This window comes from Schistocerca cancellata, chromosome 2, assembly GCF_023864275.1.
Source record: "Schistocerca cancellata isolate TAMUIC-IGC-003103 chromosome 2, iqSchCanc2.1, whole genome shotgun sequence".
In the NCBI taxonomy this organism is placed as follows: Eukaryota; Metazoa; Arthropoda; class Insecta; order Orthoptera; family Acrididae; genus Schistocerca; species Schistocerca cancellata.
The window spans coordinates 550,589,623-550,697,503 of NC_064627.1; the positions used below are offsets into that span (position 1 = coordinate 550,589,623).

Consider the following 107,881-nt stretch of genomic DNA (forward strand, 5'->3'; position numbering starts at 1 on the left):
CAGATGAAGAGTAGGACAGGGACAAATGGGGTATCAAATTGACCAATGTGAAATATGGTTTTGCGAAAAAGGATTTAATTGATTTAAAGAGATCAGGCTAATTAAGAAAATGCTATTCACTGATTTGAAGGAACATTAAAATACTTCGTTTATGTAAAAGAGATCTCAAAGCGCTCATGTCTTCGAGGCCTAGCCATTTTCCTTATAAAGAGTTGCCTCGGAGTGATATTTAGCTATCAAAGATGTTTACTTCCAATCAGGTCATAAATCTACACCTCCGTAGGCGGCTACTGTTTTCGCCTACAGCTACTGGCGCATCGCAGCTGAAAGCTGGCAACATCGTTGCTATTTTCCTACGCCTTCTCAACCACATACTAACATAACAGTCGCGACACTTCGCCTCAATTTTGTTGCCTACCGCGCCAGCAGCGCCCCAAGCGGCTAGGAACTTAAACTGTGAGTTCGGCGCGATCGTGAAAGCGAATATTCCGAATAGTGGTTGTTTATTTTGATTTCTACAATGGTTTTTACGAGCGGGAGCGTTTGTAGCGCAATAAATTGCAGCCACAACAGGAAGAAGACACCACAGCTGACTTTTTTTAGGTTTTCTAAGGATCCTGAGAGGTATATACTATCATGTTACTAAACTGTATCGTCAGGATTCACTTGCAAACTGCAGATGTATTAATGATTAATGTTTCATATTAGGGGCAGAAAATGACTACTTAATAGCAGACGAGAAGACCTTGTGAAAATAGACCCAATTTATCTGTATAATAATATTACGTTTTGTTCGCTACATTTCGAACAAAACCAGTTCATGAACGCAGACAACAATAAACTCGTGTGGAATGCAGTACCCACGCCGTTTGACATCCCAAATAAGTCACCTTCGCTGACGATGAAGAGGAAACTGTCAGAAAGATTCGACATTCCATCTAAAGCTGTAAGTAAAACAGTCCAATGATACAGAAGCAGCCAGTTCAACTCTCCATGTATCAGTGCCAGATTCGTGTGAATCGTCAACACAGACCTGCTTTGACAATGAATTGGTCAGATTAAGTACAGTTATTCTTGTCTTCCAAATGCGTAATGTTTGGTATATATTTCATTCACTTCTGTTGTTAGTTATTTAGTTGTCCTTGCTTCCTTCGTGTGATGACATTATTTTGTTAGCACCTTGTTCACTGCCAGATTGAAAATCATTCAAATATTTGGTTTTGCGTGAAATGTCATATAATCAGCTCATCATAATGTTTTCAACATATTTATCCCACTATTTGACAGATGAAGGTCGTACTTGAGGCAACAGGCGACAATGGCAAACACAGTAGGCCTACAGAACGATAAATGAGCTGTCGATCGCTTTTGCATGTAGAGGTACATGTCTGCGCTTCTTATGTGTGAATCTGTGTGTTTATATTCTTTTGATATCAACGTGGAAGGCTGCAATTCTAACCAATGTCACAAGTGTTTCTCTACGAATGTGTTGTACCTTGCCACTCGATTCATGGTTTTTGTCCATACTTGTGTTTATTTTACAATAATTTTTAGAAACATATATGCCTTTTTATTCTACACAAACCCTTGGAGGCAAGAAAATAACTAAAATATTTCGTAAATTACGTAGGAAATGGATGCAAAACAAACATTATGCTTACGACACGTCTGACGTTCACCCTACTTGCCGCTTGGAGCGTTAGTGTCGCTCCATCTGTCAAACGGTAACAACTTTTGCAGCAGTGAGTGTCGCGACTGTTACGTTAGACTGTGGTCTCAACTACAGCAACACCTGAGGTGTGCAAGCCTGGTCGACCACCAAAGACGCCTCCTTATCGTGGAGGTCTTGCAGCAACAGTAAAGGCAGAGAAGTGCGCGGTAAGAACCGAGAACGGAAAAGAGAAATGTGGAGTTAACTGAAAGGGTAGTGATAAAATCTTCGGGACTGCTACAGTCGCAGGTTCGAATCCTGCCTCGGGCATGGGTGTGTGTGATGTCCTTAGGTTAGTTAGGTTTAAGTAGTTCTAAGTTCTAGGGGCCTTATGACCTAAGATGTTGAGTCCCATAGTGCTCAGAGCCATTTGAACCATTTTTTGATAAAATCTTTACCAGCATTTACACTTTTTTCACTTGGTCTTGCTGCGTTTGTGATCGCTAATTGTTTCCACATATTTTCATATGATGTGCAGGTAACAAAAGAATCCGCAACCTGCTGGTAGAAAATGTCTGTCGATGATGGAAAATTATGTGCAAGGTGCTATGAATCATCACAGCTTAAACTAAAACTTCTCCACTTTTTCTTGATCTACACTCCTGGAAATGGAAAAAAGAACACATTGACACCGGTGTGTCAGACCCACCATACTTGCTCCGGACACTGCGAGAGGGCTGTACAAGCAATGATCACACGCACGGCACAGTGGACACACCAGGAACCGCGGTGTTGGCCGTCGAATGGCGCTAGCTGCGCAGCATTTGTGCACCGCCGCCGTCAGTGTCAGCCAGTTTGCCGTGGCATACGGAGCTCCATCGCAGTCTTTAACACTGGTAGCATGCCGCGACAGCGTGGACGTGAACCGTATGTGCAGTTGACGGACTTTGAGCGAGGGCGTATAGTGGGCATGCGGGAGGCCGGGTGGACGTACCGCCGAATTGCTCAACACGTGGGACGTGAGGTCTCCACAGTACATCGATGTTGTCACCAGTGGTCGGCGGAAGGTGCACGTGCGCGTCGACCTGGGACCGGACCACAGCGACGCACGGATGCACGCCAAGACCGTAGGATCCTACGCAGTGCCATAGGGGACCGCACCGCCACTTCCCAGCAAATTAGGGACACTGTTGCTCCTGGGGTGAGCGCCACAATCAGGACTGCATACGACCGAGGCACACAGCGCCAACACCCGGCATCATGGTGTGGGGAGCGATCTCCTACACTGGCCGTACACCACTGGTGATCGTCGAGGGGACACTGAATAGTGCACGGTACATCCAAACCGTCATCGAACCCATCGTTCTACCATTCCTAGACCGGCGAGGGAACTTGCTGTTCCGACAGGACAATGCACGTCCGCATGTATCCCGTGCCACCCAACGTGCTCTAGAAGGTGTAAGTCAACTACCCTGGCCAGCAAGATCTCCGGATCTGTCCCCCATTGAGCATGTTTGGGACTGGATGAAGCGTCGTCTCACGCGGTCTGCACGTCCAGCACGAACGCTGGTCCAACTGAGGCGCCAGGTGGAAATGGCATGGCAAGCCGTTCCACAGGACTACATCCAGCATCTCTACGATCGTCTCCATGGGAGAATAGCAGCCTGCATTGCTGCGAAAGGTGGATATACACTGTACTAGTGCCGACATTGTGCATGCTCTGTTGCCTGTGTCTATGTGCCTGTGGTTCTGTCAGTGTGATCATGTGATGTATCTGACCCCAGGAATGTGTCAATAAAGTTTCCCCTTCCTGGGACAATGAATTCACGGTGTTCTTATTTCAATTTCCAGGAGTGTACATACTCTTAATAACGATAGGATACCGAACGCTACTTAAATACATTTCATGCTTTCTGAACAAAATTTGAAAATAAAAATAAATTTGAAAACGTCAAATGTTTCGTAAAATAATTTGTGTAGCAACAAATAAAATAGACTAAAGAACCATTTGACACACATTTTGACATAAGACTTTTTTTACGCAAGTACAGATAATGAGGTGCCAATTGAGAATTTAACATTCAATGTTTAACTCCTAAGATTTGCGAAGAATCCTGCAGGAAATCAATCTCATGGATTATGTAGGCCGTGCAGTCCGCTTTTAAGTGGTCTTGACGAATTCCATCATGACCGAGGGGATAAGAAGGCTCCAACAATTTGTCAGTCTCAAAACTGTTTCAATAGAGAATGCTTCAAATAACCAGAAAGAGAATGTGTGTGCCGCAAGAAGTAATGTCTCCTTCACAAGTGCTTCCACCATAATTATTCTTGCTCACTCAGTTTTCCCGACAGATGAAGTACATGATTTCAAGCATCATTCAAAGGCGCGACAAATGTATGTTTGATGTATTTTATTTCTTACTTTATTACTATGATTTCACAAAACATTTGAGCATTTTTTCAACAAGTTTTTTTTACAAGAAAATCGATAATCGCTAGAAATTCGGCATCTTGGACTTGAACACTCGTTGCTTGTATGTAATCGTTGGTCTGCTTAGGAATTCCAGTAATGTAGGACTCAAACCGACTGTCGATCTTAGTACGGTAGTACTCTAAGCCTCTCTCTGTTTTGGAGAACAAGAATGAGCAGCATCTCATGTGAAACTATTTACGATTGATGGAACCATAACAGCGTCTCTTCATAAAGCAGACAAATATGCCATTGTACCCACCATATGTTTACAAGTCTACAATATTTTCCTTTTGTGCATGAGAGCATTTCGATAATATCTACTGCGCTGAGTTCTCTGAAGATAGGATATAAAAACGGTTCATATAAATACATTACTTATTGAATGTTGTGGTTGAGAGAGAGGGAGAGAGAGTGAGTGAGTGGTGTGTGTGTGTGTGTGAGTGTGTGTGTGTCGCGTGTCTGTATATCTGTATGAGAGACAGGGAGAGAGAGTGTTTGAGAGAGAGACAGAGAGATATCGTGCCACAAGGACGTCTTAGAACACGTTTAACCTGTTATCAGAACCTGCTAGGCTATGTCAAACAGTGATAAAGTGACACGTCGCTCCGCGCTTTTCTGTTAAAATACGCAGTGCAGAGGCACAGACACACTACGGCAATAGCACCACTCATTGCAGACTTTCTCTTCCAGTGGTACCGAAAACATGGATTTTCTTTGATAGTTTCGTACCTCTGTTCTACATCCACATTTAGAGGAGTACTAAGGAAGCTCCTGTAAAGCGAAGAACAGATCGTTGATTCTGTTTGTCATCAAACGTGAGTGTCTGATTTAACTCATAGAAATATGTACTACTGTATTCTATTTGTATTAATTTTTTTAAAACTTTTGTTGCTTAAGTACTACAGGAATTTAGAATTGCTGTTCTACCCATTATAACAATCAAATTTTGTGCCATGAAATTCCATCGAGAGAAACGTAATTTATACACTTTAGGCGGCTGAAGGCGATCGTTACAACGCTATTTTTCTTGAGTTCACGTTACGAATTTTCGATTCTGCTTCCATATATGACCACTAGAGAACTAAAATTAGGTCAGTTGATGCAATTTAGTTTACGGAAGATATTTTACTTGTTATACTCTAAACTGGTTTGATGGGTCTTTCGTCTTCTCTTCCTGTGTTGTGCTAACTTTTTAATTTAAAGTTAACTGTTACACGCAACATTATCATTACGTTTTACTTATTTTAGTCTTTATGGTCCATACAATTTTCCCCTTTAAAGCCCATTCCAGCACCTTTTACGTATCAGCTATTTTTCGCAGACTTCTTTGCTCTCCTGTTATCTCTAGGGCCTCTTAAATTAACATTTATCGACACACAAAATTTTTTAACAGTGTCCTACATTTCCACATTCAAAGTATTCTCTTCTCCATATTTCCAATGGTCGACACTTAATTTCCATACAATACTGTGTTACGGAAGTACATACCAAGAAACTTAAAATCAGTGCCGACATTTATCGAATGAGTTTTCTTGACCTATACTAAGTCAATTCCTAATTCTCTTACCTTCAGTAGCCTAGCTTCCCAAATAGGGGAAATCATTCACTTCTACTTGTTTTCACTGGTTACGAAATTATGTAAGTATCCTATCAGTAAAAAGCATTATTGATATCTTACGTTTATTTATCCTTAATCCATATATTCTCCTAAATCTACAGTTAATTCCACTCTACGAAATTCGATTACCGCGTCGTTGGGCACAAGGGACGTGTCGACCGACAGCTTTACCGCTGATATCTGTTCCGCTAGAGCTTCCTGCACTCCTTAAGTTTTATTTCATTTTTTTTAAATAACGTGACTTCTATTTTCTCTTTCACGTGGATTTTATGGATTATCATTTTCCCTATTTACTTTCCGTCTATTTTTCTTATGATTTGGAGCGTCTTTCTTCAACTTGCGTTATTGGAGGCTTTCTATAGGTACATAAATTCTCTGAGTGTCATGGTTATTTACTTTCCCTTTCTTTGCTAAGTTCAGACCCTGAATTACGTCTTTTGTACATGCTACTCCAAAAGTATTTGTCGTAGTACGCTTATTGAAAAACGTTGCTACTGCACAATGACTGCAGTTGTTAATTACGTTAATTGTTGTAAGTGTACCAATTTAAAAGTATTAGCACTGGAAATTCATTCTTGTTCTTAGTAAAAACTGTACCTCCCTGCTTCGAATATGACGTAATAATACGGTGATATAATTCATGCAAAATTGTTGTGCACCAGTTTAGTCTTATTGTATAACTTATAAGGAAAAGCAAATTACAAACACATGTTAAAAGCGCTACGATAAAACTGCACGTTCAGACTTTCTTTGAGGTTTACACATGATTTTATAGTTCCCAGGATCTCCCTGACTTGTTTCTCCTATAGCCTTCGGAAGAAGTCCGAAGTCTCGTCTCAATAAATATATGAACAGAGGGCGTATGCCTTTTGCGTGCGTTGTTATGTAACCTACGGTGTCTGCTTAGTGTGATATGAAATGTGAACCATAATTTTTATTTATTTATTTATTTAATATGTTTTTGAGTCATGTCTTTCGATCGTCTGATGCAGCCCGCCACGGACTTTTCTCCTCTGCCAACCTTTTCATCTCAGAGTAGTACTTGCAACCTGAGTCCTCAATTAACTGCTGGACGAATTCCACTCTCTGTCTTCCTCTACAGTTTTTACCCTATACAGCTCACTCTACTAGCTAGCACGGAAGTTATCCCTTAATGTCATAACAGATGTCCTAAATCCTGTCCCTTCTTGTTGTCAGTGTTTTCCATACAATCCTTTCCTCGCCGATTCTAGGAGAATCTCCTCATTCCTTACATTATCAGTCCACCTAATTTTCAACATTCTTCTGTAACACCACATCTCAAATGCTTTGATCCTCTTTTGTTCTTGTTTTCTCACAGTTCATTTTTCACTACCATGCAATGCTGAGCTCTAACGTCCATTCTCAGACGTTTCTCCTCAGATTATGGCCTATGTTTGATATAGTTGATTTCTGTTGGTGGAGAATGCCGTTTTTGCCTGTGCTAGCCTGCTTTTCATGTCCACGTTGCTCAATCCGTTATTGGTCATTTTACTACCTAGGTAAATGAATCCCTTAACTTTATCTACTTTGTTATCCCCAGTTTCTCGCTGTTCTTGTTTCTGCTGCTTATCATCACTTTCCTCTTTCTTCCATTTACTCTTAACCCATATTCTGTACTCCTATTCTTCCCTCTTAATTCTTGTACTGTACATATTTTACATTGCCAGTCTTTCCCTATTTATTCCCATTGTTCTCAGAATTTCCAAGAACTTGCACCATTTTACAATTTGATCTTAAGTCGTTCGAAGTACTTTTAAATTCTCGTTTTAATACTTGATTCCACATCTCTTCCCTATCGACTGCAATATTTTCTTCTATATGGCGTGAGCAAGTCCCCCCCCCCCCCCCCCCATAGTGATATTTTGTGTACTCATTCTACTTATCCTCTCTCTCCTCTGTATTGAACAGTGGAATTTTCATTGCATTCTTAATGTTACTGCCTTACTTCTAATTTCACGTTGTTTTGACTTTTCTGTATGTCGAATCAGTACTTCCAACAATCACTTCTTTCTCCGCACTTATCTTCCTGGTACCTACCATTCTTCTGTCCCAGTTCTGTGATTGACCTGCTTCGAGATGTTCATTCTCATCAACATTACTGCCTACTGAGCTATTCCTTATTGCTGTATCTATAGCCTTTGAGAACTTCAAGCGTATCTCGTGATTCCTTAGTTTTTCCGTATCCCATGTCTTTGCGTCTTGATTCTTCCTGACTATTCTCTTAAACTTCAGCCTACTCTTCTTCACTACTATATTGCGATCTGAGTCTATGTCTGCTCCTGGGTTCGCCTTACAATCCAGTATCTGATTTTGGAATCTCTGTCTGACCATGATGTAATCTAACTGAAATCTTCCAGTATCACCCGGCCTTTTCCAAGTATACCTCCTCCTCTTTTGATTCTTGGAAAGGGTACTCGCTAATACTAGCTGAAACTTGTTAGAGAATTCAATTAGTCCTTCACCTCTCTCATTCCTAGTAGCAAGCTCGTATTCTCCTGTAACCCTTTCTTCTACTCTCTCCCCTACAACGGCATTCCAGTCCCCCAGCACTATTATATTTTCATCTTCCTTTACGTACAGAATCAGCCGTATAGTTTCCTCATATTCTTTATCTTCATCTTTTGATTCCCATGTCGGCACGTTTCTTTGAACTATTGTTGTTGGTGAAGGTGTTCTGATGAGAACAACTCTACCATTGGACTGTTCGTAGCAACTCACTCTCTGCCCTACCCTCCTATTCATACCATTTTCTGCTGATGTTGATTTTACACTAAACTCGTCTGACCAGAATTCCTTGCATTGTTTGCAATTCCCTTCACTGACCCCGCTACACCTAGATCGAGCCTTAGCATTTCTCTTTTGAGATTTTCAAGCTTCCCTATGATATTCAACCTTCATACATTCCACTCCGTGGCCCATAGAGCGTTACCGTTTCGTTGGTTGTTCACTCTTTTTTCTCATGGTCACCACCCCCATGGCAGCTCTCTCCCGGAGATTCGAATGGGTGGTTAGTCAGGAATCTTTTTTTGAATGGAGATATCATCATGATACTTTTTCAGTTACAGGCTACATGTCCTGTAGACACAAATTATGCAGTGGTTTCTATTGCCTTCTGCATCCTCATGTCGTTGGTCACTGCTGATTCATGCGTTATTAGGAGCAGTTTCCCTCCCCAAGGCCAACAGAGTGCCCTGAACCTCTGTCCGCTTTTCTGCCATCTTTGACAAGGTCACTGGTAGAACGAGTGCGACTTCTTTTGCTGAAAGTCTTAGAGTGACGTTGCTGATTTTATTCAAAATTTCAACAATGGTGAGATTCTAACCTGGGATTCAGGACGTTTAGACTATCAGTCATCACTTATATGGTCCACGTGTGGCAGGTAAATTAGTGCATGAGATTGGGCTCGACCCTTCTGGGTAACTGTGCATCTTAACGCCCATCTGGGATGGCGAGGGATGCTGGCCCCATATCGAATCTGACTGGCGAATTAACCTTAGCAGTACCATCGCGTTTCCCATAACATGTACTACCATGGATGGGATACGTTATGACCACCACAAAACAGATTAAAAAATATAAATTTCATTAACTGCCGCTGACTTGTACATCTACATCTACATCTACATCTACATCCATACTCCGCAAGACACCTGACGGTGTGTGGCGGAGGGTACCTCGAGTACCTCTATCGGTTCTCCATTCTATTCCAGTCTCGTATTGTTCGTGGAAAGAAGGATTGTAGGTATGCCTCTGTGTGGGCTCTAATCTCTCTGATTTTATCCTCATGGTCTCTTCGCGAGATATACGTAGGAGGGAGCAATATACTGCTTGACTTTTCGGTGAAGGTATGTTCTCGAAACTTTGACAAAAGCCCGTACCGAGCTACTGAGCGTCTCTCCTGCAGAGTCTTCCACTGGAGTTTATCTATCATCTCCGTAACGCTTTCGCGATTACTAAATGATCCTGTAACGAAGCGCGCTGCTCTCCGTTGGATCTTCTCTATATCTTCTATCAACCCTATCTGGTACGGATCCCACACTGCTGAGCAGTATTCAAGCAGTGGGCGAACAAGCGTACTGTAACCTACTTCCTTTGTTTTCGGATTGCATTTCCTTAGGATTCTTCCAATGAATCTCAGTCTGGCATCTGCTTTACCGACGATCAACATTATATGATCATTCCATTTTAAATCACTCCTAATGCGTACTCCCAGATAATTTATGGTATTAACTGCTTCCAGTTGCTGACCTGCTATTTTGTAGCTAAATGATAAAGGATCTATCTTTCTGTGTATTCGCAGCACATTACACTTGTCTACATTGAGATTCAATTGCCATTCCCTGCACCATGCGTCAATTCACTGCAGATCCTCCTGCATTTCAGTACAATTTTCCATTGTTACAACCTCTCGATACACCACAGCATCATCTGCAAAAAGCCTCAGTGAACTTCCGATGTCATCCACTAGGTCATTTATGTATATTGTGAATAGCAACGGTCCTATGACACTCCCCTGCGGCACACCTGAAATCACTCTTACTTCGGAAGACTTCTCTCCATTGAGAATGACATGCTGCGTCCTGTTATCTAGGAACTCCTCAATCCAATCACACAATTGGTCTGATAGTCCATATGCTCTTACTTTGTTCATTAAACGACTGTGGGGAACTGCATCGAACGCCTTGCGGAAGTCAAGAAACACGGCATCTATCTGTGAACCCGTGTCTATGGCCCTCCGAGTCTCGTGGACGAATAGCGCGAGCTGGGTTTCACATGACCGTCTTTTTCGAAACCCATGCTGATTCCTACAGAGTAGATTTCTAGTCTCCAGAAAAGTCATTATACTCGAACACAATACGTGTTCCAAAATTCTACAACTGATCGACGTTAGAGATACAGGTCTATAGTTCTGCACATGTGTTCGACGTCCCTTCTTGAAAACGGGGATGACCTGTGCCCTTTTCCAACCCTTTGGAACGCTACGCTCTTCTAGAGACCTACGGTACACCGCTGCAAGAAGGGGGGCAAGTTCCATCGCGTACTCTGTGTAAAATTGAACTGGTATCCCATCAGGTCCAGAAGCCTTTCCTCTTTTGAGCGATTTTAATTGTTTCTCTATCCCTCTGTCGTCTATTTCGATATCTACCATTTTGTCATCTGTGCGACAATCTAGAGAAGGAACTACAGTGCAGTCTTCCTCTGTGAAACAACTTTGGAAAAAGACATTTAGTATTTCGGCCTTTAGTCTGTCATCCTCTGTTTCAGTACCATTTTGGTCACAGAGTGTCTGGACATTTTGTTTTGAGCCACCTACCGCTTTGACATAAGACCAAAATTTCTTAGGATTTTCTGCCAAGTCAGTACATAGAACTTTACTTTCGAATTCATTGAAGCCTCTCGCATAGCCCTCCTCACACTACATTTCGCTTCGCGTAATTTTTGTTTGTCTGCAAGGCTTTGGCTATGTTTATGCTTGCTGTGAAGTTCCCTTTGCTTCCGCAGCAGTTTTCTAACTCGGTTGTTGTACCACGGTGGCTCTTTTCCATCTCTTACGATCTTGCTTGGCACATACTCATCTAACGCATTATGTACGACGGTTTTGAACTTTGTCCACTGATTCTCAACACTATCTGTACTTGAGACAAAACTTTTGTGTTGAGCCAACAGGTACTCTGAAATCTGCTTTTTGTCACATTTTCTAAACAGAAAAATCTTCCTACCCTTTTTAATATTCCTATTTACGGCGGAAATCATCGATGCCGTAACCGCTTTATGATCGCTGATTCCCTGTTCTGCGTTAACTTTTTCAAATAGTTCGGGTCTGTTTGTCACCAGAAGGTCTAATACTCTAATATGTTATCGCCACGAGTCGGTTCTCTGTTTAACTGCTCAAGGTAGTTTTCAGATAAAGCACTTAAAAAAATTTCACTGGATTCTTTGTCCCTGCCACCCATTATGAACGTCTGAGTCTCCCAGTCTATATCCGGCAAATTAAAATCTCCACCCAGAACTATAACATGGTGGGGAAATCTACTCGAAATATTTTCCAAATTATCCTTCAGGTGCTCAGCCACAACAGCTGCTGAGCCAGGGGGCCTATAGAGACATCCAATTACCATGTCTGAGCCTGCTTTAACCGTGACCTTCACCCAAATCATTTCAAATTTCGGATCTCCGTCAATTTCCTTCGATACTATTGCACTTCTTATCGCTATAAACACGCCTCCCCCTTCACTGTCCAGCCTGTCTCTGCGGTATACATTCCAATCTGAGTTTAGGATTTCATTACTGTTTACGTCTGGTTTCAGCCAACTTTCTGTCCCTAGTACTATATGGGCGTTGTGACCGTTTATTAATGAGAGCAGTTCTGGGACCTTTCTGTAGACGCTCCTGCAGTTTACTATTAGCACATTAATATTGTTATTCCCTGTTGCATTTTGCCTACTCCTACCTTGCCGCGTCTAAGGAGGCGTCTTGTCGGGCCTAGGGAGGGGATTCTCTAACCTAAAAAATCCCCATGTGCACTCCACACGTACTCCGCTACCCTTGTAGCCGCTTCCGGCGTGTAGTGCACGCCTGACCTATTCAGGGGGACCCTACATTTCTCCACCCGAGAGCGGAGGTCGAGAAATTTGCACCCCAGATCTCCGCAGAATCGTCTGAGCCTCTGGTTTAAGCCTTCCACTCGGCTCCAAACCAGAGGACCGCGATCGGTTCTGGGAACGATACTACAAATAGTTAGCTCTGATTTCACCCCGCGAGCGAGGCTTTCCGCCTTCACCAATTCCGCCAACCGCCTGTACGAACTGAGGATGACCTCTGAACCCAGACGGCAGGAGTCATTGGTGCCGACATGAGCAACAATTTGCAGTCGGGTGCACCCAGTGCTCTCTTTCGCCGCCGGTAGGGCCTCCTCCACATCTCGGATGAGACCCCCCGGCAAGCAGAGTGAACACTGGCCTTCTTCCCCGACCTTCCCGCTATTTCCCTAGGGGGCTCCATCACCCACCTAACGTTGGAGCTCCCAATAACTAATAAACCCCTCCCCCGTGTGCCTGCTCGGACCTTGCTGAAGGAGCAGCCACATGTCCACTCACAGGCAGAGCGGGCGATGCCACACGGCCAGCCTCCACATTGACCCTCCGGCTCGTGCGCCGCGAACGCCGCTGAACCCGCCACTCCCCTTGGGGAGAGGGTGGCCCAACCGCGCCCAGTACCCGCGAAGATGTCTCGACAGCAGTGACAGTGGGTGAAGCATGTAACACCTGGGGTGTACCTTGCGACGCACCAGACTCCCCACTGCCGCTACACTCCGAGGCAGCAGCCTGAAGACGGCTGACCGCGGCCATCAACACGGTCAGCTGTTCGCGAACAGTGGCCAGCTCCTCCTGCGTCCGTACACAGCAGTCACACATCCTATCCATCCTAAGGAATCAATTTACTGAAGAGAGTTAATCAACCTTTAACTAGACTGCTAATTCACTAAAGGCGGCTGTTTATTCACTAAACTGTGGTTGCTAGCCACTTCTTGTAGAAAACAATGAAAATAGCACTACCTGTCTCTGGACTGTATTGAAAACAAACACTAACACTACTGGCACTATGGTTGACTAAAGGGACTCTCTCTGACTGTATTCAAAACAAACACGAAATCTATGGAACACTATTAATAGCATGTGAGAATTAAAGCTTCCTAAAAGCAAATACACACGGAAGAAGAAGTGACAAGTAAGAAAATACAGTTAATACTTAAATTAAGGTAGCTCGCTGCACGGCAGACGTGAAGCAGACGGCAGTTACGACGACACTGACTCTACTGGCACTATGGCTGACTAAAGGGACTCTCTCTGACTGTATTCAAAACAAACACGAAATATATGGAACACTATTAATAGCACCCGACAATTAAAGCTTCCTAAAAGCAAATACACACGGAAGAAGAAGTGACAAGTAAGAAAAATACAGTTAATACTTAAATTAAGGTAGCTCGCTGCACAGCAGACGTGAAGCAGACGGCAGTTACGACGATACTGACTCTACCGGCACTGTACTCACAACACTGTTTTAAAGATATACCTGTATTGATGTGATATGGCAGAAAGGCCGTGGCCGACAATTCTATGTTGAGATGTGTCACTTTTGGTGGTAATTTACAAGTTTGTGCAGGAATCGGTCCACGCTGTGGTCTAGGTTCACACCATCCCTCGTAAGCAGCATTCTTGGGAAGGATATTTATTGATCTTTTTATACCTCCATAGTAAAAGTAATGTTCGAATGGAGTGCGTTGAGATGTAGGAGCTCATCGAGCTGTTCCTCGTCATGGTTCCATAAGAGGAAGGTGGCGTTGACGTACCTGTACCAGACCTTATGGTTACTAGAAACCATATGGAACAACTGTCTGCGAATGATCCATGAAGAAACTGGTAGCCACCAAACTAAGTGGATTCCCCATGGCGACCCTTCCAGCTGGTCGAAGAAATCGCTGTTGTACATAAAGTAGATCTGGGTCAAGCATCCATGAAACAGCTTGGTGAAACCATGCAGGAAAAGGGAGCCGATATGCACCCCAGAGTCACTGAGTGGCACTTCGGTAAACAAAGAAATATCATTAAAGCTGATGTCGACTGGTCCAAATATTAGTTTCTTCAAGTTCTGTTCTAAATGTAGAATTAATTTATTTTAAACAATATTTGATTGAAAAAACTAATCTCCTCACACTATCTCATGTCTTGTTATTGTTTCTCTTGCTTGACCTTAGTTACGAATATACAGTACTACGCGGTTTGGAAGCAATGCAGGAAACGGAAATAAAATATGAGAGTTTCTCTGACTGATGAGAGTGAGGTAGGCTGTCGGAGAGCTTTGCTGTTTTTAGCCAAGCATCCCAGCGAGCATAAGGAGAGTGTGGAGTAGATGGGCTCCAAATTTTGAACGGATTTCCAGTTCTGGCATTAGCTTGATAACGAAGGGAAACCTCCAGATCTCCACAAAACCTAGGTCGGAACTGGGAATACGAGCTATATTTTTATTTCTGGATCTTGACCATTGTCCCAGACAAAAACCAGAAGATTCACTGTGTGTGTGTGTGTGTGTGTGATTATTTCAGTCAGATCACCACTAAATGCTGCTTCAGTCGTTGTGTTTGCTTGACGAGTACCAGATGCCCCTTACCTGGTCGACTTGATGTGTCATCGATTGTCATTTAATTCCGCTCACGCTTTTTATAGCATCGTTCTCTCTTGGCGGTTTTAGGTGAAACAATACAAAACCAAAATCGTACTGCACAACTACATTACAAAGCATTTGCATAATTACTGAGCAGAAGAGATAAGTGTTGAAGACCAACCTCGTTCAGTACGCCATGCAAATCGCGAAACGAGGAAAACATTGAAAACAAAAAGCCGCCAAAAATCAGCGGGAATCGTAGTTTCACGTTCGATCAAATTGAAACAGACAGGCGTGAGGTGGAGCTTGTGAAAGCGGATTTTGTGTGAGGGTCTGCGTATGACACGTGTTGCCGCTAAATTTGTTCCACAAAATTCTCACACAAGAGCAAAAAAACCATGCACATAAATGTTTGTCAGTACGTGAAAACGGAGACTGAAAGTGATCCAAACTTTCTGAACATAATCGTTACAAGTTATGAGAGTTGGTGTTATGGGTGTGACCCAGAAACCGAGCAAGCGTCAAGCTAATGGAGGACTCCCAAGTCCCAGGAAAAAAGCAAGGCACTTAAGGCCTAATGGGAAGATTATGGTCATTGTCTATTTTGATACTCGTGGAACTGTGCATCGGGAATTTGTAACCCTGGACAGGCTTTTACCCGGAAGTTATCAGACGTCTGCGAGAGGATGTGCGGTGGAAAAATTTGGAGCTTTGGCGATCAGATGATTGGTGAGCCTCTATTTGCCATCTTAGGGATGGTCTGTCGTTCAGCATCCTCCGTATTCGCCAGATCTGGCCCCATGCGACTTTTACCTACTCCTACAGATGAAAAAAAAATAAACACCAAAGTGGAAGCGTTAAGATGATGTGGAGACGGTAGAAACAGCACTGCAATGGGTACCGGACGATATGAAAGTTGAAGAGTTCCAGACAAGATTCAAACAATGAAAAAAAAAAAAAGACTTGACAAGTGCATCAGATCTAATGGCGAGAACTTTGAAGCTGGCTGAAGGAATATTATATTTATTCAAAGATTTATAACAAAAATCCGCTTTTGGGGTTCCCCCCTCGTACATTATCAGATTATAGGTCAATACATTAGTGCGAAGCTAAACATTTCCAAAATCGTCTACTTTATTCTTATCTTCATGTAAGTATAATATATGACCCCAACGTAAACAAACTGGTCACATAGCTGGGGCCGCTATGTGAACAAAATGACTACCAGGTATGTAAGCGTATCCTATACAGACGATGGAAGTAGCTGTGCTTTAGTACGTAATCAAAAGGTCCCCAGTTCCGGGTTGAAACCCTCTCCCTGTTCACAATTTGAATTAAAATTATTGGCAATGGTGGCAGAAGATTTCCAGCATAAGAAGTCACCATAGTTTTACCAATAGCCTTGTCAAAGAGTGCATAGGAGCAGACAGAGATTCTCTTCCTCTTAAGGGTGGGAAATTGCTCCTAAAAGGCGGAAGAATCAGCAATGATAACGACATGAGGATACAGAAGGCAACAGAAACCACTGCATTAATGACACGTACTCTGCACCTGAAAAAGTGTCACGATGATTCCTCCAGTGGAAAAAGAATCCGGATTAGTGCCCCGTTCAGATCTCCAGGAGGGAACTGCCAGCAGGCAGGTAACCATGGGAAAAAAGGTTCAATAACCAAAGAAAGAATAAAGTTCTATTAGTCAGGGACAGAAGCTTGTCCGAAGGAATGTGAGATGCTTGAAAGTGGCAGCGAAGCTAGAAAATCTGGAACGGGAACAGCAGAGGCTCACTCTAGATATAGTGGGGGTCAGTGAAGTGAAATGGAAAGATCTGTAGGGCAACATAGAGAGCAGCACAGAATTGTATAATGGGAATAGGATTCGTTATGACTAAGGGGATAGGACAGAGAGTGAGATGCTACCAACAGTCCAGGGATAGGTTTGTTTTCACCGGATTCGACAGAAAACCAACACCAACAACAATAGTTCATATAGACATGCCGATGTCGCAAGCAGTAGATGAAGAGACAGAGAAAGTATGTGAGGATACTGAATGGGTAATTCAGCTCGTAAAGGGAGATGAAAATCTAATAGTCATGGAGGATTGGAATGCGGTTGTGCGGTAAGGACTAGAAGAAAGGGTTACAGGAGAATATGGGCTTGATTCTAGGAATGAGAGTAGAAAGACTAATTGAGTTCATCAGTAAATATCGGTTAGTAATAGCGAATACTCCGCGCAGAGATCGCAAGAGGAGGTGGTTACTTGGCAAAGGCCGGGAGATAAGGGAAGATTCTAGTTAGGTTTCATCATGGCCAGGCAGAGATCCCCAAATCAGATATTGGATTGTAAGGCATACCCAGGAGCAATTATAGGCTCAGATCATAATTTAACGATGATGAAGAGTAGAGTGATGTTTAAGAGACTACTTAGAAAGACTCAATGTACAGAAAAGTGGGGTACGGAAATACGAAGGAATGAAGCGATACGCTTGAAGTTTTCTGAGGCTATAGATACTGCTGAAATGATCAGCTTGGGAACCAGTTCAGGTGAAGAGCAATGGACATCTCTAAAAAGTGGTGTGACAGAAACTTATTGATGAAAACGTATTCAAAGCTTATTCATGAAGTGCAAAAGCTCGAATCTGCTTCCACCTTAGCGATGTGCAATCTAAATTCTGCTTGCACTCTCTGATCAGAAGTATCTGGTCACATTCTGGCGGACACTAATATGTAATGTCTCTATAGGTCGAATCACAGGCGTTGGGTATGAGAAATGCAAACTGGATCTTAAGCGTTCCACTTTGGGGCATTGTAGTGTAATACTCTCGGTGATTCTTTCGGAACCAGACCACGATGTAACACTACCATTCCATTCTGACATTGCTTAATACGTTCCATGTACGTTCCATGTTTCCATGTTCTAAGCCGGCCGTAGTGGCCGAGTGGTTCTAGGCGCTACAGTCTGGAACCACGCGATCGCTGCGGTCACAGGTTCGAATCCTGCCTCGGGCATGGCTGTGTGTGATGTCCTTAGGTTAGTTAGGTTTAAGTAGTTCTACGTTCTAGGGGACTGATGACCACAGCAGTTAAGTCCCATAGTGCTCAGAGCCATTTGAACCATTTGAACCATGTTCTAAACAACATCTCTACGAAGAGAGAAATGGAGTGAAATACTGTAAATGCTTGGGAGAGTGCAGGGGATACGATGCAGACTTGAGGTCACAATTTTTTACCATATAGGACTGCACGCCTTTCAGCAGCCAATTTGCTTGATAGCACTGGTTCTTTTTAGTGAACAAAAATGTATGCATTTTAAATGTCTTATAATACTCTCGGCAGCTAATGTGTACTAAAAGGAGATGATCTACACTATGCCTGTCAGTCCTCTTTCAGAGTTGTACTGTATGGTACTGCCTTTCGCTATATTTTTACCATTAACATATATTCAATTAAAACTGAAATCTTTTTGATATAAGCGGTACGCAATTTTCGAATTCATGATTTTGAAATTCAGTTTATTTATAGTTGTCAGCATTTCTTTTTCTGTAATTGCTACATCACAATTTGGCTAGCGTCCAACAACATACTAATGCATCAATGTTTTTATATAGTGATGAACCCCTTCCACACAACGAAATTGTTGGGTTCCTATGACTTCTGCATTACAGTTAAGAACCAATGTATATTAGAAATGTTCATTTGTACTTGACAGTAGCTCTCATACAACCACCAAGGTCAGGGACCTATGATAGGATGACAGGCTGTTCCGAAATGGTAGTTTACGAGGGCATACTGAAAAGTAAAGGCTCCGAATTTTTTATGTAAAAACACTTAGAGATTTTTAAATAAGACGAACTCTATTAACATTCTACATCTTTATTCTTCATATCTACGTATTGGTTTCTGAACAGATTCACCATTGCAACGAACATATTTCACCAAACAAGAGTCTAGTTTGCTGATACCGTCATTGTAGAATGTTTAACTTTGTTAATGAAGAAGCAACCTCACCTCTGCTTGCGCTGCTTCACCACTATCAAAGTGATGGCCTCGAAAGTGTTCTTTAAGTTCTGGAAAAGATGAAAACTGGATGAGGAAAAGTTGGGACTGTATGGAGCATGATCGATGACAGTGAATCCAAGGTGTCAGATTGTTGCAGATGATGCAGTACTCGTATGTGGTCTGGTATTGTCATGCTGTATGAGAGAGAAACTCGATCACAGCACACAGTGATATAGTTTTGTTACACACTGCCTTGTTACACCTACATTTTGGAGCTCTCTAGCGACAAAGGGTTGCAGCTTGTATCAGCAAAGTGGGAAAGTCGACTGAGTAATATGTATGACATGCAATACCTCAAACGATATTGAGAATGATACTGAGAACAGAGTTATTACTTTTCAGCATGCCCTTCTATAATAACAGGCAACCTAGATATATTTTTCAGGAACTTCTGTGAAATTCCATGGAAGAAGGATAACAACTTTCTGAAACGATTCTAGTGCCTATATCGAAAATCAAGTATGCAACACCTGCGTACCACTTTATGGAAAAAAAACCAAGAATAGAATATAAAAATATAAAAAAGACCAACCTGTTTCCGGCCGGTGTGGCCGAGCAGTTCTAGGCACTTCAGTCTGGAACCGCGCAACTGCTATGGTTCCAGTTCGAATCCTGCTTCAGGCATGGATGTGTGTGATGTCCTTAGGTTAGTAGTTTAAGTAGTTCTAAGTTCTAGGGGACTGATGACATCAGATGTTAAGTCCCATAGTGCTCAGAGCCAGTTGAACCAACCCGTTATTGATGCAGTCAAAAAGTTAAAGAAGGAATTGAAGAATTTGGCAATAATATGCTGAATGCTATTGAAGAAAACAGAGACAAAAAACAAATTGTTCCTCACACTCATCACCATCAGGAATAATTTGGAGGCATATCACAAATTGAACAGTGTGCTAAGCGAATCAGAATAACAACGTTTATTGACAAAATGTGAATAAAAGGTTAAAGACAGATAAAAGACAGCTCAAGCTCAGGACGCTGTTAAAAAAATAAAGGAGGGTGATGTTAGCAAAATAAATACCTAAGCCAAAGAATGCTAGAATATATCAGCAATAGTGAAGATAGACCAGGTGCTAGATTAAAATTCATTGGTAAATTAACAGTAAAATTTGATAGAGGTAAATTAACAGTTGGTGACAGGACATATGAAGGTACAGATGGACTAATGAATCTCTTAAATAAAAAACAGATTACTATGGATGACATGAATACAAGATTTACTGGTTCTGATTTATCACATTATGCAGATATATTGTACCATTCTGGGGCATTGGGTTCCGATAATAATCCAAAGAAAATAAAATCAAGAATTGTAATAAATAAAAAGTTTGATAAAATAAAACGGTGATGATTATTTTCCTGCATTGAAGCAAAGAAATCTAGATGATTCACTGCAAAGTGAAGATCAGAAACTAGGTGAAGGCTTAATAACAAAAATTATGGAAAAACCCACTGAGTGTGTTTGGATAAATGATGGTAGAGATGTAATCGATGTAATAGCATTTATTCATGGAGAAGAAATAGCCAGAAATAAAACTTACCATAATGAAAAAGTGGGACTAAGACACATGTTAGCAAATATATTTAGTGTTTTACTGTCAACAATCCAAAAGGAATTCCATATTTGATTAGATTTTTGAATAAGTTGCCATACATATTTTGGGAAACTGAAAAATATGGAGAAGGATTAGTTAATAGTTTAATTAATATATTACCTTTCGAAATATATCTCCCTGATTATAATTATTATGGTCCAAGAACAACATTAGAAAAAAGATTACCGAGAGGCAATCAATGAATACATTCACTAGATGAAACTTGCAGAAAACATGATGTTGCATATATAGATAATACAGGTGTAAAACAGACATGAGACAGATAAAGAACTTCAAAAGAAAATTGCTTCTGATGCTTCAATTGGAGAAACATTAGCAATAACTGCAGTTAGGCGAATAAGGTATGGAAAGAGAAAAATTGGTATGTGTTTAGATGATAACGATAATGGCTGGGGACCTACGAACTTTTTTATGTATATAAACGAATAGCTTCAGCATTGATTATACTCTACTACTTAGTGAGAAAATTAAACAAAAATCAATTAAATGAAACTCAATAATAATAAATTCTTAGCTGATGCATAAAGATGAAAGACTGGCAAAAACTGATAGTGATTTACTCATAACATTAGATATATATTTTGTGAAAAAATTATGGAATACCTAACAAAAAAGAAAGAAGGTTCAGCTCTAACAAAACATGAAGGAGTGTTTTCTTCCTTTATTATTCGTAGCATTACCATATCTAACTACTATGGGATCACTAGCTGTTGGAGCAACTGGTATTGCAAAAGCAATAGTGAACAAGAATAAAGATGATACAGAATTGGAAGAACAAAAAAGGCATAATTTAGCAATGGAGAAGAAAGCTTGCTCTGGAATAAAAGAAACTGCAGAAAATAACTCATATATATCCAGACACATTACATAATTTTGATATACAAAAACTTGCTAAAAAATTTAAAATCAAACACATCCATGGGGTTTCTATGATTGATGTATTATTCATCACAGAAAAAATGGATCTGGGCTAGTTAATTTAGATACATCTGATAATGTTGGCTCACACTGGAGCTCTTATTATACATGTGTGGGAATAAAATGACTAGTAGTTAGAAAACAGATATGTGTAATTAATTTATTTCAAAATTAATTAAGTTGCATTTTTAAAGCAACTAAAGGTTATATTGATTTTAATGGTAAGTGAGTGGTAGATTCTGTAAATGGCTGTGATGCAGTTCCCAAACAATGTTTAGTAAATGGCTTAGCTAATCTTGTTACATAACCTGAATACATCAAGATTCTCAGGGATTTTAAGGAAAGAAATGGGATTTCTGATGGCATTTGGAATATCATAATAAAGAAATAAATAACATGAAGACAAACCACCATCATGCTTAGATAAGACAGAAGTACTAGAAAATTACTTAAGTCATTAGATTTATTAGTAAATAAGAATTTAAACATCAGAGTTAGTAAAGTTCTGGAAATGTTGAATTTTTAAGAATCAAATAATTGAAATTCAAAATTTAATAAATTGAATCTTATATAAATGAACAATCTTTCAGGCAACCATATTTGGTGTTGAGAACATAAAAAGTTTACTGGCACACAACATGCAAATACAACAACAAAAAATGAAGATAAAGAACTGAAGGAATTTGTGCAGTATGTAAAACTAAAATGGGTAAACTTTTTTAAAGAAGTTGTGAGTGATGGTCTGAATATTTGTGAGGAAACTGCCAATGAATGACTCAAACCAGTGAGAAAAATGCTGTAAAAGAATATATGTAGCCTCTCTAGATGTAGATGATCTAGCAGCCAATCTAGTGGAAATGGATTCTGGTGAACAGAAATAAATTTAAAAGATAAATATAAGATGTACATATTTATAAACTGTAATCGATGCTTTTTCAAAATATGCTTAGTCTATTCCAGTTAAAGGTAAAACTAATAAAAATGTAGTTGATATTTTCTGAAAAGTATTTAGAGAGGGACCACCAAGAAATTTACAAACAGATAATGGTTAAGGACTGTATAATAAACATTTTCGAGAAGTCATGAAAAATATAATATTAATCATTATTAAGTTTTTACTTTATTGAAAGCATCTGTTGTAGAATGATTTAATAGGATGCTTAAAGAAAAGCTGTGGAAAAAAATTTGCTCTTCAAAATAATTATAAATGGATTGACCTATCTCAAGAGCTGGTAGATGAATACAATAAAAGAGCATTCAACAATAAATGAAGCCAATAGAAGTTAATGAATAAAATTATAAGCCAACTATCTGTCTATCTTATGATAACATTTAATATAAATTTCGTGTTAAAATTAAAATCAGAAAATTTAAAGCAATTTTTGAAAAAGTTTATACAGCTAATTGATAAACATACATTTTTAAATCAAAGATGTTATTCCTTCTAATCAAATCTAATTAAATGAAAGGCATTGCATGGCAAAAAATATGAAAGGAAATTTTTATGAGTATGAACTATTGAAGACAAAATATCATGATGTATATCTAGTTGTGAAAGTTTTAATGTAGAAAGGACATGAAGATATGTTAAATGGTTGGGATTAGATAATTCACATAATAGCTGCGTAATTGGAAAGAAGCAGGGTGAATAACCCACCTTCTATGTTTTTATTCATTTTAACTTACACCTATTAATTTGATGGGTTTAGCAGGATAAATATTTTTATATGTAAAAATTTTATCTAAATGAATGCATCATACAAGGGGAATAAGGAGACTAATACTTTCATATTTTCTGTTTGTAGGTTATCTTGATGATCATGTATGCACATTCATAGATCAAACAACAGAATGAGAATGTGAATTTTTTATGCATTCTAAATAAAAAGAAATATGTATTGTTTATGATTAATTTAAAAAACAGAACTAAAATTTGTATTTCACTCTCTAACGAAATATTCCTTTAGTAAAATTATGTGTGTTAATTTCAACATAGTCAAGATTGTAATTATTTAAAGATTCTAGTAAATGTCCACTTGATTCCCACAGTTTTCCAGTCTCCAGCATGCTGGAGGCAGAAATACCATTGTGAATAAAACTTAAAATATCATCAGTAATCAGTACTTTTTTCTCAAGTAATAAGTAGACAGTTCTATGTTTTACTAATAAAAATACTACTTATAAATGAATAGTCTAAAAGTAACTGAATTATAAGCTAGAGCAAAGCAATTAGGAATATGAGGTTATTTTTGAAACAGCAATTTATTAACCTTTTCCACAATAACATCAACAGTCCAGAGACTACACACAGTGCACAGACTGCTTGTAACATAAAGGAACTGAAAACTAAAGCGAAAAGACTAGGAATTGAATGATATTGTGAACCCTGAAAGATAAAACTTATTGCATTCATTAATTACGATTTCGAAATATTTTTAGTTGTGAAGACTAAATGAACTGTATTCAAGAACAACAGAAACATATAGAAATAAAATTGTTTACTAAATCAAAATTAATAATATGTGTAGTAATAGAGGCATTAACCGAAGATTTTAACAGATAATTTCAAGATAAATTACATTGGGAATTTATTTTAATACTGAAGATTTTATTACAGAAGTTCAAAATAAAATTAATTTGTATGCTTTATGACATATACAATATTTATCTGAAGATTTTATGAGAGAAAAACTCATGAGAAATTAGACTGGAATTCAATTTCATTTCTAAACCTAACTAAAACTTATGAGAGAAAATCATGACAGATTAGATAGGAGTATTATATGAAAAAAAGAAAAATCTGTAGATATTATAAAAGAAATTCGAAATAAAATTAAATGGGAATGTATGTCAAATAAAGAAAAATTATCAGTAGACCTTATTTGAGAGTTTCACGATACAATGAGTTGGAATAAAATATCACAAAGCAAACTGACAAAAATTTCGTAAGAGAATATGTAAATAAAATAGATTGGTCTTAATTATGGAGAAAACAAACATTATCCAAAAAATATATAAGAAAGTATCAGACTAAAGTAGACTGGAATAATATATCAGCGTATCAAGAATTATCCAAAGACTACATGTAATAATTTTAAGATAAATTAAAGTGGGAATGCTTATCAGTTGACCAAGAATTATCTGAATTCTTTATGCAAGAATTTCAATATAGTTAATTTGGGATAATAGAGCATATAATGAGAAATTATCTGAAAATTTATTAGAGAATTGCCTTTGTAAATTTTGCGGTAATGCTTTTAATGAGATAATAATTCTACTCATGGTTTGCATCAAATATAAGTAAAATTACATAAGCTGGTCTTAAATTATAATGGAATATTTGAGGAACAACATTCATTCATATCTCTGTTATTTTTTGGCTTTATTCCCATAGCATTATCAACTATTCCATTAAAATTGTCTCTATTTCCATACTTATTTTTGTTTACAGTTACCAGGTGGATTATTTGAGCCAAATACATCTCCTTAATTTTATGTTCTCCATGTTTATGAACTGATGCTAAGAGTTATTGATAAACTCAATGTTGAAAGTTTTCCACAAAAGTCATTTTGGATCTCATAACTAAAATTTATAGACCAGGCCCCTTGATAAATTTTGATGGTTTTTGTTTATACTTAGGCACTGGGTCCATACCAAAGCTGTCGATTTTCTTCAGTACTGTTCCTTAAGAAAAAGTTTTACAGCATCTCAAGAACAAGCTGATCCTAAAAGGGTAACAGATTGATTTGCATAACCATATATTATGCCTTTCATCAATACAAATAAATACATGCTTATTAATATATGTAAGTTTATTTTTTATGAGACATATGACTGACTCCACTAAGTAAAAATACTTTTTTATAATAATTTTTCGTAATTCAAATAATAAATCCTGGTTCATTATTAAAATTAGAAATTTTACTTTTTCCTAATAAACATTTTTTCAGTATGAATGGAAGTAATCCAATCTAAACTGCATAAATACTGCATAACTGGGAAATCTATTGATAATTTTACTTCACAGAAATATGCAAATGATGAGTATAAGACAATACTGGAGAATGTATAAATTAATATAAGAGTATATGATAGTAAATGAATTCCTTGTGTGTGTAGAAAAAATGTTTCTATATATCATTATAAAAATCACTTAGAATGAATTCCCAGTGACGTACATTCGAAAATATTGCTGTTGATGAAAAATGCTGAACAACAGACTCAGACAGAAAACACACAAAAAATGTGTTGATTGTAAAGAGATTAAGGAAATAGAACAATTTTTCTCAAATGCGTCCTGTAAAGACAAACATATGAGCAGATGAAAAATTTACTCAAGGACATACTGAAATACCCCCCATGAACCATAGGACTTGCCGTTGGTGGGGAGGCTTGCGTGCCTCAGCGATACAGATAGCCGTACCGTAGGTGCAACCACAATGGAGCGGTATCTGTTGAGAGACCAGACAAACACATGGTTCTTGAAGAGGGGCGGCAGCCTTTTCAGTAGTTGCAGGGGCAACAGTCTGGATGATTGACTGATCTGGCCTTGTAACACTAACCAAAACGGCCTTGCTGTGCTGGTATTGCGAACGGGGAAACTACAGCCATAATTTTTTCCCGAGGGCATGCAGCTGTACTGTATGGATAAATGATGGTGGCGTCCTCTTGGGTAAAATATTCCCAAGGTAAAATAGACCCCATTCGGATCTCTGGGCGGGGACTACTCAAGTGGATGTCGTTATCAGGAGAAAGAAAACTGGCGTTCTACGAATCGGAGCGTGGAATGTCAGATCCCTTAATTGGGCAAGTAGGTTAGAAAATTTAAAAAGGGAAATGGATAGGTTAAAGTTAGATATAGTGGGAATTAGTGAGGTTCGGTGGCAGGAGGAACAAGACTTCTGGTCAGGTGAATACAGGGTTATAAATACAAGATCAAATAGGGGTAACGCAGGAGTAGGTTTAATAATAAATAAAGGAATAGGAATGCTGGTAAGCTACTACAAACAGCACAGCGAAATCATTGTTGTGGCCAAGATAGACAGGAAGCCTATGCCTACGACAGTAGTACAAGTATATATGCCTACTAGCTCTGCAGATGACGAAGAAATTGAAGAATTGTATGATGAGATAAAAGAAATTATTCAGATAGTGAAGGGAGTCGAAAATTTAATAGTCATGGGTGACTGGAATTCGATAGTAGGAAAAGGAAGAGAAGGAAACGTGAATATGGAATGGGAGTAAGGAATGAAAGAGGAAGCAACCCGGTCTAATTTTGTACAGAGCATAACTAAATCATAGCTAACACTTGGTTCAAGAATCACAAAAGAAGGTTGTATGCATGGAAGAAGCCTGCCGATACTTTAAGGTCTCAGATACATTATATGATGGTAAGACAGAGAATCAAGAACCAGGTTTTATATTGTAAGACATTTTCAGCGGCAGATGTGGACTCTGACCACAATCTATTGGTTATGAACTGTAGATTAAAAGTGAAGAAACTGCAAAAAGGTGGGAATTTGAGGAGATGGGACCTGGATAAACTGAAAGAACCAGAGGTTGTAGAGAGCTTCATGGAGAGCATTATGGAATGATTACAAGAATGGGGGAAAGAAATACAGTAGAAGAAGAATGGGTAGCTTTGAGTGACGAAATAGTGAAGGTAGCGGAGGATCAAGTAGGGCTAATAAAAATCCTTGGGTAACAGAAGAGATATTGAATTTAATTGTTAAAGGAGAAAATGCAAAACTGCAGTAAATGAAGCAGGCAAAAAGGAATACAAATGTCTCAAAAATGAGATCGACAGGAAGTGCAAAATGGCTAAGCAGGGATGGCTAAAGGCCAAATGTAAGGATATAGAGGCACATATCACTAGGGGTAAGATAGATACTGCCTACAGGAAAATTAAAGAGGCCTTTGGAGAAAAGAGAACCACATGCACGAATATAAAGAGCTCAGATGGAAACTCATCTCTAAGCAAAGAAGGGAAAGCAGAAAGGTGGAAGGAGTATATAGAGGGTATTTACAAGGACGATGAACGTGAAGGCAATGTTATAGAAATGGAAGAGGATGTAGATGATGGTGAAATGGGAGATATCATACTGCGTGAAGAGTTTGATAGAGCACTCGGGAGTAGACAACATTCCATTAGAACTACTGACAGCCTTAGGAGAGCCAGTCCAGACAAAACTCTACCATCTGTTGAGCAAAATTTATGAGACAGGCGAAATACCCCCAGACTTCAAGAAGAATATAATAATTCCAATCCCAAAGAAAGCAAGCGTTGACAAATGTGAAAATTACCGAACTATCAGTTTAATAAGTCACAGCTGTAAAATACTAACGCGAATTCTTTACAGACGAATGGAAAAACTGGTAGAAGCCGACCTCGGGAAAGATCAGTTTGGATTCCATAGAAATATGGGAGGACGTGAGACAATACTGACCCTACGACTTATCTTAGCAGCTAAATTAAGAAAAGGCAAACCTATATTTCTAGCATTTGTTGACTTAGAGAAATCTTTTGACAATGTCGACTGGAATACTCTCTTTCAAACTTTGAAGGTGGCAGGTGTGATATACAGGCTATTTACAATTTGTACAGAAACCATATGGCAGTTATAACAGTCAAGGGACATGACAGGGAAGCATTGGTTGGGAAGGGAGTGAGACAGGGTTGTAGCCTCTCCCCAATGTTGTTCAATCTGCATATTGAGCAAGCAGTAAAAGAAACAAAAGAAAAATTCAGAGTAGGTATTAAAATCCATGGAGAAGAAATAAAAAATTTGAGGTTCGCCAATGACATTTTAATTCTGTCAGAGACAGACTTGGAAGAGCAGTTGAACGGAATGGAGAGTGACTTCAAAGGAGGGTATAAGATGGACATCAACAAAAGCAAAACGAGTGATGCTGAGGGAACTAGATTAGGAAATGAGACATTTAAAGTAGTAAATGAGTTTTGCTATTTGGAGAGCAAAATAACTGATATGGTCTAAGTAGAGAGGATATAAAATGTAGACTAGCAATGGCAAGGAAAGCGTTTCTGAAGGAGAGAAATTTGTTAACATCGAGTATCGAGTTAAGTGTCAGTAAGTCGTTTCTGAAAGTATTTGTATGGAGTGTAGCCATGTATGGAAGTGAAACATGGACGATAAATAGTTTAGAGAAGAAGAGAATATAAGTTTTCGAAATGTGGTTCTACAGAAGAATGCTGAAGATTAGAGGGGTAGATTACATAACTAATGAGAAGCAATTGAATTGAATTGGAGAGAAGAGAAATTTGTGGGACAGTCTCTGACAGAATTACAATGTCATCAGCGAACCCCAAAGTTTTTATTTCTTCTCCATGGATTTTAATACCTACTCCGGATTTTTCTTTTGTTTCCTTACTGCCTGCTCAATATACAGATTGAATAACATTGGGGATTGGCTACAACCCTATCTCACTCCCTACCCAACCACTGCTTCCCTTTCATGCCCCTCAACTCTTATAACTGCCATCTGGTTTCTGTACTAATTATAAATAGCCTTTTGCTCCCTGTATTTTACCCCTGCCACCTTCAGAATTTGGAAGAGAGTATTTCAGACAACACTGTCAAAACTTTCTCTAAGTTTACAAATGCTAGAAATGTGGGTTTGCCTTTCCTTAATCTATTTTCTAAGGTAAGTCATAGGGTCAGTATTGCCTAACGTGTTCCAGAAATTGTACGGAATCCAAACCGATCTTCCCTGAGGTCGGCTGCTACCAGTTTTTCCTTTCATCTGTAAAGAATTCGTGTTAGTATTACGCAGCCATGGCTTATTAATCTGATAGTTCAGTAATTTTCACATCTGTCAACACCTGCTTTCTTTGGGATTGGAATTATTATATTCTTCTTGAAGTCTGAGGGTATATTGGCTGTCTCATACATACGTATTGCTCACTAGATGGTAGACTTTTGTTAGGCCTGGCTGTCCCAAGATTGTCAGTAGTTCTAATGGAACGTTTATACTCCTTGGGCCTTGTTTCGACTTAGGTATTTCAGTGCTCTGTCAAACTCTTCACACAGTATCATAGCTCCTATTTCATCTTCATCTACATTCTCTTCCATTTCTATAATACTGTGCTCAAGAACATCGTCCTTGTGTAGACCCTCTATATACTTCTTCCACCTTTCTGCTTTCCCTTCTTTGCTTAGAACTGGGTTTCCATCTGAGCTCTTTATATTCGTGCATGTGGTTCTCTTTTCTCCAAAGGCCTCTTTAATTTTCCTGTAGGCAGTATATATCTTACCCCTAGTGATATGTGCCTCTATATCCTTACATTTCGCCTGTAGCCATCCCTGCATAGCCATTTTGCCCTTCCTGTCGATCTCATTTTTGAGACGTTTGTATTCCTTTTTGCCTGCTTCATTTACTGCAGTTTTACATTTTCTCCTTTAACAATTAAATTTGTTACCCAAGGATTTCTATTACCCCTCGTCTTTTTACCTACTTGATCCTCCGCTACCTTCACTATTTCGTCTCTCAAAGCTACCCATTCTTCTTCTACTGTATTTCTTTCCCCTATTCTTGTCAATCGTTCCATAATGCTCTCTCTGAAGCTCTCTACAACCTCTGGTTCTTTCAGTTTATCCAGGTCCCATCTCCTCAAATTCCCACCTTTTTGCAGTTTCTTCATTTTTAATCTACAGTTCATAACCAATAGATTGTGGTCAGAGTCCACATCTGCCGCTGAAAATGTCTTACAATGTAAAACGTGGTTCCTGATTCTCTGTCTTACCATCATATAATCTATCTGAGACCTTACAGTATCGGCAGGCTTCTTCCATGCATACAACCTTCTTTTGTGATTCTTGAACCAAGTGTTAGCTATGATTTAGTTATGCTCTATACAAAATTAGACCAGGTTGCTTCCTCTTTCATTCCTTACTCCCATTCCATATTCACGTTTCCTTCTCTTCCTTTTCCTACTATCGAGTTCCAGTCACCCTTGACTGTTAAATTTTCGTTTCCCTTCACTATCTGAATAATTTCTTTCATTTCATCATACATTTCATCAATTTCTTCGTCATCTGCAGAGCTAGTTGGCATATAAACTTGTACTACTGTGGTAGGCATGGGCTTTGTAACTATCTTGGCCACAATAATGCATTCACTATGCTGTGTGTAACAGATTATCCACATTCCTATTTATTAGTAGACCTACTCCAATATTACCCATATTTGATTTTGTATTTATAACGCTGTATTCCCCAGACCAGAAGTCTTGTTCCTCCTGCCACCAAACTTCCCTAATTCCCACTATATCTAACTATAACGTATCCATTTCCCTTTTTAAATTCTCTAACCTACGTGCCTGATTAAGGGATCTGTCATTCCACGCTCTGATTTGTAGAACGCCAGTTTTCTTTTTCCTGATAACAATGTCCTCCTCAGTAGTCCCTGTCTGGAGATCCGAATGGGCGATTATTTTACCTCAGGAATATTTTACCCAAGAGGACGCCATCATCATTTAACCATACAGTAAAGCTGCATGCCCTCGGGAAAAAATTACAGCTGCAGTTTCCCCTTGCTCTTAACCATAAATTAAAAGTAATAAATGTTCTATGCAATATAAAATAAAAAAGATGGTGTATGTGAAAAAAAAATTAGTGAAAAATATGTAGCCAAAGACTGTCCAAAAGGTAATAAAATGGTTGTAATGTTATCAGAGAATTGAAATATTATTATACCTTTGAACGTTCGAAGTGCAATAATATAGTTACAGCAAAAGAGATTAAGTGTTGTATAAAAGCATCCTCAGAGAAAACTTCTTGTACCTCTATGAAAAATAATTGTTGTTTGATTATGAAGCATAAAAACAAACACAAATACATATTTAAAATTTGATAATGGTTCACAATTTCAGTGAAAGATGAATTCTGTAGATAGATGGTACCTAAGAAACTTAATGATCATAGATTTACAGCATATTATGCTAAGGATTATGATTCACAATTCATTCTGATGTACTGTATTCAAAATACACTCCTGGAAATGGAAAAAAGAACACATTGACACCGGTGTGTCAGACCCACCATACTTGCTCCGGACACTGCGAGAGGGCTGAACAAGCAATGATCACACGCACGGCCAGCGGACACACCAGGAACCGCGGTGTTGGCCGTCGAATGGCGCTAGCTGCGCAGCATTTGTGCACCGCCGCCGTCAGTGTCAGCCAGTTTGCCGTGGCATACGGAGCTCCATCGCAGTCTTTAACACTGGTAGCATGCCGCGACAGCGTGGACGTGAACCGTATGTGCAGTTGACGGACTTTGAGCGAGGGCGTATAGTGGGCATGCGGGAGGCCGGGTGGACGTACCGCCGAATTGCTCAACACGTGGGGCGTGAGGTCTCCACAGTACATCGATGTTATCGCCAGTGGTCGGCGGAAGGTGCACGTGCCCGTCGACCTGGGACCGGACTGCAGCGACGCACGGATGCACGCCAAGACCGTAGGATCCTACGCAGTGCCGTAGGTTACCGCACCGCCACTTCCCAGCAAATTAGGGACACTGTTGCTCCTGGGGTATCGGCGAGGACCATTCGCAACCGTCTCCATGAAGCTGGGCTATGGTCCCGCACACCGTTAGGCCGTCTTCCGCTCACGCCCCAACATCGTGCAGCCCGCCTCCAGTGGTGTCGCGACAGGCGTGAATGGAGGGACGAATGGAGACGTGTCGTCTTCAGCGATGAGAGTCGCTTCTGCCTTGGTGCCAATGATGGTCGTATGCGTGTTTGGCGCCGTGCAGGTGAGCGCCACAATCAGGACTGCATACGACCGAGGCACACAGGGCCAACACCCGGCATCATGGTGTGGGGAGCGATCTCCTACACTGGCCGTACACCACTGGTGATCGTCGAGGGGACACTGAATAGTGCACGGTACATCCAAACCGTCATCGAACCCATCGTTCTACCATTCCTAGACCGGCAAGGGAACTTGCTGTTACAACAGGACAATGCACGTCCGCATGTATCCCGTGCCACCCAACGTGCTCTAGAAGGTGTAAGTCAACTACCCTGGCCAGAAAGATCTCCGGATCTGTCCCCCATTGAGCATGTTTGGGACTGAATGAAGCGTCGTCTCACGCGGTCTGCACGTCCAGCACGAACGCTGGTCCAACTGAGGCGCCAGGTGGAAATGGCTTGGCAAGCCGTTCCACAGGACTACATCCAGCATCTCTACGATCGTCTCCATGGGAGAATAGCAGCCTGCATTGCTGCGAAAGGTGGATATACACTGTACTAGTGCCGACATTGTGCATGCTCTGTTGCCTGTGTCTATGTGCCTGTGGTTCTGTCAGTGTGATCATGTGATGTATCTGACCCCAGGAATGTGTCAATAAAGTTTCCCCTTCCTGGGACAATGAATTCACGGTGTTCTTATTTCAATTTCCAGGAGTGTATAATTAACCCATATGGTATCTATACAGGAACTAAATTTATATTATTTGAGATAAAACAATTAGGCCTATAAATTATAAATAGTAGCAAGTGTATACAATGAAACTTAGTAAATATCCAGAAACATTTGATTTGAAGGTTTAATTAGTCACTTCCAACATTTATTCATTACATGGGAAAATTAAAATTACATAGGACCGATTCCTGATATCAAATATTACTGTGTCGATGCTATGAAAGAGAAAATACCTTAGATGGAGTTAAAGCAGAAGTCTTCAATAAAGAAAACAATACTATGTATCAATACCATTGCTGGTTTCGGCATGGTTGTAAAAAATGATTTAAAGCTGAAACGATTAAGGAAAAAAGTCGAGAATCAGTGGATGATTAATATGAAGACATTGTTAAGAGTACAGAAATTCGAAATTCAGGATATTTTTTGATGAGACTTGGAAATGTAATTGGATTAATTCAGCAGTCCATGAAAAATCTTAAGAAATTAAAACTGTTCCCTGAAGTCATCAAACCATTAAATCCAAGAGATGCTTTTTATGACAGCCATAAAGGAAAATTAAAAGCTAAAGCAGATGGTGTTAACATAAAAATAAAACACATCTATGTATGTAGTCTTTATGCAACAGTAGAATATTATCCTGTAGATCACCAAACAAAAATATATAAGATGTGATTTTATTCTAAAAATGATATGGGCTTATAAAATGTAAAGTAGAGGGACATAGAGGTTTGTATCATCCTGTTTCGCCCATATAAATGAAGACAAATAAAAATTAAAAACTGTTGTTTCCTCTATATGTAAAATGTCTAAAGGGAAGAATATATAAATTTAATTACAAAGATAATGAAAGAAGTTTTATAGGAAATTGGACAACTGAAGAGGTTAATAAAGCTACAGAAAGAATATAATATTTTATGTATCCACAAAGCGTAGAATTTTAGAAACAAAAGGAACCTCTCATTTATAATAATGTGAAAGACTTTATAAAAGTAAAATTGGACACTAACTCAATGCGTTTTAAACTAGTAAGATGTATTTCAAATATGAAAAAAAGGTATTAACTTAGATTCTGATAAGATAAAAGAAAATCAAGGAAAACGAGCTTTTACTGAGATATGTCTAAATTTATCATGAAGAAAATATGACCAAAGACAAAATATGAGTAAAACTGAGTACACATCATATTTACAATAATTTTATGAGATTCTAGTGAATGATCAATTGCATACTATGCAAATAATTGTTATTAATGACAACATAGTTCAGATGAAGTACAGTTTCTAGGTTTATTATTTGGAAAGTTACACAGCAACAAATATTTTTATAGCAGAGTTCACTAAATCAAAAGGAAGATTCAGATCACCTGATGATGTTAGATAAGCTAGGTAGAGCTGTTATATATTTTGAAACAGACAGTGTAGTACATATAGATAATGGTGAAAACACTGAGGAATAATGTTGTATGCTAGGTGAGTGGACCAATGAATTAGAGCTCTTAGCCCCCAATCCCCCCCCCCTCCCCACACACACAAAATGCGCAGACACCTCTGAAAGATTCAGAACAACTGCCAGGAACATCCACTGTCAGCCATCTTGTTTTTGTACATTCTACTGTTCCACTGTCAGCCATGTTTGCTTTTACAGCTGGTAAACAGTGAAACAGTGACAGTGACAGCTCAATATATAGTGTTTGACAGTGATGAAAACGAGGAAGACGTAAGGGAAACATAACGTAAATACACACACACACACACACACACACACACACATACACACACACACACACACACACACACATACACACACACACACACACACACACACACACACACACACCACACACACACACATGTAGAGTTAATTAATTTCAGGCATAGGAATAACAATTTTCAAATCATAGTTTTGCCTCAAAGAATTTATGTACTTTAAAGTGTAAGTGGTTGTAGACGACAAACTGTGGAACAAAACAGTCACTGTAGAAACACTGTTGTTGTTGTTGTGGTCTTCAGTCCTGAGACTGGCTTGATGCAGCTCTCCATGCTACTCTATCCTGTACAAGCTTCTTCAGCGCCCCATACGTAATGCAGCCTACATTCTTTTGAATCTGCATAGTGTATTCATCTCTTGGTCTCCCTCTACGATTTTTACCCTCCACGCTGCCCTCCAATGCTAAATTGGTGATCCCTTGATGCTTCAGAACATGTCCTACCAACCGATCCCTTCTTCTAGCCAAGTTGTGCCACAAACTCCTCTTCTCCCCAGTCCTATTCAATACCTCCTCATTAGTTATATGATCTACCCATCTAATCTTCAGCGTTCTTCTGTAGCACCACATTTAGAAGGCTTCTATTCTCTTCTTGTCCAAACTATTTATCGTCCATGTTTCACTTCCATATATGGCTACAGTCTATACAAATACTTTCAGAAACGACTTCCTAATGCTTAAATCTATAGTCGATGTTAACAAATTTAGAAACACTATACATCAGAAACACTATACATCAGAAAAACCACACCATGTGGTAAAAAGGTATGAATTAATAATTTCATGTGTTTTTTCAAATATCTATAATTATGATTTAAAAATTAATAGTTGCATGTATACAAACAGTAAAGAACAGTCTTTATCTTCAACAGCTGTAAAATAAAAGCCCACTGAAGATGATGCAACCGCAGTGTAACATGTTTGGGCTAAAAAATAAAATTGTGTTTAGCTTAAGGCAGACCCTATCCAAAAACATATGAATTAAGAAATAACTGGATTACAGAGTGGGCTTCAACTGGACCTAAACGTAGTTATTTTGAGAAAATGAAAATAAAGGGGTAACTTTAAACTACTAGAATGTTCAAAAGCTGACTCTCAAATCTATGATAAGAGTAATTGAGGATGAAGTGAAAGGAAAGATACAATTAGAGTACAACAAAATAACTAAAGATGTAAGTAGCAAAACTTTAGTAAACAAAAGAGTCAAGAAAATATTCACATTTCAGTATGATAAAAGAATAGCTCTAGAAAATTATGATACACCACCTTACAGATTTCAAATTTTCTTAATAAATTTTATTCTGTATAGATGGAAGCCTTACTGAAGAACCTCGATAGTGACAACAATAGTAATTTGTTTAAAAAGATTAGTGAGGTACAAGTAAATGTTTGATGGAACATAATTAGTTGTGAATGCTTGAATACTAGATGTGGAGATAAAATTTCCTTTGAACTGCATAATGAATTTAAAATCATTTTAATTCAATCAACTGTGGATTCTTCGTGAAATATTGTAAACTAACTAAACAAACAATAATTTTTCGCCTTGTTTCACAAATTTTATTATTAATGTTACTGCACAACGTAGGTTTCGGCTTATAAGCCCATTTTCAAGTCATTACTGATTCCCAAAGATGATAATGCACAGATAACCATGATGACAAGGCACAGATAATCATCTCAACTTCAAAAGGTGTCGATCCATAGCTTAATGTAAGGTTACATCGATGACCACTTTTTAACAAAATACAGGGCTATTACAAATGATTGAAGCGATTTCATAAATTCACTGTGGCTCCATTCATTGACATATGGTCACGACACACTACAGATACATAGAAAAACTCATTAAGTTTTGTTCGGTTGAAGCCGCACTTCAGGTTTCTGCCGTCAGAGCGCTCGAGAGCGCAATGAGACAAAATGGCGACAGGAGCCGAGAAAGCGTATGTCATGCTTGAAATGCACTCACATCAGTCAGTCGTAACAGTGCAACGACACTTCAGAATGAAGTATAACAAAGATCCACCAACTGCTAACTCCATTCGGCGATGGTATGCGCAGTTTAAAGCTTCTGGATGCCTCTGTAAGGGGAAATCACCGGGTCGGCCTGCAGTGAGCGAAGAAACGGTTGAATGCGTGTGGGCAAGTTTCACGTGGAAAATTGGCTCATGCCAGAACTGGAGACCGACAGCGCCGACTTTATCTTTCAACAGGATGGTGCTCCACCGCACTTCCATCATGATGTTCGGCATTTCTTAAACAGGAGATTGGAAAACCAATGGATCAGTCGTGGTGGAGATCATGATCAGCAATTCATGTCATGGTCTCCACGCTCTCCCGACTTAACCCCATGCGATTTCTTTCTGTGGGGTTATGTGAAAGATTCAGTGTTTAAACCTCCTCTACCAAGAAACGTGCCAGAACTGCGAGCTCGCCTCAACGATGCTTTTGAACTCATTGATGGGGACATGCTGCGCCGAGTGTGGGAGGAACTTGATTATCGGCTTGATGTCTGCCGAATCACTAAAGGGGCACATATCGAACATTTGTGAATGCCTAAAAAAACTTTTTGAGTTTTTGTATGTGTGTGCAAAGCATTTTGAAAATATCTCAAATAATAAAGTTATTGTAGAGCTGTGAAATCGCTTCAATCATTTGTAATAACCCTGTACATACATAATTACACAATTCAGCAATTACACTAACATCACAGGAATAATGTTATACATCAGCCAAGAACCTTTTATCTACCAATAGAATGGGGCCCAAAGTTTTACTTCTATTCCAAGGTTGTGATCTCATCTAAAAGAGGTGAGTAAATGAATTGGATTTACTAGTTTAATAACAGGTGTCGGGATGTACAAATCTCTCTTTTAATTTCCAAAATTTCGGATTGGTTGAGTTTAGCCTCCTTTTCCTCTGTGTGTAGGACCATACATCTGTTATTTATTTGTAATTATTCGTTAGGCAATGTTCCACTAAGGTGAATCAGGCAAACAAACTGGTAGAGAAATGGTTGCAGATAACCTTTTATAGGAAAAGCATCAAGTAGGACAAGTAACATTTTGAAGTAAAAGGGTTTCTCTGTGTTTTTCTATGTCACTCAGTTGCTTGTTCAATGTTAAAGACAAACAACTAGCTATTAAAAAAACTGGGTTCTGTAACATCACATGGTATGAGTGTCAGTCTTGTTACATTGGACAGATGGGGGAGGTCAACCTGCATCAGGCTTAAAGAACATCACAGAAGCTGGAGACTGAAGAAGCCTGATTCAGCCTTTGTGGAACATCGCCTGAACGATAACCATAGATACATAATAGATGTAAAGTCCTACACACACAGGAAAAGGGGGCTAAACTCAAGCAATAAAATATTTTAGAAATTAAAATACAGCTGTGTACATCCCCACACCTATTATTAAACAAGCACTATTTTAGATGAGATCGTGACCCCAGGATAGAAGCAAAACTTAGGGGCCCAGTGCTTCAGTAGATAAAAAGTTTTTGGCTGATCCATTATTTTAGTCCTGTCATGTTAGTGTAGTTGCTGAATTCTGTAACTACACATGTAATTTGTTAAAAAATGGTCTTTGATGTAATCTTATGTTGAGCTATGGATTAAGAAGTTGAGATGATTATCCTTGCCTTGTTATCATGTTTATCCATGCATTATCGTCTTTGGGAATCAGTATTGTACGTGAAAATGGGCTTATAAACTTAAACCTAGGTTGTGCAGTAACATTAGTAATAAAATTTGTGAAACAAGGAAAAACAATGTTTGTTTAGTTAATGAATTTAAAATTATTTTGCCAGACAGATATTTGAAACTAATTACAAGGCGGGATTTTCAGTTTTTTGGAGGAGGGGTATTGAAATGAGATATAAAGCAGTGAATAACCTTAAAAATGATAATAATGAATTTCATGATCTGGAACTCTTGCTCTGATTATTTTATAGAAATCGTTTGTTCCATGACCATGGAACACTGAACACTGAATAAAATATTAAATATTAAAATCGTGTCATTTAATCTTTATAAAAACAATGTAGTATAATTAATTTCTAAGAAAAGGTTATTTATTGAAAGGATGCCAAGTGTGCTCAATGTACCCATCTACTCACAGCGCAACTATACACCACCAAGCTCCAACTTAGGGAGGCCATTTAGAGTTGTACATTTATTAAAGCCTTAGCCTCAAGGTCCTTTTATTGTGAGATGTTTCTCTCAGGAGAACAATACATCTCGCCCAGCCAGCTATGGACATTGTTACCAACTGACTCTGGTTAATACATGATGTTGAGAACCTGAATGGGGACCACAAGCTTGATTATAAAGTTGGAGGTGATTGACCGAACAATTTTTCTTGTGCATTTCAGAGGTTAGTCGGCTGCTTGTTCCAGTTTTCCAGTTGGATCAACCTACAGTCTGTAAGTGTGCATACTGATGTAGTTACTTGAATATTGCTGATGCCGGAGTGCTTTCTGGAGTTCTGGAGTCACAGATTCATGTTAGGAACTATATATTACACATTTAAAACGAGTTTTGTAGAATGAATTTTCTATAGTAGCTACAAGTAGCGAAGTATGCGATTCCCCATTTCATTATTTACACAGCACTACCAGCCTTCCACTGTTTCTTTTGCTTATAATGACTCCACGTCTTTTGAAACAGATGGGGGTGACACGAACTTTTCTAAACAAAAATGTATTTATCGCTCTGATATGCTCTCCATACAACACACAGTGATGCAGCTGTAATTTGCAATGGGTGTAGTAATTCTACTACTTACTGATATGCTTTTCTCACCAAGATTTGCTTTTTGCAATTTGCTGCAACATGGAGTCAAAAGGGGTAAATTGCTGCAATTCGGTTTGCTTATGTGTAACCAAGAATACTAACAGATACCCTAAGAGCATCTGTTATACATATCTATTCTGACACCAAATTCGGTGCTTTCAGTAAAAAGTCACTGATTCAGGGTGCGACCTAATGAGTAAGATTTCTTGTTAGAGAAAATTCCAACATCTTAATAATTTACTGCTACCAAGGCCTGCCATACACCTTAAAATGTTTTTAGCTGTGCATATTAATTGAAGCGGAAATAATATTTAGTCAGGGAATGTAATGAGATGATATCAAGCTACACATTTCTTTTCTAAGCATAGTGTTATTCTGTATCCTCAATCACGTATGCCAGACGAAATTTAGTGGCACATAATTAGTCGTCTTTTAATGGAAGATGTCACTCCCAATCAGACATCAAGTCTCTCCCAAGCATTTGTATACAAAATTCTAAGTAAAAAACAACATACTTGTAGCAAACTGTTTAACTTGGAAGTTACCCCAGTGTGGGGATCACTACCCTGAGGTAAGAAAAATCATAGTACAGCGATATACAGAGATACAGATGACGATAGTATTGTGTACAAAGGGCATTAAAGGGCTGTCATTTGTATTTATGTGATTCATGTGAAAAGGTTTCTGACGAGGTTATCACCGCCTGATGGGAATTAACACACTTTGAAAGTGGAATGGTAGTTGGAGCTAGAAACGTAAGACATTCCATCTCAGAAATCATTAGGGAAACCAATATTTCAAGATCCATTGTGTTAAGAGTGTGTGGAGAATAAAAAATTTCAGATATTATTTCTCACCATGGACATTGTAATGGCTGACAGCCTTCACTTAATGACAGAGAGCACTGGCGTTTGCATGGAGTTGTCAGTGCTAACAGACTGCAGTGTGGGACATACAATAAATGTATCCGATAGCCCAGCGTGGAGAAATTTGTGGTTAATGGGCTATGGCAGCAGACAACTGACACAAGTGCCGCCTCTCCTGAGCTCTTGACCATATCGTTTGAACCCCACCCCCTTTTTTATGTCGTTAGGCTTCTGAGTGGTTTGATGCAGCCCACCAAGAATTCTTCTTCTGTACCAACCTCTTCATCTTAAATTAGCACTTGCAGCCTAAATCCTCATTTGTTTACTGGATGTATTCCAGTTTCTCTTTTTATCTATAGATTTTACCCTAGTCGACTGGAAAACTGTGGCCTGTTCAAATAAATTCCGATTTCATTGCTAAGAGTTGATGGTAGGATTAAAGTGTCGTGCAGACCCCACGAATTTGTGGATCCAGACTGTCAACAAGGCACTGTGCACGCTGGTGGTGGCTCCATCATGGAATGGTGTGTTTACATGGAATAAACTGGAGCCTATGGTCCACCTGAGCCGATTACTGAATGTAAGTGTTTTGGAGACTTTATGTTCCAAGACACTGATACGATCGCAATTGTTCTCACCTGGTTTGAAGAACAGTCTGGATAATTCCAGCGAATGACTTTGCCACCCAAATCGCTCGAAATGAGTCCCATCAGACATTCACGGGACATAATCGAGAGGCTAGTTCAGGCACAACATCCTGCAATGACAACATTTTTGCAACTATGGACGGCTACAGAGACAGCATGGCTCAGTGTTTTTGCAGGGGACGTCCAACAACTTTTTGAGTCTATGTCATGTCAATCTGCTGCACTATAATGGGAAAAACGAGGTTTGACACGATGTTAGGAGGTATCTGATGACTTTTGTCACCTCAGTGTATAATGAATGGCTGATACTGATATACGTTTATATAGGTTTAGCAGAACTAGGATGAACGTTTTGACAAAGCAGTATGGGAAATTCAGATGTCAAAATAGCAGAGATTATAGTGGTGCAAATATATTTATGTTCCTGCACTGATGATTTCTCCCATCGTTATTGAACATTGCTAGTCTCTTAGATATCCTATTTAACATTATTTATGACTGGTAATTGTTTATAGATGTTTCTTATTTGCTCCATTTACAGTTAGTTTCCTAAATCTACTTCTTTATTTTTCATTTATTTGTTACATGTTTTGCTTCCAATAATTACAGTGCTCAGTTGTTTAAGCCAGATTACCCTGATTCTCCATTTTTTAAAATAACCGTAATAGGTTCACTACAAGTTAGTCTGATGTATCCATATTGGCCTTTAAGTGCGACATATTTTGATGTTGTGTGCTGGTTGTTTTGGGAATATGTATTTCCGTTCTATTCCTGTTGACTATCAGGATAGATTTTTTAAGTTTCACAATTAATGTGAAATACTTGTATTCACAGCACCTCTGTGTACTATTGTTAAGGGACTCTTCGGTAAGCCATTGAGTATTTTACACTATGGACCATTTATTGATAAACCTGTTTAGTTTTTCTTGTATCTATGATAATGAAGCTTATTAGTAATATACTATAAACTTCAATTTTTATCACTAACTCAGATTTTTCCTTTGTTCTGGGTCCTTGTTCAGTGGGACATGTTATATACTGAATTGTATGACATATTATAATCGAAAATTGTATATAATGATGCTATTGACACCTTAGTTTTAATTTTTTTCAGAGTCGTTTGTCACAGTTTACCTTATTGTCATTCTGTTTTTATTAGACACATAATATACAGTAATATGTATGTGACAATTTTATATATACAAAATAGTGTTATGGTAACTGTGATTAATTTAATATCTTATTATCCTGCTCTGGTACACATGTTACGTATGACTTTAAAATTTTAAGAAGTTTTTTTCACTACAGATTTGACAGTGATAGGTGCAAAATATTAAAATTCAGTGAACAGTCTCAATCACAACAATAATTGCTGGTGGCAGCAAAATCAAGGACTGTTAGCAGTTGATGTCCATGTTTTTACAGATTTTCCTCCATCCACTACCACCACCCACTATGTTGATACTCATGGCCTGAAGATGATCTAAATTAAAGACCAAAACCGGCTGACAACTATAATAAACATCTGTTGCAATAGAGTCGGTTTTACTCAATTTAATAACTTTTGACTTTGCTATAATGGTTCTTATTATTACTGTTTTATTTTAAAATTATTCTTGTGTGCTACTGCTTATATTGATCACATATCTCTGTGGTTTCATTTTTGAGGTTATGAGTACTTTGGTTATTAAGGTTATGTCCTCAATGCATATTTTGTGTATGACTATATCTGATTGAGTGTGATGATAATTGTTCATATGGGACAATTATTGTCTGCATTGCTATTGTTCATCAACCTGTTGACTAATCTGATTTCATGTTCCTATATAAGTGACATGTGATTTGTATTCGCCAGTTTTTCTAATTAACATCTGATTATTAATATTTGAGAATCTTCAGTCCATTTTTTAAAAAAAAGTTCTTATGAATTGATGGAATTCACAATTAATGAAGACTGTTGAAGTTGTTTTAGCTATTATGTAGTCCTTTATTTGGAAAAATTATTTGGAAAACTATCTTTACAGGTGCACCTCTGGTCATGTTCTGTTAATTAAAATGTTTTATTTATTTCAGAATAGATTTTCTTAAAATCGGAAATTGTTTTTATATTTGTGTAATGTGCATTGTGGTAAACCAATGACAAGTGAAATAAAAGTGAAAGCAAAGTTATTTACCAAAGCTTCTTTCCAGGGATATCTTAATAAAAAGCGTGAGTTACAACTATTTTTTTAACTTATACACAAACACAAGGGTTGGTTATGGGTTCTCACCTTGCATACGTTTAGCTAACATTTATAAGACAGAGTATGAATATGAGTTTGTACAGTGGTTTCCTTTGTATGGGGAGAAGTTTATAGCTTTGCACCAATATGTTTCTGATGATCAAAGGCCCTGATGCGAAATGTGACATGTTAGTCATACACCAGACTTCATATCATCCCAACAAGTATAAAGATTGTGTTCAGACCATATTACTAAGACTTCATGGTGTACCTCTTTCTAGAGAATAACTTTATCAAGAATATAAAGCTATACGATTCGTTGCTTGGTGTGACAAATGTGATGTAGATTTATAAAGTAGGATCAGTAATGAAGAACTGAAGAACTAGAACGCTGCTGTAATAAAATCTAATAGCTTCATCAATACCCTGCTACCAATAAATAAGGATAACAAGAAAAACAAGCTACCTCTGGATACCATACTTTGGATAAGTATCAGAATGATTGGGAGGACAGCAAAAAGGGAAAAGTATTATTGTGGCATATTTCATTCCAAAAAATGTATGGGCGAAGTATAGACACCATAAAGTTCACATTTTATCAACTACAAAGGCACAGCTGTGTACACAATTTCTTGCAATGGCTATCAAAACGAATTTATCAGGCAAACTGTCCATGGTTTCCGTAAATGATTTAAAGAACATCTTAATCTGCTTAATTAAAAAACTACTGTAAATACACACCTTTGTGAAAGTGTGCATTCCATCTTCGGTCTCAAGAACAACTTAAAAATTCTATCCAGTGAAAGTAAAGGGACGATACCAGCTAACCCAGAGGCAATGAAAATTATGGGAGCAATAACGCAGTCCCCCACCCACACTTTGAATACCCAGACCAATCTTAGGCTTCATAATATTTCGACAAACTTCGATTGCTTTAGCACACCTGGTTAATTACGTCCTGCCATGATCATATGACTGTTTCTATTTAGAACTGGCATAACCTGTTGAATCCATTCTATAAAACATGATTCATTTATCCCAAACAATTTGTTATTAAAGCATGTGTCACAAAAGCGGAGGAAATGTGTTTTACTTTATATATATATATGAAAAAATGAAAAATGAAGTCCCATGCTTCTTTACAGAGCGTAGGGGAACGATGCGGGAGACCCGCACCGCCTTACTAGGCAAGGTCCTAATGGAGGTGGTTTGCCGTTGCCTTCCTCCGACCATAATGGGGATGAATGACTATGATGAAGACGACACAACAACACCCAGTCATCTCGAGGCAGGAAAAATCCCTGACCCCACCGGGAATCGAACCCGGGACCCCGTGCTCGGGAAGCGAGAACGCTACCGCGAGACCACGAGGGCGGACAAATATATATATATATATATATATATAGGGTTCATCTGTACTTTTATGATGTACATATATATTATTATCACCACACTGTAATACAATGTCCATAGTTGAATTGTTGACAAATTACGTGTATACACAATCCTGTCTAACATTTTGATATTTGCAGTTCTTCTTTGCCAAAATGCAACCCGATTCCGGTTGCTAAAGAACCAGTCTGCTTCATGCAGTCTACAACAGTCATGCTGAGCAAACATGTATTATCGAATGCTTTTACTTATTTTATGCTTTTTATTAAGGTATCCCTGAAAAACCTCTCGTAAGTCACGTTACTTTTACTTTTATGGCAGTTGCCATTGGTTTACGATAATGGTCAGCCAGATATACTGCAAGTGGTTCTTTGCTATAGGCTCATTCATTCTGATAATTTCCCCTCATGGGAATCATGACTGATGTATTGAACTCGGAACGAATGTCTTCCAATATGAGCTTCTAGCACAACAACACCAACTGCCAGTCCATAACACTGGCATAACGAACAGCTGCCGTTTTCATATCCTTAAAAGCATCAGTACATTTGGTACGTTGCAGTTATTTACTTTTGTAGAACCCACAGACATCACATGCCATGAACATTATTATGGTGTTTTACGTGCTTTATCCATAGATGTTAGTGGCTGTAATTATATTTAACACTGAGTCTTATCACCCCATGTGTTCTGTTTTACATTCATCTACTGATACTTACTGCCAATTTTAATGTTGACAATGGTCTCTAATATATCAACATTTTTGATTTGCAACTGAAGTATGGGCACATCATAGATTCCCAATTGTTTTAGGGCTAATCATGTCTCTAATGGCTTCTGAAAATTGTTTTAACAGTTTTATTAGCTAATGCATGTTTGACAAATATTTTTAAGAATTTTATAAAAAATCTCTTTTTATAAAATTCTGTCCTAAGAAAATAGTATTTTAATTGAAAATGCATCACATGAGGAGCATCAGTAACATTACGAATCTGGTAGTGTTCCCATTAAAGGGCAACATAACAGCTAATGCACCTTGAGGAGTCTTCAATCACTGTTGATCCCATCAATTCATAAGAACTTTGTTAGTGAACCAACTCGTTTGAAGTTTCTTAAACATTAAGAATGTACCTTTTTAGTTGTGACTGTTCCATGTATAATGTTGTGTTAATGATTTTATATTAGTGTTATGTATAGGACGTTTTGTATTTTGAGTTTCTCAGCATTAATAGAGGTAGAAGACAATAGTCTAAGACAGAAATCAGTAGTAAATAAATAATTCCAATGCTGCTTTGTGTCACGAGTTCCTTGAAATATATACCTGCTGCTGATAATAGCCTAAAGAAAAATGTTTGAGTCTCCATGTTGTTAGCAAACAGTTAATTGAAACAGTGTGCTGACAGAACACAGTTTATAATCTTCTGTCATTCATGATTGTCTAGAAGGTTTACTTACACACCAGTCTACATCCATGTAATCTTATTGTGCAATAGACAAATTGCAAAACGCTGATACATGGAGTGTAACAACCGTTCTGTAAGCTATCTGATAATTTACATCACATGGGACTGATTTCCTACAGAGTACAGTGTAGTATTTTTTTTTAAATTATTGATTAGCATTTACACAGCTTTCAACAGGGTCAAACATACCCAGTGCACTCTATAGTTATCAAGCACAGCTTGTAATCTGATAACACTAAATTCTTTAGCCAGGGAAAATATAGAAGTTTCTACTAAACCTGTATCAGGGCTTGATAAAATGGTTACCGATTACTTCATTCACAGTTTATGATTTGACGTATAAAATTGTTATGTATCTTTACAATTGCAGCTCATCCAGATTAAGTAACATTATCGTTGTTTACAACAACATTATCGTTCCCCTGCTAGTCTTCTTCTTACACTAAAATGTAGACTTTCACGGCCAGAAATGTGTTGTCCATAGTAATTATCTGGGCTATTATGCCGTGGTCAGTTGATAATTCTGTGTCAATTCCCAACGTTTTGTCCCTGTCTGGGGGGGACATCTTTATGGGGGTCTGTAGCTCGATGGAAGGTCCAACACACCTACTGGCTGCTGCTGTCTGCCACTAAATTCCGTGTCCGCGCGCTCCGGCGCCGAGGCGTGAAATCACATGTTTTGAAAACGTCAGTGCAATTGGCCGCTGTCCGCTGCCGTTGATCGCCGTTGCCATCACCCAGTGGTGGACGGGTTGTACACATCTTCTTTAACACCGGCACCCATATACCGATTAATTTCACGTCCTCCTCCTTTCGATTGAAATTATTAGGGTGTTTGGCGATTCTGATTGCCTCCCTGTAGAGCCTTTTATAATATCCGCTTGTGGCCGCTAGTACTTGCGTCTCCTCAAAACGAATATGGTGGTTACCTGGTTGGTTGCAGGCTCCGCAACATCAGATCGTTCCGTTTCTCCTCTTCTACAATTGCCCTTGTGCTCTTCCAAACGTTTTGAAACAGTTGTTTTAGTGGTACCCACATAAACATCTCCACAGCTGCATGGGATCCTATACACTCCAGCTTTTTCCAATGGCTTGCGAGCGTCCTTGGCAGGCTTAAGGTATTCCTTTACCTTCCTGGTGGGCTAGTAAATTACAGTAATATTCCGCTTCGTCAAGATCCTCCCTATTCTTCCCATTACATTTTTAACAAGTGGCAGGAAAACCTTAGATTTTGCAGTAGCCTGTACGTCACTATGGTTTCTGCAAGGCTATCTCAACGCACGTTTTATTTCGGCGGACGAATATCCGTTCTTCATTAGTGCATTGTGGAGATATTCCATCTCAGCGTCGAGTAACTCAGGTTCACAAATATTTATAGCTCTGTCCGCTAACGTCTTGATAACACCCCATTTCTGTTGTGGGTGGTGGTTCGAATCCTGGTGCAAATAACGGTCCGTGGGCGTGGGTTTGCGGTATACTGAGTGGCCCAAACTACCATTTTCGTTTCTAAAAACAAGCACATCGAGGAAATGTAATTTTCCGTTTACCTCCTACTCCATTGTAAAATGAAATCTCGAGTTTATACTATTCAGATGTTCGTGGAACCAGCTTAGTTTCTCCCTGCCATATCTCCACAACAACAAACGTGTCATCCACGTATCGAACCATACATTTTGTTTTTTGCTGGCATTACCTAAGGCCTGTTCTTCGAATTTCTCCATAAAGAAGTTTGCAATTACGGGACTTAGGGGGCTTCCCATAGCCACGCCATCCATTTGCTCATAAAACTCTTCATTCGACTTGAAGTATGTGGTCGTCAAACAACACTTAAACAGTTCTGAAATATCAGCAGGAAAAATTCGATCCAGCTATACCAATACATCATTAAGTGGAACCATGGTAAACAGCGATACCGCATCGAAACTGACCAATATGTCCTCTGGATGGACCACTACGCCATTCAATCTGCTGATGAAATGTGTCGAATTCTTTATATAAGAGCCCAAATGGCCCACATGTGGTTTTAACAGTGTAGTCAAAAACTTGGCTAATTAGTAGGTGGGCGAACCAATGACACTTAGTATCGGTCTTAATGGCACGTTTTCTTTATGAATTTTGGGCAATCCATGATGCCTCAGTGGTAAAGCAAACCGAATTGCTGAGACCTTTCTGTACACTCTCTTCAATGGATGACTTTTTTATTAACCATGACACAGTTCTAAGAACGTTGTTAGTGGGGTGCTTATTCAACCTCTTATATGCTTGCGGATCCAGTAGATCAGTAATCTTACTCTGATGGTCAGCCACATCCATAACCACTGTTGCGCTTCCTTTGTCAGCAGGGAGAATGAAAATACTATCGTCATCATTCAGGAGTTTTAAAGCTCTTCCCTCACCCACAGTTATATTACTCTTCGGCGGTTTTGCATTGGCTAACATTCTCACTGTTTCTATACGGATTTCTTCAGCTGTTACAGAATCCATACTGCGAGTTCCTGCTTCTACACTGGCTATAATTTCTTCTGTGGGCACAAAACGCGGACTAACAGCAAAATTTCCTCCCTTGGCAAGCTCAAATGTCTCGTTGTCAGATAACGAAAGTTTGGGTAAATTGATAACGGTCTGGGAAACGTCTAAATGCCGAGCAGTCTGATCCGCATTTTGTGCACACATAGAGAAGTTCCAAATTCCCGACTGCTCACCTATGTTGTGGTGTGTCGAAGTGTACATTTCGACTTGGAGGTACTCTGGTAATCACCATATGGTCAGGAATATGCACTGTTGGATTTCCATCTGCCTTGCCCACTGAGGAGAGTATTGGACAGGTAACACATTCCTGATGCTGAGATTACATCAGTTGTGTGCAGATGATTCTGCTCTCAGCCAACATTGATTTTCGTACAAAGAATCTAGAATTTCCTATCCCATTCGTAGTATAAGCTGTGGGTACTGGCACACTTCCCAATATTGGCCATTTTTAGATATAAAATAAGGCATCTCTTCTAGCATTTATCACTGATTTTAACAGTCAGATCATTGTTCAATATTAAAATTGGCCTTTCGAAAGAGCCACTTTTATTTTACAAAAATTGCATAAGTTTTTCATCATTGATAGATAACATAAATGGATAACAATCCTGAAGATTTTTTACCATGTAAATGGACACTCTAAATGTAAGCCAATTAAAAACTAAAGCTAAGCAACCAAGATTAAAAGGTTATTCTAAATGAAAAAGACAACAACTCATTGATTATTATCCACACTGCCAATACAAGAAAAAATTATACTTTAAAAGCTCTCAAAGATAAAGAAAAAGAATTAGTAACTAAAAGTTATTCTAAACTAAAAACACAACAACTAATTGATCTAATTACGAATAAAAATGATTTATATCTTATGTGAAAAAACTGAAATTTAAAACAGTGAAGTAAATTGTATTCAGAAAACGATACATGTAGTACTATATTTGATGGTTATATTAAAAAAGAAAATCCATTTCATATTTCAGACTGGTGGCATATATCAAAGAATACAATTTTATCTGAAGGATTCATAAGAGAATTTCAAGAAAAAATTGATTCATGTGCAATATCAGAATATGAACAATAGTCTGAAAATTGTATTACATAATTTAGAAGATAAAATATATTGGATATTTATATCAAGATGTGAAAGATTATCTGAAAACTTTATAAGAGAATTTAAAAAGGAAGCTAATTGGAATGAAATCTCAAGATGTCAAAGACTATCTGAAGATTTTATCAGGGAATTTGGAGATAAATTGGACTGGAATAAAACATCAAGTGACCAAAAATTATCTCAAAACTATAGAAGAGAATTTAAGTATAAACAAGATTGGAAGACAGTATCAACATGTCAAAAATTATCTGAAAACTATAACAGAGTTTAAAGATGTAATTGATTGGAATGAAATATCAATATGTCAAAAATTATCTGAAGATTTTATAAGAGAATTCGAAGACAAAGTAGATTGGTATTAAATATCATTTCATCAAGAATTATCTGAATATTTTATTATACAATTTAGAGATAAAGTTAATTAGGTTGAGATTTTAGAATATCAAAAACTGTCTGAATCATTTATACAAAAAACAACAAGATGATATGAAATAATTGAATCTTCAGAAGTAGATTGCACTATATATTTAACTGATGAAGATCGTCAGTATGTAAAAACTATATGTAATCATGTCTTCCACACAAAATGTGTTGATAAATGGTTTGTAGATCATTCTTCTTGTCCAATGTGTAGGTGTTATTAAAAGAATTTTAAATATATAAACAATGCTACTTCTCCTGTTGGTGGTTATGAAAATAGCAGTTGCAGTAAATCAATAAAATACATAAATGATTTTGGTTATTTGGGTGTACCAGATAATGAAAATACTCAAGTGAGTGATGAGCCCTTTAGAGAGGTTTTGATGCTATTTCAAGTAAAATATAATAATGAAATAAGTGGTGAATTAAATGAAGATACTTTCAATTTTATGAATAAGTCTAGGTGTGGTGTAAAAAATGGATTTCATAGTTATAGTACCAGTACATACAAATGGAATAAGAAAAATATAAAATTTTCATTATAAAAGTGCAAATAAAAAGGTACTACATGTAGCAGATGCAGCATTTCGTTTATGGAAAAAATATATTAATATTCAGTTTGACCACGATAATAAGTACCCTGATATTTTAATTACAAATAAAAGACAGTCACATAGATTTAAAATCTGTGGTGTAAAATATACAAAAGATCTAGACAGTCAAGGTGACATCTTAGGGCATACATATCAATAATCATCCAGTAGAAATAGATATGGATGATGAAGAGCTGTGGTACTTGAAAATTGATGGGAATACACCAAAAGATGAAATAAACTTATTTCAAGTATTAGTGCATGAAGTTGGTCATTCATTAGATTAACAACATGCAGATGTTTAGGGATCAACAACGTATCCATACTGCAATGGTCCATATTAGCAGTGATCTCAAGATGCTATTGATGGTATTCCTAGTTGGTATGTTGTAGTGTCAGTAACACCTACAAAACCAACATAGACATCAACACAACATTATACACCAATTGAACCAGTTGAACCATTACATTGATATAAACATATCGATCACTTATTATTTATGAATGAGAGTTTATATGTTTTTATAAGAATTTGGTACGGATTGATGATAAACCCCAGTTAATAACTAATTGGTTGACATTTTTACCCCATTATCTACAAAGTATAAGTGGTATGTACCAGACTCAGAGACCTAGTGATGAAATTGTAATATTTGTTGACAACATGATCTATATGATGCATTTACACGTACTGCAATTAATTTCAGGATATCCAAAACCAATATTGAATACTGGTTTATGACAAAATTTTAAATTAAATGGTATAGTCAACACATAATCAGATAGGATATGTTTAGTCTTTAATGAGACTTTCAAATTTACAAGATTACCAGCTGGTATGACTTCTGCATTTAGATACATTAATGGCATGTTGTATTTGTATTTTTTCAAAGATGATACATTTTATGAGTATAAAGAGTTCACAAGAAAGGTAATAATAACTGGTACAATGAATTTATCATTGTTTGGAATAAAATGCTCATTAATACTGCAACTAATAATTACACTAAAAATGCAATACAAAAGCATGAATATTTTTTAATTATAAGTATACAATATTATAGACAACAAAATATGGGCAACAAATTCCAATGTTTTTTTAATACAATAAATGGACAACAATCTAATGAAGAAATGTAGTAAATGTAGTGTCTCAAAGGATATAAATGAATTTGGAAAGAAATTAGGTAAACCAAGATCAATTTGTAAAAAATGTATAAATCAAGGCTGAAAAATTGATATTATTTGAAGAAAAACAGCACCAGGAAAAATGAAATAGAAAACAGTACTAAACAAAATGAAATAGAAAATATTAATCCATTTTTACAACAATTCCAAACAGCTAAAATTATTGATGTACCACAGTTATTTGAATCTAATAAACCTGAAGATGAATATACACCTATTGTAATTAAATCATTCAGCAATTGCAAACATCGAGAAGAATATTTGCTTACGAAGCTCTATAAATTTATGAAGACTGGTCATAATGAAGCAGTTGTTTCGATGTTTACTATTGCTGATAAAGGAAGAATAAGGAAATTATTTCTAGTGTTTGTAAAGGAAAAGCTTTACCACATAAATATTTTATTCCAAATACAGCAGAGTAGTTAAACATTGATCACAGTGTTGAAATGGAAGATATAAAAAGAAATGTTAAATCATAGCATGAATTTTTAAATATGAATCCAATAGAGAAGATTCAAGATTAATTTTTGATATACAAATGGAGAAAAATGAACTTGTTGCAAAGCTCAACAGTATTAATAAATGTATACCATTAATGAAGTTAAAATGAGCTTGATACAAATCAATCACATGAAATTACAAATGCAGAAAATATGCATACAAAATATGGCTATAAAACCTTTTTGTCAAATAATAATCGGTTCAAAATTACCTTAACACACAAGTATGCTAAAGAGCTCAGTTGGGAAAATGATAATGTGATTGCTGGAATAAAAATGAAGCATAATGGGATGAATAATAGAAGTCATGATATAGATTTTTGATATAATAAATGGTTAACAAAAAGATATGTAAGAACTGTAAAACTGAAAAAAACCATTGACAGTTATCATCTATATTCCTATGTAAGAGATGAACATGTACACATGTGTAAACAATGTTACAAAGAATATGATAAAGTATATCAACCTAAGTCCTATGTAGTAAACAAAGATAAATTACTTGAAAAAGTCCCCTGTGAATTTGGTAAAAGTGTTTGCACAGTATACTTAAAAAAACATTCACAATCATCAACTCACAATAACATATATGTGAAGACTTCTCAACTCAAACATGTCCTAATTTTAATGAGACAAAAGATATTAATTGCTTTTGGAAACATAAACAAACAAGAGATAAAAATTGGAAAATGTGCAAAGTTAAAGAAATAAAAATTAATTTTATACATTTTATACACAACACAAATGAACAGCTATCCTCAACAATTTTTCCCAATATAAACGGAGCTACAGATGATGTATATTGTTGAGTTAAAATCTTTGCTGAGAGGTTAGGCTCACATCATTACTCAAACTTTGCAAACCACAGCTATTCAGTTAATTCAAAATCCACCTATGACCCTGAAACACATACTGCCATTGAAAGCTGGTATATACAACAAACAGAAAACAAAAAATGTAAATAATATTTATAAAAAATATATAAAAATGTATACTCTACCACCATTTAGATCAAACACATAATTCAAAACCTCATAAATTAACTGATTTATGAATATAGATACATTATCATCAGGATAACAAAAACGTAGAAATAAGTAAAGTACAAACTTCATTATTTACATGTACAACAAAAGTCTAACATCCTTCTAAAATAACATTCCCTTTATTTATCCAACTAATATGTGAATTATCAAATCCTAACCGTTTAATATATTTTCATCACCTTTCTGTCTTAGCACTTTCTCAATAAGTTATACATCTGGATATTTAGCTTTCTGTAGTTCGTATTCATAAAAATTTCCTTTAAATAACTTTCAATTTTTATGTATTTGGATCTGAATATATAACATCTTCAATTTCAACTCAACTCTGTAGACCAATTGGCAGAGTATCGTTTTTCAAATACTCGTTTACTAATTCTCACTTTATATCCTTTTTGAAATTTTGGAGATGCTAGACGCCCCTCCCAAATTGGTCACAAATTTTTTTCATTAACTTGTATTGGTTTCATTTTCTTACTTTAATGTTTTGTGTTGATCTATTCATCACCTAATTTTGAAACAGTATCTATCCACTTCCAGTTTCCTTGATGGCAAAACTTTTTCTACGTTTTTTCTTTAAGTGTTCTATTAAATCTTTCAACAACAGATGCTTTAAATTCACTAAATGTTGAATAACAATTAATACACTCCTGGAAATTGAAATAAGAACACCGTGAATTCATTGTCCCAGAAAGGGGAAACTTTATTGACACATTCCTGGGGTCAGATACATCACATGATCACACTGACAGAACCACAGGCACATAGACACAGGCAACAGAGCATGCACAATGTCGGCACTAGTACAGTGTATATCCACCTTTCGCAGCAATGCAGGCTGCTATTCTCCCATGGAGACGATCGTAGAGATGCTGGATGTAGTCCTGTGGAACGGCTTGCCATGCCATTTCCACCTGGCGCCTCAGTTGGACCAGCGTTCGTGCTGGACGTGCAGACCGCGTGAGACGACGCTTCATCCAGTCCCAAACATGCTCAATGGGGGACAGATTCGGAGATCTTGCTGGCCAGGGTAGTTGACTTACACCTTCTAGAGCACGTTGGGTGGCACGGGATACATGCGGACGTGCATTGTCCTGTTGTAACAGCAAGTTCCCTTGCCGGTCTAGGAATGGTAGAACGATGGGTTCGATGACGGTTTGGATGTACCGTGCACTATTCAGTGTCCCCTCGACGATCACCAGTGGTGTACGGCCAGTGTAGGAGATCGCTCCCAACACCATGATGCCGGGTGTTGGCCCTGTGTGCCTCGGTCGTATGCAGTCCTGATTGTGGCGCTCACCTGCACGGCGCCAAACACGCATACGACCATCATTGGCACCAAGGCAGAAGCGACTCTCATCGCTGAAGACGACACGTCTCCATTCGTCCCTCCATTCACGCCTGTCGCGGCACCACTGGAGGCGGGCTGCACGATGTTGGGGCGTGAGCGGAAGATGGCCTAACGGTGTGCGGGACCGTAGCCCAGCTTCATGGAGACGGTTGCGAATGGTCCTCGCCGATACCCCAGGAGCAACAGTGTCCCTAATTTGCTGGGAAGTGGTGGTGCGGTCCCCTACGGCACTGCGTAGGATCCTACGGTCTTGGCGTGCATCCGTGTGTCGCTGCGGTCCGGTCCCAGGTCGACGGGCACGTGCACCTTCCGCCGACCACTGGCGACAACATCGATGTACTGTGGAGACCTCACGCCCCACGTGTTGAGCAATTCGGCGGTACGTCCACCCGGCCTCCCGCATGCCCACTATACGCCCTCGCTCAAAGTCCGTCAACTGCACATACGGTTCACGTCCACGCTGTCGCGGCATGCTACCAGTGTTAAAGACTGCGATGGAGCTCCATATGCCACGGCAAACTGGCTGACACTGACGGCGGCGGTGCACAAATGCTGCGCAGCTAGCGCCATTCGACGGCCAACACCGCGGTTCCTGGTGTGTCCGCTGTGTCATGCGTGTGATCATTGCTTGTACAGCCCTCTCGCAGTGTCCGGAGCAAGTATGGTGGATCTGACACACCGGTGTCAATGTGTTCTTTTTTCCATTTCCAGGAGTGTATTATATTTCTTCAACAGTTGTTTAAAATGGTTATTGTAGAATTCTTTTCCATTATAAGTTTGTAAATTTTTTGGAACTAGGTCTCTAAATATTTTTTCGAAGACGTCAGCTACCATTTCAACAAAATCAGCTAGCCATAAATCATCTATTCCAGAAGCTACAACTTGTCTTCTATTGTAATTTTTTCTCATTAGTTCATGGAATTCATTAATTTTTTCTTCACAACTCACACCTTCACCTAGAAATTTTTATTAATAAATTTACTCTTTAGAGTTTTACACACTAAACAAATACTTTTAATCTTTGTCTTCCATTTTTAGTTGTTTCTCTGTGAGGATTATGTGTTTCCATAAACTTTTTACATTTAAAACACCGAATGTGATCCATTTATATAGCTTAAAATTGTTATTCATAATCAAGTAATGTAAATAAGTCACCAAATACATAAACACTCTAACAGGTTTAAATTTACTTGACCCATCATATTAAACTTTCATCTCCATTGTGCAAGATCAGTGAAAGGTGTTGATGGAGGAAACATAGACATTTTAAAGCTTTTAGGATCAACTGCTACAGCCATTTCTGTATATGCCTACATTACAGTTTTCTTGACCGTAATCCAATATGGAAATAAACATTGCTGACACTCAATAGGATCATTAAAAGTAATGACAGTTCTAATTGATCATGTACACTATTTTCTAGATCAATGAGAGTAGCTTTGATCTTTTGTATTTATTTATTAAGACGCACCATGATACTGTTATAAATTCAAAATCTTTTATTACAATCTGATTTCAGATTATTAACTGTTTCATCAATAGGCATTATACACTGACAGACTCAAACGCTTATAACGGGTGGCAGGGAAAATGAATCCAGTCAAATTTTTTTACGTGTATGATCTGAAAACTAACTTGAGCAGCTAAACAGAGAACTTATTCTTGGCGATAACATATTAGACCTTCTGGTAACAAACAGACCCAAACTATTTGAAACAGTTAATGGAGAACAGGGAATCAGCGATGATAAAGCGGTTACTGCATCAATGATTTCAGCCATAAATAGAAATATTAAAAAAGGTAGGAAGATTTTTCTGTTTAGCAAAAGTGACAAAAGCAGATTTCAGAGTACTTGACAGCTCAACACAAAAGTTTGGCCTCAAGTATAGATAGTGTTGAGGATCAGTGGACAAGTTCAAAACCATTGTACAATATGCATTAGATGAGAATGTGCCAAACTGGACGACATGGAAAAGAGCCAGTATGGTACAACAACCGAGTTACAAAACTGCTGCGGAAGCAAAGGGAACTTCACAGTAAACATAAACACAGGTAAAGCCTTGCAGACAAACAAAAATTACGCGAAGCAAGATGTAGTGTGAGGAGGGCTATGCGAGAGGCGTTCAATGAATTCGAAAGTAAAGTTCTATGTACTGACTAGGCAGAAAATCCTAAGAAATTTTGGTCTTATGTCAAAGTGGTAGGTGGAAGACAGACTAAAGGCCGACATACTAAATGTATTTTTCCAGAGCTGTTTCACAGAGGAGGACTGGGCTGTAGTTCCTTCTCTAGATTGTCGCACAGATGACAAAATGGAAGATATCGATATAGACGACAGAGCAATAGAGAAACACTTAAAATCGCTCAAAAGAGGTAAGGCCGCTTCACCTGACTGGATACCACTTCGATTTTACACAGAGTACGCGAAGGAACTTGCCCCCCTTCTTGCAGCGGTGTGCTGTAGGTCTCTAGAAGAGCGTAGCGTTCCAAAGGATTGGAAAAGGGCACAGGTCATCCCCGTTTTCAAGAAGGGATGTAGGTCATCCCCGTTTTCAAGAAGGGACGTCGAACAGATGTGCAGAACTATAGACCTATATCTCTAACGTCGATTAGTTGTAGGATTTTGGAACACGTGTTATGTTCGAGTATAATGACTTTTCTGGAGACTATAAATCTACTCTGTAGGAATCAGCATGGGTTTCGAAAAAGACGATCGTGTGAAACTCAGCTCGCGCTATTCGTCCACGAGACTCAGAGCGCCATAGATACAGTTCCCCACAGTCGTTTAATGTACAAAGTCAGAGCATATGGACTATCAGACGAATTGTGTGATTCGATTGCAGAGTTCCTAGATAACATAACGCAGCATGTCATTCTCAATGGAGAGAGTCTTCCAAAGTAAGAGTGATTTCAGGTGTGCCACAGGGGAGTGTCGTAGGACCATTGCTATTCACAATATACATAAATGACCTTGTGGATAACATCGTAAGTTCACTGAGGCTTTTTGCAGATGATGCTATAGTATATCGAGAGGTTGTAACAATGGAAAATTGTACTGAAATGCAGGAGGATCTGCAACGAATTGACGCATGGTGCAGGGAATAGCAACTGAGTCTCAATGTAGACAAGAGTAATATGCTGCGAATACACAGAAAGAAATACTCTTTATCATTTAGGTACAATATAGCAGGCCAGCAAATGGAAGCAGTTAACTCCATAAATTATCTGGGAGTAGGCATTAAGAGTGATTTAAAATGGAATGATCATATGAAGTTGATCGTCGGTAAAGCGGATGCCAGACTGACATTCATTGGAAGAATTCTAAGAAAATGCAATCCGAAAACAAAGGAAGTAGGTTACAGTACATTTGTTCGCCCACTGCTTGAATATTGCTCACCAGTGCGGGATCCATACCAGACAGTGTTAGATAGAGGAGATCCAACAGAGAGCAGCACGCTTCGTTACAGGATCATTTAGTAATCGCGAAAACGATACGAAGATGATAAAATAACTCCAGTGGAAGACTCAGTAGCTCAGTATGGGCTTTTGTTGAAGTTTCGAGAACATACCTTCGCTGAGGAGTCAAGCAGTATATATATCTCGCAAAGAATCCATGAGGATAAAATCAGAGAGATTAGAGCCCACACAGAGGCATACCAACTATCTTTCTTTCCACAAACAATACGAGACTGGAATAAAAGGGAGAACTGATAGAGGTACTCAAGGTACCCTCCGACACACGTGGCTTGCCGAGTCTTCATGTAGATGTAGATGTGTTATAGTTATCATCATGAAACTGCATAATTTTTTCATAAAGTTTTTCTGTGGTGACATAGTTATTGAATTGTGTTCTAACTGAATACTTGTCTATTCAGGTCTTCTAATAAATTCTTTCTCTAAGTATTGTTTGGTAACTGTATGATAACAATTTATAGGATCTTTTATGTTTACCTTTTTATGTCTACCTTTAAAATCAATATAACCATTACTTATTTTAAAAATGCTTCTTCATTCTTATTGAAATTGCTTAATTATATTTTCTATTTACAATTCTAAATCTTTCTATTTTTTGTAATCCTTTAGATTTGTTTTTCACCACTTTGTTTGCTTATTTTATTTCCAAAAATGTTCATTCATTAGATTCAAAATATCATCAAATTCATAACCATTTAGAATTTTAATACAAATAAACACAAATGATCACATATTACTTCATTAAAATTTTGTATCTTCTCATTTTTATAGGACAGATCATTTTTCTTCAAATAATTAACTATCTGTTGAGGTATATTTCCACCAAATGAGTCAAACAAAATTCTTTTTATAATTATTCCTATAGTAACATATCCATTGTGTACCAACATGATGAGATGTATTTAAATTAACGATTCCACTTGCAAAATTTTTAGTTTATTAGGGAACTCAACAGTCATAAATACACCATGAAAAAGTTCAGTTTTCAATTGCTTTACAAGGTTCTCTAAATTGAAGTTCTTAGTGCATTAGGATACTTGTCAATTACTTTTTGCAAAGTTTTTTAACCGTGTACCTTTCTTTTCCACTTCTAAATTACGAGCCTTTTGCTCTTCTAATTCCTTACCACATTTCATTTTATTCATAACAGCATTTGCAACTGCTGCAGCACCACCTGCTAGTGTACCAGTAGTAGTTAAATATGGTAATGCTGCCAACAGTAGTGGTAGAAAATCACCTTCGTGTATATTGAAACCAGATCCTTCTTCTTGTTTGGTTAGATATTCAATATTTTTTTTCACAACAGGAGTTGCTAATGTTATCAATAAATTTTCTTTTTTGTGCTTCAGTTAAAAACTGATCAATACTGTACAGTTGATCATTATTAGCTTTGATTTTAATTGCTGTTGCTTTAATTTTACCACTAGGAAGAAATTTTTTTTAACAGTGTCAAAACTATTCATTTATACAATCAAAAATTATAAACCTCATCCATTGTCATCAAGGTCAAGTCCCATTCCCAGTTTTCTTTTTCCATGCATTATTCCTCTATCTGCAGTAGCTGCAGCGTTTTCACCAACTGAAGCATCTGGAGCATGCATTCTTTCTTTTGCAGCTAATTGAAGCTCTTTATCTGCTTTGTGTCTTTTTTATAAGTCTTTATTATCTCTATAGGCTGTACCATTTTGTTTGCAAGCTTCATATAATCGATTAACTCCTTTATCTCCACATGCTAGTCTATCTTCTAGCTTAGAAAATGGACCACAGTAATAACATACTGGAAAATGCATCTCTGACGTTGGTAAATTATTTAAAGCCCAATTTACTAATCCTTTACCACATTTTCCATTTTCCCAAAATGTATGTTTGTCGTATTTCAAAATATGTTAATATGAAATATGACAAAAACATTTTTCAAAAATTGAATTAAATAATAACTATAACAGTATTATCAGTTATAATAATGTGTTTATAAAGCAATTGAAAGGTGAGACACTCGTAAATAATACAATGACTGAGAACTAAATTTAACTGAAAATCTTTAACTGCCCTTAAAATATATTCTACAATTAATTGAGATAACAAATGGATGCCCATTTGCTGTCCATCAATTATATGTAATTATTTTGTGCTTCATTTGAATTTTTTTTTAAATCGATGAGAAATGGCAATTGGGGTAGTATCTTGGACGTTTTATGTTTAGATAGTAAAAAAATCTTCAGGATTGTTATCCATTTTTATTGTCTGTCAATCACTAAAAACTTACGCAGTTTTTGTAAGTGTGTCTCATTCGAAAGGCCAATTTTTGTATTGAAAAATGATCTGACTGTTAAAATCGGTGATAAATGCTAAAAGAAATGCCTCATATTATATCTAAAAATGGGCAATATTGGGAAGTGCGCCAGTACCTACATTCTTATACTACTCCTGTTGTGAGGGATGTGCCAAGTTGACTGATGCGTTTGTTTCATAATAACTAAGGCGATGTCAGTTTTTTCCATTTTTTAATTTTTGGAACACCGTAAATACCTCATGAGTAGATTTCTGTGTACTGATTTTGAGTCTGCTATTGTAACTGATTTTGAGTCTGCTATTATAGTTTATTAACTTTCCAATAGGGGGTCTACCATTTCTAATATCGTGTTTCTGCATGTGCATATCAGGAAGAGATGGCCCACACTGGTGAGAAGACCACACTGCCAGAGTGGATCGACGAAAAGTTCGTGGCTTCGTCGTTGAGAAAGGCGGAGAGTGACGATGATCTGCACGTGGAATCAATGGACGTAGCCGGGGCGGACGCTAGCGGAGGCGGTTTCCACGGCGAGATACACCGTGTGGTGGCGAGGGTGCGAAACGGCAGCGGTCAGGCGAGGAAGCGGTCGATGATTGTGAAGAGTCTCAGTCGGTCAGGAGCTAGCATGGAGGCTGCGCACATAGGCGGCCTGTTTCTCAGGGAGACCCTCTTATACAAGGAGATGCTGCCCGCCGTAAGCTCTGCTCTGAAGGCCGTAGAAGGCAGCGACTGGCAGCCACTGGCTGCCAGTTGTTACCACAGCGGCTCTCTGCCCACAGAGTATCTCGTCCTGGAGGACTTGCAGGAATCGGACTTCAAGGTGGCCGAGAACGGGAAACTCCTGGATCGGGAACAGTGTTCGCTGGTTGTGAAGAGTCTGGCGCGCCTGCACGCTGCCTCTCTTTTGTTCGCAGGCCACGAGTCCCTCGCTGGTCCCACGTTCAAAACCCATCCATTGCACCTAGAGGGAGCTAAGGATTTCTTCCGGACCTACACGCACAAGGCTTTCGCAGCAGTGGCGGAAAATCTGGGAAAGCATACCGGTTATGAGAAATACGCAACCAAATACAGAGAGCTGAGTGCTGACATTTTCGACAGGGTGGAACATGCGGTGGCTTCTGTGACACCGGTGCTGGTGGTTCTGCTTCACGGCGACGCGTGGAAGAACAACCTCATGTTCAGATACAGCGGTGACCACGTGACAGACGTCAGAATCATCGATTTCCAAGTGAGTTTACAAAAACTAAAAAAAAATACTGGAATTTGCTGACTTTTCAATAGACTGAAATGGAAACGCGGTCACAAGCAAAAAACGCGTTAGGATAACATTTTATTTTTTGTTCTACATTATTTTATTTCAGTAAAATGCATAAGTGTGAAAAAATCAACTTAACCCTTTGTTGTCTGAACCATCAAAAACTCGTAAACTTCCCAGTGTTCTCCTGAGTAACTGCAGTAAACAGCAACAAAAATTACAGATATCTCTTTTCGGAATTTTAGTTTTATTTTCTTACCATTTTAGGAAGGTGGTACTTTTGAGTATCATCTGACCCCCCCCCCCCCCCCCCCCCCAGTGCAGTGGTCGTCAAACTTCTTGTTCAAGAGACAATACTGACGTTGTGAAGCGGCGCCTCGGCTGGCAAATCTACCAATCTTATTACACATTGATAATGTACTTAATTAGTATGTTATGGGCCTCCAACAGACTATCTCTCCTAAGAGTCGTCAGGCGCATAATCTCTGGTGTTTCGGCATATGTTTGCAATTTTGCGTTTACATTCGATAGAGCGATCACACATTGGTCAAGAAGAGCGATATTCGTTTTATCGATATGTGTTGACGGGGACAGTACAAAACAAAGAATAATCAGTATTCTAGCAGCGACTGAGGAGCGTTGGTGCACAACAGTAGCAGTCATCGCAGGCCAGGGCAGTGATGTGACTGCTGGGGTACTGGTTATTCTTTGTGTTTTACTGTCCCTGTTAACACCTTTCGATAAAACGAATATCGTACGTGACTAATCTGGGATCGCTCTGTCGCATGGGAACCCAAAATTTCGCATTCTGTCGAAGCTCGGCATCGCATGAAAGTTGTTATGAGCAGTGTTTCTTTCTGGTCGACTCCAGATGCACAGTGCGAAAAGGAAATTGCGAATATCCGCTGAAATACCAGAGAAAATGCGCCTGACGACTCCCAGAAGAGACACCCTGTATTATAACGGCGCGATAAGTCGCCAATGGTCTCAGGTGCGGGCCCGAAATTTGTGACACTGTGATTGCCTGGCGATACGCTGTTGTGTTGTCTGAGTGAGCAAATAATGGTTAATAACAACTATTGTACTTACATTTAAAAACCGTATGCAATATGAGACACGGTCACAAACGTTTACAAAATGTTTTGAATGTCACTTTTCTTCTACTCATTGCGTTGTATTACAACATTCATTGCTCAAAATAATGTGCACATTAACGAATGTATGTTACTTCCGTGTCCAACTCTACAGTACGCCGTTGCTTCTGATTGGTACGACTGTGCGCGCCTGTCAGTTGTCAGTACTGGAAGACAAACAGTGAAATATTCCCCCTCTCACATTCACTAAACCCGCAGTCGCCACGCTACTTACCCCTCGCCCCTTAAGGAAGCGGCCAGTTTACTTAGCTCACGCCAGAATTTACCAACGTCAATTAAAACTAAACCTGTCTTAAAATATTGTTGGTTCTGTAAGTACACTCCTGGAAATGGAAAAAAGAACACATTGACACCGGTGTGTCAGACCCACCATACTTGCTCCGGACACTGCGAGAGGGCTGTACAAGCAATGATCACACGCACGGCACAGCGGACACACCAGGAACCGCGGTGTTGGCCGTCGAATGGCGCTAGCTGCGCTGTATTTGTGCACCGCCGCCGTCAGTGTCAGCCAGTTTGCCGTGGCATACGGAGCTCCATCGCAGTCTTTAACACTGGTAGCATGCCGCGACAGCGTGGACGTGAACCGTATGTGCAGTTGACGGACTTTGAGCGAGGCCGTATAGTGGGCATGCGGGAGGCCGGGTGCACGTACCGCCGAATTGCTCAACACGTGGGGCGTGAGGACTCCACAGTACATCGATGTTGTCGCCAGTGGTTGGCGGAAGGTGCACGTGCCCGTCGACCTGGGACCGGACCGCAGCGACGCACGGATGCACGCCAAGACCGTAGGATCCTACGCAGTGCAGTAGGGGACCGCACCGCCACTTCCCAGCAAATTAGGGACACTGTTGCTCCTGGGGTATAGGCGAGGACCATTCGCAACCGTCTCCATGAAGCTGGGCTACGGTCCCGCACACCGTTAGGCCGTCTTCCGCTCACGCCCCAACATCGTGCAGCCCGCCTCCAGTGGTGTCGCGACAGGCGTGAATGGAGGGACGAGTGGAGACGTGTCGTCTTCAGCGATGAGAGTCGCTTCTGCCTTGGTGCCAATGATGGTCGTATGCGTGTTTGGCGCCGTGCAGGTGAGCGCCACAATCAGGACTGCATACGACCGAGGCACACAGGGCCAACACCCGGCATCATGGTGTGGGGAGCGATCTCCTACACTGGCCGTACACCACTGGTGATCGTCGAGGGGACACTGAATAGTGCACGGTACATCCAAACCGTCATCGAACCCATCGTTCTACCATTCCTAGACCGGCAAGGGAACTTGCTGTTCCAACAGGACAATGCACGTCCGCATGTATCCCGTGCCACCCAACGTGCTCTAGAAGGTGTAAGTCAACTACCCTGGCCAGCAAGATCTCCGGATCTGTCCCCCATTGAGCATGTTTGGGACTGGATGAAGCGTCGTCTCACGCGGTCTGCACGTCCAGCACGAACGCTGGTCGAACTGAGGCGCCAGGTGGAAATGGCATGGCAAGCCGTTCCACAGGACTACATCCAGCATCTCTACGATCGTCTCCATGGGAGAATAGCAGCCTGCATTGCTGCGAAAGGTGGATATACACTGTACTAGTGCCGACATTGTGCATGCTCTGTTGCCTGTGTCTATGTGCCTGTGGTTCTGTCAGTGTGATCATGTGATGTATCTGACCCCAGGAATGTGTCAATAAAGTTTCCCCTTTCTGGGACAATGAATTCACGGTGTTCTTATTTCAATTTCCAGGAGTGTATGTTTATTTTTTACGGAGTAGGAAAATTGTACCCTTAATGTTAGTTGACGGTTTTGGATTCAACTGTTAGTTACTAGATGCATGTTATAAATGAAATCGGCTGAGAACCGGGGGCCGCACGAGCACTTTTTTTTTTAATCTCATTTTATTCGCTTTTGTTCGTTGCATCTTCTCGGGTCGGACGTCGTAAGACATCCGTTTAAGTTCGTTAATGATCGATTAATTCAGTTTTTTTTTTTTTTTATTACATAGGGCACGCAGCCCTCTGACCGAACACGCTATGCTACCGTGCCGGCTGCACTTGACGCATGCAGCCCACTGTCCGCAGTTTGGTGACAACTGCACCAGTGGCTTTCCGAGCAAGAGTTCTTAGTACAGCACTTTTCCTAAGTAACGAATCCAGTCGTGCTAGAATGCACTAAGGCTTCGAATCAGTGAACATTAAAATAGTAACTGTACAGTTACATAATGGCGTTAAAGAAAAATATTTATATCTTCATTGCAGCTGAGAAATACGCCACAAAATATACTTTTTGAATTTGGTCCAGATTGAATTTTTCTTACAACATTCCTGTATTTACTGCAAAAGTGATAAAATTTCACCTTTTCTTTCCCAATTTTACATTCTTTAGGACTAATTACTTCTTTTTTGCATCTATTGCTTTCTGTCAAAACTGTCTTGCAGCTCTTGGACTGATATTCTTTTCATTCATTTGTCCCATCAGTTCCTGAGCAACATTTCTCCTAAACTCTGTAAGTGGAATCTTTCTATACAACCCGCAAAATAGGTCATGACGAGTTAGGAATGCTGTTTGGAGCTTATTCCCAACCGATAAGCAGATTTAAGTCTGTCAATGTGGTTCACAAATTCCATATTAAAACACTAGACCTTTACTACAAAGGACGTTTAATGTTGATTTTAATGGCATCCTTCTGCTTTCTGGAGTTTAAAATTACTTCTGTTCTATAATACTTGGAAGCCAGACACCCAATTTTATTGTCTCCAACAAAGTACCTCAATTCTAAAGGATGACATCTTATAATGAAAGTAACCTCTTTTCATCTCCTTAGAAGATGAAAGGTTTGGTGGGGAACTTTTCCAATTTATCCTCATTATGCCACAAAAGAGAATTGTCTCTATTTTTGCATTTTGCCCTCTAGGTAGGAAAAAGTATGTCAAAAAGTTATCGAAGTCCTGCCCCTTGTGTTTATTCCAATACTTCTACGAAAAAATAATCCTGACGCACAGATTTCAAATTCACTGCCCAAAGCTGTATTTCTCCCTTGATAAAAAATCAAAGGAAAGAATGTAGCTTATCAGGTCAACAGTACGCCACAGTTTGTAGCCACGTTGTACAGGCTTCATCGCTTTGTATTATTTCACCGGGTTTTTTTCTCTGAAGAAAATAATTGAGTTGTCTACGTCTCACCCACCTTCTGTCAGTTTTAGTCTCAGACATCGTTCTACTTTTGAAAGGATTTTCATGTAAGCAATCTCTTATGTCTTTTCTCATTTTTCTACAGTTTCACGTAAACTGATGTTGAACTTCACTGGTGCATATTCTGTCAAAAATCTTTCCAAACCGAAAGATTTTGAAACCTGCAGGATTGTTAGCATCATTTGCAAGCGTATCATTGTCTCTTTGACTAGCAAACGAGATGTAGAGGGCAGCGTAGTATTCTTAAACAACTGTTAGTTTAGGATGTGGGAAATATGTGTGTAAACAAAACAAAGAAGGATCGACATTGATGGTAATTAGAAGTACCAACAGGCAACAAACTGTCGATTCATAATGATGGTACGATGGTACACATTATTATGGTAGGCCAACTAGCTTTTATCGAATGCTGCACTACATGTCAGAGTCACGCAGATACAAGTCGCTATTTCTCAACTTAGTCACCAAGGCTCTGTAAACAACGGTCGTAACGTTCTACCAATCGCTCAACTCCCCGACGAAAGAAATCCGGTCGTTTTCCAGTTTCTCAAGGAGCCATTCGGGAACCACTATGTGAACGTCTTCATCGTTTGAAAGTCACTTGCCTCCCTCCTCCCTCCGCCCCCAGCTCCCTCTGGCCTCCACGACCTGCAGATGTTTTTGCAGCTTTCAGAAAGAGATGGAAATCGCATGTGGAAGATCTGGAATGCTCCGATCACACATGTCTATAAGATTTTGGCCAAATTATTTGAACCATTTCGCTACTGCTGCATGTGATACTGCATTTGATCCATATACTACCGGACTTTCACAGTTAATCTGTGTGTATTTTAGGCGTTTTGTCAAATTCATATTGTTCCGCGTACTTATCTTTCTGCCACGTTTCCAGTTGCCGCGCCGTTTCACTCTCACACCGTACTGCACCTGTTATCCGAACCGCAGCAGAATTGTCTCTGCAGGAATGCCTGAGCATATACTCTCTAGTGACAATGTGCCACTCTCGTTGTACAATGGCCTTAACGTCGCTGAGTACATCATCAAATAAGATACCACCTTGTCTGAACTTACAGAGGTATTCAACCACTATGATGGACCACCACTCGCTGCTTATTGTAAGTGTCATTGACACAGATGTTTCAGTCTCGATTCTGCTCTTTATTGCTGTTCTTTGTCGTAAGATTGACTCTAATTGTTCCACATAGCCTCATAAGACGGAGATAACCCTTTTTATTTTGGGTCTAGGCTACTTCATTCATGCAGTCAGTATTATACGTAATTTTTATGTATCATACAGATTTTAAGATTAATTATACTGTGCCCGCTATAAAATGCAAATGCAACTATCATATCTTTCCTTCAAGCACTTTTAGTGTGTGATTGTAACATACATAAATTTCTTAAGGCTTTTGACAGTGCTGATTAGCTAGCTTGAAAATAATTTTTCACTTGGTTCAGCAATTCACATTTATTGACGCGTTTAGGGATTAACCCATCATCAGAGAATCTTGGCATTCTTTCTACACATTACAATATCATGTGTGCGGTAACTGCTTCAGAGTACAATTGTATTTAAATTGATTACGTTTCACAAAAATTAATCCTTAGTAATGTCGGCATTGCATATAGATTCCAAAAACCAAAAAAAAGGATAGTTCACCAGTTTGCCTTTACATGTTGGCATTAGTTTGGTAGTAAATCTTAAAATATTATACATAATAAATAGCAGTGAAAATCATGCTTAAATTCTCATTTTACCTATCTTTTCTAATAGTTGGCTAGAACATATAAGAGATTTTTCTAATCGTCATTGCGATTAAGTAAGCAGTGACACTAACTTGCAAGTATCACAAATGGCGTTAAAGTCGAAGGGCTTGTAACAAGCTGCGAAACAATCAACTCCTTTTTAATAATTGTTATGATATGAACATATTTTTATTTCTTCTAACGATATGAGGTTGTATGTAATGTCACATGTCTGGAGTTTTCGCTTCTTTCTTGTCGCGGGCTGGAAAATCGGATCTTGCACACATTTGGAATTACCACCACGTACTCATTGCAGCACAGTTTCAGCATATCAGAACAATTTGCGCTGGTATCATTCCATGTGATTATATGATGTACAGAGCTCCTCTACAGTACATGTATTATTTTTTATTTTGACACTTTATGTGCTTGCTTTTTAACACGTCACCAACAGGGCAATGTCTCTAACGAGCGAAACCGGTAAAAAAATAACAATACGCATCTTGTGGCTGTGTTCTGTATATTTTATACAACGGCCACTGCGTTCCCAGGAGTCGATTTTTGTATTTACTGTTAAAAGCTGTGAACCTTTCGTGAAGTTGTTACTTCTTTCTATTGTTCACAATAACGCAGGAAATGCAGTATAATAGCACGTTTATCGATTTCGTAAGTGGGTATTTAATGTGCACAGTTTTCTTCTTCATTTTTGCTTAGATACTAGAATCTCACTTCACTCAGCACGATGACCTTCCTGCCATAATTTGCACACTATCGACTTAGCGTAGTCAAGTTACGTATTTCGCCTGTATTGCGTATAACATTTATTACTTTCAGTTTCTACTTCTAGATTACGTCATAACTCTCTTTTCATTCTTATCTTCAATTAATTTTATAACTTTACCAGCAAACCGTCGTGGTTGTTCATGAAAGAATTTTCCACCCCCAGTGATCTCCTACTACGACAGCAGAGTGGCTCTGCTGGTCTCAGTACAAAGACCACATTGTTCTCCTATGCTTTTTAGGGTGAAATTAATAACCTATTACTGTCATTTTACTTATGATTAATGGTCTATAAGTGTCATTATAATCAACATTAGTTATATGCGAGATGTCGACCTAATAGTGCACTTGTGTTCATGTTTGACTAGGAGTCCGAAATTGTCATAATAAAGATGATAATTTATGACCCAAAAATGACATCTCCCCTCCCCTACCAGTGCAGTGTGTTCCTATTGGCCCTTCCTACACCACCACGGCCCCTCCTCACTTAGTGTCTACAGGATTTATTTGGCATTCTTAATCTGTACCGCCGGCCGGTGTAGCCGAGCAGTTCTAGGCGCTTCAGTCTGGAACCGCCCGACCGCTACGGTCGCAGAATAGAATCCTGCCTCGGGCATTGATGTGTGTGATGTCCTTAGGTTAGTTAGGTTTAAGTAGTTCTAAGTCTAGGGGACTGATGACCTCAGACGTTAAGTCCCTTACTGCTTAGAGAAATTTGAACCATTTAGATATGAAGAATAATGATGTTGAATGTTAACAAAATTTGTTTTATTTAAAAAACTTTAAGAGTTTTCTCATAAAAGTTAGGAGGTATTACTTTTCAGCACATTCTTGTAAAAATGAGACACTCTGCACAGATATTTTACTTAAACGGAAAATTTTTGCAATACGAAAGCGTAACTACAAAAAGCAGCAAATATGACATGTCAGCATCGTAAACAACTAGCTAAACACGGAGCCTGTTTGGTTTGCTTACTGTACTACTACGAATCTGAGGAGTAGTAAAATCTGTCAACAGGGTTCCACACGTACGGAAATTCGATCTCAGATCACGGGCGAAATTTCTGTCTTTGCGTCAAGGATAAAATAGCACATTAAAGTAACTAAAAATCAAAATACTTAAATATCTCTTATATAGCACAAATACATGTGGCTCACTTATTGTCACTACTAATCTAACTTTAAGGTTAAGATACACTTCGAAAGTACTGAGTTAAGCTATCATATAGTGAAAACTACTGACTCTTTGATAAAATAAGATATTGAGCAGTAGTTTTAAAGTCTGAATGTAAAACAATTTCGTATCAATAAGAAACAAAAGATGACGAGATTTGAACTAGCCACTTTCAACTACTTTTCAAAGTCAGCCGAAAACGTATGACCCCCATGCCAGGACATTAACCTTGTCTTGCATTAGAAAAAATCTATATTTTTCCATGTATTGTGTTTAAAGTAATCTGTTGGGCTGTTTCTTTCTTTTTCCAATGGGGTAGACAGTATGGAAACAAATTTTATTGCAAGAATGGCTTCCTGTTTTATGCGTATTCATTTACACAACTAAAAGAACATTACTTTTTAAGTCAGAAAATTAGCTAAAGCCCATGTGTTTTTAATATTACTGTATCCCATTGCTAGGGCATTAACTTCGTCTTGCAGTAAAAATCGTTTGCCGTCTTCTGCTGATAATGCTTATACTGTCACACAGTGGTAATTATACGACACTTCTATATGAAATAGAGAATGGGGAAAAAGGGAAGGGATCGTCGGAAATTAGTGGCTTCCAGGGAATTTACCGCTTTTCATGAGCGTATGCCTTAAACGCTTTTTTTTTGTGTAAAAATAGAACGTGCCATATTATGCCGTCATCGGCTAGCTTCCTTCAGCTGTATTCAAGTTTCCTCAAGTAACTAAATTCTTCTTGTTTAAATTCAACTACAAACTTCAGTTTTGTCTTGGAACCAAAACATTCTTTTTGCTAGGATACTGGTGTGTTATTACTTAATTCGAGGTGACATGTTAGTAGAATTAAGATTATTTTCTGACTATACTTGAAATAAGGGAACTATACTTCTAGATAAACTCTGAACTTCTTCTGAAAAGTAACTGTTGGGTGTTTTCATTTTTAAACGTACTTATTTTTAAAATAAAAAGTGTATGAATGGGCTCAATTTTCCCTTTTTCCAATTGCTTCTGACGACTTTGTGCCGTGCTTGGTGCAATTGTAGTTTGAAATCAGTTACAGATTCACCTCCGTCGTTGATGACATAGTTTAGATAGGAAGATGCACTGAGGTGACAAAAGTCACAGGACAGCTCCTAACATCACAACGGACCTCGAATTGCCAAGCGTAATGCAGCAACTCGACGTGGCATGGACCCAGCAAGTCGCTGGAAGTCCCCTCTAGAGATATTGAGCCGTCCTGCCTCCATAGCCACCCATAATGGCGAAAATGTTGCCGATGCCGGATCTGATGCACGAACTCAAGTCTAGATTTTGTCCCATAAATGATATATGGGATTCATGCCGGGCGACCTGGGTGGCCAAACCATTCACTCGAGTTGTTCAGGATGCGCTTCATACCAGTCGCGAACAGTTGTGTTTTGGTGACATGGTGGATTGTCATCCGCAAAAATTTCATCGTTGTTTGGGGATATGAAGTCCATGAATGGCTGCAAATGGTCTCCAAATAAACGAACATAAGCATTTCCAGTCAATTATAGGTTCAATTAGAGCAGAGGACCTATTCCATGTAAACACAGCGCACACTATTGTGAAGCCACCAACAGCTTGCATAGGCCCTTCGTGGCAACTTGAGTCCATGGCTTCCTGGGACCTGCACGACACTCGAACGTAACCCATTAACACCAAATATCGCCCCACTGTCCTAATGCATACGTTCGTCGTACGCCGCACATTGACTTCTGCGGTTATTTTACGCAGTGCTACTTGTCTGTCAAGACTGACAGCTCCACGGAAAAGCCGCTGGTCTGCATCGTGAAGTGTGGGGCGTCAGCTTCTGCGTTGTCTGTGGCGAGAGGTAATGCCTGAAATTTGGTATTCTCGACACACTCTTGACAACGTGAGTCTCGGAATATTGAATTTCCTAACGCTTTGCGTAATGGAATGTCTCCAGCAACCATTCTGCGTTTAACGTCTGTTAATTCCCATCGTGCGGCCATTGTCATGTTGGAAATCATTTCGTATCAATCACCTCAGTAAAAATGACAGCTGCACCAATTCACTACCCTTTTATACCTTGTGTATGCGATCCTACCGCCATCTCTAGCGTTTCTCTATCCCGAGGCTTTTGTTACCTCGGTGCATAAGCCAAGTGACTGCTCTCGTTTTAGAAGCCGGGAACTTTTTAATATCTACGTACACTATCTTCCTGGCGTTAATTCCAGCCGTTGTTGTCCATAGTAGCATTGTACATTTAAATTTAATCCATTTCCACAGGCCTAGAACTCGTGAGCAGCCTACTTTTCGGTGCACCGCTGTGTCAGTCAAGCCACAATGTTCATAGTAAGTGTTTCTCGTGATCGTCAGGTAGTGTCACCATCATGCTATCGGAGAAAGATCGTTTAAGAACATGTAATCGGCCGAGCGCAGCGTTGAGCTTATAGTCGGATCCGAAAAGTTAGACCACATTGTCGTCCAGTTCAGATCTGTGTTTTATTTGGCTGGCTGGTGTGTGGGTTTCTTCCTTCTGTAGTTCTTCCATAACCTTTTTCATAGTGAACTTCTTTTTATTTGGGAGTTTTTCGAGAATGTCTGTTGTGATTTTAAGAATGTAAGTAATATATGTTGGTGCCCGTCGTTGAGTTTTACTTCTGGTAATTCCCCCACGCGGCCTTCAATAAATACTACTGATTTTGTGGTTGTTTCTAGAATTTTATAACATTTTTAACTAAGGAGGGCTGTGCATTTTATCTCACAATCTATTAAGCCTAATCCACATTCATTTGACGACATGTTAGCTGGACACTGGCTTCAAGGTATAGCATCCCTTTTCAGATGAACCATCGATGTACTTATTAATTTGAGCAATTTAGCTCTATGGGTATTATTTGAGCTATGTACCACATCTTCGAAAGAGCCAGTATATTGACGTATTGTATCCACTGAATAAGATTCAAGTTCTTACAGCGCTGTTCGCTAGTAAGGCGCCTCTTACTTCGTCCGCCATTGATTTCAAACTATCCTCAACTAATTAGTTCACGTTCTTCTTCAGTTTAACGGCGAACACATCCGTTTCGTCGCATTCTGTGAAGGGATGTGGGGTGACGGTTGCTCCTGCTGCTTCCTTTCTTTACGGGTCATCAGTCTGCTGACTGGTTTGATGCAGCCCGCCACGAATTCCTCTCCCGTGCTAACCTCTTCATCTCAGAGTAGCGCTTGCAACCTAGGTCCAGTATTATTTGCTGGATGTATTCCAGTCTCTGTCTTCCTCTACAATTTTTGCCTTCTACAGCTCCGTCTAATACTATGGAAGTCATTCCCTAAGCCTTAACAGATGTCTTATCATCCTGTCCCTTCTCCTTATCAATGTTTCCCACATATTTCTTTCCTCTCCGATTCTGCGCAGAACCTCCTCATTCCTTAACTTACCAGTCCACCTGATTTTCAAGATTCGTCTGTAGCACCACACCTTAAATGCTTCGATTCTCTTTTGTTCCGGTTTTCCCACAGTCCATGTTTCAGTACCATACAATGCAGTACCCCAGACGTACATTCTCAGAAATTTCTTCCTCAAATTAAGGCAGATAATTGATATTAGTAGACTTCTCTTGGCCAGGAATGTCCTTTTTGCCATTGCTATTCTGCTTTTGATGTCCTCCTTGCTCCGTCCGTCATTGATTTTTTTATTGCGTAGGCAGCAGAATTCCTTAAGGGGGGTAGGACGTCAAACGGGCCGACTTGGAGCAGGAGAGGCACCACAGGACATTTTAATTTCCACTGTCTATACTTTTACAAATAAATTCATAAAACTTTGAAAGCATGATCAGGAAGGATTCAAGATTCATACTCTTTGGAGTGGAAGCTCAAAAACGTAACAAAATACATTTCTTTACATGTGAAATTTCATCATTTTTTCACTTACTACTGGCTGCATTTGTTGCTATAGGTACACTTTTCTTCCTAAGTAAGAGAGATTCTTCGATGAATTTTGCACAGCATAGAAACTATAGTTACATGTGTATGAAACTCTACAGTTTATTTAATTTATGAAAAAATGAATGAACCGTTACATTTTAAACTCCATGTTTAGAAAAAACTCAAATTTTATAGTTAATTATCTCAATTTTTACCACAGTTTTTAATAGATTTGGAAAATTCTAGAGTTTCGCACACCTGTAAGTACTGCTTGTATGCTGTGCAAAATTCATCAAAGAATCTCTCTTACTTAGGAAGAAAAGTGTACCTATAGAAACAAATGCAGTCACTAGTCAGTGAAAAAATGATGAAATTTCACATGTAAAAAAAGAAAGGTATTTTGCTATGTTTTTGAACTTCCACTGCTATGAGTGTGAGTCCTCAATCCTTCTTGGTCATGCTGACAAAGTTTTATGAATTTATTTGTAAAAGTATAGACAGTAGAAATTAAAATGTCCTGTGGTGCCTCTCCTGCTCCAAGTCGGCCCCTTTGACGTCCTACCCCCCTTAACTTCATCTACTTCGTGACCATCGATCCTGATATTACGTTTCTCGCTGTTATCATTTCTACTACTCCTAATTACCTTCGTATTTCTTCAATTTACTCTCAGTCCATAATCTGTACTCATTAGACTGTTCATTCCATTCAGCAGAACATGTAATTCTTCTTCACTTTCACTCAGGACGGCAATGTCATCAGCGAATCGTATCATTGATATCTTTTCACCACGAATTTTAATTCCACTCCTGAACCTTTCTTTTATTTCCATCATTGCTTCCTCAATGTACAGGTTGAACAGTACATCTACATCTACATCCATACTCCGCAAGCCACCTGACGGTGTGTGGCGGAGGGTACCTTGAGTACCTCTATCGGTTCTCCCTTCTATTCCAGTCTCGTATTGTTCGTGGAAAGAAGGATTGTAGGTATGCCTCTGTGTGGGCTCTAATCTCTCTGATTTTATCCTCATGGTCTCTTCGCGAGATATACGTAGGAGGGAGCAATATACTGCTTGACTCTTCGGTGAAGGTATGTTCTCGAAACTTTGACAAAAGCCCGTACCGAGCTGCTGAGCGTCTCTCCTGCAGAGTCTTCCACTGGAATTTATCTATCATCTCCGTAACGCTTTCGCGATTACTAAATGATCCTGTAACGAAGCGCGCTGCTCTCCGTTGGATCTTATCTATATCTTCTATCAACCCTATCTGGTACGGATCCCACACTGCTGAGCATTATCAAGCAGTGGGCGAACAAGCGTACTGTAACCTACTTCCTTTGTTTTCGGATTGCATTTCCTTAGGATTCTTCCAATGAATCTCAGTCTGGCATCTGCTTTACTGACGATCAACATTATATGATCATTCCATTTTAAATCACTCCTAAGGCCTACTCCCAGATAATTTATGGTATTAACTGCTTCCAGTTGCTGACCTGCTATTTTGTAGCTAAATGATAAAGGATCTATCTTTCTGTGTATTCGCAGCACATTACACTTGTCTACATTGAGATTCAATTGCCATTCCCTGCACCATGCGTCAATTCGCTGCAGATCCTCCTGCATTTCAGTACAATTTTCCATTGTTACAACCTCTCGATACACCACAGCGTCATCTGCAAAAAGCCTCAGTGAACTTCCGATGTCATCCACCAGGTCATTTATGTATATTGTGAATAGCAACGGTCCTATGACACTCCCCTGCGGCACACCTGAAATCACTCTTACTTCGGAAGACTTCTCTCCATTGAGAATGACATGCTGCGTCCTGTTATCTAGGAACTCCTCAATCCAATCACACAATTGGTCTGATAGTCCATATGCTCTTACTTTGTTCATTAAACGACTGTGGGGAACTGTATTAACGCCTTGCGGAAGTCAAGAAACACGGCATCTACCTGTGAACCCGTGTCTATGGCCCTCTGAGTCTCGTGGACGAATAGCGCGAGCTGGGTGTCACATGACCGTCTTTTTCGAAACCCATGCTGATTCCTACAGAGTAGGTTTCTAGTCTCCAGAAAAGTCATTATACTCGAACACAATACGTGTTCCAAAATTCTACAACTGATCGACGTTAGAGATATAGGTCTATAGTTCTGCACATCTGTTCGACGTCCCTTCTTGAAAACGGGGATGACCTGTGCCCTTTTCCAATCCTTTGGAACGCTACGCTCTTCTAGAGACCTACGGTACACCGTTGCAAGAAGGGGGGCAAGTTCCTTCGCATACTCTGTGTAAAATCGAACTGGTATCTCATCAGGTCCAGCGGCCTTTCCTCTTTTGAGCGATTTTAATTGTTTCACTATCCCTATGTCGGCTATTTAGATATCTACCATTTTGTAATCTGTGCGACAATCTAGAGAAGGAACTACAGTGCAGTCTTCCTCTGTGAAACAACTTTGGAAAAAGACATTTAGTATTTCGGCCTTTAGTCTGTCATCCTCTGTTTCAGTACCATTTTGGTCACAGAGTGTCTGGACATTTTGTTTTGAGCCACCTACCGCATTGACATAAGACCAAAATTTCTTAGGATTTTCTGCTAAGTCAGTACATACAACTTTACTTTCGAATTCATTGAACGCCTCTCGCATAGCCCTCCTCACACTACATTTCGCTTCGCGTAATTTTTGTTTGTCTGCAAGGCTTTGGCTATGTTTATGTTTGCTGTGAAGTTCCCTTTGCTTCCGCAGCAGTTTTCTAACTCGGTTGTTGTACCACGGTGGCTCTTTTTCATCTCTTACGATCTTGCTTGGCACATACTCATCTAACGCATTATGTACGACGGTTTTAAACTTTGTCCACTGATCCTCAACACTATTTGTACTTGAGACAAAACTTTTGTGTTGAGCCGACAGGTACTCTGAAATCTGCTTTTTGTCACATTTTCTAAACAGAAAAATCTTCCTACCCTTTTTAATATTCCTATTTACGGCTGAAATCATCGATGCCGTGACCGCTTTATGATCGCTGATTCCCTGTTCTGCGTTAACTTTTTCAAATAGTTCGGGTCTGTTTGTCAGCAGAAGGTCTAATATGTTATCGCCACGAGTCGGTTCTCTGTTTAACTGCTCAAGGTAGTTTTCAGATAAAGCACTTAAAAAAATTTCACTGGATTCTTTGTCTCTGCCACCCGTTATGAACGTCTGAGTCTCCCAGTCTATATCCGGCAAATTAAAATCTCCACCCAGAACTATAACATGGTGGGGAAATCTACTCGAAATATTTTCCAAATTATCCTTCAGGTGCTCAGCCACAACAGCTGCTGAGCCAGGGGTCCTATAGAGACATCCAATTACCATGTCTGAGCCCCCTTCACTGTCCAGCCTGTCTCTGCGGTATACATTCCAATCTGAGTTTAGGATTTCATTACTGTTTACGTCTGGTTTCAGCCAACTTTCTGTCCCTAGTACTATATGGGCGTTGTGACCGTTTATTAATGAGAGCAGTTCTGGGACCTTTCTGTAGACGCTCCTGCAGTTTACTATTAGCACATTAATATTGTTATTCCCTGTTGCATTTTGCCTACTCCTACCTTGCAGCGTTTCAGGAGGCGTCTTGTCGGGCCTAGGGAGGGGATTCTCTAACCTAAAAAACCCCTATGTGCACTCCACACGTACTCCGCTACCCTTGTAGCCGCTTCCGGCGTGTAGTGCACGCCTGACCTATTCAGGGGGACCCTACATTTCTCCACCCGATAGCGAAGGTCGAGAAATTTGCACCCCAGATCTCCGCAGAATCGTCTGAGCCTCTGGTTTAAGCCTTCCACTCGGCTCCAAACCAGAGGACCGCGATCGGTCCTGGGAACGATACTACAAATAGTTAGCTCTGATTTCACCCCGCGAGCGAGGCTTTCCGCTTTCACCAATTCCGCCAACCGCCTGTACGAACTGAGGATGACCTCTGAACCCAGACGGCAGGAATCATTGGTGCCGACATGAGCAACAATTTGCAGTCGGGTGCACCCAGTGCTCTCTATCGCCGCCGGTAGGGCCTCCTCCACATCTCGGATGAGACCCCCGGCAAGCAGACAGAGTGAACACTGGCCTTCTTCCCCGACCTTCCCGCTATTTCCCTAAGGGGCTCCATCACCCGCATAACGTTGGAGCTCCCAATAACTAATAAACCCCTCCCCCCGTGTGCCTGCTCGGACCTTGCTGAAGGAGCAGCCACATGTCCACTCACAGGCAGAGCGGGCAATGCCACACGGCCAGCCTCCACATTGACCCTCCGGCTCGTGCGCCGCGAACGCCGCTGAACCCGCCACTCCCCTTGGGGAGAGGGTGGCCCATCCGCGTCCAGTACCCGCGAAGATGTCTCGACAGAAGGGACAGTGGGTGAAGCATGTAACACCTGGGGTGTACCTTGCGACGCACCAGACTCCCCACTGTCGCTACACTCCGAGGCAGCAGCCTGAAGACGGCTGACCGCGGCCATCAACACGGTCAGCTGTTCGCGAACAGTGGCCAGCTCCTCCTGCGTCCTTACACAGCAGTCACACATCCTATCCATCCTAAGGAATCAATTTATTGAAGAGAGTTAATCAACCTTTAACTAGACTGCTAATTCACTAAAGGCGGCTGTTTATTCACTAAACTGTGGTTGCTAGCCACTTCTTGTAGAAAACAATGAAAATAGCACTACCTGTCTCTGAACTGTATTGAAAACAAACACTAGCACTACTGGCACTATGGCTGACTAAAGGGACTCTCTCTGACTGTATTCAAAACAAACACGAAATCTATGGAACTATTATTAGCACCCGACAATTAAAGCTTCCTGAAAGCAAATACACTCGGAAGAAGAAGTGACAAGTAAGAAAAATACAGTTAATACTTAAATTAAGGTAGCTCGCTGCACAGCAGACGTGAAGCAGACGGCAGTTACGACGACACTGACTCTACTGGCACTATGGCTGACTAAAGGGACTCTCTCTGACTGTATTCAAAACAAACACGAAATCTATGGAACACTAACAGTAGGGGCGAAAGACTACATACTTGTCCTACACCCTTTTTAATACGAGCACTTTGTCCTTGGTGTCCACTCTTATTATTCCCTCATTACTCTTGTACATACCGTGTATGACTCGTCTCTCCCTATAGCTTACCCCTATTTTTCTCAGAATTTCGAGCATCTTGCACCATTTTACATTGTCGAACGCTGTTTCCAGGTCGACAGATCCCCACTCATAGCGGCTTTCAAAGTGATCTTTCCACCTACCAGCTCTCTCACTGCGTTTAACAGTGGAATTCCTGTTGCACTCTTAATGTTATTACCCTTGCTTTTGATGTCACCAAAGGTTGTTTTGACTTTGCTGTGTGCTGAGTCAATCATACCGACAATCATTTCTTTCTCGTTTTTTTCACATTTTTCATGCAGTCATTTTGTCTTAGCTTCCCTACACTTCCTATTTATTTCATTCCACAGCGACTTGTATTTCCGTATTCCTGAGTCTCCCAGAACATTTTTGTGCTTACTCCTTTCATCGATCAATTGAGTACGGTTTCTTCGCCGTTAACTTTTTTGTACATATGTTTTGTTTCCCAGCTTCTGTTATCGCCCTTTTTAGGGATGTCCGTTCCTCTTCAACTGTACTGCCTACTGAGGTATTCGTTATTGCTGTATCTATAGCCTTAGAGAACATCAGCAGTATCTCGTCTTTCCTTAGTACTTCTGTATCCCACTTCTTTGCATATTGATTCTGCCTGACTAATGTCTTAAACTTCAGCCTACTCTTTATTACTACTATATTGTGATCTGAGTCTATGTCTGCTCCTGGGTACGCCTTACAATCCGTATCTGATTTCGGAATATCTGTCTCCGTATCTGATTTCGGAATATCTGTCTGACTATGACGTAATCTAACTGAAATCTTCCCGTATCACTTGGCCTTATCCAAGTATACCTCCTCGTCTTGATTCCTGAACAGAGTATTCGCTATTACTAGCTGAAGTTTATTACAGAACTCAGTCTTTCTCCTCTCTTATTCCTTGTCCCAGCCCCATATTCTCCTGAAATCTTTCCTTCTACTCCTTTCCCTACAACTGCATTCCAGTCCCCTATGAATATTAGATTTTCATCTCTTTTTACATATTTTATTATCCTTTCAATAGCCTCACACAGTTTCTCTATCTCTTCTTCTTCAGTTGCGACGTCGGCATATATGCCTGAACTATCGTTGTTGGTGTTAGTCTGCTGTCGATTCTGAACTGTTCTTAGTAACACACTCTCTGCCCTACCTTCTTATGCACAACGAATCCTACTCCCGTTATATCATTTCCTTATAAGAATCTCTTATTTCTAATATCTTCCCGAAGTGTTGATGTTGCGTGATTACAATTGTTATCGTCGCAATAAGTCTTAGCAACGAACCTTCATGCACCAAAACTTATTGTAGCGTTTTGCTTGGTGATTGCACTGATCACTGGTTCCAAGGAAATTATAAATAATATCATGAATAACGAGCATGGTGTCCTGACTGAGTGCTAAGTTGAGAACTCTCCCCTGAAGTGGGTATTTATTTCTATTTTGGACACCACTGGATTTCGGTCTGGTATATGGGTGAGTCAAATGAAAAGCTTAAATATTTTTTTAAAATATTATTTACTCTGCAGAAGTGGTACAAAGCTGTATCACTTTTCAACATAATCTCCATCACGCTCAATGCAAGTCCTCCAGCGCTTACAAAGCGCATAAATTCCTTTAGAAAAAAATTCTTTTGGTAGTCCGCACAACCACTCACGCCCCGTGTGGCGTACCTCTTGATCAGAACGGAACTTCTTTCCTCCCATTGCGTCTTTGAGTGGTCCAGACATATGGAAATCACTTGGGGCAAGGTCTGGTGAGTATGGTGGATGAGGAAGACACTCAAAATGGAGGTCTGTGATTGTTGCAACTGTTGTACGGGCAATGTGGGGCCTTGCATTGTCATGTTGCAAAAGGACACCTGCTGACAGCAATCCACGTCGTTTTGATTTAATTGCAGGCCGCAGATGATTTTTTAGGAGATCTGTGCATGATGCTAGGAGATCTGTGCATGATGCACTCACTGGTGAGAGTGGTCCCTCTAGGCATTCAATGGTCCAAAATGACGCCTTTTGCGTCTCAAAAGAGAGTCAGCATAACTTTCCCTGCTGATGGTTCTGTTCGAAACTTTTTTGGTTTTGGTGATGAGGAATGGCGCCATTCCTTGCTCGCTCTCTTCGTTTCCGGTTTGTGGAAGTGAAGCCAGGTTTCGTCCCCAGTAACGATTCTTGCAAGGAAGCCATCACCTTGTCGTTCAAAGCGCCGAAGAAGTTCTTCACAAGCATCAACACGTCGTTCTCTCATTTCAGGAGTCAGCTGCCGTGGCACCCATCTTGCAGACACTTTGTGAAACTAAAGCACATCATGCACAATGTGGTGTGTTGAACTATGACTAATCTGTAAACATGCTGCAGTGTCATTCAGTGTCACTCGGCGGTTTTCCTTCACTATGGCTTCAACTGCTGCAATGTTCTGTGGAGTCACAACTCGTTGTGCCTGACCTGGACGAGGAACATCTTCCACTGAAGTCATACCATTTGCGAACTTCCTACTCCATTCGTAGACTATCTGCTGTGACAAACGTGCATCACCGTACTGAACCTTCATTCGTCGATGAATATCAATAGGTTTCACACCTTCACTACGCAAAAACAGAATAACAGAACGCTGTTCTTCCCTAGTGCAAGTCGCAAGTAGGGCGGCCATCTTTATACTGATACTGCGACGGTATGTGTGCATCTGCACTATGCTGCCACCTACAGGCCATTCTGCACGCTGTTTGTAGCACGCTTGCCAGCTTACAGGATAACGCCGCGAAATTTTGATTTGTTATTACAAATTTAAGTTTTTAATTTGACTCACCCTCATAGTAAAAAATCAACTGTGGCCTGTGGGAAGTTATGGTGTTACAACGCATTCCTTACATATTGACGATCGACTTTGTCAAAGGCACTTCCTAGGTCGGTGTTCAACAGTCCTATTATTCCGTTTTTGTCAGCCATTTGAAGAGGGCAGTGTCTCTCAGAGAGGAAAGTCCATCAATGATCTACCTGTTGGGAACACTAAACGTTGGGCCAGTCCCGATTATGTCTTGAAGAGTCTCTTTTAGACTTGCGGCTATTAGCGCGCCATTATTTTTTAGCGGGTGCACAATTTAGTTATTGGCCTATAATCAGTTATTTTAATTGGTTTCAAAGTTTTGGGTACGAGGAATATAATTACTGATTGATTTGTTGAGTACATTTGAGCCAGTCTTTATGTCTCTTTTATGAGCTCCGTGAATTCCGCTTTGATAACGACCAAAAGACTTTGTAAAATTCAGACGGTTGCCTTCAACGCCCGGACTCATATTTCGTCATAAGTGCTTTATAACGTCTTCAATTCCTTCTTCCAATATCCCTTATCTTCGTGAATTATTATGTTGTAATCGATTTCTTTTTCCTGTAGTTCTAGAATCCACTTTCTTAAATTATTCAATTCGTGAGATCGGTCTTCTTCGTTAGCCACTTTTCCTTCGATTTCTCGAACAGTCATGTAATAGAATTCGATGTTTTCCCTTCTAGTTTCACTGATTCTATACACTACGTTTGTGAACAATTTACGAATTCCAGGTTTCATCAGTTTATCCCGCCATTCAAGAACGTTACGAAAGAACCGCTTTCACCGAACCCATGTTCGATAACGTTCGCACAATTCTGTTTTACCCCACTCAGTGTTCAGTAGGTTGCAGTTTAATTTCCAGCATCCCTTCTCCGTCACTCTGGGCCGGGGTAAACCTTTTATTGTAACGGCAGCTTCGTGGTGGTCCAAAAAGCTGGCGGGGATTACTGCCTGTTGTGGTACAAAATCTGTCCTGTCAGGCTGACAGTGGAGATACGTATCCACAGTGGGATCGCGTGATGGGTGGTCGATCCCTAACGTCTACCAGTTTCAGTTCACCAATCACGTTGTGTAAGGGGCTACATTTAGGGTTTTATCCTGTTATGTCTGCCGATCTAGCAACACAATTAAAATCTCCACCATCAACAGAACAAGCTCTGCTAACGGTATACTACGCCTTCCACATCCCTGGCAACGGGTTCTACATAACGCTGGTGACTACTTTGAAGGACGGTAACAGATGCAAACATGTAACTCTTTTGTATCGGTTGTGAATAAATAGTTGCCACTATTTAAGTTCCAACCCTCGTATTACGTGTGCCTTTCAACCTTCTACAAGGACATGGAACGGGATGTCGGACGTAACAAACATTCCTACAGATCTGATCCTGTTGTAGCAATGAATGCTGTATCTAGCAGACCATTTTTCCAATTGGTTGCTTTTTACCTGTCCATAATCAGGAAGTACCTGTATCAAGTCCTTGTTGTCTAGCACTGAGGGCAGATTTATCACCCTGACGTTTTTCAGTTCGGTGTTAGCGTTACTTCTATCAACGGTACCGACAGAATCATCACGACGACGGAATTCATATGTGCTCTGGGCTCTCAGTAACAGCATGTACAACATAACAGAACTATGAAATTTTTCAAAAAATAATATTTCTCATTATCCATTTGAATGAACTCAGCGTTACAACCAGAAATAGCGAAATCTTCATGCAGTCAGTCTTGAATATCTAAAGCCGTATGTCTCGTATTCTTGTCAAAGGTAAACTTCAAAGTATTTTCCCTGGTCGAATCGATGGACATTATTTACAGGTACGAAGTGGGACTTAACGCTTCACGAACAGTAAAAAAAGGCAATGAACAAGAAGTATTAGTACTTACCAATTCGGTGGTTCCACAAGGAAAGGAATATACACCTACCGTTAACACTTGTTTACTTAGCCAATCAGCTACAACATGGAGCCCCGCACAGTACATCCACACAGGTGGTTATTCAGGGTTTTGGCAGGTAGTCACTTTAATGTGACTGGACAGTGTATGCCTTAGGCACTAGCCGAGCAGGTCATCGGCATGGCTGGACTATGCATCGGCACCTGCCATGTTTCGGTCTCCACCGTGATTTGCCAACGCCTGTCTGACGCATTCGAGCCGGATTACATCAGGTCATATCCATTCTGTCACCGTTTCCACAAGGCCTCTTGGCAGGGATCCTGTTGCCTCAGCACTGTCCAGATGTGAACTGAGATCACCCCAGCTTCATGCTGCTTTGGTGTGACGCCAGCAGACACAGTACACACAGGCCACAGCTGTCTGCTGATATCAAGGGTACCCACCCACCACTGGGCCGTGTGTCTGAGAAACGCTTACAGTGACGCATCCACGCCGGCATGCATAGGTCAACGGTTTAACGCCCGAGAACTGCCGTTTTCTTACTGCAGGCACGTCACACTACGTTTATTTATGATTAGCAGTAAAGAATTTTGACAATATCTAGCTGTCTAAGTTTCCTACGCCTCCGCCTATCGCCAGCAGAGAACCACTTGCCCACTCCATCCATTCAAACATCTTTTACAATTAATTCAACACAGCTGTCCCCTCTGGCGACACCCTGTGCAGCCCTCACTTCTGTAATATGAGAACAAGACACATGTAAATATGAACACGACAAAAAGTGACTTTGCTGACTAAGCAGGAAGAGAGATATTAAGCAGCCAAAAGTATCAAGTTATTGATGCTGTTGCTGGCAGGGCTAGCAACTTTCTGTGCATATGTCATTAAGAGACTTCGAATTATAAAATGTGTGCCAAGCATGTGCTATATACCACTACTACTAATGAACTTCGTATTTTGCCTTTCAGTTACTTGTTGTAATTCAAGAAACAGAGATTATTCTGCTTCCAAATTACAGAATTTGAAGCGTTTGCATGGAAAGGCTGTCCCCATTATGCATGGGAGAAAAAGCACCTGATCTTCAGAGCAAGCGCATCATCACGAAATTTAGTACAGCACCCTTGATTTTGAAGTATTGCAAGGCGTATTTGCTAGCAAGAATCTCAGAATTATTACCAGCAGAAGATGGCAGTCAATTTTTACTACAAGGCAAAGTTAATACCCTTCCATAGGCCATAATGTAAAAAAAGAACAATGATATACTTTTATTTGCGTAAATATGTATAAGCGAAACACAATAAACTATTTTCGTAATGAAGTTTACTTCCCTATTCGTTAACCCATTGGAAAAAGCTGAGCTTACAAATTACTTTATGCACCTAGTCTGCGCATGTTTGCCTATCTGGTCGGCTTCTTGTTCCCGAGCGCCAGGTGTTATGTCGACTATCGCCTGTGTTTATTCCGGCTGCGTTATTATCTGGGCTTTACATTCTGCCATTCTTCAGTTCTTCAGTGCCTTCTGGTTTGTATGTTTCTCTAAATCTATTCCCCCCCCCCCCCCTCCCCCCTGACAACACATCTTTATTGGCTATTAATGCTCCATTTTTATATTTTAAGTTTCTTGGTTTATTGTGGCTGTTATGTGATCTGTATGCTACTGCCAGACATGTCTATTCCTCAGTTTTGTTTCTGTCCTAGCGGCGAGGTTACCTAATTATACACGTCTTATTAATTACCTTCATTTTAATTCCACATTTTCAAACTTTGAATTTTAGACCCTATCACTTCCCTTGGATTTCAATATAGGATCTCTTACTATATGGGGTGTTTGACTCCATTGTTCTGCCGATTTTGCCACCTGACTACCGTTCATTCGACGGATATTTTGTTTTGATTTGACTGAGACAGACTTTTTAACTTAGTGTACAGACAACATTCTTTATCATACTTTTCCCTATTTTTTTCCTACTCAGTTGTATATCTCGCGATGCAGCTGTCAGCTACGAACTCGGCCGTTTTAATAAAGGATCACTTAACAGCTGTTGCGGTCCTTCGCTTATCGAGGTTTTAAGCAGAGTATAAAAAAGAATCCAGACGTCTTGTACTGCAAGATAAATGTATTACCGTAGCGTGAAATGTAATTTTATTACCGTAGTGTGGGAGTTATTATAATATTTTTCTGACTTTGAAATATTGTTGGAAGTAGGTAGTTATAAGCATCACAAGCTGCGACATTGTGACGAATAAAACAGTGACCTGTATGTACAATAAGTTTCCTTTAATTTACGTCTATGGTCACAAACTTTTTGTTTACAGATTACCGGTTTCGGTCTATAATGACCATCAGCAGATCTGTTTTATAAAAACAAAGCCCCAATGTACTGCAGCCATAGTGGCATCGTCAAATGTTAAATGCAGAATCAGCACCAGCATCGTCAAATATATATAAATAACATCATCTGCACGAGTCATGTTTTCAGTAGTACTACTGTTCAAAACGAAACAAAATAACCACTATGGCGGCAGTAAACTAGGACTTTGTTTTTACAAAACAGACTGATGATGGTCATTATAGACCGAAACCGGTAATCTCTTTACAAAATTTTTGTGACCGTAGGCGTAAATTAAAGGAAACTTATTTTTTTATTTATAAAAAGTTATAAGCATAGCAGTCATTGTTACTTACTTGTAGAAATGTGTACTGTCGAGTAAACAATGTCTGTTCTCTCTGGCGCTAGGTCAGCTCAAGTTTGAGACACTCCAGCACCCGTCCTATAGTCCTGATCTCTACCTACGTGGTTATCAGAACCTTAAAAAAGGCCTTGAAAGATCTACGTTTCCTGTCGGACAAGGACGTGCAGTAGGCAGTTACGGGCTTCTTCACGCAGCAGGACATGGCGTATTACCAAACGGATATCATCAACCTGGTGCTTCGGTGGGGTGATTGCCTCAATACTGACGGTGATTTTGTCTGATTAGCATGCAGATTCTAGACTGTACGTCCTCCGAACGGAAATTTTTTTGATCGCCCCTTAAATTCGTTGATGCTAGGCACCTGCTGCTTATGGGTACCTGGCTATGGCGGGCACATTTATTCACGGTACAGTCAGTGTCGCATGAGACAGTAGAGTTATAGTTTTCTTTTTCAGCAATAAGAGTAAGTTTGATACAAAATCAACACTACACGGTCTTTACAGAATTGCTTCTGGGGGACACCAGCTTTCGACCTTCAACACTTCCTGTACAGCAGCGGCGGCGAGGAAGTTCATCGGCACCACTTCGACCAGCTGCTGTCTGAATACCATGCGACGCTGCAGACCTCGCTGCGCGCCTTGGGCTTCCACGAGCAGGCGGACGCCTTCCCGCTGCGGCAGCTGCTGAGGGACATGGACGATCTGGCAATCCACGGGGTGGGCATGTCCGTGGTGGCGGCCTCCATCATCCTCGCACCGGAGTTCATCCCAGAAGACGCCGAGGAGGCAGTCAGCGATGCCTCCACCAGTGACGCGTACTTCCAGCGCTGCACCAGCAACTCCAAATTCATGTCCCACATGAAATTCCTGGCTCCAGTCCTGGAAAGAAAGGGCGCATTGTGATCAGAAAACTATGTATACTACATCCTCAATGTACAGACTGTGTGCTTTGAAAAATGTTTCTTCATTACATAATTGTGGTTTTGTTACCTTAAAGCATGTCAGTCATCACTGAATCATGTTCTGGGTTTTAATGCGCGCATAGTCAATATTTTCACGGAGAAATACGACGGAATAGTCATTAACACTAGTATCACCTCGAAAAAATCATGCTGCGACCATGAAAATTGATGATGATTTCAGTCCAGTGGTTACCAGCATGGGGATGAATACCCATGAGGAGTAAACTGAAAGATTCCGAGGGGTAAAACGACTATCTCCGTCAAAGATCATTATCATTACTATTATCATAACTTTTTAAGATTAATATTGATTATATAACTTAGCTGCCATACCGAAGGACTGGAAGGGAATACCTTGCAGAGAGCACAGCATGACACATACTAACGTACACCAATAGAAACGACCACAGGGTGGGAAACATTCTGAAGAAACAACTACGAATGTCTTTCCGCACAAACAGCACAGTACAGAAAAGTCTAAACACTGTCAGCACGAATCCCCCTTTTGCAGATCACCTCATACAAGGAAACCACCTTCCAAACAACAATGAGACTGGTCTTAAGATCCTCAAATAAGTTTCTTTAGAAAACTAACGATAGAGGGGAACAACTAAATACAAAAAGCAATGATACAACGAAAGAAAATCTTTAAGGAAAATACAACACTGTGTAACAACGCACTGTAACAATGAATGCAAAGGCACTTCCCCAAATAAAACATAATAACATCTGTTTCTCAGCCTTCTGTCCCCTGTTTCCAGTTCTCCCTCTCTTTCTCTCCTTCTCTCTCTCTCTCTCTCTCTCTCTCTCTCTTTCTCTGTCTCTCTCTCACACATATACATAAGCTTTCCCCAGTAGACCGGCATCTAACGACAACTGATGACAGTAACACTAAAAACAACACAAAACCTACAGCGCACAATCTGGACATCATTCCTATGAAACCGGGTGTTCGTACGCTAAACCTGTTCATAAACTTTACCAACGATACAGTATTTAAATAATAAACCGATTTCTTCATCATTACTCTGCAGGTGACAAGCTGTCAAAACTATAAAAAGAAGACAGTAAAGCCGAACATTAGAAATCCATTTCCACTGGAAATGCAGTTTCTGGATGAGCAGTTGAAACGAAACAGACAAGATGCCTACAACAGATAAATGACCATGAAATTCGTACTATATTTTACAGAAATGCATTTTACAGACAGAAAACGACACATGGGTGTCAAAATACGTTTGGGTAAGAAATATATTGTGTTTTGCATAAGGTGGAGTTAGAGAAATGCCAGTTACTTTTTTTCGAATGACAGGATGGCAGGATGTATTGAAAGTTACGCTTGTGAAACGTATAATCAACATCTTCTTCATACAGTCCACCCACTACACATATACTTCGTTTTGTATTCCGCACCTATGCAATAAAAGTGAGACATATGTGAAACAAATGGGAAATATCTCTCGAAAATTTCTCCTCCACGCTGTATGTACTTTCTGCAGTGGACCATAAATTGCTTCATTTATCATTCTGAAACAGATAAACGAACTAATTGACACTATAACATTACATCAACTACGTAGTGGCTACTATAGCTCGTTACAAATTACTGTTATTATTATTATTATTGGCAGTGGTTAGACACAAAGCATTGGCAGCTTGAGGTCTAATTTAAGCCAGTTGGTAAGTAAGGAGTCCAGCAATCAAGTGATTTACAAACGGTGTAGTCTAACATTTAAACTTTATGTTTCATAGGAGAACAGGGTGCGGGTGAAGCAGTTGTCGCTGGGGGACAGGGGGTGAACTGTGAAGCTTTCTTTTCTATGAAAAAATTGTAGGTAATGCTCGCGATGCACAGGGATTACTGTATCGTTTATTCTTGCACCCAAACTATGGAACTAGAATACATAAAAAAACATTGCAGCAGATATTTAAATAAGTGGAAGTAAAATTTTGTCTATGATAAGAATGAAATAAAAATGTGCTTTGAGCATATCATATTATGAAGACTGACTGAGAACAAAGGAGCAAATACAAGAAAGGTTGTTAGAAATAGGTCTTACCAATCGTTTCATTCTAAAGTTTAGTTTGGCAGTAACGATGGTGATGGTGGGGGCTCAGGTGAGGGGGGGGGGGAGTATTAGCTAATTGCACTCAGGATTATCGGTCTGATATAGGTTGGGAACCACTGTTCATAGTCCCTCTCAACATACAGGGAGTAAGGCGTGTTGTTTTTTCTCTACCATTCCCAAAAACACATCACAAACTTGTAACCTGATGTTTTCTGCACGCTTTTAACAACTGCTCCACTAAGTGTATTACACCTGTCAGTATAAGCTTATCGTTTTGGGTCCGCTTTGCACATTTCAACGCCTGACCTGCTACGCAGGAGAAAATAAGTATTAATGAATAACTTCTCTTCCCACATGTACTTGGATGTACTAACCAATCTAAAAACATACTACTACTAACAGTTATTAGTTTGCAAATGAAGTAAATACTGATGTCATGTTATTCAGCCACGAACATCAACATTTACCCTGTATTTACTTTTTATTGTGTTTCATTTTTACCAACTGTAAGTAACTAGGTGGGGACCGTGATTGTAGAAGTCAGCTTTCTGGGTGCTCAGGAAACTTTCTGTCTCGAGTACTACGTCGTAGTCGTTCTGTAAATACCTGTACACAACAGTATCTTCATTCCAGGTTTTCCATAGTACACTTCCATGAAAGTGTCCTCCTCGCCACGGCAGTCCAAAGAAACACTCTCCATCACATTATCCGTTAGTGGTATGACCTTCACCTTTTTCTGTGGTGGTGTATCCACATATGTAAAATGCTTGCTTTGTTCCTCTGTCTCGGGCTCATAGTGAAACAAGCAGCACCTATCCATGTTGGTTAGGAAGTTATTGGGATTGGCCTCACACAGCTGCAGTGTTGCTGCTGCTGTCTCAGTTTGGTGGGCTTTCTGAATCGGCGTTGAGCAGTCACGGAATCCAGCGGGCGGTGACGTCATGCAAGATGTTGATAACTGTTACAAATGACTGATTTTCACTTTTCCCACGATCGAGTCTATTGCGACACATCCAAACATCTTCACTTGCGATTCCCAGTTATTCACAGAGAGACGGTCTACCACTTCGTTCTTTGTCATTCAGACTTGTTTGACGACACTGAAACTGTCTGTGCTACCTCAGCGCTGCGTTATATGATTGTGCATTACTGCTGTGCACTTCCACGAACTCACCGTGGATTTTTGAAAAACTGTTCTTCCACAAATGCACAACACTAATTACCACACAGTACTGTATCAGTGGACAGCTCCATTTTGCTGCTCTAACGGCGTGGTAATGTACTGTGGCGCGAGGATTTAAGATATACAAGCACCACAGACATGCACCAGCAAACAAACAAAATTAAATACGTGAGCTTATTTTTTCAAGGCTATGATTACAACTTTATGATTACCGTTCGTATGTGTGTTTTCTTAAATTTTAGTGAAGTATGATAAACCAAGCATTAATTCCGGAACCTCAACAAACGACAGGTAATGCTGTCGCCACATTCCAAGCGCTTAGGAAACTTAAATTGGATGATGATATTCGATTTAAAATTCTGCATCTTATTGATCAGAACTTCTGTGTAGTGTGGATAGTACTAGAAGATCTTCTTTTAGTGTCACATGACCTGAATTTTACCAGTTATAGGATTACTTTTGACTCGTGATGACTACTTATCTTGCACTAGATTAGACATGAGGGGATACTAAAGGTGCGACCCATTGTAAATAACCAAGCTAGGTGGTGTACTGATATAGGCACTTGACTCGCATCTGAGTAGAATACCTGTCCATATGTCTAGCTTTGGATTTCCGTGGTATATTTGATTCGTTTTTGGCGAATGGCGGGGAGGCGTCAATGAAAATGCCACGCCCTGTTTCCTTCCGCATCCCTCTGTCTGCTTCTGACTTCTGTCTGTAATGAACCCCTACTACACGAGACATTAGAAGTAGGATCGTCTACAGTCACATGTACTCTCATACTGTGGAAAAAATGGGAAACCGTTGTGAACTGCGTGACAAAGGATCCTTCTCATAATGATATATATTTTATTCACGTATGGATGGAGTGCGAGTAGAATGGCTTCTTAAACGCCTCTCTCCTTCTTTGCTTTCATTTTAGTCTGTGTATTAAAAAATGACGACACCTGCTCTGATCTCTTGCACTTGCAACAGGATCTCCTGCTCCTTATTTACATGGTAACTCCAGTGACAAATCCCTAGAAGGACGACTTCACTTTGAAGAGTGAATTAAAGTCTTTTTTTCCTTGTCCTCTCCAAACACCTGCCTGAGCTGAGATTTGGAGATATGTGGTTTTGTTGTCATGCTCATCAGTACTGCGATGTCTATATCTTCCAGTATCAATTTTCTGCCATTACTCTAATCAGAATGTTCCTTTTACAATAATTAGGGATTGACATGGAATAACAATGCCAATGTACTTGAACAGCATGCACTGTACTGCTCATCACAAATTACAACAAATTAAGTGGTATTGTGACTACGCAATATGATCGAGAAGAAATTATATCGAGTAACATTATTCTATTGCAAACAAGGTTTGACAACTTTCGATCCTGCAGCGATCAGAAAACTAGAACGAATGGCCACAGAGAAAAAGAAAAAAATCGCAAGATGTGAGGGGTGGTGACCTGTGAGGCCGAAAACAATGAACAAGATGTTGTCGTTCACCTCTTCCAATCCAATGCTGTGGGACGGTGTTGTTAAGATAACGCCACACCTCTAGGAGAAGTTGAGGAAATAACCAATTTTGCAGCATGACCAGGTATGACATTTCTGTCACAGATTCCTCCGCAAAAAAGAATGGTCAATAAACTTTTGGGACCGAAACGGCACAAAAATCATTCAGCTTCTGTGAGTTTCTTTCATGATCAAGGACGACGCCAGTTTTTGTGAGCCTCCAAATTATTATTGTAATTCGGTTTACTTTCCGCGATAGACGAAAAATCTTCCAAAAAGATGAGTCGTTCGGAAAAAGTGTCCTCTGCCATATCCTGGAGATCTGATACGCAACATTCATACCTTCTGTTACGGTCGTCGGGATGCAGCTACTGCTGTAACTGCAACTTGTAGGGCTTTGTGTGCAGGCGTCGTTTCAGAACACGCCACGCCATTTTTGAGGAAGTTGAAGTCACTGGCCTGCTCGTGTTGTGGGCTTCCGCGGACTCCGTGTGAACGCACCTCGGATCCGCTCGACATTTTCATCAGCTACTTGTGCAGAGGCGGCTTGTTGCTGAACCGACAGCGGAATGCACGTTGTCCTCGAAAAATGAACTGACTTGCGCAAATTCCGAGTCGCAAAATGATTTCATTTGTGGTGTAGCCGCTGTGTGGATACAAACTAACAACAGCGCAGATGAGTCAAAACTTTGAACTTTTCTCCGTCTGTGGCAGGTGCAGTGTTTTTCTATCTTTTATAGAACAACTGAAATCTGCTCTTTCATTTTAAAGCATTCTGTATATTCTTCAAACTACACTCCTGGAAATGGAAAAGAGAACACATTGACACCGGTGTGTCAGACCCACCATACTTGCTCCGGACACTGCGAGAGGGCTGTACAAGCAATGATCACACGCACGGCACAGCGGACACACCAGGAACCGCGGTGTTGGCCGTCGAATGGCGCTAGCTGCGCAGCATTTGTGCACCGCCGCCGTCAGTGTCAGCCAGTTTGCCGTGGCATACGGAGCTCCATCGCAGTCTTTAACACTGGTAGCATGCCGCGACAGCGTGGACGTGAACCGTATGTGCAGTTGACGGATTTTTAACGAGGGCGTATAGTGGGCATGCGGGAGGCCGGGTGGACGTACCGCCGAATTGCTCAACACGTGGGGCGTGAGGTCTCCACAGTACATCGATGTTGTCGCCAGTGGTCGGCGGAAGGTGCACGTGCCCGTCGACCTGGGACCGGACCGCAGCGACGCACGGATGCACGCCAAGACCGTAGGATCCTACGCAGTGCCGTAGGGGACCGCACCGCCACTTCCCAGCAAATTAGGGACACTGTTGCTCCTGGGGTATCGGCGAGGACCATTCGCAACCGTCTCCATGAAGCTGGGCTACGGTCCCGCACACCGTTAGGCCGTCTTCCGCTCACGCCCCAACATCGTGCAGCCCGCCTCCAGTGGTGTCGCGACAGGCGTGAATGGAGGGACGAATGGAGACGTGTCGTCTTCAGCGATGAGAGTCGCTTCTGCCTTGGTGCCAATGATGGTCGTATGCGTGTTTGGCGCCGTGCAGGTGAGCGCCACAATCAGGACTGCATACGACCGAGGCACACAGGGCCAACACCCGGCATCATGGTGTGGGGAGCGATCTCCTACACTGGCCGTACACCACTGGTGATCGTCGAGGGGACACTGAATAGTGCACGGTACATCCAAACCGTCATCGAACCCATCGTTCTACCATTCCTAGACCGGCAAGGGAACTTGCTGTTCCAACAGGACAGTGCACGTCCGCATGTATCCTGTGCCACCCAACGTGCTCTAGAGGGTGTAAGTCAACTACCCTGGCCAGCAAGATCTCCGGATCTGTCCCCCATTGAGCATGTTTGGGTCTGGATGAAGCGTCGTCTCACGCGGTCTGCACGTCCAGCACGAACGCTGGTCCAACTGAGGCGCCAGGTGGAAATGGCATGGCAAGCCGTTCCACAGGACTACATCCAGCATCTCTACGATCGTCTCCATGGGAGAATAGCAGCCTGCATTGCTGCGAAAGGTGGATATACACTGTACTAGTGCCGACATTGTGCATGCTCTGTTGCCTGTGTCTATGTGCCTGTGGTTCTGTCAGTGTGATCATGTGATGTATCTGACCCCAGGAATGTGTCAATAAAGTTTCCCCTTCCTGGGACAATGAATTCACGGTGTTCTTATTTCAATTTCCAGGAGTGTATTTGAAGTGTAAGGAAGAAGGTGCTTCTCACTGTACCAGTTATTAGGATTCCTTCCCGTTCGATTCACGTATGGGGCGTGGGTACAATGATTGTTTAAATTCTCCTGTGAATGCTGTAATTAATCCAATCTTACATGAAATGCGTTCGCAGTTGCAAATATGGAGAAACATCAGTTGTATAATGAAACTACCACAATGAAAACTGTGCTGGACTGGGACTCTAATTCTGATTTCCCGCATATCGGAAGCAGTCACGTTACTATTAATCTATCCAAGTACGTCAATCGGCCAGACCCAACCTTCCACATGTCATCATCCATGTGTCTACAACCTTCACTCGTCAATCCATTGCGTATATTCCCGCACAGACGAGACACTGTAATTGAACGTCGCTTGTCCCGTGTCAGCAGATAAATACAATATTGCAGTGACTGTTGTTCGTAAGGCCGCGCCGGGTAGGCACGCGGTCTGAGGCGTCTTGTCATGGTCCGTTGCTGGACGTCGAAGTCCACCTCAAAATATGTTTCACAGCTTCACTTATTGCTAAACTTACCTCATTAGAACAGACAAGATCCTGTCATCTTGCATTGTTCTTCGACGTGCAACAATGGATCGTAACGCACTCATTCTGGAAGGAGAATTCTGTCCGCTGCTGAGAAGAATGCGTGTGACAGGAATGTGGCTCAGTCGGCTGGGCATTGTGAAAGTCTACAGCAGAGTAATATCTGCCGTTCTAAAAGAATTACCGTTGAAGCTGTTTTATCCACACTGTGTGACTGTCCTGTTTGCAAGGAAGTTATGTAAATACAGGGTGCTTGAAAAAGTGCACCTTAGTCTTAAGTATAAATTTAATGGACAAATTAATGAAAAATTGCATCAATGAGTAGGTATCATAAAAGGGAATTCCTTCGAGATTTGTTTAATGCTAGTAGACTTCAACGTGGGATCCATTTGTTGCCCTGCACACGTCGAGACGATATTCCACTTCTAGCCACATATTCACCAACATTTCAGGTGTAACTATCCCAACCACTGCGACGATTCTTTCCCGTAAATGATTGATGTCGCTGACCTTTTCACTGTACACAACATTTTTTATGTGGCCCCAAAAGAAAAAAGTCCAGGGGCCGGCCGCGGTGGTCTAGCGGTTCTGGCGCTGCAGTCCGGAACCGCGGGACTGCTACGGTCGCAGGTTCGAATCCTGCCTCGGGCATGGGTGTGTGTGATGTCCTTAGGTTAGTTAGGTTTAAGTAGTTCTAAGTTCTAGGGGACTTATGGCCTAAGATGTTGCGTCCCATAGTGCTCAGAGCCATTTTTTGAAAAAAGTCCAGTGGGGTTAAGTCTGGGCTTCGTGGTGGACAAGGTAGTGGGCCAGCCTTGTCTATCCAACTTCCTGGAAAGCGAGGGTCAACAGCTGCAAACACATGGTTACTGTAATGAGGTCAGATGTCATCTTGGAAAAACACACATCTAAAATTACGTTGAACTGTTATAACTGACTCTGTTTTCACAAACCAAATAACACACTGCGCTTTCTGTTGTGGAGTACACATTGTTGCTGTGTTACTCTGCACTGCATGCACGCCTGGACTGAACTGAGCGAACAGAGGAAAAAAGCAGCACTGGTGCCTCTCAAGGTCAAGCAGACCTCCCAACTGCAGGGGACCAAACTTCGAGAGTTGACGAATCAAGCACCACAAACTATAATAGTGTATGTCACTGTGTACAGATTCTAGGAACATTAAAACTAGGGAGTTCTTATTCTAACACCCTGTATATTAAATCGTCACACATTCTCAGCATATTGGTGCCACCAGAAAGCATTGGTCAAATTGTTCATCTAATTGGCTGTGGCTTCAGTAGATGCTGTATAAACAGTTTATTAATTCTAATAATGCATTTGTAAGTGTTGAAATGTGCTTTTATCTCAGAATACCTGTGTCTTTTTTACAGTGAGTGTTTTATGTCTGAATGTAGATTTGAAAGATTTTTTAGCTTTGCTACTGATTCTGTAAATACAAAATGGGAAAAAAAGGCTTACAGATGAAATTCGTTATAAATCTGCAAGCAGGCAACAATTCCATTTGTAATAAAGAAGTAGAACATAGAATGCCTTCACTGCTGACTTTCAAGTAAACAAGATGCGGTGTTCATGGAGACTAAAGAAAAAAAAAAAACATTTTAGTAGTTATTACTATGTACGAAGTACCTAAGGACGTCAGAAAATAAGTTACACAAAACGTCCAAAGCTCACATCACCGCTCTACAAGAGTGGTGCATTGTCAGAAGAGGGCACATGTTCCAGGTTGCTTGTAGACACAGTTCTGACACGTTACATAAATTTTCGTGACTCTATTTATCAAACATAGAGAAAAGTCGCGATACTTGTTTTAATGTTTCAGTTGTTCTATATAGTATTCCTTCCCTCCCACCCCCCCGCACAATGTGAGACTGTCAGGCCCAGATCACGTGATCTGGGCTGTCAGGGAAGTCCTCATTTCGTATGTTAAAACTGTACGTCACGTTGGCATCAATGTCAATTATGTTGCCAAAACGTTGACCTCCCTTGTGAATTTCTGCACTTTGTCATTTGTGTTGGTTTCTTACTGATAATCGCCGGTGATGGTTCTTACCAGAAAGAACTGTCCACGTCTTGCATTCGATTCAGGTCGTGGCAGGCATCCCTGTGTTCCATGCCAGACAAACTTTTCACACGTTCTTTCCCTGTTCAAAACATTTTGAGAAATATCTTGAACATTTGATTCAAAGATGCTGCCCCATTGCGATTTGTGACACAAGAACGTTAACACATCACAGCTACACGTCCACTACTTGATACTGCTAGATCACAATTGACAGTCCGAATGTTATAACGGTTGTTAATGCAAGCTGCCACTGTAGTTACAGGGCTGACGACGCTTACAGGCCACGAACAAATTTTTAAACACACGATATAGATGCATCACTAGTGCTGTAGTCCGACCCACGAATGATGTTGGCTCTCGGAGTTCGAGAAACGAACGGTTGTTGCCGGTTCCAGGCGACAGCTACGGTACGCGTCTTGATATAAGCGTGTATCCCGAAATTTATGTCTCTCACTAACTTGCGTAGAATTTGTGGCTTACCACCGCTATCAGCTCACAATAAATGGAATGAAAATTCATTAAATAATTCGCTGAGACAATGTGTAATGCTCCCAACGAGTGCGACATTCGCAGCACAGCGCTCGTAACACTACTGAATGCTTATTGGCTGTCGGAGAATGAGTGACGTGGGTGCCCAGAGCGAGGCTAAATTAGACCGATCGTTTGTAACTCCATCTAAAGTGAAATTTTGCTGTACTACAAAGCTGATGTATACGGAACAGAATGATTTTTGGAGCAAAAAGGCTAAATTACAGACGGATTCACCGTCAAATTCTGGCGATATACTCAAGAAAGGCGGTGTCGCGCGCAGCCATAGTCGGACGTTGTCAACAATTTGAGCAAGGCCACACAGATGTCGGCGATGCTGACTCGGAAGTAACGCTACCGACATCGATCGCAAACAATATCCTGGTAATATTTTCGGTAGCTGAAGGAACATCGGAGGAGGGACGCTCACACAGCGTCTCTGGAATACCTCCTTGACGAAGGAGCGGATTTCCATAGTCGAGGAACTGAACTACTAGTAGAACGTTCCGACGCTGTGTAGAGAGACTTGCTGCTACGGTCGCAGATTCGAGTCCTGCCTCGGGCATGGTTGTGTGTGATGTCGTTAGGTTAGTTAGGTTTAAGTAGTTCTAAGTTCTAGGGGACTGATGACCACAGCTGTTAAGTCCCATAGTGCTCAGAGCCATTTTTTTTTATAGAGAGACTTGACTATTTTGAAAATTAGTGTCATGTATTTGTGCCACCGAAGTGCAGGACCGCATTCAAAGAAAGTCACTTGGCCTACTTACTTCTTGAAGCCCCATCGTACCACATCAATCAGTGTGCACTTTGCACTGCCCTTTCATGCATACACTAACTGAATGGGAACAACGAAAGGCGGTACAACAACACAAAAGAAATCTGCTAATAGAAAAATGTTTCCAGTACCACTGACCCTAGGAGCCACGGGGCTGAAGGGAGCGAGGTGAAGCGTAGTTACGGCGCACCCCACCTCATCCCTCTAACACATTCTTTTGAGCTGCCTGATGCAGACAAATAAATAGATAAGGGTTTTAACATCCAGCCGACGACGGAGCCCTTAGAGATGCAGCATAAGCTCGGACCGAGAAAGGAAATCAGTCCTGTCCTTTTCGTACGAACTGTCCTAGGATGTGCGTTAAGCGATTTAAGGAAACCTAAAACAAGATTGTCTGATGAGGATTTAAACCACCGTCCTTGCGAATGTGAGTCCATTGACCTAACCACTGCACCAATCACTTGGTCCATTCGTATTGAATACATTTATAGCAGAGGTGTATAGATTCGGATGTACTGTGGGGCTGCAAACCTGTCACTGTCTTTGCACAAAGGGGAAAAAAGTAAACATAAATTGTTTCAAAAACATTCATTTTATGTAACAAATTACAATTTATTTTACAGAAACATTACTTACAGACATTACTTACAGACTGTTGCGTAAATGCGCAGTTTCCGAAATAACGCGTTGTGAGACTTATTATTCCGAACTGGCTGTGAAAAAAAAGAAAAAAGGATCTGTGTGCATCCCTGCTTTATAGCGACAATTGTAAATTTTGTAGAAATGTGATACGTCCAAAGCGACTCTGATATTGTCTGCATCTACATCTCCGTTTATAGTAAACCACTATGAAGTGCATGGCAGAGATTAGTTACCAAGATACCACATTTTAGGGCATCTTACAAACCACAGACGTATAGAGTGCGTGGAGAATAACTGCTTAAATGCCGTTTTTTGTGCTGCAGTTTTCTAATCATATTTCAGAATTCCCACGGAAGCGATATGTTGGGCGCTGATTAATATCTCTGAACTCTTCAGTTAATTCTAGTTCTCGAAACTTTGTAGCCAGGCTTTTGTGGGATGATTTGTGTGTATTTGGAAGGGTCTAATAATTCGAGCTTTTCAACATTTCCACGACTCTCTCCCGTGACTCAAACAATTCTATGACCATTCTATGCAGATGTTCATCTCCCGTTAGTCCTGGTGTGGATTTCACACATTTAAGCGCAAGTACTTTGAAGCAAGTAGCCAATCTCTGCATCACTCTGAAATCTTACCAAGAGCTGACAGGATGAAAATGGTTCAAATGGCTCTGAGCACTATGGGAATTAACTTCTGAGGTCATCAGACCCCTATAACTTAGAACTACTTAAACCTAACTAACATTCATCAGCGAGGCAGGATTCGAACCTGCGACCGCAGCGGTCTCGCGGTTCCAGACGGTAGCGCCTGACAGGATATTTGTGTGACATTTTAAAGATAGTACTTCATCGTAGATGGCTGCATCAACTGCAAAAACTCTTAGGCTAGTGTTAATATTGTCTATCAGGACATTGATACACAATATGAGCAGCACTGATCCCAATACACTATCCTACTTCCACCCAGTAAGATGTTGCATTAGTTAGCACACTGGAAACGCATTCGGGAAGACTAAGGTTAACATCTCCGACTGGCCATCTAGAAGTAGGTAGTCACTAATTTCCGTAAATCGCTCGAGGCAAATGCCGGGACTGTTTCTTTGAAAAGGGCACGGTCAACTTCCTTTCCAATGCCTTAGAAATCCGAGCCTGTGCGCCGTCTCTAATGATCTTGTTCTCGACAGAAAATTTAATTTTTCTTCCTCCTTTCCAAGTTACTTCTACTTCTGTCGCTGACTCTTCATCTACGTCATCCCTACAGAAAAACCCCCAGTCTCGTTAGAAAATGCACCTGATATTCCTTAAGGTCGTATTTTCATTATTGATCGTTAGTGTGGAACCGAGTTAGTAGTAAGGGGGTAGGTTTAGTGCACTAAGGAATTATTTTATCATAAAACCCACCTATCCACAAAAATAAAGTATAAGAATTAAATCAGTAAAAAATAAATAGAAAAATTGACAAACCCATTAAATTTTTAATCTATATAGATATGACTAATGAGTGGGATGAATTTAAATTTGATATTTTTGTTGATAGAAATAATAAACCAAAAGGGAAGCAAGTAGAGTCTAATTCGTACCTGGCAGTCAAGGGAAGACAGGATTCGGTTAGGATTGTGGACGGCGCCGTAATCACTTACTACTGGTTGCCTTTAACAGTTACACACAATTTATTTTAAAACAGTGATTCCAGACTGAACAATAAATAAAAATACCACACGTTATTAATGAAGGAATAAACAGCTGTGTAAATAATTGTGTTTTCAGTGAGTTACAATTTAGCAAATCACCATTAAATGCAGATACAGCAGGTAATGTTTTAAAAGCAAGCACCTGTGATCTGGGCAGAAGGCCTTACACGCCAGGAATGGCAATAAATTAAGAATTGCTTAAAACTCGCTGCAACTTACAAAATACAGGAATTGCAATATTGAAGGCAAGTCGCCACAAACACAGCAGAAGGCATCAGACGCCAGGAATGGCAGTAAATAAGGTTTTAAAGGCTTACTGAGTAAATACAAATACCAAATTAAAATTTTAAGGCAAATGACCACAATCACGGCTGAAGGGCTTACACGCCAGGAACGGCAATAAAACAAAAAAATTAGAAACCTGCTGTAAAACAGCAAATACAATAGCAAAGGTTAATTAAAAAATAAGCAACTGATCACCAAACGGGTGAAATAAGATGATGGTAAACTCTGTAACACAACTCTTAACATCCACTGAACACTACACTGCTAGGAAACTTCCTGGCAGATTAAAACTGTGTGCCCGACCGAGACTCGAACTCGGAACCTTTGCCTTTCGCGGGCAAGTGCTCTACCAACTGAGCTACCGAAGCACGACTCACGCCCTGTACTCATAGCTTTACTTCTGCCAGTACCTCGTCTCCTACCTTCCAAACAGAAGTAAAGCTGTGAGTACCGGGCGTGAGTCGTGCTTCGGTAGCTCAGTTGGTAGAGCACTTGCCCGCGAAAGGCAAAGGTCCCGAGTTCGAGTCTCGGTCGGGCACACAGTTTTAATCTGCCAGGAAGTTTCATATCAGCGCACACTCCGCTGCAGAGTGAAAATCTCATTCTGGACTACACTGCTAGATTTACTCCAGAAGGCGACCAGAACTATTAAATAGACGTATATAACTTTTAATGTAGGCATTACAAGGTACTGTAATAAATAATACAATAACAAAATAAAAGGACCAGTACATAAGTTCCTTAAAGGGTACTGAGGCAGATTATACCCGCAGAAGGCGTGGGCTGAAGGAGCGTTACACTGAACTACTGGCCATCAGACCTCCTTTTAGAAAACACAGTCCGCAGCTCGTGGTCGTGCGGTAGCGTCCTCGCTTCCCACGCCCGGGTTCCCGGGTTCGATTCCCGGCGGGGTCAGGGATTTTGTCTGCCTCGTGATGACTGGGTGTTGTGTGATGTCGTTAGGTTTAAGTAGTTCTAAGTTCTAGGGGACTGATGACCATAGATGTTAAGTCCCATAGTGCTCAGAGCCATTTGAACCATTTTTTAGAAAACACATGTCTCACAAGAAGCAAGGGGCCACAGACGGTGCTCCAGGAATCCACCTATGAGAAGGTCAGGCAACAAACACTATCTCGAGCGATGAGATAGGCAGCCAAGAGTTGCATTCACTTCACAAGATGGTAAATCAGACTAGTAGCAGTCTAACGAATGACTAATGATAATCTTGCTGAAGCTACTTGACTTCCGATAAACCAAATGCAACGATGGAATAATACGCCAAAGCCGTAACCGGCGGTCTGCACTACGTCACCAGAATACTGTGTTTAGAGCGCCCGGAACGAGAAAGAAACCACTACCACCAGAGTAAAAGAATCACCAACCGGGCTACAATCAAGAAATCTGTCACAACTGCGCCTTTCCGGACAGCAGCGGCAAGGCGTGGAAATGTACACTGCCGTTACATACACTAACCCCCGGGGCAGGTAACTGGGGCGTTAGCGGCCAACAGCAAGAAAAATTACCACTGGTTGAACTTAACACATTGTAACAAGTTGAACTTGGTAAATAGTAATAAGAAGTCTAGGAAAGCTAATCAGATCCGCCTTCCCCGGGCACTCCACTCGCTGCTCTTCGCCTCGGCGACACTACGCGCGGCAACACGAACCCAAGTCACTGGAGAATCGCGAGATGTCACAATGGTGGAGGTTTCTCTACTTGGATTGAAATGCACTCATCTTAAAGCTTGCTGGATCCGGTTTACGACGAGGTCGTGCACCCTCGTGATCACAGCCCTTCCATCCGGCAGTCCATGTGTGCTGCCACCGGTCTTGGCGTGTTCTGGCACTGTTCTGGCTCCTCCTGAGCCCCCAACCGAACTGGCCCACTCACACGACCCAGAAAAACAACGTCGTCGCCGCATAGGTAGGGGCAACAATTACTACACATCGATAATCACCGCTGCTGACACTAGCGGACAGGAAACGCTTGCGAAACCGAGTGGCGCCAGTCAACACGAGAAGAAGACAAACAACCGCAACGTGTCAACTAAATGATACCGTCTGGCCTCCAACAGAGGGCAGAAACCTACAAACAGCACCAACGCGAGCTGCAGCATGGCTCACTAATATTTGCGAAGAATATTTTAAACTACCATTAATCATAGCGTATTTGAGAAGTCAGGACCATACTGACAGTACTGATGTATTAAAGCAAATTTATGATGAAGAATACAAAATGTAATTTAATAGTTATGATGAATCTGATATAAAAATATGAGAGGTAATAGAAAACTCAGATTCTCTATTTTTTATGATTGTAAAAAAGTAGCGAATTATAATGTACCAAAAATTGTTTCATGAAAAATAATACAAAAACGTATTAAAGCCTAGTCATTATTTTTAATACGTTTTTGCTCAATAATTAGCGATTTAGGCGATAGAGAATACAATAAAAATCAACTAACAAATCACTGATATATGAAACATGATATGAATTTTAGTTTTACCTTGGAAGATATAGAACAAATATTTTAGTCTTATCAAAACTTATTGAATAATAAATAATTTTTAATATCTATAAGGCACCATACCATAATTTTCTAGAACTTCTCTTTTATCGAGCTGAATTGAGAATATTTTCTTAGTCAGTTTGTTAACTAGATTTTTGGTATCAACATCTCTGGTGATCTGACTATATTCTAATTGAATCTTTTCCTTCACTACACCCTCAATTAATCTTATCATGGAGTCATAACTCAGCATTTTAATATTTTTATAGTTTAAAGGTAATCCCTTTATGTTCATCCCTGTGATTTTACCCTTTTTCTCATAATAATAACTTTTAGGTCCAGTTGAAGCCCAATTTGTTATCCGTTGATTATCCCCTAACTCATTTGTCCATTCACAGAACTGCAGAGGGATGTGCTGGACGAGGATGGGCTGTCAGGATGCGCTGTATTAAAACTCGTCCGAGTTTTCCACTTGATTTATTATTTCCAGCTACAGTGTCAGTGTTCCTCTCAGTCTGCACCACTGGCCCACAATGCTGGGGACACCACCTCGTCATCTGCAAAACGGCTTGGCATGTAATGGCTGTCTCAGCTACTCATTTAGCGCGCTGCTGTGTATCGGGCTTGAACGGCTGTGGAGTTGTGACGACGCAGGCTGCGCCAGCGGTCGACTCAGCAGTCTCCATCCCTGCCGTCCAGGAGAGCGGCAAGCGTCAGCGTAGTTAAGATCGCGGCTACAACAAGCGCATCCGAATCTGCGACCCTTGCCTCCGGATACCTCCGGCTTGTGTTGGTAGCCAACAAGACTGCCCGCAGTTGCGGGCTGTGGCGTGGCCCGCTGCTGGCTGGCTGAGGAACTTGCGTTGGCCTGAGAGGGTCGAACGAGCGATCTGCTGTGGACTGGAACTCTGGCACCCCATCTGATACTGCGTGTGGCCAGTGGTGTGACACGCCCCACCGTCTAGGAGAGCTGTCACACTTGAATGCCTTGTTAGTGAAACGGTGCCTATTTATACATTTATTTTGTTAACGCACTGCTCTGAGTCATGTACTCATAACACCTAGGAAGGCCAGTGGGCCCCTTCTGCCAGTAACTTGCGCCATGCAAACCGCTGTGTTTACTCTTTTCAGCGGGTCTACGGCCCTGTGACCTCCATTCTACTTCGCAACAGCTGGTAGTGTAACTTACTGTCAAGAGGCCCATGCCTGGCTGTAACTTGTGCGCTCAGACATATTGCAATGAAGCTAACCTATTCCCATCTTAAATGATGGTGTTGCTACACAACATACAACCTTCGCTACCATCAGTATATACTGCAGTATCGGTATCAGAATATATAAAATTGATTCCTAGTTTATTTATCCTATCATACAATCCAAGCCTTACATTTTATTAAGTGAATGCGACTACAAAAAATATTTGTTAGCTGTATTATTTCCCACACAATAATCCTTGGAATTGTACTTCATCTAAACCGTTTTGTCATTATGATAATTTATATCTATATTATCTAATCGACTGTCTAATGGTATCTCACAAAATCGCTGTAACTTTGTTACATATTTTGTGTGACTCATATTTTGCCTTTGTCCAAATTTCCACCATAATTAAGACATATCTTGGCAACAGCCCATTTCCCTGGATTTTCCATTACTCTATCAGGATCTAAGTCACTATCTAATTTCTCTTTAACTGTTTTGATATACACTTCATCAATTTGAAAATATGTGGACCGATTTCTATTTTTATTTTCATAAAATCTTTGACATAATTTTTAAACAAGATGTTGCCTTCATTTCTAAAATCCCATACTATATAGACATCTAAAATTTTTTAATCCACTTTTACAGCCAACTTTACTTAATCAGTTAGGCAAGTTCCGACAAAACTTCTTTCTTCATCATAGTGATTGCATTTACTTATCTTTTTCTTCCACACATTTCACATACAAAGGAAACAACAGTTTATTATTTATTCTTATAGGCAAATCCGGACAGTACAATCTTCCAGGTGCCAACAGTTTACATATTAGAAATCCATACCAATTTTTCGAATAATATCTTGGTCTAAATATTTTTCTTTCATGTCGCTCAGGATAATAATCATAATAATGTACAGTTGCATAACGAATGCACACATAATCAAATCTTATTGTTGTGCTAACACCGTCTGCTTCATCTCTTAATTTTACTGCATTGGTTTGGCACCATAAAAAGCATCTCTTGGAGTCAATGGTTCAATAATTTCAGGTAACTGCTTTAATTTCTTAAGGTTTTTATACTCTGCTGAGTTCAGCCAATCTCATTCCCACATTTCCACTAAATTATATCCTGTATTTCGTATTTCTGCACTTCCTGGTAAAGTCTTTTGATGAATGTCATTCATTGTTTCTTTATTTTTATTGTTAAAACATTTTTTTCACCCATGCCAAAAGCAACCATGGTACTGATAGCACAGTATTAGCTTCTTTATCAAATCCATTTACTTTTGCACCAGCTATTGTTACTTCTCCACCATTAAGAGCATGCAAGATATTACTATTGTTTAAACTGTTTAACCAGCCTATGGATTCTTTACTATAATTTTCTTCTTGTTCTTTATCCAATACAGCGATTGTATTTTCAGGTAAATGTTTAGATCTATAAACAACCATACAAACATCTGCAACTGTTAAATAACAGAATGGATCAATATTAACTATCTCTAGAAACTGTTTTCTTAATTCCAAATGTCTTCTCCAAACATCTACATCAGGATTACAGTAATTATTAATTTCTTCCTTCTTATTGAAGACATAATTTTCTTTAACTCTGGAGCTATGTCATTTGAGAAATGCTTCTCTATCTTTTGGTTTCAATGTGTCAACACAATAATATCAAGTATCTGGAATTGGTCCTATATAATTTTCAATTTCTTGTGTATTGAATAAATGAGGAAAATATCCTTTCTTTAATTCTTTCAAATCAAATGTTTTTGGAAAACTACTAAGAAGACCTTGTACAAAATTACTGCTATCTATAATGTTAGGCACAACTGTTTGATCTCCAGCAACATTAATATAGTTCCTGTGTAGATAATATATGGGTTTATTGTATTTTCAGCACAGTACTTGAAAATGAATTGTAAATCATCGCCTTTAGCATAGTGAGCTATGAATGTATAGTAATTGTGTTTCTCTGATATCATTCAGCTACAGAATTATTCATTTGTCATAAATTTATAAACAGTATCCCCTTTCAAATAGTAAACTATTATGAGATTTGGAAGATGTAGATCAGTTTGTTGCTGGGCTTCATAATCGAAACACTTGTATCTTTCAGTGTAGATACAATTCACTCTCTTAGGGAATCCATCTTCACAACACTCAAACTGTTCACCAGCAACTATTTTATCACATCCCCATCATTGTTAAACACCAAAATCCTTGAATTCTCCATTAATATATCAATCATCTTTATTATAATTTGGACAAACTTGGACAATAAAATGCTCATCAAATTTGCTTTCACAAATACCACCTTTTTCCAGACTGTATTGCTCATAATCTTTTTGATTTCCAATTTTCACTGACATTATAATTTCTGCAAAGATGAAAGCGACATTTGTGTTCTTTAGATCTCAAACAAACCGTTTTACATCCTTCACATTTACAGGCTGTATCACAAACATCATCACGATTTTTTAAGAATTCTTCATTATAACAGTATCTATTGCAGTTTTTACAGTAGACCTTGATTTTCCACAGTTTCGTGTTTTAGACCACTGGATAGCATACAGATTTTTTCTCTATTTCCATTTATGTTTGTCCTTGTTGCTATATTGCTTTTTACATATTTTACAGAAATATACTGATCGCAAGAAAGCATTCATACTGTTAATTACATCAAAATGAACGTGATCTGTATACAGATACATCTCTACTTCTTCCTTAGGCCCACTATAGATGACTGAATTGAATTTGGTAAATGTTTATGATGCTTATTTTTTGACTTCACTCTGGAATTTTTATTTTTGGTACCCAATCTGTCATTTATTTAATGAAGTTTTTTAATAGTAAATGAGCAGATTGTTTCAGTTAAGTGACAAGTAATGTGTTCTAAAAAATTGATTGTAACTATTTGAGACAGCATTAGTAATTTTGCAGTATTTGGTTTTTATTCAACTTTTTTAACTGCAAATATTATATCGAAAAATGATTAACTTTACTGTGATGAATAGACAAAATGATTGTAGGTCATTATTTATCCATTCGAAAAATCCAAATATTCACACTAAAGCTGTTGAAATTTTAAAGTTACAATTGAGAGTTATGTTAAGTTGTATAGGATATAAAAGAAAATAATATTGCATATGTGCTGGGATTTAATAATGAAATTATTAAAGCAAATGAAAAAACTGTTATTAAAGATATTCCTAAAATCCTTCATTTGAGCTGATAAATGTATATTTTAATTATGGTGATGGTACATTTGTTAAAAATAATAATCATTTTTCATAGAG

General features: G+C 39.9%; 1 protein-coding gene across 1 annotated transcript; it reads left to right on the top strand.

Moving 5' to 3' along the window:
- The first annotated feature begins 25,192 nt into the window (after positions 1-25,192).
- Positions 25,193-87,289, top strand: LOC126146702 (uncharacterized). The gene is made up of 3 exons (XM_049915639.1): positions 25,193-25,249; positions 60,984-61,841; positions 86,875-87,289. The coding sequence occupies exons 2-3, from the start codon at positions 60,990-60,992 to the stop codon at positions 87,271-87,273; spliced, it is 1,251 nt and encodes a 416-aa protein (XP_049771596.1). The 5' UTR covers positions 25,193-25,249; positions 60,984-60,989; the 3' UTR covers positions 87,274-87,289.
- The last annotated feature ends 20,592 nt before the right edge of the window (positions 87,290-107,881 follow it).

Coding starts and splice junctions, on each gene's coding strand:
- LOC126146702 (XM_049915639.1), top strand. CDS start 60,990: ATGGCCCACACTGGTGAGAAGACCACACTGCCAGAGTGGATCGACGAA. Junction 61,842..86,874: donor TCAGAATCATCGATTTCCAA/GTGAGTTTACAA, acceptor CGGTCTTTACAG/AATTGCTTCTGGGGGACACC.